Here is a 113,993-nt window from a genome sequence, read left to right on the forward strand (position 1 = left end):
TGCATACAAAAATCTTCCCTCACGAAGGAACATATCTCAATCTTTTGTTCCTATTTGTCATTATTGTGGTCGTCGTGGACACATCAGACCTCGGTGAAGATTTTATCTTGATGATAGAAGAAAGATGGCGTGTACAAGAAAGCTTTTTCATCAAATAAAGTTCTTATTACTAGAGGGCGTTGGATATTCTAAAGGAAAGATCGATCAACCTCATCCGAATGGAACATTTGGAAAAACGTGGCATCCTATCTGTCATTACTGTGATAAGCTAGACCATATTAGATCAAATTGCAGATCTTATCAGAAGGATAAACGGGTGAAGAAAATAAGAAAAATTCAGAAAAAGTGGGTACAGAAGCCGATACATGTTCATGAAAATGTTAAGACAGATAGAGATATCACATTGGAACATGATTCCGAGCATGCTAAATGAGTTTCTAATTTGTTGGAGGAAAGTGCTCATGTATTAGCGAATGTTCCTTCTAGAGAATCTAAAGAAGTCACTCCCGGCGTTGTTCCAGCAGGTGTTACTGTAGTTGTTACGGAAGTTGCTCCCATCGTTGTTCATAAGACGCTTGATCCTGCTATGAATGTTTTACTCTGAAGTATGTTCTTTAAGATGTTCTTTCATAAGAACACGTCTATCTCTTGTTGAGGGGAAGTTGTCTTTGATGATTGATAAAAGGAGGGAGAATATGAATTGTTGATTGAGAGGGAGTTTGGTGCTGTATCAAAGGGGAGTTTGGTGGCTTATCTCTTTTCTTAGTTCTGAGATTGCGTATGCTGCAGTTTATTCATGAGTTGTGCAGCTTGTTTTGTCTACATCAATGACAAAGGGGGAGATTGTTGAGTATTGGTCATACTCAAATCATGTTGATTGTCATTATGTAGACAATGTACCAGCAATACTTGAGAATATTCAGATACGATTTCAAGCAAAGTACCAATCAGTGTCAGGTACTTTGGCTGATACAGTCCTCTGCAGGTTTGTATCTATATATTCATTTTTGAAGTATATCTCATGGGTTTTAGATAGACTTGCTTCCAAAGTCCAGAGCATGCACGTCTCCTTTGTTATTTGAAGATAAAGAGTCATCAAGAAGAGTCCTTAGTTCACAATATCTCTTCTGGGGTTTTCGTCGCCACATCTATATAAGACGAAGAGATCTTTCATTGAAGTGGGTTGCTGCTGCTGTGTTTATTACTCTTCTTCAATTCATAAAGTGTGTTTCTTGTGAGTGTTGAGTTCGTTATATGTGTGGGTAGACGAACTAGTTAATGATTGTTGAGTGTGTTTATTGAGTTCTAAGCTTGTTCGTTTGTGAGAGATGATTTATGCTTAATTTACTCTATTTTTAAGGGTTTGTATGTGCGTATTTTAAGATAATCTTCTGGAAATTTGTGCGTTTTATGGTGTATTTTATGCTTTGCAGGAGATTTAGGCTTTCGAGACGGAAGAATGCAATTTTGGAGAATTTTGGATGAATTTGGCGTTTTCCAAATGAACCGACATCTCCAGAGCAGAGAAATCACCATTTCTCTGGAGTCAGAGAAATCACCATTTCTCTGGAGTCAGCGAAGTCAACTCACCAGAGCAGAGAAACCAATCGCCAGAGAAGTCAATAGTCAGAGCAGAGGAATCGAGAAGCCAGAGAAATCACCATTCCTCTGCAGAGAAGCGCCAGCATCAGAGAAGTAAAGTCCAGCGCTCAATAGTCAGGGAAGTGAAAAGTCAGAGAAATCACCATTTCTCTGGCGAAGTCAGAGCAGAGAAATCACCATTTCGCTGACGACCCATTTCTCTGGCGAGGTCAGAGAAATCATCCGTTCCTCTGGCGAGAGCTGCGAATTCGGCAAGAGTAGGAGTATTTTCCGGAGCGCGCATCCAGCTGGAGAGTTGCCTTATTTTACACGATTCTATTATCTTTACAATTCTACTTTGCATGGCAACTTCCATGTTGATCGTAGGAAATCTGAAATCTATAAATAGGTCCTCTTTTGACCTATCTAGATATACCATATCGGAACCCGAACCCTAGCATTCATATTTTAGTTTTATAGCTTGAGTTAGTTTTATTGTTTTCCAGTTTTCAAGGCTTGGATCAAGATTGAAGATTCAAGCCGCTACTTCAGTTTTTATTCGGTTTTTATATAATTCGTTTTTACAATTGCGTTCTTTTTAATCATATTTATGTTTTATTTTACTATGTCTAGCTAGTTTCCTTTAGCTGATTCTAGGGTTTGTAAATAGTTGATTGAATTTATGTGATTAATTTGTTAATACCTTAGTGCCTTCCAGTTTATGATTCATAATTCCTGGTGCTTAATTTCTTGTGAATTATCTGATCAATAGTTTGCATGTGTAGCTATTCGGTTTGAGACCTAGCGGAGATAACTGTTTAGCGGATTCAGGAATGTATGATATGATTTTAACCTTGAGACCTAGCGGAGATAGGTGGATCATAGGGAGCTATTCTTAGGAGCTATTGGGAGTTAGTAGATTTTCTTGAGACCTAACGGAGATAGAGAATTTACTAATCTACGATCGTTGCTGCTCTAGCGAGAGTAATTGATTAATTAAGTGATCTCTCATCATAACTGGATTAAATTGGTACATAGGATTAATAGATTAATTACGTAGATTTAGTTAATGAATTTACTACCCTAGGATCAGTTGTCTTTTATATTTGATATTTCCTACGTGATTTTAATTATCGTTATTAGCGTTTTAGTTAATCAATCAAATCTTTCATTTGCCTGAATATTACTAGGGTTTAGTTAGGATTACTTAAGGTGATTCGTCATAATAGTCCCTGTGGATACGATACTCGGTTACTCATTATTTGCTACAATTGCACCGTGTTAGTTGCGGTATTTGTTGCTATAATAATAGTGACCAACTTTTTGGCGCCGTTGCCGGGGACTATTTAGAATTTACTTTAATATTTCTGACTAGACTTAAGCATTATTTTAGGCGTTTTAAGTTTTAATTTTATTTTTAGTATTTGATTTTCTTGTTTCTTATTTTCATTTGGTGTCTCAACTGTTGGATAACCGCGAGAAGAAGAAGCAAGCGATGACTGGGAATTTTGATCTTGAAGCTGCGTGGCGAATGATTGCAGAACTGCAGAGGCAGCTGGATGAGCAAAGACAAATTAAAGAGGCCAACAGACGTGCACAGCCTCCTCCACCACCTTCACTACTCGATTACATGTACCAATCTCAAGTTGGGCAATTTGATGGAGGTGGACGGGGGTCAGCTATGCAGGCAAACACTTTTGAATTGGAGGAGATGGCCTCCAATAGCCACCAATTTCCACACGATCGGAGCTCCACAAGGATGATTGTCAATGAGCCTAAGAAGGTGTCACTTGAAGAGATGATGCAACAGTTGTTGGTGCAGATGACTAGTTTTGAAACTACTATTGACAACAAGATGGCCAGTATAGAGACGACTGTGGGTGCCAAGATTGCCAATCTTGAGAATAACATGGGTGCAAGGATGGCTAGTCTAGAGAATGGTATGGCTAACATGGGGAACAATGTTTCAGCACTGTCCAAGCAGGTACAGATTTTGGAGACGCAAGTTAGCCAAATGGCTAGCCATGCAGTTGTGCAGAGCAGGCCTCGACATACCGAAGGCAAGCAGAATGACCAATGCAATGCGATTTTCGATGACACTGTGTCTTCAGATGATGATGAAGCGATTGAATTTTTTCTGGCAAACTGTGCGGAGACGAGCAAGGAGCATGAACAACCAAGTGAGGAACCATACAAATCTCCTATTCCACTTAGGGAGTACATCCCAAAAGCTCCATTCCCCCGTAGTCTGATGAAGAGGGAGGTGCTTGAAGAGTAATGTGCTATGAAGCCGAGCAAAAAGTGTAACGCAATTCAATTGAGAAGCGGGACAGAACAGCGGGATCGGCCAGAGCAGCGGGATCAGCCAGAGCAGCGGGATGGCAAGGATGCCAAGGAAATCAAGCTGGAGATCTCCCATTGCAAGAATGAGAAAAAAGTTATCAATCCCGAGGAGACAGAGCATAGATGTATAGTGGATGAGCTAGAGAGGCTACTTGAAGAATCAGACCGGCGTGCACAACCTCAAGATATCAGAGCAGCGAAGCGAAGCTCAGTGCTCAGCAGCCAGATCAGAGAAATCAACCATTTCTCTGCCAACATCCGTTCCTCTGCCAATGATAAAGAAGAAAAGATAGTTGTTCACACCAAGAAGATGGAGGATGAGGATAAGAAAATCTCGCAGGCGACAGCTGTGGGCACTGAGCTGCCAATGAAGCTACTTTCGAAGAAGAAAGATCCGGGTAGCTTCACCATTGAGTGCGAGATTGGAGGAGAGCTCTTTCCCGAGGCTCTTTGTGATTTAGGGGCTAGTGTCAATGTGATGCCCATCTCTGTTTTCAAGCGGTTGGGAATTGGAGATCTCAAGCCGACCTCGATGGAGATTCAAATGGCGGATAGATCAAGAGTAAAGCCGAGAGGAAAGCTTGAAGACATCTTTGTGAAGGTTGACAAGCTCGTCTTCCTTACGGATTTCTTGGTCCTCGATATTCCTGAAGATGCAAATCCGCCGTTGATTCTTGGTTGATCATTCTTAGCTACGGGAAGAGCTATGATAGATGTGCCGAATGGAAGCGTCATTTTTCATGCAGCTGATGCGCATGGGTCTTCTACCTCTGTTCGTGTTAAGCGTTCTGTCACACCCGCTGTGTTTGATGTTCATTGAGACCATGAGGTATCGTCGAGCTCTAGACGTTAAATTAAGCACTTGTTGGGAGGTAACCCAACTATTTTTGTTTTGTTTTTCTTTCTTTCAGTTTCGTTTTATTTTCTTTGTTTTGTTGTTTTGTTGGGTTTTCGTGCGGTGTTGAGCTTGGAAGTTGCGAGACTCGCGCTTTGTTCATTCTACCACCGTGGTTCATGTGTTTCTCTGCCAGATTTCTGGAAATCTTCATGTCCAGCGCAACCACTCTCTTCGCTGCCCTACCCAGCGCAGCCACTCTCTACTCTGCCCAAGGCCACAAACCCCTTTTCGCCGCCTGTCACAATGGTTCAGCTTTTCATTGCCGATAATCAGGGACGTTATCTACACTCTTCGTATTTCTTTTATGCCATGAGGACATGGCATGCTTTAAGTGTGGGGGGTATTTTTGTTGCTTATATTTTTCAAAAATTGGGCGAAATTGATTTTTCTATGCTTAGTTTTTGGACTCGAATCTTGCTAATTTTTATGAATTTGTGGAAGAGAAGATGGTTTTCGATGTGCATTTCGGGTTTGTGTTTGTTTAGTGGTTATTCTTATTTTACTTTTAATATATGTTTCTTGTTTGCGCAAAGAATTATGAGTTTTGTTGCAACACTTTTGTAAGTAAGTAAAACGTGATTTGTCCGGTAGATGCTAGAAGGAGTGTTGTCATTGTGATTGCCTACGATCGTATCTTATCTGTGAAAATGTTGGACGAATTGCCAACTCTAAAAATTGCCAGCTCTGAAACATCTGGCCTGTTCTGAAATGTGGCAGCTCTGAGTCTCTGCTCCTCTAGTCTAACTATGAGCATGGGAAACCACGTGAAAAGACTTTGGATTACATCCAAATGGTTTTATTTCATGAATTATGGCTCAACTGTCGAAAATTCTAAGCACACAAAGTGTGAAAATTGGTGATATTGATTATAAAGGCGATCACATTAGGGAATTCACTTCTAGCGGAGAATTGGGTCTGATCGAATTACTTGCATTACTCTTTTGTTGCTTCTTAAACTTTGAGTTACTTGCATGATCGAGAGATGTATGTTGATTGTAAAGTGTTGAATTGACTTTGTGAATGTGTGGATGGAAATGAACATTGTTGAAATCAATCTCTTCCTAGGATTCATATAGATTTTGCTTGAGGACAAGCAAAAGGCTAAGTGTGGGGGAGTTGATTTATGCTTAAATTACTCTATTTTTAAGGGTTTGTATGTGCGTATTTTAAGATAATCTTCTGGAAATTGGTGCGTTTTATGGTGTGTTTTATGCTTTGCAGGAGATTTAGGCTTTCGAGACGGAAGAATGCAATTTTGGAGAATTTTGGATGAATTTGGCATTTTCCAGAGGAACCGACATCTCCAAAGCAGAGAAATCACCATTTCTCTGGAGTCAGAGAAATCACCATTTCTCTGGAGTCAGCGAAGTCAACTCACCAGAGCAGAGAAACCAATCACCAGAGAAGTCGATAGTCAGAGCAGAGGAATCGAGAAGCCAGAGAAATCAAAGCCAGAGAAATCACCATTCCTCTGCAGAGAAGCGCCAGCATCAGAGAAGTAAAGTCCAGCGCTCAATAGTCAGGGAAGTGAAAAGTCAGAGAAATCACCATTTCTCTGGCGAAGTCAGAGCAGAGAAATCACCATTTCGCTGACGACTCATTTCTCTGGCGAGGTCAGAGAAATCATCCGTTCCTCTGGCGAGAGCTGCGAATTCGGCAAGAGTAGGAGTATTTTCCGGAGCGCGCATCCAGCTGGAGAGTTGCCTTATTTTACACGATTCTATTATCTTTACAATTCTACTTTGCATGGCAACTTCCATGTTGATCGTAGGAAATCTGAAATCTATAAATAGGTCCTCTTTTGACCTATCTAGATATACCATATCGGAACCCGAACCCTAGCATTCATATTTTAGTTTTATAGCTTGAGTTAGTTTTATTGTTTTCCAGTTTTCAAGGCTTGGATCAAGATTGAAGATTCAAGCCGCTACTTCAGTTTTTATTCGATTTTTATATAATTCGTTTTTACAATTGCGTTCTTTTTAATCATATTTATGTTTTATTTTACTATGTCTAGCTAGTTTCCTTTAGCTGATTCTAGGGTTTGTAAATAGTTGATTGAATTTATGTGATTAATTTGTTAATACCTTTGTGCCTTCCAGTTTATGATTCATAATTCCTGGTGCTTAATTTCTTGTGAATTATCTGATCAATAGTTTGCATGTGTAGTTATTCGGTTTGAGACCTAGCGGAGATAACTGTTTAGCGGATTCAGGAATGTATGATATGATTTTAACCTTGAGACCTAGCGGAGATAGGTGGATCATAGGGAGCTATTCTTAGGAGCTATTGGGAGTTAGTAGATTTTCTTGAGACCTAACGGAGATAGAGAATTTACTAATCTACGATCGTTGCTGCTCTAGCGAGAGTAATTGATTAATTAAGTGATCTCTCATCATAACTGGATTAAATTGGTACATAGGATTAATAGATTAATTACGTAGATTTAGTTAATGAATTTACTACCCTAGGATCAGTTGTCTTTTATATTTGATATTTCCTACGTGATTTTAATTATCGTTATTAGCGTTTTAGTTAATCAATCAAATCTTTCGTTTGCCTGAATATTACTAGGGTTTAGGTAGGATTACTTAAGGTGATTCATCATAATAGTCCCTGTGGATACGATACTCGGTTACTGATTATTTGCTACAATTGCACTGTGTTAGTTGCGGTATTTGTTGCTATAATAATAGTGACCAAGAGAACAGGCTCGTCGTTTATCTTGTTGGTTGTTAGCAAGCAAGATCGTGGGTGTGCGTTTTTGTGTTTTTTCATCTTCACCAGGTTGTTGGTGAAGATTTAGATTGTGGGTGTTGGTGGTGAATAGGATTTATTCACGCTTCGAGAGTAGATCGTTGTGAGGGTTTGGGAAGATATTGAGGCTAGAGTCTGTCGAGTAAATCCTGTATATATCTTATCTTCACTAGTGGATAATTTACTTTGGCGTGGTGTTAGGTCCTGGAAGGTCAGGATAGGTGTATGGAAGGGGGCAATACACCTATAGGCTATTTTTAAAACAAACAAGCACAACCTTTTGACTGATAAAAGAGTTAAGAAAAACTTTAGTTGCAAAGGTTGAAGACTGATACTGAATCTATCTTCAGTAAAGAGATATCAGTTAAGCGCAATGCTTTAACTGATATGCGTGAGGCTTCAGTCTTGATGGAAAACAGAGGAGTGTTATGAATCTTACTGACTATCCGAAGATTGATCAGTTAGACTAATAACACTGACAGTGGAAAACTTTTCTTTTGAAATAGCCTTTGTGATTAACACGTTGTCAAGATTTTGGTTTCACTTTGCAATTAATCAGTTTCAGTTAACTTACGAGTTTGTGCACAAATAAGAAAGTAAAGACTGAAAGCGATAAACGACAAAGGAATTTTTACGTGGTTCATAATCCAATTCCTACGCCCACGGTCAGTTGATCACACTGACAAACACTCTGGGCTTGTGCTTACGGGTGCACAGCAAACCTTACAACTGAAAATCAAATTTTCAGTACCAACACACTGGGTTGGATTTCTCAAACACTCTTAGCACGCTAAGACACCACAATGCCTTTGCTAGCGCTGGCTAAGATCTCTTGGAGTCAGAACAACTGGTCTGAACTCCTCTCGGCTCAAACTCTCTTTTCGGTCAGTTGAAAGGAGGTTCGAAAACTACCAACTAGATCACAGAGAACAGGCTCTCTGTAATCGGTAACTTAGGCTTTGGATAAACAAGTATTTGCCTAAGGTTCTAATAGAATGTATTAATCAGCAATTGACTGATTTTGGCTTTAGGATTCTCTTCTTCGATTCAAACTTTGGAAGGCTTTGATTGGCTGAGTTGCAATTTCAGCAGCGTTTCAGCTTATGTATTTGAATCGGTGAAGATTGAAGTGATCCTCGAGCTCTATTTATAGGAGAAATCTTGAATAGATACGTTGGCGGAGATGGTCTTCAAGAAATCATCCGTTGGAAGGTAATTCGAAATTGGATGGGGCTTCAATCTTCGAGGTTCCTTATTTGGTGAGAAACGGCTACTCAGGTACAGGAGGTAGGGCGCCTCTGAAAAGTAATCACCAAAAAGGAATGCTCTGCAGAGAAATGACGATACTCTGTATCTCTACATTTAATGCGGTTGTACTTGAAGTGCGTGGCTTCCTTTTAGAACCCTGGAGGTTCAGTCCGAGGAAGAATGTTAACTGATACTTGACTTTACTATCAGTCCGTTGAATTCACGTGGCCTGCATTAATAAATCAGTCATAATTGATTCTTCAGTTGAGAAACTCGTTTAGTCAAATATCAGTATTTGACTCTGCCTTTAATCGTGAACAACAGTTGAGTTCTTAAGTCTTCAGTCTTTAGTTCTTCGTTCTTCATTCTTCATTCCTCCGGTCTTCAGTCTTTAGAACACTAAACAAACTAGAAGGTGAACTCCAACACTTGAGTTCGAAAGATTCTAGTCTATTACAAAGAAAACCTAAGGACTTTGGTATCATCAAAATAAGGGCTAGGATATTTCATTAAGTTCCCAACACGTAACCCCCCAGACGTAGGTTGTTTAACCGAACTGGGTGAACAACTCTTGTGTTCACTGTTCTTACTTTCTGTGGTACTTTCGTTGATATTTTGTGTTATACAGTTTCTGCTATTTTGTGTGTGCGAGGTATATGCAATTGGATAGGTAATTTTTCAACGCTTAATCGCTTACTTACGTTATACTTTCTAACACTAAACCTAACTTCCTAACTTATTATAGAAGAAAATGTGTTTCAAAAGTATTTTCCAACTAGGGTGAGCTAACTTTTACAATTAGAATAACACAAAAAGATCAGTTTGCTCGGGAGACTGGCTGGAGTATACAAAGAGTATATACCTAATCACTAAGAAAATGTAATGTGAGATCTCAAGTAAAATAACATGTAGGCTTGGGAGATTTTCTGAGCTTGTAAAAATTCATTCTTCGCAATTATATGCTAAAAGTGTGTTATTGAGCTTTAGAAGACTTGTAGGATTTGATCGTACAGAGTTTCAGTAGTTATTGTGTTTGAACCCACGAAGTATATATAAGAGCATGTATAAGAAAGAGTCGTTGTCCGTTGGAGAGCTCATTAATATAATCCTTCTTTATTTCATCGTAAAAGAAACTTCTCATTGAAGGTTGGTGAAATGTCGCTGTCAGTTTTGCAACATAGAATACAATCTCTCTTAGCAATCAGATCATCTGAAGATCTGTCAGACAAAGTACATTTCAATAGAGTAATTTAGTGGCTTTGTAACTGAGTACTTTCGTTGATTCGTTAGCTATCTTGTTATCAGTTGAGAAGACTTCTTTGTTGATTGGTACACTAGCTTCAACTGAGTGTGTATTATTCAGTTTTGATTTGATCGAAAACTTCTATTCTTCGTGCTCTTCAACGGATACTTCATCTTAAGTTTCACCTTGACTTACTACATGTAAAAAGAAACTCAACTTCCCAACAGATAAGCTAAAAACTAATTACAACGCTGAATAATCATGTTAGGTAGTTTTGGGATTCATCAGAACATGAATTTTTCCGAACACTTATTTATGATATGAGATTAAATAATAAAAATAAAAAATATATTATGTGTGTATATATATATATATATAAATAAAAATATGTTAAAATTTTTATTTATCGAACAAAAAATTAAATATATGGCTTTAAGTTATTTAAAATATCAAAATTATAAAATAAGATAATAATATTGTGTGTGTGTGTGTACACACACGCGCGCGCGCACACACACACACACACACATATATATATATATATATATATATATCAGTCTAATTATGTGTATACACATATTGGAATCTCACAACACATTTATGTAGTTATTTATTTATGAGGTGAAATGTATTTGTCGAATTTAACTTGAGTTAATTCTCGATTAAAAAAGATAATAACTTGAATTGTATAAATATTATAATAATATACATATTTAAATATTTTAGTTTTAGTTGTAAATACTATTCTTCCAATAATTGAAAGACACTAACTATAATTATTATACACCGTAAGAAAGCAACGTAAAACATAATTGGGGTGAATTTTCTGTATATCGTATCACTGGACACTGCACATATATATATACAAGAGATTCTAATCTATATAAGGAAGGTAATAAACCCTATTCTATCATACCATAAATAACACTATATTTCTAACACTCCCCCTTAAGCGGAGCATAGATATTAATCATGCCGAGCTTGTTACAAAGATAACTAATCCTAACACCATTAAGAGCCTTTGTGAAGATATCTCCCAACTGGTCTTCACTTTTCATATATCCAGTAGTGATCAGTCCTTGTTGAATCTTCTCACGAATAAAGTGACAATCTATCTCAATATGCTTCGTCCTTTCATGGAAGACCGGATTAGATGCAATATGACATGCAGCTTGATTATCACACCACAACTTAGCTGGTGTTGAAACATTCAAGCCCACTTCAACCAAAAACTGACGCACCCACATAATCTCACATGTAGCTTTAGCCATAGCTCTATATTCTGACTAGGGCTGAGCATAGAACCGACCGAACCGAAAAAACCGACCGAACCGATCATTTCTGGTTCGGTTCGGTTTTGGAAATTCTGGTTCGGTTTTCGGTTCGGTTTTTAAAGTTAAAAACCGACCATGTATCGGTTCGGTTTCGGTTTTCTGTTCTTGGTTCGGTTATGAACCGAACCGAACCGATACATATATATTAATATATATATATATATTATTTATTATTTATTTTATATTAGAACTAAATGTCTAAAACCCTACTCTTCATTTCAGATTTTTAAGGTCCAGCCGCGCCTCCCATTTTAAGGTCCAGCCACGTCTCTTCCCTTCCTCCCAGCCACGCCTCGCAGCCTCCATTCTCCACACAGCCTAGCCGACACCTCTCTGACCGGCGACCGCCCCCACCCCGGCGTTTCTCCTCCAGGGCGAGCAGACCAGACCAGCACGAGCCACGAGCCCGCGTGTCCTCCGCGATTCACGAGCAGACTCGCCGCCCGCGACTCCTCCGCCGGACCGCCACTGACGCAGACCTCCCCCCACCACCCTTCTTCCCTCCTCCGGAAGGTAAGCCAATTTATTATGTTTTTGTTGGTCAATTTTCCAATTTCGAATATGTGCAGTTGTGCACAGATTTATGTTTTGTAGTTTGATAGATTTGGCAAATTTGGCAGATTTTTTGAAAAAAGAAAAGAAGATAAAATCTCGGTCGGTTCGGTTATAGACCGAAACCGATCGGTTTCGGCCGGTTCGGTTTTGGTCGGTTTTCAGGGTTCAGGCGGTTCGGTTCGGTTCGTCTGCTACCATGGTCGGTTCGGTTTCGGTTTTCTTAAAATGGTTCGGTTCGGTTCGGTTTTGAACCGATGCTCAGCCCTAATTCTGACTCTGCACTTGAGCGTGAGACGACCTTCTGTTTCTTGCTTTGCCACGAAATCAAATTCCCTCCAAGGAACACACAATATCATGAGGTAGACCTTCGATCTTCTCTTGCTCCAGCCCAATCAGCATCTGAGAAACACTCAATCTTGTCATGGCCATGATCACCATACACAATTCCACGTCCAGGTGCTCCCTTCAAATAGCATAAAATCTGCTCCACTGCCCTCCAATGATCAACAGTTGGTAAAGACATATATTGACTTACCACACTTACTGAATAAGCAATATCAGGACGTGTTACTCTCAAATAATTCAACTTTCCAACAACTCTCATGTATCTCTCAGGGTCGTCAAGCAGCACACCATCCTTTGTGAGTTGTAAGTTAGGAACCATTGGGGTGCTACGTGGTTTAGCTCCCAATTTCCCTGTTTCAGATAGTAAATCAAGCACATACTTCCTTTGAGACAAGAAAATTCTTCCTTTCTTGCTTCTGATCACTTCAACGCCAAGAAAATACTTAAGCTCTCCCAAATCTTTAGTATCAAACTTAGTAGCAAAGAAAGCTTTCAGAGATGCAATGCCTTCAAAGTTACTACCAGTGATCACAATATCGTCCACATAAACAACTAACAGTATAATACCACGATCAGAATTTTGGTAGAAAACAGAATGATCAGATTTACTCTGCTTCATACCAAACTCCTCAAGAGCACGAGTAAATGTACCAAACCATGCCCGAGGACTCTGCTTCAAACCATACAATGATTTACGAAGATAACAAACCTTATGAGACTCCCTCTGAGCAACAAAGCCATGCAGTTGCTCCATATAGATGTTATCAACTAGATCACCATGCAAGAAAGCATTCTTGATATCTAACTGATGCAAAGGCCAATGATTCGAGGCTGCCAATGAAATCAAGAGCCTAATAGATGTCAGTTTCGCGACAGGAGAAAAAGTTTCAGAATAATCAACACCATGAATCTGAGCATAGCCTTTTGCAACAAGACGAGCTTTTAAACGAGAGATTGAACCATCAGGGTTAACTTTAATTGTAAACACCCACTTACAACCAATGGATCGTTTACCAGGAGGTAGTTCAACAAGAACCCAAGTCTCATTAGCTATCAAAGCATTCATCTCCTCAACCATAGCAGCGGTCCAACCAGAATGAGCCAAAGCTTTAGCAACAGTTTTAGGAATGCGAACAAGAGAAGCAACAAGAGCACGAGTGGCAGGAGATAAGTGAGCATAAGAGACAAATGCAGCAATGAGATACGTACAAGTGCGTTTACCTTTGCGAAGGGCAATGTGAAGATCATCACTCGGAGTTGGATCTGACGACGAAGATACTGGCTCATCGGGACACGAAGATGACGTATCACGAACCACCTCAGTAGGAGCAGGCACGGAAGGAGGAGGACGACGAGAGTATGTTTGGACGATGGGTGGCTTAGTAGACTCGGATGGAGGAACTATCAGTGTGGAAACTGTATAACTGAGAAAGTCAGGATCATCTTCCTTAGTGGGAGAAAGAGTGAGGTCAGGAGAGAAATGTATGTGTTCAGAAAAGGAAATATCAATGGAGACAAGATATTTGTTGAGACTAGGACAGAAACACCGATAACCCTTTTGAACCCTAGAATACCCCAGAAATATACACTTTAGAGATTTCGAATCTAATTTTGTAACATGAGGTCGAACATCTCGAACATAGCACATACTACCAAATATTTTGGGCTCAATGGGAAACAAAGGTTGAGATGGAAAGAGAACGTGAAAGGGTGACTCACCACTAAGAACGGAAGATGGCATCCGATTGATGAGGAAACAAGCAGTCGAGACAACATCAACCTAAAAATACTTAGGAACTTTTCTAGTAAATAACAAAGCTCGAGCGGTCTCAAGAAGATGTCTATTTTTTCTTTCGGCAACACCATTTTGAGATGGTGTGTCAACACAAGAAGTTTGATGAAGAATATCGTTGTGCATCATATAATTACGAAATGTATGAGACAAATATTCTTTAACATTATCACTTCGTAAAATTTTGACAGGCACACCAAATTGAGTCTTTATTTCAGAACAAAAGGCAGAAAATGGGTAAATAACTCAGAACGATTCTTCATCAAATATAACCATGTCATACGAGAGTAGTCATCAACAAAAGTGACAAAATAACGAAACCCAGGTTTTGATGTCACAGAACAAGGACCCCAAACATCAGAATGGACTAACTCAAATGGAGCATTAGCTCGTTTATTGACTCTAGGACTTAAACTAACACGATGAAACTTTGCAAACTGACAAGACTCACAATCTAAAGATGACAACTTGGTAAGTTGGGGACACAACTTCTTTAAGGATAATAGAGAGGGGTGTCCCAACCGACAATGTGCTTCCATAGGAGAGATGGTTCCGGTACATGTTACTGATGAAGGTGGTTGTGTATCAAGAATGTAGAGACCATCTGACTCATGCCCCTTACCAATAATCTTCTTCGTCGCAAGATCCTGAAACAAACAATAATCAGAAAAGAATGAGACACTACAACGAAGAGTGCAAGTAAGCTTGCTCACAGAGACCAAATTGAACGAGAGTTTAGGAAGGTTAAGAACAGAAGACAGGGATAGAAACGGTGTAGGATTGACCGTTCCTGATCCAACAACATAAGATTGGGATCCATCAGCTAATGTAACGGGAAAATAGGTATTTTGAGACTCAAAGGTAGAGAATACTTTGGAATTACCTGTCATATGATCGGTGGCACCAGAATATATGACCCATTTGGAAGGTGAGAAAACTAGACAAGCATAGGTTTACCTGACTCGGCAATAGCAGTGACAGAATGGGATGGACTTATCTCTTGTTGCTGTAACAACTTGGCATATTCATTGGCTGAAATAGTGACAGAATCACTAGACGCGCCACTATGATTGCCACTGTCTGCCACATGAGCAGACGAAGGCTTCTTATTGCGCAGTTTCGGACAATCCCTCTTGATATGTCCAAAGTCATGACAATAGCGACATTCCACAGAGGAAGGCCACTGTCCCTGCCCACGAGATGCTGAAGGTTGTCCTTTGGTCCCGTTGTGCTTGTATTGAGTCTTCCCAGACTCATATGTAGGAGCACGGCTGACAGGACACTCCCAAGGTGAGAGACAGGGACAGAGGGTGAACGTTCAGTCCGAAGAATTCGACAAAAAGCTTTTTGAAGGGAGGAAATCTTAGAGTCGGACAGAATCTGTAATTTAGCAGTTTCAAAATCATCCGGAAGGCCCGCCAAAAAACTCATCACAGCCATCTTCTCCCGTTGGGCAAGTTGGACACTGACATCGCTACTAAAAGGAAGCAGTGAATTAAGTTCTTCATAAGCCTTCTTGAATGCCATGAAATACTCTGTAATCGAGCGATCCCCTTTGTCCGACCTATAAAATGCCTGACACACATCATAAATTCGAGAAATGTTTTCTTTCCCCGAATACAATAAGTCAAGATAAGTCATAAGAGCTTTAACCGTCTTGCAGTGAGTAATCATGCCAACGACCTCGCTACTGATGGAATTACGAATCTGCAAGAACAACCGAGCATCCTCTCGAAGCCATGTAAGTTGTGAAGCACCGGAAGATGGTGAATCATCAGTCATATGTTTATCCATAGATATACTCAAAAGATAAAGTTCAATAGTTTGACGCCAATCCATATAATTGTTTGGAGTAAGTTTGTGTTCTGTGATTCTAGTCATCACAGGCATAATATCAACAGTCCTAGGCTCCGCATCAGACATGTTGAAAATCAAAATCACAAAACAGAAACGAAAACTGCTAGAAAATTGAAGCTGTACTGAAACGGATCCAACACCACTCTGGTATTGACCCTAACAGGTACACAGATCGAAAGAGGATGTCGAGACGAAAGAGCAGATTCCGGTGTCGCACGCGCCGTTACGTGCCGGAAACATGCCTCTGGTCAGCCGGACTCCGGTGGCCGCCGGACTTCAGGCGTAAGGTCGCCGGACAACGGTGCACCTCCCTGAACTGGAGGTGTCGAATGGTTAGGGCTAGAACGGAGGTAGACAGCGGCAGCTAGGGTAAACCCTAATTTTCTGTAAACCCTAATTTTCAAATTTGAAATTTTTTGAAAAATCCTAAATCTCAAACCCTAGATCGATTGCTCTAATACCATGTAAGAAAGCAACGTAAAACATAATTGGGGTGAATTTTCTGTATATCATATCACTGGACACTGCACATATAAATATACAAGAGATTCTAATCTATATAAGGAAGGTAATAAACCCTATTCTATCATACCATAAATAACACTATATTTCTAACATACACAAAGTCTTTTGTACATCCGAGTGTACGGTACACTAGGGTCCTGATCCGAATCTGACCCAACTGGACTATCCTACCCGAATGTCAAGTGTTAGTGTCATTTCAATATAGTGTTAGTGTCATCTTCATATAGTGTCATTTCAATATAGTGTTAGTGTCATTTTCGAAATAGTATTATTTGTAAAACAAAATAGTGTCAGTGTTATTTTTCAAATAGTGTCATTTGTAAAATAAAATAGTGTTAGTGTCATTCCAAGATCGTGTTAGTGTTAGTGTCATTTCATATTAATATTAGTGTCATTTGAAGAAAAAATGGATCAAGATAGTCCAATTGGGTCAGGATCTGGGTCGGGTACAACCCGGGTGTACAGGAGACCACGTCATTATTATATATGTATTTAAATTAAGTGATTATGGATTTTTATTTAAATATCTATAGTTAATTATATTTTTATTGTTAATTATAATTTATTTAATATAATATATAAAAGAGAAGTCTAACGTTAACTTTTTCCCACCAAAATTTCTCTATCCTTGTTTACCTTTTTTTGTTTTGATTCTTTTCTTAAAATCAACAACTTTGATTCATAAAAAAACTATTCAACATGGATATTAAATTAAAGATAACGAAAAGATCTTCAATTTAATATAAAAATTATAAAAAAGAAATTTGAAACGAATAAGTTATTATCGTTTAAAATCATAAAATTATTATATTTTTCTCTCTAATCTATCATCTTTCCTTTATCCTCTCATTTCTCCAAATTTAATGTTTCACTTCTTATCTTTCATTATTATAACAATTTAATGCAACTAAAAAGATAAAACTTATATTTGTTCATTTTAGAACTCTTTATCTTAAAAATAATTTTCTAAAGTAAAATTTATACTAATATAAATTTGTAGGTAAATAATTATATATATATATACATATATATCTTAAAAATAACATTTTAAATATTAAATCATATAAATTTTAGAGTGGATTTTTAAAATGGCCACTTTCATATTGTAAAATTAAAAATTGTCCACTAAGATAAAAATATTAAAAAATGGCCAGTGTTACCAAAATACCCTTCACATTAAAAATTAAAAAATGTCCACTTTACATCACCCCTTTAAAAAATCTCACAATTCACAACCAGTCGAATTCACAATCAAAATTTAATTCACAACCAGATTTTTTTGGTTTTGAATTCACAACTAAACTGAACTGAAATCCTAAACCCTAAACCCTAAACCCTAAACCTAAACTCTAGTTGTAAATTATTACGATTGTGAATTCACAACTGAACTGAACTGAAACACTAAACCCTAAACCTAAACCCTAGTTGTGAATTATTACAATTGTGAATTCACAACTGAACTGAAACAGTAAATTCACAACTGAACTGAATTGAAACCCTAAACCTAAACCCTAGTTGTGAATTATTACGATTGTGAATTCACAACTGAACTGAAACAGTAAATTCACAAATGAACTTAATCAGTAAATTCACAATTGAACTGAACTGAAACCCTAAACCCTAAATCCTAAACCTAAACCCTAGTTGTGAATTATTATGATTGTGAATTCACAACTGAAACAGTAAATTCACAACTGAACTGAACTGAAACCGTAAACCTAGTTCACTACAAGAAAATGCGGCTCTAACGACCGAAATTTCGGTCGTTAAAACCCAAAAATCGGTCGTTGTTTGCATCGTCGCCCGAGTTTTAACGACCGTTTTTTCGGTCGTTAAATTTAACGATCGATTTTTTATTTTTAACGACCGAAATTTCAGTCGTTAAAAAGAGAAAAAAAATAAATAAAAAAAATAATTTTTTTTATTTTTTTTAAATAACGACCGAAATTTTATTTTTAACGACCGAATTTTCGGTCGTTAAAAATTAATAAAAAAAAATATTGTTTTTTTTCGAAAAAAATAATTTTTTTTTTTATCTTTGTATCCCACAAGTATTTTTAGTGTATTTCTAATGTATTTTTACTTTAATTGCATACCATTTGACGAACTTCCCAGTAGGTCACCCATCTCACTTGTGCTCTAAGTCAAGCACGCTTAACCTTGAAGTTCTTTTCGAGTAGTCACCAGTACAGAACACTCGTATTATTGATATATATAGTTCCTATTAATTCATTTAAACTCTAATTCAATATAAAATATCATTAATCATTCATAACCTTATAATATGTCGAGATAATAACTAAGATTTGTGGTGTCGGCGAAACATTGACGATAAATATACGATCGAATTTAAAATAATAAAAAATTAATATTATCGTAATTAAAAAAAGAAAAGAAAATATGAGTATGAAAAATAACAATCAAATATACAACAAAATCAATATTAAATCAAATAATCAATTTTAATAAAATTAATATTTGAAAAATAATTTTATTATTTTAAAATAATAAAATTATTAATATTTTGAAAATAATGAATCTAATAATTTAGAAAATCTAATAAGTCTAATAATTTATTATTATTTGCAAATAATATCACATTTTTATTAATAATCAATATTATCTATTTTTATAGAATAATATTATGAAAATAACAATCATTTTTAAAATATTCTCTATAATTTGAAAATAATAATTAAATAGAAAATTAATAAAAAATAATTAAATATATATATATATATAATCAAAAAATAAAAATAAAAATGAAATTTAAAATTTTTAAAATTGGAAAAATAAAATTAATGACCGATTATTCGGTCGTTAATAAATAAAATAAATAAATAAATTAATTAAAAATAAATAAAAATAATTTTAACGACCGAAAAATTCGGTCTTTAAAAAAAATTTAAAAAAATATTTTTTTATTTAAAAAAAATTAAAAAAAATTAAAAAAAATTAAAAAAAATAAAAAAAATTAAAAAATAATATTAACGACCGAATAATTCGGTCGTTAAAAAAAATTATTTTTAAAAAGAAATAAAAATATATATATTAACGACCGAATTTTCGGTCGTTAAAATTTAAAAAATAATTAAAATATAAAACTATAATTTTTACGACCGAAAATTCGGTCTTTAAAAAAAATAATTAAAAAAAATTAAAAAAAATAAAAAAAATTAAAAATAATATTAACGATCGAATAATTCGGTCGTTAAAAAAAATTATTAAAAAAAAATTAAAAAAAAATAATTTTTTAATAAAAAAATAAAAATATATATATTAACGACCAAATTTTCGGTCGTTAAAATTTAAAAAATAATTAAAATATAAAAAAATAATTTTTACGACCGAAAATTCGGTCGTTAAGAAAAATTAAATATTAAAATATTAAAAAAATAATTAGCGACCGAATTTTCGGTCGTTAAAAAATAAAAATAAATAAAAAATAAAATCGGTCGTTAAACGGTCGTAAATCGGTCGTTAAGGCCGAAAAATTAACGACCGAAATTTTCGGTCGTTAAACGCGTGTTTTCTTGTAGTGGTTGTGAATTCACAACTGAACTGAAACAGTAAATTCACAACTGAACTGAACTGAAACCGTAAACCCTAGTTGTGAACCCTAAACCCTAAACCCTAAAATTTAATTCACAATCAGAATTTTTTGGTTGTGATTTCACAACCAGACGAATTCGCAAGTAAAATTTAATTCACAACCAAATTTATTTTGATTGTGAATTCAAGTAATTGTGAATTTGAGTTTTTAAAGTTTGAATTCACAATTAAAACTAGAATTTATTTTGGTTGTGAATTCGAGTTTTAGTTGTGAATTCATCGAGCTGGTTGTGAATTCAAGAATTTTAAGTTGTGAATTCATCGAGCTGGTTGTGAATTCAAGAACATTTAAGTTGTGAATTCATAGATCTAGTTGTGAATTTAAGAACTTTAATCAATTGTCGAAAATCTCTTTATCTTTCAATCGATCTATACACCCTCAAAATATCAGTTAAATATATTAATTAATTATCAATACAATACAATCAAAATCTCTTCCAGCGATGGACTCCTAAATTTTCCAACAACCAAAACCACCGCACACAGCTTATGGCCGACAACTCTACCACCATTGACCAGATGAGATCATTCTATGCTATTTTTTTTTTTCTCAGAGGCATTCTATGGAGTACTGAAATATGTGCTGCTGGATTCTCTCTTTCTTTTTGTCTCTCTCTACCATAAGATTTGTAGAGATTGATATAGAATTTGACCGGGTCTGCTTTGACCGGATCTGGTTTCGACTTCTCTGATACACATCGGATCTGCCCAGCCGAATCTACACCGGATCTGCCCAGCTGCTGCAGCCACCCACCGCCGACCGAACCCCACACCACCCACCGCCGTCCGACCCCATCCTCTATTGCCCGCGCCAGATCTACCGTTCAGTGGGCAGCTCACGGCCGCGCCAGATCTGCCCAGCCGCTGCAACGGCTCCGGCGAGGCGAATTGGAATTCAGGGATGGGGCGGACTCGAATATAGGTGTACAGAGGAGGCGCTAATGTAGGCGAACGGAGGGGGAGGCTTCCGAAGGAGCGTCGAACCAGGGAGGCGGCGCGTCGAACCGGGGAAGGCGGAGCGTCGAACCGGGGGAGGTGGCACAGCGGAGTCAAAGGTGCCGAGCCAGAAGCGCGTCTTATTCCCCGGCGAGTCAGCAGTGGCGGAGCAACGCTGCCGCATGCGCGGCTCCCTCCGTCTCAGAAACAGCAGCGTAGCGGTGGTGGTGGGCGGCAACTGTGGAGCGGCGACGAGGACGAGAAGGAGAGGAAATGGGAGGGAGGGAGAGAGAGAGAGAAAAAGTGACATGAAGGTGAAGAGAGAGAGGAGAGAAAGAGAGAAATGAGTGGCCATTTTTTTAAATTTTAAAGTAAGGGGCAATTTTGTACTTTTATCTAAAAACTGGCCAATTTTTAATGTTTTTATCTTAGTGGACAATTTTTATCTTTACAATATGAAAGTGGATAGTTTTATATATTAACTCTAAATTTTATTTTTGAAAATGAACTACGTATATCTCATGTTCAACCCTTTATTTTTTCACTTACTCATAGCACATTTTTTTTAGAGTAAAATTTTGAAGTAGCCAAAATGAAACATAAAACACAATTTATGGCCACACATTGAAAAAACACAAATTTTGGCAATTTTTATTGATTTGGACGTTTTTACCCTTAATGAGGCGGATCGGGTAGGATCAGGCACGCGGGTCGCATGCCGGGTCGGGTTAGACACTTATGGCACTATTAGTGCCAAGATTTTACTTTGGTTTTATTTTGGATTTCCGTTGGCACTTATGGCACTATTAGTGCCATAAGTGCCAACAGAAATCTAAAATGCCATAAGTACCAACGGAAATCCAAAATAAAACCAAGTAAAATAATCATTTTGGGCACTTATGGCACTAATAGTGTCATACGTGCAGCACAAATACAGAAACAACAACATCATTTAAACTCTAAATGGAACATCTAAACCTTAAATGGATAATCTAAACCCTAAATGGAACATATAAACCTCAAATGGATAATCTAAACCCTAAATAGAATATCTAAACCCTAGGGGGAAGTGTGCACTTATGGCACTAATAGTGTCATAAGTGCCATACGTGCAGCACACAGATCAGATCAGATCTGCCATGGCTGAAATCGAAGGAGGCGGAGATCAGATCTGCCGATGGAGGAGGTGGCGCAACGATCAGATCAGATCCACCACCGCCGCCTCATCAGACCAGATCTGCCGCCGCCGCCGCCTCATCCTCTACTCCGATTAATTCTGCCCAGGCGGCGCGCTGGAGAGAGAGAGAGAGATGAGAAAGAGAGAGGAGAGAGTGGCAGCCGCTGGAGAGAGAGAGGGGGAGGATCTCCTCCACCACCGCCGCGAGAACTCCGACGAATTCTCCAAGCTCGACGCCGCTGCCGCGCAGCCACTGGAGAGAGAGAGAGGGAGATGAGAAAGAGAGAGGAGCCGCTGGAGCAGAGAGAGGGAGATGAGAAAGAGAGAGGAGCCGCTGGAGATAGAGAGAGAAGGGTAGAATAGTCATGACATACAAAAAATGACCAAAATTTATGTTTTTTCAAATGGTGGACAAAATTTGATGTTGTATGTTGAATAGGGTCATTCTGCACTATTGTTTCTTTTTTTTATGCATATAAAAATAATTGTTGTCATGTTTATTCAAATTACGTGACATGTATACACTTACGATTTACAGATATAACTAACTTTCAAATATTTTTTTAATTAAAATCAAAATCAACTAAAATACTGCAACATCATTGTTCAATATTATAAAATTATACTTAATAAATTGACCAATTTTATTTATGAAAACAAATCATATTTTTTCTGTAAAATCAAATCTTTGGATGTTGCAGAGAAAAACTTTATGTTAAAAATTGTATGTAAACAAAATGATCACATAAATATGCATTCAAAAAATATATTAAACTATATGCAAATAAATAGTTTTGTACATCTTAGAATATTATATGATACATCATGATACTCATTTATCATTTATAATTGCTTTTGATATTTGATGATTTATATATTTACACACATTATTAGTTAAAAAATAATTAATTGGTATTTCAAAAATTGAAAATTCAAACATTTTCAAATTCATGTTTTTTTTTAATTGAGATTATGTCGTGGATAATTTCATTTTTTTAGATTGATATTTGCATTAACTTATATTTAAATTATGTTTAATATGTATATTTTTTATTTAAAATATCATTTAATTTCGATGTTGGTCATGCATCGCACGAGCTGGCCTACTAGTATTTACATGACAATCGAGTTAATATTTATTTTATACTCCCTCTGCTCGCAAAAAAAATAGTCATAAAATGGAACGACACAAATTTTAATAAAAATGGTTGAATGTATTGTGACTAGAGAAAATATTTCATTTAAAAGGTAGTGTTAATAATTATTGTTGGGGGTGAATCCGACAATTACGGAAGCGACGTCAGTCACGTATGGATCGACGGACACTAGCAACCTGAAACCGCAAGCAACATTAGAGCCCTCCGAAGAGCACCGATGGGGGTGTCGATGGAAGGGCCTCCGACGCTCAAGTCAGTGAATTAATATGAACAAGAGACGTAAGTAACGTAATGAAATAAATAAATGATGGAGAGGAGATAGAGTAATGATAGTAATAAGGGAGTTCTCCGGATGATCGGGGTGTCTCGGTAGTCGGAGTTAGAGCTAATGAGCGATGTGGAATAAGGGGCGACGGACGTCCGGGCTAGCGGGGCTAGTCGGGCGATCGAAACCCTAGAGAGTTGTAAGCGTAGAGGCGAAACGGAAAAGTGGGGAGAGCGGGTGATAACAAGAGTGAAAGATCGTGTGCGAGTGCAACAGTGGATACGAGTGATTGTGGATACCATGATTCTGTTAGTGAATTAGTATATATAGGTCACGGGCCTGCAGGGAGGCGACTAGGGTTAGGGTTTGCTGGAATGCTCCTTGAAACCCTAGCAGTTCTGACTTCTTAGGAAACGATCTCCCGTGACTCTCATCTGACCTAGTCGCCAAGTAACTGTCGCGTTTAGGGTTTTTCCTAGCGGGTTCACGTATCTCCCCCATACGGGCTTACTTTGGACCTTATGCTATGAATGTGGTATGGATCACTTTACCGGGCTGGCCCGTTGGGCCATATAGTTTAAGCTTATATGAATTTTACCCATTACAATTATAATTAGGGGTAGTTGCCTGTAAATCCATAACGTTTACCCCTAATTGGTTTTTGCTCATAATTTAAAAACTCTACTTTTAAATATATAACCTTTCAGTTTTGTCTTGTTTTTGTCCGGTGACCGGTTTTTTCATACGCCGGCATCGGTAATGGCACAGTGGCAGTCGGAATTGACACGGTGGCAGCTGGTAATACGCCCCCATCCGCCGTCGCCGCCCCCTGCCGCCACCTGCAACCAGCTGATTCTCTCTCTTTCTTCTTAGCTCTCTTTTATTTTTTCTCGCCTGTCTTCTCTCATCTCTCCCTCTTCTAGCCTGCCTATAGTGCTCACTGGCAGAGCCTCCGCTGTATCACCGCCTAGGAGCTACTCTTCTCTCCGTCTTTGGCTCCAGATCCAGCCCCGACCACCTAAATTCGGCTACATTAGTGGCGAGAAGCTAACCACTGCCGATTTTATCCCTATTCCTCCTACGAAACCCTAGATCCCCAAATCCACGGCCCCCCTACTCTTTCGATTTTCGGCGGTGGCATCTTGAAACTTAGCAGAGAATGTGAGATAGACTGATCGAGGGAGATGCAGAAGGAGACCGTGATGGCCTGTGTGTGCGTGGTCTGTGAAGGAGAGTGTGAGAGAGAGACCGATCGAAGCTGGAAAATGGAGGGTGAATTTGGAAAATGACGGCGGCGGCCGACAACTTTTAGGGATTGTGAGGGAAAAAAAGGGTGAATTTGGAAAGAAGCTTCAGCGAATTGGACAAAGAAGGCCCTTGCGAGCGTTCGAAGGACGTGGAGTTATTACAACAATCTTTATCTTGGAATTGAGTCATCGAGGCTAATGCAGAGTTGGATTGTCAAAGTCGAAATAGAGCGAGTCGTTAAGCTATCAAGATAATTCCCGATTGATAAAGCAACCTTATTAAGTCAACGCTACACCAAATATTCAAAATAACAACAATAATAACAGTAATAATAATAATATGTATAAATAATTCGGCCCTTACTTTACTCCTCATCACACATTTACAAATGCTAGTTTCTATTAACAATGCCAACTAAAGTCGCATATCCACATCTGCAACGATTTATTCTTAGGAAAGCGACTTGCAAAGTTTCTACAATTGGTTGAGGCAATGATTCTCGACAACGCTCCCAAAATTATGCGCAATTCCAACTAAAGCAATTTCAAAAAATCAAGAATCATTAAATTTCGCAGCATTCAAGAATCAGAACAGGGCCCTGATAAACTTCGGTGGGTTTTCGGAGCTGGGGAAGAAATTCTTGAAAAATTGGGGGAAATTTGAAAATTAGAATGGACGATTATACGAGAGAAATGATGGATTTAAAAACCCTGGTTACTCGTACATTGGAGAAGAAAGGCGTTCTCGCCAAGATCCGTGTTAGCATCGATGCCCTCGTTAATTTTATTCCCATTTGCTTCAATATTGTTTCTCAATCGTGATATTTTTGGGTGCTTTTTTTATTTTTAATTTTTTTCCCTGTTTGTGCCTGTGTTAAATTGTTGGGGAAGGACTAATGGGATCGTGTGATTTTCTATTTGCAGTTTGTAGCTAAGACATGTTATAGTGGTTTTGATATTAATATATGTTTATTGGTTGTTGGTTAGCTCCAGATTTGAGCTGATAGCAAAACTGAAGATATTGAGAGCTAGTTAGTATGTTTCTTTTTCTTTAGTAGTTTTTGAGGTAAATGCACTTGAGATGTTACTTAGTTGTGGCTTTCGACTTCCTTTCATGGGTGGGTGCTATGTGAATTTGGTTTTTAAGAGAATAAGCCTATGTTTAGAATGCTGGAAAGGTGTTTTGTAGCTACCTTGTCTCTGTAAAGGTTCTTGGATTTAGTATGTAAACATACAACATTGATAAAGTGAAGTTTGTTGCTGTGAATTTATATTTACCAGAAACTTTTGTAGAGTTATCAATCTTCCTAACAAGTTAATATGCGCCTTTATGTACGGTTCCTTACATTATGCTGAAAGTTATAATTTGGTTTTAGGCTGAGCTTAGAGCTAGTGTGTTTGAAGCAATCGAAGAAGAGGATAAAGTAATTGAGAAAGAAGACGGTTTGCCTCCTGCACTATTGGGTAGCTGCAACGATCGTGCCAAGCAGCTGCACAACTCGCCCTCGGGTAATTTTTTGTTTCAATTGTCGGATTATCTTTCTTCACAATTGATGTACTAATTTTCACATAGTTCTGGTGTATATGAGTTGTTTAGACTCTTCTAAACATAATGAGATTCAAATTTTTTCAACTACTTAATAGCTGTGTTGGGAGAGGCAGATTTATTTTTGAGCTCTTGGAAGGCTTTCTAAGTTGTGAGATTTTCTCAAGCTAATATGTTTTCATGATACTTTATGTTCAGGGAGGCTTCTAACTGCCTTAATATGTGAATATCTCGATTGGTCCCAATTAAACCACACATTAAAAGTCTACTTGCCAGAGAGTAATTTGGTATTTTCTCCTTACTTTTGTTACTTGATGATTTGTTCATTTACAATTGCAGTTTGTTGATCTTTTGCTTTTAATTTCAGCCAAAAGAGTCCTGGAAATCCGAGTTAAAAGATTTCAGCAGCAAGAACGCTTATGACCTTAATCGGAATGGAGACAGTGGGCCTTTGCTTTTGGACGTTCTTGAGGGGTTCTTGAAGTTCGAGGTAGGTAGGTTGAAGTTTGAGTTAAAAGAATGCACGTTACGTTTCCAGAAAATGTGTTCTGCCTGTTTTGGCAGACTATTGTGAAGGTGAAAAACTTGTGTGCATACTGATGCACGGGACATTCATCTTAGTTTAAATCCAATTAGGGTTCATTAATTCTAATTAGTAATTATGATCCATTAATCTCCAATTGAGGTAGATGTGCCATGCATCCGGATGTATGGGAGTGCATCTCATTGTAAATTATGATTCTTGACTTCCCAAGCCAAACATTTGTATTAAAATGGTATTCAAATCTATGACTTATAGTTTCATCTTTTTTTCTGGCTCTCATATACCCACAACATACTGAAAATATGAACTAATTGACCTGCTTGGATTCTCTCCACCGTGAGTTTTAGGTATCTGTTTCTTTTGCTTATCTTCTCTCCTTGGAATGAATTAGCTATTGTTTAGTGCGTGTTCGTGTAGAATCTGTCTCAAGGAAGAGGCGGCAACAGGAGATCGTCCATTGCAGATTCTGAACCTCTATCAAACTTGGAAGCACGCAATGTTAGGAGACCTTCACCACCAACAGTTGCTGGGGGTATACCTCAACTGGGAAGGTTAATGATCAGTTTCAATTCCTCATTCTTCCTTTCTCTTTGATTGGTCTGTTTTTCAGTCTGTAATTTATTGTAAAATGCTCCTTGCAGGCCTAATGCTGTTTCACAATCATCTGGTAAATAGTAAACAATTTAAAGTTGGTTCAACAACACCAGTTATAGTTATTTTTCTCCTATCTAATCAGTTAAAAATTTCAGATCGAAGAACTGGATCATCTGGGTCAGGCTACAGAAGAGATGAATATAATTGGAGGTATGAAAATGATGAACATTCTGAAGATGTCATCCGTGCTTCTGCTGCATTAGAAAATCTGCAATTGGAGAGAAATGCTCGTCGTGGGACCACATCTTGGAGGTTTGTTTCTGACACTTGACGACATCAATATTTTTTTTGGCAGAAATTTGGTTATGGAAATAGTTACTATTCTGTTGTGAAAAATCTCCGGAAAGTGTTAAATGATGATGTCATGTTGTGTCTAGAGGTGTTCACAGTTCAGGAATAGTTGGTTGCGGTTCCATCTGAGGTGGGAACCGCAAGTCCGCAAATGGCCCTTTTAAGTATCATTCCTGTTCTGGTTAAGGGTAGGAACTGATGGTTTCAACTGTTTGTTTGTTTGTTTGTTTTTCCCCTCAGTTCTTACTATTAATTTTAGAATATTCTAAATTTTTTAATGTAGAATTTAAATAAAGATTAACAATAACAATGGAACACATAATGAACGAAAGGCATCATTCTCATGAATATTAGTTGAAACCTAACAAGTTTACATTTCATGATTACAAATTACAACTTTTTAGAATTATTTTACAAGAATAAATACAAAATGAAAGAAAAATGGGAAGGGCTTGAACTCAACTTCAATATTGAAGTTTTTATTTTCAAAGGAGTTGTCTATGCATCTCATTGATAAATTAAAATATCAACTGTATTACCTTGTCACATTTTGCTGGCCGCAGAACAGGCGGTTTACCTATATTAGCTCTTATGCATTAATATGCAAATAAGATCAATTATATGTGTTAACATATTGAAGTATATTGTCCAACTATTTGAATAAATATTGAACTTTAAGATGTATCATGTTAGTAATAAAAACCATGTAAATTTAAAGCGGTCAACTTAAAAATAATCCAAAGTCATCTCTAAGGGGGCGTTTGGTTTGGTGGATGAAATAGATAAGATTGATAGGATAGGAGAGCGATTAAATAGTCCACCCAACTTTGGGGTGATAAATAATCACTCAATTGCATGATTAGAGTGCGGGCATAGTTATCCAGCACGGACCTAATCATGCAAACCAAACACTTGATTAAGTTGGATTATTTTATCAATCATGTAGCTTAAATAGATAAATAGTAAGGCTAATCCATTGTTTACTAAGATGGATTGAAATTTTAAGATATTCCAAGGCCCTTGATAATTTCTATTATTTGGGCAAATTTTACCTGATTCATATCTCATTAAAAGGGTGAGATTAAATATATCCAAGAATTATGGGATAAATGAAAAAGGGTGAAATTCTCTTTGTAGAAAATGAGAGAAAATAAAGAAGGGATTTAAAGGGATAATTTTTTTTTTTTTATCTCTCATTTTCTCATGATAAATTTACAACCAAAGATAATACACCTTAAGAAGAAAACCAATGGCAAGAAAATTGATAAATATGGTGCCTATTGTTTATATCCTTTCTGCTTTTATGGGACTTATCCCTAGAGATCGACGGGTGAGGATAGTAACAAGACATTTATAAGCAGCCTTATCTTTGGTGAAACTTTATGTGCTTGGCTCGAATCCTTTATGCCAGTATTATGCCGTGCTTGGCGAATGATCTCAATCTTGTTTTATGAATTGTAGGCGTGCTGGAGATGAGATATCCGAAGAAGATAGCACTGGATAGACGTAATTTATGTGGATATGGTGGTCCTCATTCATTTTAGCCTTGCAACAGCACTGATTTCATGTAAGGTCAAATCTGCCCCTTTGCATTTTACATTTGAATCATTAAGTTAAGGCTTCTTCTGTCATCTCCTTGTTCTTGTTCACACCTTATCTTGGTTAGTCTCTACTTATATCCATTTTCTCAGTTTTATCATATCCTAGTCCGAAAATGGTTTCCCTATAGGGTTGTAAAGATTGACAACTTGGCATTGTTTTCAAAGTCTACATGTTTTAGGGTTATATTTTTCTTGTTTGCACCGATGAAGTTACTACCTCTGTTTCTTTAAAAGTTGTTTGTGTATGTGACCATAGAATTCGACCAACGTTGGTATAATGTAATAAACATCGGTAGATACGTCGTGTTGTGGTTAGATACTATGTTCAATGGTAGCTTTGTAATCTCGACTTGGTAGTAGATTTTTTTCACATTTTCAGTTAATCTGGTGGTAGATACTGCATCCGATTCTAGCTTTGTGAATGTGTAGCATTGAATTCGTATAGTTACTCCTTTAGGAGGCGTTTATTTTTGTTTATTGATAAGATACATGATTGAGTATTTTTATCTTCATTATTAGGATTTCTTGAATTCTATCATTTTAATGTAATATAAATCAAGTAAAATTAGATGAAGCAATAGAAATTATGAAGGACTTTGAATATCTTAAAATTTTAATTTATCTTAGTAAACAGTGAATTATCATATACTCTCTCCGTCCATGAAATCAGTATCCATTTGGGAGTGACACGGGTTTTAAAAAATTGATTAAGTGTGTAAGTGGAATAAGAGATTCACTTTTATTGTGAGTGAGTTGTGTGGGTACATTTATCAAAAAAAGAAATGAATACTTATTGCATGGACAAAGAGAATATTATGATTATAGCAATATTTTCCTACACATGAATGTACATGTATCGAGCTATACGTGAATTTGTTAGATATTGGCATTTTTTGAATTCGAACTCGTGAGGCTCGTTAACATAAATAAATCAAATTTAAAGTCGACTTTCTTAGTCAGCTCAATATAGAAAAGTTAGTAGAATTTGAATCCAAAACTTTTTTAACTTTTGAATTGTCTGCTCTACAAACTAATCATCTCACGAGACACATAATTTCTACAAATTATTATTGGGGCCTAATAGAATAATATTGGATTTTTTCTCAATAAAAGACAAATGCCGTTTGAACTGCAAGATGGTTGAGAATTTGATGTGAATAGGGTCAGCTTATTTGAATCTAGAATAGCGTTATTGGATTGTCGAATTATTTGGTTACGAGTAATTCAGATGATAAAATTGGCTCTTAATCAATTAAATACATGAATTTGCTGTGTAAATATATGAACATATATCCCTCGTCTATTTTTTCTTTAATCTCCGTTGTTTCATCTTCTCTTCCCGGTACACTTCTTTTCTCTCTTCTTTCTTAAATGGTCGTCATTGCTCACTGAAATCAGGTGTGAATTTTTTTATTATTATTCTTTTGAATTTCGACACGTATATAACACACGTTCACCATAATGGTTGCTCGCGACTGATTAACTCACTCCTCATGGTTGACTCGAGTCGGCGGGATGAGCCTCACTAATGTGGGTGCTCTTAGTTATTTTTGTATAGATGATAAATAATTGGACACAAATTTTCATAGTATAATTTTAATTTTTGTATATAAAATAAAAATTTAGTCTCTAAATATACAAATTTTCAATTATTTTGATTTTTCACACGATTGATAATTTTTGGTGAATTTATGTCATCCGTCCATCACGACAAGTTGAAGTGGTATATTAATGTCATTGTGACTAGCTACAATGACGTATATATCTTTTTTTTTAATATATATAAAAGAGAGAATATTATTAAGCACACATATATATCTAACCACATCATTTAACACATTGGTCGTTTAAGTCATTTAGATATTACATATGTATACATTAGTATTAATTTAAGGTCAATTGACAAGCGTGTGAAAAATCAAATAAAAATAAAACACTTACATATTTAAAGACAAATTTTAATTTATGTATAAAATTAAAATTTTATAAAAAATTGTATATTTAGACACAAAATATCCCTAAAAATGTTCTTCAAAAAGATATAGATGATGTCCCCAAGGGGACACCAAGCGGTGCGATATCCTGTGTGTGAACAATGAGGTCCCGAATTCAAACTTCACTGCTCTCCCTCCCCAACTCCCCTAAATCAATATATATATATATATATATATATATATATATATATATATGATAAAATTTGTGGTTCAAGTGTGTGACAGAAAAAACACATAGGGATAAGGAGTCATAATCACCTGCATGGACCAGAAAAGATTAAATGTCGCGCAACCCGATAATGGTGACCCTCAAATTTTATAAATATCGAAATTGTTTTTTTGAAGAGATAAATATCGAAATTGTTGTAACGTCTATATAATTTTAATAATTTTTTTCAACAACTATTATAGGATCCCTTTCTTTTATTTTTTAAAATGTACTTTTTCAGTTTTTCTAGATGAGTAAAATGACTTTTTTAAAGTGAGAATAGTAAATACTCCTATAAGCATCCACATTGAGCTTACTTGATAGTTCTTATGAATAAAAGTAAACATTATTGTTAAGAAATATAAACTTTCAAACCGACTGCATATTATGCGGCCAGCCGCACCCAAAAATTTGCGTTATATATTATATAGATAGATTGATTGTCTCATTCCTTTTTTAGCAAATAATTAAAAGATTTATATTTATAATTGGGGAATTTTTTTTTTAAATACCACATAATAAAAAGTAAAAGATTTTTACACCTATTTATAAAAGTATAAGTTTTTTATGCCAAAATGTGCTAAATTACTACATTACCTCACTATATATTGATAAGTTAAAATAAATAAAAGAGTATAAGTTACGACTTGCACATGATGGCAAGACACGGTTGTGTGGCAACCTGGCCACCATGTGCACAATTGGGGTACGTAATTGTACATACAATGGCTGTACACGGTGGCTACACGATCATGTCTTGAGTCATCGTATGCACAATTAGAGTTATATATACGTGCACACGATGACTGCACATGGTGGCTACACGACCGTGTCTTGAGCCAAAAAGATATATCATTATTTAGGAGTGTTTTAGTATTTTTATTGATTTTGATATGAAAAACTTATACACTTATGGATGAGTGTAAAAAACTTCTACTACCTCCGTCCCAACTTAAATGGTGCACTTCTTTTCAGCACGAGATTTAATGAGAATAAGATTGTAGTTTAAAAGTGTGTGAAGATGTGTGGGGTCACATTGTTTGTAGTGTAAAATTATTATCAAACATAGAAATGCACCATTTTAATTAGGACGGCTTAAAAAGAAATACGCACCATTTAAGTTGGGACGAAGGGGGTATATTTTATGTTTTGGTACAAAAAGATATATTATCACTTGATAGTTAATGGGCTCATCAATCATTCTCTCTTTACACCTACTTTTAAAATAATGCTTAAATAATCTCACCAACTCACTTTATCTACTAATTATATACTCTTTCCGTCTACAAAGAGTGTGTGGTGGTGTGGAGGACACGAGTTTTAATAAAAAAGTTGGAACCATTTTAATTGGGACGACTTAAAAAGAAATACGCACCATTTAAGTTGGGACAGAGTGGGTATATTTTATGTTTTGGTACAAAAAGATATATTCTCACTTCATAATTAATGGGCTCATCAATCATTCTCTCTCTACACCTACTTTTAAAATAATACTTAAATAATTTTCACAAACTCATTTTATCTACTAATTATATACTCCATCCGTCCACAAAGAGTGTGTGATGGAGTGGAGGACACGGGTTTTAATAAAAAAAATTGAAAGATGTGATTTTATTGTTAAATGATAGTATGAGGCTCATCAAATTGTAAAAGTAAAGGGTGTGTATTGTGTAAATATTGAATGATAGTATGAGTGTGAATGAGGTTTAAAGTATAAAATAGATTTCCAAAAAAGAAAACACACAATCTTTGTGGATGGACGAAAATAGTAATAAACACACAATCTTTGTAGACGGAGGGAGTATTTCTTAATTTTCATGTCAAAAAATAATGAGACATTTGTAATGAGACGAAGAGAGTAACAAATAAATTAATTTATCTTTTTTATCATTAATTATTGCTTGGAAACGAAACAATTTCAAAAAACCTCAACTATTATGTTCTTCGTTTTCGACTAAGTGTCTCATAGTACTACATTACAAAGGTTATTAATACAAAATAAATTAATTTATCTTTTTTATCATTAATTATTGTTTAGAAACGAAACAATTAAAAAAATTACATTGAGAACGAATGTAAAACAGAAACTTAGCATAATTTTTCGATAGATTTTAAAAACAAATCACTTATTAGAAATAAATTTTTATCTCCAAAATGAAACACTTGGTGAGAAAGCGATATATTAATGAAAATCCAAATTCTTAATTATCCACCCGATGTGGGCCGAATTAATCTCAACTCAAACCACCTCGAATTGCCAGCTCTTCGCCGTTATGGCTCGCTGCAAGTCGCCGATCCCAACCTCCGCACACGTAAACACCGACGTATTCAAAATCATGCCGTCACGCGCCACCACATTCCTCACCTTCCACCACCGGCACCCGCCGCCACCGGTCGTAATCTCGCACGCCACCACCTCCTCCGCCGCCGGTGAATTATAAACGTACACGAGGTTGCTCGCTACTCTAACGTCGATGGAGAAATCCACCGAATCACTCTTCAATCCGGCTACACACTCCTCCGGCATTTCTCCGATCTCTTCAAACGAGAAATCGTTTTCCCCAATTCGCCACAGTTTGACTGTTTCTTTGTTTTCAATTGGACAAATTCCAATCATGATCAAGCCGCTGGAGTTGGAGAAGCTGACGTGGCAGCTCCGGACCGGCTGGCTCGGTTTCAACACGATCGGACCGGACCAGGAATTGGAAATCGGATCGAACCAGTGAGTCAAACCGGTTTGTTTCTCGACGAGGAGGAGCTTCTCCTCCGTCGCGGCGGCGGACAGCCACGCCGCGGCGGCGGAGTCCTTCAAAGTCGGCGGCATCGACTCGCACGCGCGCCAGGCGCGCGTTCGGAGGTCGTAGATCTCGACCGCCAGCGGATCGTCCTCGAAGTAGCACGCGCCGCTGGCGACTACGACGGCGCCCCCGACTCTGGCGACGATCGGGTCCATCCGCCACACGCGGGGAGGGCTGGCGATGGTCCAATCGGAGTGGAGCGGATCGGTGGAGAAGGCGAAGGCGGAAGGGGAGAGCATGTAGAGGAGACTGGCGGCGGAGGATGAGTGGAGTGCGGCGACGTATTCGATCGGAGGGCGCCGGATGCGGATCCAGACGTCGGATCGCGGATCGTAGGCGTGGACGGCGGTGGCGTGCGGGGGGCGAGTGGACTGCGTGTGGAGGATCAGCCACGGCTTCGGCGGATTTTGGTGGCGGAGGGAGGAGGAGACGGCGCCGCGCCACCATTTTGAAACGTGTGAGGCGGAGACCAGGTCGACTGACGGCACGTGCGAGAGGACGGTTTCTAGCACGTCGCCGTGAATCTCCGCTTCTTCTTCTTGATTCAGTCTCGTTGCCATTTTTCTTTTCTATTTATCTATACATTTGATCAGTTATGGAAAGTGATGGAAGTGTAATTTGTGTTTGAATATTCTGTGCATGATATAGGACTATAGGAGTAGTATATATATATCAGTTTCATTTACCTAGTGTCCACAATTATGCACACCTTAATGTGTTCACAGTTAATGTGGCAGATTTTTGTTGTAAATATGGATACAATATATTATTCTCTATTTAATATAACTAGAAAATTCATTCGTGATGCACGACAGAACATGATATATTTAAATATTAAATAAATGAAAAATATAAATAAATAAAAAATATGTTTTGATAATAAAATAAAATAATCTAAATCAATTACTCAATAAAATCTTAAATTTGAAACATATATTTTCAACTTTGTATAAAAAATATAGTGATAAGAGTTATTAAATAAATTTAAATTATTTGATAATAAAAATGGACATTACACATTATTATTATTATTATTATTATTATTATTATTATTATTATTATTATTATTATTATTATTATTATAGAGTATTAAGTGTCATAATAAATAAATAAATAAATAAATATTTTTCATAAACATATATAAATAAAAAATTGTAAACTGTTAATGAAGAGTGAACAAAAAAAATATTTTTAATTTGAATTTTTTTATAATTTATTAATTTTAAACTTATTTTTGATGATTTTTTTATACCATATTGAAGATCTTTTCACAATCTTAAATTTAAAATGTAGTATATTAAGTATTTTTTTTCATAAATTAAATTTGATGGTGTTTAGAAAAAAAAAATTAAAGAAAAAAATAGTGAAAAAATTAGTGAAAGAAGAGAGAGAAAAATGGAGGAAAATATTGGAGAAAAAAAAAACTCCTCTTTTATATATTATATAGATGACTTAACTTTAAATCTTAACTTTGTATCTCCCTTTAAAAAGAAGCTTTTAGTCTTCACAATAATACGCTTCTACAAATTTGTCATCTCTACGATATTCTCTCTTCTTCTCCTTTCTCAAGTTTACAACACACGTTATCCATTATCATTTAGTTAGACCAAGTACAAGAGTTCTATCTCCATTATTTCATTTGACCTACTAGTGCCGCACCCGTGCTATGCACGGGTTATGAATCAGAAATTTTTTGTTAGATAAAATACTTAATATATTTTTGGGTTAATTACGTAAAAAATCATGAAATTTGGGTCGATTTTGAAGTTTGCCATGAACTTTTTTTTTATCAAATTTTTTCTGAACTTAACCAACTGATCAATTTTGCATGGTTTTCAAAAATCCCCAAATTGAGTGCTGACATGGCACTTTTCAGTGACCTGAAATATGACATGGCGCCGCCGGACGGGAACCAAAACGACGTCATTTAGTTGGGCGTAAAACGACGTCGTTTTACCTCAAATTCTAGCCCCCGTCTTCTCCTCTATGCTACTCAACCAACATTGTATAAAATTACACAAGTTATAAGCTCTAAAAAAATTAACTTCCTCTATAGTACTTTTTTTTTTCTTATTAAAAAAGAAATTTAACTTCCATTAATTTTTTTTTTATTTTCATTGCATTTCATTCTCACTTCACACAGATAACTTTCTGTTTAATATTTCAGCTGCATTCTAAATGCTAAATCCAAAACTCGAGCCCATATATATTATATTTATGTCACATTAATATTTGTACGAAGCTAAAATATCTAAAGTACGCATTATTTTGCTATAGGTTTCAGAAATAAAACATACATTTTAAAAACAAAATCAATTGCTTAATACAAAGTGTAGAAAACTTAGCAACTTAATTTATCTATATCTATTTATATCTACAAAAAAAAAAAAAAAAATACACAGCAAAAAAGATATGGAATCCCTCTGTTTTCATCTCTCTTTTATTTTTTACAGTTGTTTCACAACTTTGATTTAAATCACATTTACTCTTTTATGTGAATGATTGTTTTAATATATTTTCTAAAAAATACAAATATGTCTGCATTGAAAAACAAATGTTTTAAATTAATTTAATTCTCACATTTTAGATGCACATAAATAATAAATAAGGCAATATAATGAATATGCAACAGATATCATTCTCATTGCATACTTTAATAAAATTCATAAATCACACTCATTAGTTAAAAACATTTAGCTTAAACTCATATTTTTTCCCCTAAAAAAAAATAAAACAATCATATTTTAAATTTTTCACATATATCTTTTTGGTGAAGCATGATCAAATGGAGACGAATTTTATCGGAGAATTATTATAATTATTAAAATTCAAATATAGATTAAAGTATAACATACAAAAAAGTATATATTAATTATCTATATTAGCATATCTAATTACGAAATTATGAATACTCCTTAAAACGTGCTAACACAGTCACATTCACACTTAAATATTAGGGTTATATTTTTTTTTCTCTATTCTCTATGTAGAAACATTCATTAACTTTATTTTTTTTTCCCCAAAAATTCAGTATAGTTGGTTCAAAAAAAATCTATAAAATTTCATATTGTGAGAAAGAAGTTGATGAGGAGTAATATATGCGGAACAGAGGAATGACTTTACCAGGGGAATCACGGGGAGCAGCGAGATAGCTTTCGCCAGAGGAATCACACTCGCCAGAGGAATCATACTCGCCAGAGGAATCACACTCGTCAGAGGAATCACACTCTTCAGAGGAATCACACTCGTCAGAGGAATCACACTCGCTAGAGGAATCAAACTCGCCAGAGGAATCACACTCGCCAGAGGAATCATACTCGCTAGAGGAATCACACTCGCCAGAGGAATCACACTCGCCAGACGAATCACACTCGCCAGAGGAATTATATTTTTTTCTCTATTCTCTATGTAGAAACATTCATTAACTTATTTTTTTTTTCCAAAAATTCAGTATAGTTGGTTCAAAAAAAAATCTATAAAATTTCATATTGTGAGAAAGAAGTTGATGCAGAGTAATATATGCGGAACAGAGGAATGACTTTACCAGGGGAATCACGGGGAGCAGCGAGATAGCTTTCGCCAGAGGAATCACACTCGTCAGAGGAATCAGACTCGCCAGATGAATCACACTCACCAGAGGAATCATACTCGCCAGAGGAATTACAATCGTCAGAGGAATCATACTCGCCAGAGGAATCACACTCGACAGAGGAATCACACTCGCCAGAGGAATCATACTCGCTAGAGGAATCACACTCGCCAGAGGAATCACACTCGACAGAGGAATCACACTCGCCAGAGGAATCATAATCGCCAGAGGAATCACACTCGCTAGAGGCATTACATTTTTTTCTCTATTCTCTATGTAGAAACATTCATTAACTTTATTTTTTTTTTCCAAAAATTCAGTATAGTTGGTTCAAAAAAAATCTATAAAATTTCATATTGTGAGAAAGAAGTTGATGAGGAGTAATATATGCGGAACAGAGGAATGACTTTACCAGGGGAATCACGGGGAGCAACGAGATACCTTTCGCCAGAGGAATCACACTCGCCAGAGGAATCATACTCGCCAGAGGAATCACACTCGTCAGAGGAATCACACTCGTCAGAGGAATCATACTCGCTAGAGGAATCACACTCGTCAGATGAATCATACTCGCTAGAGGAATCACACTCGCCAGAGGAATCACACTCGCCAGAGTAATCACACTCGCCAGAGGAATTATATTTTTTTCTCTATTCTCTATGTAGAAACATTCATTAAACTTTTTTTTTTTTTTCCAAAAATTCAGTATAGTTGGTTCAAAAAAATCTATAAAATTTCATATTGTAAGAAAGAAGTTGATGAGGAGTAATATATGCGGAACAGAGGAATGACTTTATCAGGGGAATCACGGGGAGCAGCGAGATAGCTTGCGGCAGAGGAATCATACTCGCCAGAGGAATAATACTTAATCACAGGAATAGGCCCCATCAGCAGAATGGATACATCAGAGGAACCACCTTTGTCAGAGGAATCTTATTCGCCAGAGGAATCACCTTTGTCAGAGAATGAGCTCCTTCTCCATTACGATTTTCACCAAGAGCAGCAGATAAAATTAGAAGAAAGAAGTCTGAGCATTGTAGAGAAAAAATAATAATGAAAGAATCAGGAGAAATGAGGAGACGTAAAGAGAGAGAAATAATAAAATGAGCTGTAATAAATGGTGTCAGATGCCTTTTTTGCTTGAAAAGGGGAAGAATTAAATGAACATTAATTAGTGCACATGGAACACATCGCACGCAAATCGAAAAAAAAATTGTAAGGCTGAAGAAAGAGGCGGGAATGTGCGTTGCGTTTTTGCACTGATTCACTGCGTTTTTTTGCCAAAACTATCCTGGCTTTATATAATAAATAGATTCAAGGTACTATTTTAGGACATGCACTTGAGTTGATATAACATATGTTTTTGATATGGATTCAATTATGTTCAATTGTTTTTCTAATATTAAATTCCTTATATATGTTGTTGGCTGCTAAATGCTTTGGCTTTCACGTTAAATCCCTGTTGGGTCTATTGCTTAGTCATTCATTCATTGTTCATATAAAAGTAATGGCAAAATTTGGTTTATTTTTATTTTCATTTTTATTTTAAAGAAAGGTTTCATCGGTGAACAAAAATGTATACAATACCTAATAAGACTATGCCTAAACTAGGTCTATTTTATTATTGATATTTTTTGTGATTTATTTAAGCTATTTTTTTTTGTGAGTCAAAAGGGAATATTATAACTTAACCAATACCATTGTTTACATCAAAAGGTAAAACATCATGAGAAAGAACAGGATAAAAACCAGATAAGGCATGAGAAGCTAATTTGTCTGCCATTTCATTTCCTTCACGTTTTGTCCAGCTGAATTCCACATGCTCCAAAGAATCAACCAACGCCCGAATCTCACAAATTGTATCTCCAAGGTAGGAAAGGTCTGTTTCATTTCTGGTAATACTCCAGTACAGTTCCTGATTATCCGTCTCCACCACAACGTCTGTCGCTTCTTTCTCCACACAAAGCCGCAAACCTTCGAGAATCGCTAAAGCCTCTCCCTCTAAGCTCGTATAAGCTCCTCTCCACGCTCCATACCTGCATCCCTGAACCGACCCTTCTCCATCCATTAAGATACTGCCCACGCCAATCCCAAAATTTGGAGCAACAGCCGCGTCACATGCCACCTTGAGCTGTCCAGGTCTAGAACAGAAAATGCGAGTCGGCATTGAAAATTTGGGGTTCTCACAAACAGTTTTCGGCCAAGTTCCACGATGAGCAATCGTCAGACACTCCTTATGATCCGTCTCCTTACCTTGAAAAACAAGAAGGTTTCGAGTATACCAAACGGCCCAAGCAATAGAAGCAAAAGTAGCGTGGATTTCTTTATGGGGCACCGATCTAATGCGTTCAAACCATGCCTGGATCGGGCAGATTTCAGCTTCTAGAATCGGAGGGAGAAGAAGAGGGGAAACAGCCCACAAAACCTTCATCCACACACAATCACGAAGGGCGTGCTCCATCGTTTCAATACCATTACCACATCGACGACACATCGGATCCAGATCTATAGATTTTTTCCGCAATGCAGTATTTGTTGGGAGTGCCTCAGCAAGACATTTCCACATAAACATTTTGACCTTTGGAATCACTTCTAAACTCCAAATCCACTTCCATAGATCCTTAAACTGATCCGAAGTAGAAGGATCGGCCCTTCTCCTTCGTAAGCTCGCCAACCAGTAACCCGACTTAACAGTATACATATTCAGCTTACCATGGAGCCAAAAGGGAAGGTCCGGTCCATCCATCCTCCCATGCAGTTGTGAGAGAATCTTCCAACCATCCCTTGAGTCGACCATAGCCAACACTTTTTTCCCGTCCCATGTCGTTGTATCTTCCTCAAACAGATCATTCACTCTCATTCCCCACTTACATCCAGCATCCTAGCCACACTATACTTGCCACTACCATCCGGAATCCATGCATCAACTCCCAATCTAATCCTCAATCCGTCACCCACTTTCCACGCAACCCCTTCCGCCAATAATTCACGTCCCACAAGTAGGCTTTTCCATGCAAAAGATGGCTTATGAGCTGACGAGCCATTTAATAAAATCCTCCAAACTTGTTTAGCAAGCATCGCTTGATTAAACAACACTAAATCTCGAAATCCCATTCCACCTTCACTTTTTGCCAGACATAACTTCTTCCAACTTTTCCAGTGAATCCGCCGTTCTTCATCCTTTTGACCCCAGAAAAAGTTCGCTGCCACACTGTTGAGACGATTGCAAATCTATTCGGGTAGTGCGAAACAGCTCATAAGGTAGGTCGGAATCGATTGAAGAACTGCCTTTATAAGCACAGTTTTTCCAGCCCTCGATAAGAATTTTCTTTTCCAATCCTTAGATTTCTTCCTCGTTCTGTCCACCAACATCTGGAAAATCTCAGTTTTCGATCTCCCCACAATACTCGGAATCCCAAGATAATTGGACCTACAACCCGTAAGCCCCACTCCCATCTGAATAGCCAAAGCTTCTTGTTTAGCCGTGGCCACACCTCCGCTAAAAGAGATGGTGGACTTATCCAGATTAACTTTTTGTCCCGACACCTCTTCATACTCTCTGAGAACTTCCTTCACCACATTAATCTCCTGTTGGTTTGCCCTCCCGAAGATAATAAAATCGTCAGCAAAGAGGAGATGGCTCACTCTTGGAGCCGTTCGGCATAATCTAGCCCCATGCACCAAGCCCCTCGTTTCCGCTTGTCTTAGAAGCCCAGAGAGAGCCTCCGCGCACATGAGGAAGAGAAAAATGGGATAAAGGATCGCCTTATCGTAAACCCCGGGACGACACAAATGAGTCACCTGGAAAACCATTCACCAACACTCGAAAGGCCACAGATGAGACACATCTCATAATCAAATCAACAAAATTAGAATGAAAACCCAAGTGAGAAAGCATAGATTCCAAAAAACACCACTCCACTCTATCATATGCCTTGGCCATATCCAGTTTATAAGCAAACACTCCATGATCTTTGGCTTTATTGATCTTCATCATATGAAAGATCTCAAAAGCCAAAATGGCATTATCAGTGATATGCCGACCAGGAACAAACGCAGACTGACTCTCATGAATAATGGAAGGAAGACACCTCTTAAGCCTATTCGTAATAGTTTTCGAAACAATTTTATAAATAACATTACACAAACTAATAGGGCGGAAATCAGAAGGAAGAGTGCATTTTTTTCTTTTTTGGGATAAGGCAAATAAAAGTATCGTTCAAAGACCTGGGTGTAGCACCATTATTGAGAATATCGAGCAAAATTGGGACAACTTCAAAACGAGCCGACGACCAACAAGAATTATAGAAAACAACAGACATACCATCAGGCCCAGGGGCCTTGAGAGGATGAATTTGTTTCAATGCTTGGACAATTTCCTCCTGAGTATAGGAGGCGGTGAGCTCTCTGTTCATCTCCTCTGTAACAACAGGTTCAATGGATTGAAGCACCACATCTGGGTTATGAGGGGATTCCAACGTAAAAAGCTCCTGAAAGTATGATCTAAACACCTCATCCATCTCCTCATTCTTTCTAGTAACTCTACCATCCACCATCTTAATCTCTCTAATATGGTTTCGGCTCCTTCTTCCCTCGGCTACCTTGTGGAAATAGCTAGTATTCCTATCCCCTTCCGCCATCCAGTCAGTTCTGGATCTTTGTTTCCACATCACATCTTCACGTTGCAATAATTCATCAAGTTCATTCTCAAGAGCCCGCTGGTCATCTTTCGTCGAAGCCTCCAACGATGGTTTTTGTAATTCTGCTAATTCCTTTCTAATCTCGCTGCATCGTTTTTTAACACGACCAAAGCTCCTCGATTCCCATAATTTCAGTTCCCTTCCCATCATCTGTATCTTCAAGGAAACATCATCTGCCAAAAGAGCTGCCCCACCCGTTTGCCAAAGTTCCTTACAGAACTCCCCACACCGCTCATCTCGTAACCACATGGCCTCAAACCTAAAAGGTTTAGGCCGATTTTGTACATCTGACGGAGGTCGATCTAAAACCAAGTTCAACGGACAGTGATCACTCGATTTTCTTAAAAGATGAGATACTTCATATCCCGGAGGGTTTCTGTTCCTTAGGGTGTCTAGGGTTTCTGGTCCTCCGTTGAGAGTCGGCGTCCAGGTCTCACTGTTTGTGTCGGCGGTGTTTCTGCCTCTTCTGTGTCTCTTTGTCTTCTCTCTCCCCGTGGTTTTCTTTTGTTTCTTTGCGGGGCTTGTTTCCGATTGAGTTGTGTGGTTGTTTGGTTTTTGTTTTCTCAGTTTTTTCTCTTTTGTGGTGTGCAGGTCATGGAACGAGGCGAGCCGTATTCGGGTTATGATGGGATTCCGAGTATTGAAGCACCAACTGATCGTGAGACGGCGGTAGTGGAAATTGTGGGACTGGATGATGGAGCATCTAAACAAAAAACAAATTCTCCCCAGAGTTTGGTTGGCAAACTTATATCTCCGCGTCCCCCGAATGCCTTTCATCTGTTGGAGATCATGCGAAAATCTTGGAAGACAAAGTATGAGTTCCAGGCGAGGGAGTGGAAGAAGAATCTATTCCTATTCACCTTCATGAATGAAGAAGACAGAGAATGGGTGCTACGACGGCAACCGTGGCACTTCGATGGATATTTGTTCGCGATAGCTTGCTTAGATGGATCAGTACAACCCTCCAATATACAAATAAATAAGGGCAGTTTTTGGGTGAGGATCTATGACTTGCCGATGAAGTGTATGAGACGTGAGGTTCTCAATCACCTTGCAAAACAAATTGGGGGGGGTGGAGGAGATTGATATGGATGCGAACTATGAAGGTTGTTTTGCCAGAATTAAAGTTAGTTTGGATATAACAATACCTCTTTTAAGAGGGTTGACTATCGTTGTGGACGGACAGAAAATTTGGGCCCCGATCAAATACGAGAATCTGCCTATCTTCTGTTATCGATGCGGACTGATAGGCCATCATACTAGGTGGTGTGAGAAGGAGTCGGATGAGGATGTTAATGGCAAGCATTTTGAAGATCTGTTATATGGCCCAAAGCTTAAAGCTTCACCTCTTAAACGAATTCGATCTTCCCGGCAGCACATAAACCACCAAGAGACTAGTACCCATACCACATCCCTTATCCCTGAGATTAAACAGAAAATCCAAACCAATACATCTCACAACCCCATAAACCAAACTAAAAAACCCATCCCAGCTCAAATATCCCTTCATAACCATAGACAGAATGACCTAACCCACCCCAATAATACTGAAGGTTTCCCAGAAAAACCAGCCCCACATAAGACCCTCTCTACATCTACTGAACATACTCCCCCACCAGGAAAAATCTTTCCTGATGCCACAGCCGATCCACTAGGTGTACCCGCAACAAAAATTAGCCCAACAACCCATTGCTCTAATACTCTAGCTCCCTTCACTCCAACAGATGAACTCTTAAAGTCCCTACATATATCACCCTCAACCACGTCTGAACCTATACATTCCAGCCCAAGTCTGATTTTCACTAGCCCCCCTATGCCTACTCCACAAAAGAACCCTGTCACTACACATAAAAAGTGGACCCGACTTGCCCGAAAACCCAAAACCGATAAACCAGCTACAGAAACCCAGAAGATTATGGCCAATAAGCGCCATCTGAATGAAGGGAGATGTGAGGAGGCTCCAATGCAGGACGTGGTGTCTGATTTAGCTCAGAAAAAAATGAAAGGTGCAACTACAAATGGTTCTACTTCTTCTAATGCAACAACGGCGGAGATTGCCTCGACGCAATCCCGCCGAGCACAATGAGTTGCATTTTTTGGAATTGTCGGGGGCTTGGGAACCCGGCGACAATTCGTCAGTTGGTTTGGTTATCCAAACAAAAGCGGCCCGATTTAGTCTTCTTAATGGAAACTAAATTACTTTCTACTGAGTGGACGGAGGTTCTTAATAAAAGTGGTTTTAACAAGTGTTTTGCGAGAAACTGTGATATGGCAGCAGGTGGGAGAAAATGAGGGATTTGTCTGTTGTGGAATGATGATCTAAATGTTCGAATTAAGTCCTATTCCAGTAACCATATTCTTGCTGAGATTGATGACTCTTATCATGAAAAATGTGATTTTTGTGGCTTATATGGATGGAGTAGAGTGGAAGAACATTTTATGACGTGGAACCTGATGAGAAGTCTTCTGGATCAAGTGGCGGATAAGTGGATATGTAGAGGGGATTTTAATGAGATCATGTACCATTTTGAGAAGAGAGGGGGTGCTGTCAAAGCTGATAGTCGTTTATGTGACTTTCGAAAAGCGGCTGATGATTGCGGGTTAACGGATTTGGGTTTTAGCGGAGATCCATTCACTTGGACAAATAACCAACGGGGGGTGGATAATATTTTAGAGCGGCTTGATAGAGTTCTTGGTACCAACAATCAAAGTCTACATTCTGTTCAAATGAGAGTTCTAGCCCTTAGACCAAAGTGCAACCCTCATTTTAATTATGACACTTGTGACATCGAATACAAATATACACTAACTCTCTATGGGATCGACCATATACTTGCCATTACCAGAACCTAATAGTGGGTGGGTATAGGACAATTTTCAAATTCATTTGCCCAAAGTCTTGACGATGGGCTTCGGCAAATTGGCGTTGTTGCCGAAAAATCGGCATCCTAGTATCTTGGTACTCACTTTTGATTGTATGTTTCGACTTTTGCTTTGCATGTTTGTACCTAATCTTGCAGGAGAAAACAATGATTTGTGATTTTATCTTGAGATCTAAATGAATGCAAGACGTAGAAGAGCGAGAGTTAGGAGACGTCAAGGAAGAAAACCCGTAAGAGCTATGTTCGGCCCAAAGCTAGTCAGAATGGTAGCACCAGAAGAGAATGGAGGTACAAACCCACTCCAGGAGCAGACCTTGAGGGCAATGATATTCCCAAACAACATTAACCCGAGACTGTTGGGCATCACTTTACCCACAATCAATGAAAATAGGGAGTTGAAACACTCCTTCATACAGATCTTGTCAATGTTCGGTGATATGCCCAGAGAGGACCCTCAGAGATGCGCGAGACAGTTAGAGAAATTGAAGGTAAATAGAGTATATCCACTTGATCTCGTTTTCGTTCTATCTACAAGATGAAGCGAGGGAGTGGTTATACACTTTGCCGACATAGAGCGTCTCCACATAGCGGATGATGCAGTAAAAATTCTTGAAGAAGTACTTCCTCGCATCCAGGATCTAGAGCGCAAGGAAGAGGTTAAACATCATACGGATGAACATAGGAGAGACACTTTATGACTACTGTGGCAGATTCAAGCAAATATTGGCAAATGTCCGCAGCACCAGATCTCAGACTATGACATAATCCAATATTTTGTAAATAAGTTGAGGCCAAATGAGAGGCTTTTGGTGAATACGGCGTGTGGAAGATCGATACTTAATAAGTTGCCCAGTGAAGCATTCAACTTTTTGCTGAGATGGTGGAGGACTTCCGAGAGCATGGAAGCACTGTGACCAGAGGAAGCACACCTGATGTGCCCACAAACCTAAATAATAACTAGAGATGACAAAATGGGTGCGTCGGGCTGGGCTTTCTAATATTGACCGGGTCGGGCTGTCGGGTGGTCGGGCCAAACCCGCCCAATAATTTTTTTTCACTAAATTCTGTTTTTATTTTTTCAAAAAAATTAAAATAAATCCAAACAATGATAGTCTGAATCGCAATACACAATCAACTAAAAATACAACAATTAACTCAAAGCAATTTCATGGATTTTTCATGATCCTAATCTATCAATTACACACTACTGATAGTATGATACACAATGAGCATAGCACGAGGAACAAAATATACAATCAGACACACACAATGGCCAAATGGGTCCCATTCAGAGTTCTGTTCAACTCATTCTTCTATATTTATATATTCTTTCCATTCCAAAAATGAAAAGACCCACTTTTCGTGAGTAGAGATGTTACGGGAAAAAAAATTGAGAGAAGATGTAGAAAATTACTCTAATTACAATGGATAATTTAAAAATTAAAATAAATAAATAAATGATTGGGTGGGCTTTTTAGCCCCAAAGCCCGATCGGCCCGGCGGGTTAATTGGGCGGGCTTTTTAGGCCCGGGTTTTTTTAGGCCTCTATTTTATAGAGCCCAACCCAACCCTAAATATGGGCTGGCCCGGGCCGATTTTGCCAGCTCTAATAATAACAAAGTGGATGAACTTTGTGATGCAGTCAAGCAAAGGGTGGAGATGATGAAGTATACTATCAAGAAGCCCATAAAGGCATGCCAGTTGTGTTCGGAAGCCAATCACATGACGGATCAATGCCCGTCCATATTTGAAGAAGAGCAAGTCAATGCTTTTGGGATAATAGCAACAACAATGTAGAAAACTATTGACAGAAGCATCATTATGATCAGGATGGGCAAGGATACCACCAATCATAGAAGAATCACGAGAATCTATGGTACAGGGACAATCACTAGCTGGCCCCCAACCAACCTCCAAATCAGCAGCAGAATCAACAACCGCCGTATTCGGCAAAGCGCCCATATTGGAGGCCATTTTCAAAGTGATGCAAGAGACTCAGTGAAATATGTCCAAGATCTTGCAGGATAATGACAAGTTCAAGCTTGAGACTAGAAGGGGTCATTCATAACTTGAACACTCACATGGCCGATGTGCAACAAATTTACCTCCCCAGATCCAAGTGCTACCCAACGCTCATGTCAATGCAGTCAACCTCAGAAGCGAGGAGCTTCTGCCAAAGTAGTGCAAGTACCAAAGAAGGAGATTTTTCCCACGAATGTGGAAGACAAGGAACAAGAAGAGCATCAGAAGGAGGAGAAACCAGGAAGAGGGACGATGTGCCCAAGATGAAAGAAAAACCTAAGGTGGGTATCAAATCACCATTCCCAGGTCAGTTGGCCAAAAACAAATAAGCCAAAGAGATGAACGGTTTGCTCAAAATGTTCCAAAGAGTGGAGGTCAACATTTCATTACTCACAGTATTTGCAGTATAACATGAGTTTGCTCAAAATGTTCCAAATAGCGGATGTCAACATTCCATTACTTACAGTATTGCGCACTAGATGCGCTAAGTTTTTTAAGGAGATCTGCACCAACAAGGTTATGTACACTGTTCAACCTAAAGTGTATCTCTAGATTGCTCGCAAGAGAACGAGGTCAATCGTAGTGTGATAAGTTGCCCAAGTTGTATCCACAAAGAAAGCTTAACAGAGCTAGCAATTATGTGTTGCTCATGTAAAAATAATAAATCTTAAACATTCTATTCATAAGTTTAATGTCTGTTTCAAGAGAATAAGAAATAAATTCAAAACAATAAACAACAAGAGTTTAACGGATTAAAGAATTCTAGGGAGATGGGTCATCTTCTAAGGACATCGATGAGCAAGTGAAAAAAACTGCACAATTAATTAACTCACACAGATTCTCCTAACATAGAAATTCAAACCATAGATTTCACATTCAAGTTGGGATGTACGGTTATAAAATCATGTGAATTAACCAATTATTAGACTATATGTTTACGATTAAATCTAATTTCAATTCAACCATGGTCAAGCAACGAATTCTTCTCTCGATCTCACACAATTCAAACGCAATAAAGCAGTGATCAATTACTAAATTGAAAATAAACAATTGAATTGGACATGTGCATCAATAATTCACAAAACACATCAATGAAACCCAATCGAATCTCCAAACCCTAGATTATGATATTAGTTCATCATCATAGATTCATAGCAAAAATAAAACCAGGAGAAAAATAATCAATCAAAATAAAGTAAAGTAAGAGAACAAGTAATTCTTACAAAGTAAAGTGTAAATTTGTTTCCAATGCGTAGAGAAATTGAAATTAAATAATAAACTAAGGTTTTCCTATTGTTTTTGCTTCATAAGAGTGAAATGATAAAAGTTAAGAGTGAAAGAATAGCGTTTGAACTTCTAAAAACTACTCCCTTCGTCCCAACTTTTAGTATCCATATTTCATTTTTTGGTCGTTCCACATTTTGGTATCCATTTACATTTTTAGTAAAAGTACGTGGGACTCTTACTCCACTTTAATTATTTTAACATTCACATGAAAGGTGTGACCCTTATTCTACTCACAACACACTCAACCACTTTATTAAAACTCGTGTCACCCTCAAGTGGATACTAAAAGCTGGGATGGAGGGAGTACTTCTTAGGGCCAAAATCCAGTCACAATTAAGTTAGAAACCGTTCCAGTCAACCCGGTTGGCAGTGAGCCGCGGCTGACTGCATTTTTTGCCCATTTTTTCTTCAATTAGTTAGCCTGGTTGACTGTGAGACACGAGTCGCTACTTTTCTACACCTCATTTTACATCATTATGAGCTTACTTCAAGATCAATATTTTAACAAATCACACAACTTATGCAAGAAAATATGATTAAACTAACTAGAGAAACCTACACAAGCAATGACGAAATATACACTGATGATGCAAGATTTAAAATTGGAGAGCAGATGTCGACAATGCTAAAAATGAATATGCCAATCAAGTGCGAGGACCTAGGATGTTCTACATCCCATATATCATTGGGGACACTATAGTTGAGCAGGTCATATTGGATTTGGGGGCCTCTATGAATGTCATGCCTTTGACCATATATCAGGCACCAAGCCGCCCGCAGACGAAATCGGCGTTGGTGTCGGGGCCGACGCGGTGGAGATCTACCCTAGGGTTACCAAGGTTGTCATAAAGGGGAATGGAGTGATTGATGTTTCTAGGACTGATTTGGAGCTTGATTTGTGGCGATTTCGGCTCCCGACCTCGCTGCGGCCAGAGCTTGCCTAGGTGGCCTACAAGGACGGCGACCTAGCGATGACTGCGCAACAACGATTCGACAGGATGGCAAATTTGATGAATAATTGTGATAGATGGTGAATGTGAAAGTAAATTGAAAAAGATAGAGTTTAACTTTTTTATATAAATGTTAATATGGTAAGTGTGGTTGATTTTTATGTCTTTTTTATGTTGGTAGGTTTTTAATTTTACATTTTTGAAATCCACTTTTTTTTTAGTGTAAAATGCTGAGGCTTTTTTTGTGTGAAAAAATTCAGCTTTTTTTTTTTTTTTCTTGGATAAATTCAGTTTTGTTTTATAAAGATTAGGTCTGAGGCTAAATAAATGCTTCCCCTTCATCAGATATCAATCAATTTTGGTTTAATCATCTTTTCACATATGAAATGTAGTACAAGGATAACTATTCTTTCCTCAACAATTTCTCGCTAAACTGACATTTGAAATGCTACATATACTTGTCTCACTAAAATCATTATTCTCAACGGAAATAACAGACAAAAACAACATAATACCATTTTCTTTTACTAAGAATATACTCAAATAGCACATAATAACTTCACAGGGCCAAAGAGGAGGGGAAATCCGGTTCATTTCTCTTCGAGCTACGACTTGTTGCCTCCTCCGCCTTACGACTACACTGGGACCTCCGCCTGCACGTCGTTCAAACTCTTCTCTTCATTCGAAAGCTTCACATCATCGTTCAGCTCCTCAAGACTTGTCGGTTTACCCTGTTTCATTCAATTTTTATTTTCAAGAAAACCAACAAATCATTTTTCATTACTAACCTATTTCTTATCAAAGAGTTGTCAATTTTGAGTTGGGATTTTAAGAACAAATATGATTCATGCTATAACTCAAAGATAGCAGTCGAACATGAATGTGCCAATGAGCACTCGGGTCATAGCAGGAACATTATAAACAAAAGGAAGCTGATGGAAATCCACCAATAACAAGAGTAGACGTTAGGACAGGATGGAGCATGAGGCACAAGAATAAAGAGTTGCTGCTTAGTTAATCTAGTATTTGGTTGCTGGGATTTCTTGTAGGACTCGTCAGAAATTAATCAGAATCTACCAACCTTGTTCTTCTCTCGCCATCCTAGTCCGAATGGTCTGGCAAGCAAACTGATCTTTCTTGCCGGCACATCTTGTGAAGGTTCTTGATTGCTTTGCTGCGTTGACCTAAAAAGAAGACATAAATGAGTACGGATGAGGCTAAGGAATTATTGGTTGGGTGCAACGAGAGGGGAACCGAGCAAAAGTAATAGATGTTTAGAATATGCATAAACAACTAAAGAGATTATATTTGTGCTTGAATGAATTGGCATGAAAAATATGATCAAATAATGAGTAACATTAATGTCGTGTGATATGTCAGAGCAAAATTACGTTGCAAGAGAAATTTTGTTACCGAGGGGAAGACAGTGCTTTGGTTTGCCCAGACTGGTACTGCAAGGTAGCTTCCAGCATGGACTCTGCCATAACTGCCCTCTTTTCCATCTCAGCCAATGCGACAGTTGCCTGTTCGTACTTCGCCTGCACGTGCTCCTTGCGTCAGTACAGTAAAAACTCAATAAAACCCAGAAAATTGGAGATAAGTAAGAGAAAAAGAAACATAAATTACTCCGTATTATATTGAAGTGAAAAAAATCAAATATTGCGAGTGCTGATAATGTGGCAAGTTGTCGTGGATGAGAAGCAAATTGAACAAAAGAAAATTGTCACTACTGAAAAGCATAAAAGAAACCTGAAGCACTTGAGCTGCGTATCTCTGGGCAGCAGCGTCTTGCTCAGCATATATGCGAGCATCTTCTGTCACCTTCTGCACTTGTTCGACCCTCATTAAAATCTGTAAACAAAAAACTCAAATGAATTCACAATTCCTGTGGAGAAGAAACCATACCCATCCCAGTGCTGTAGGAAATTATACTGCATTCATCAATAGTCTTACCTGAAGCATGGCATTCTCTTGTTCGTGCTTTTCAACGAGGGCACTCCGCAGCTCAGACAACTCTCGCTGCAACTGTTCAACCTAAAAACCCAAACAGATGCTTAGCCAATAGGTTGAGTAGTTCAAGAAAATTTCAATATAATAAGATTCAGACTAAAAGGAGTAGATTTGAAGTGGAATCAAAGAATCCTGCAATTGGGACTGCTGCCCTAAAAAAATACCACAGCTGACCATATGAGTTAAACATCATTTGAAAGCCATGTTCCTATATAATCTAGTTTCACACCCACGCAATCAATAGCAATTAATTATCTTCTAGGTGCATCTTGACAAAATGATATTTTATAGAGATACCCGTAGTAGCAAAATCATTAAGTCCCCTGTCTAAAGTAACTCTTTCATCTCCTTTCAAATAGATTTAAGATAACAATTGTTCTAAGAATTCAGGTTTGATATACTGAAAGGAGAGCACAATAATGGAGGGAGAAATCATATATATATGATGTATATGTATGTATATTCCCTTAAGTCTTGACAAGCACAGCTGTAAGAAATCAAGAACAAAATAACAGCACTGTGCATCAAGCTTCGTATTTACCCTAGCACTCAATTGTCGACGATTATCCTGCTTAACCATCTCCATCAGTGCTATTTCGAGCTCTTCTGCTCTGTATATAGAAAAGAGAAGCATGAGAAATATTGCGTGTGCACATTTTACTTCTTTTACTGAAGTTAGAAATCCCAGTGAAAAAAAAGACATATCCCGTAAAGTTGGATAATGATATTTAAAGAATTTATGCTTTCATCAAATTTAGTCACGGCTATGGTTAAAAACAAATACGTTCTTTCTAGCTACATATTCACAAATTCAAATGGTAGAGATGCAAGACCTATGAGCACAGTTCTCAGAAAAGACAAATATCCGAGAGGAGAACAGAAGTTTGGTCTCAATGTTGGAAGACACTGTAACCCACGAAAAATAAAAGTGAGCCGTCCAGCTTGGAAGAATGTAAGTAATCCTACAGGGAGCTGGTCTAAAGCGAAGTTCGTGTATCGACAAGGGATCAGGACTTTAAAGGGCTAGAGAGTTGTGATCACCTGAGTTCAGCCGACCGTTTTTCTTCGAGCAGCTTGCATAGCTCAACCTTAAGCCATACCACCTGAATAAAATTATTTCTTAGAAAGTTACGCAAGCTGTTGGATATGAGATGCTATTTACATTTGTATGAATTATACTTTAAGCAACAGGAAACAAGTAAGCAAAGCATAATCTAAGCAAGTAAAAACAACTTTATAAATTTCAAATTTGGAACTATTGAAACAACAAAAACCAAAAGGTGATAAACAAACTAAGCTTTATCCCAACGTGTAGAGTCAGCTATAGGGATCATACGCTATTGTTTTCCATCTGATGTCTAATATGATCCAAATCATAAATTTAAGTCTGTCAAAGTCTCATGCTAGCAGTCGACTACTTATTCCAGTTAAGGCCAGAAATTTCAAGCCGGGGACCAGCTACTTATAGGCAAACAAACACCATTAATATGATCCAAGAACCACCATTAATTACTAGTTATGCAAATAACTCTTAGGAGTTTATTTTGCATTAATGAGATCTACACCTCAAAAATATTCTTAAGTCTGCGCTTTACTCCCTACCCCCTCCCCGACCCTTTTGCTTTGTAGGAGACAATTTTATTTTAAACAAAAACTTGTGTACATCCGTATGTGCGGTGCATCCACTCTAATTAAATCTAATTTGGGTTCATCAATCTCCAATTAGGGGTTTATTAATTCTGAATTAGGACTTATTAATCACGAATGGGATTTAATTAGGGTGGATCCCTATTTACCAGAGGCAAGAATTGAATGGAGAATACTTAGGCTTAAGCCACTCTTCAGTTAAACAAAGCAAGTATAGATTGTTCATTGGGCCAGCATGGCAATCAAGGATGGCGGTTACGAGAAGTCGAGAAGAATGTGCTTATATCAATCATAAGCTAAAAATACAACAAAAGTGAGAAAACACTAAGACGCATCAAAGAAACTTATGGAAAGATAAGATTAAGGAGGGGTTAGGAGTGCATCTATCTTAGGCGAAACAAAAAAGAGCTACCTGCTCCTGAAGATCTTTAGCAGGATCTATCTCCACGTCACCATTCATGCTCGCGTAAAGCTCACCCCCGTCAGCAGGTGAACCACCCAAGTGCGACAAATCATCATTTGTTCCTTCTGGTTTATCAGTTCTTATAATTGTACTTGCATCCTGTTTGAAACTATATAACTTTGACGACAGACACTGAGAATCCCTCCAAACTCTCATCCCCTTTGACCTTTCTTCCAATGCAGCCATAATAGTTGGTCGATGCTTATTTCTTAGTTCTTGTAGTCTTTCCTCGGTAACATTTTGGTAACCCATGCAAGCTGTCAAGACAAGTTGACTGCTATCAAAAGTGGAGCCAGCTAGTGATTGAAGCAGCGTGACTGCATCTCCAGCATCCTTCGTTGTAACTAATGCAGGTCCTGCAGAAAGCTGAAGATAAGTTTGGTTCATAAGCCCAAAAACACGGTCTCGTGATGTACAATATGGATGAGATTCAAAGGGCTGAGATTTTATGTTCATATCAGATAAATAAAACAACATTACGGGCCAGTACCATATAACTCCATCAAAGCAAGTGCAGTTCGGAATAGCATTACACGGTTTCCTTCAAAGAGGATCACATCCCAGACCCTAAGAACTGAAAAGCAGATTGAGTTAATCAGGTTTATCGGTTTAGGATTTGAATAGACAAATAGCTAGAACTAGAGCTAGAGCAAAATGCTTCGAACATTGCAAAACTTTTTCAAGATTCACATTGCTCGCTGAGATAAGAATTCTCACCACTTTCCCATGGAAGCATATTCATATATATTGTGAGGAACCATGGGGCAGTCACCCACACCACCTGCACTCCCAGGTAATCCAGATGGTTTACTGTGGTAAATACAAAGTTAATAACAAGCAGAGAAATTGATGGCCAATAGAAGTCTCGTTTGGAAAGGTCATGTATTAGAAAAGTTATCAAAGAAACCAACCCAATTTGGGAAACTTTTCACGGACCAACTCCTCAAGAACAAGCTGATCAACCTGCAAAGAAATAAGTCAACACAAGAAACCTAATCATCTTATGCCAATTTATCATGCTTCCTTAGACATTCAATAAATGGGAGGAACTCCTCAGTTTATGTGACAAGGAAACTAAGCAATACCTGAGATTCTACCATTTCTTCTGAGTAATAGCCGTCAAAATAATCATCTAGAAGTCCCACTAAGGCCCTGGAATAGGCAATTTATTAGGTTTTGACTAGTAGCATCAAGGACGTCTCAGATAATTCGCTCTCCTATGCATTTTTAGATTGCAGAAATACATTTTTGTGCGGCAAAATTCGATTACAAAACACAACAATTTACATAGTCAACATATACTGTTTCAGAAAGGGGTTTAAATACCACAGAACTGTAACAAGATTTCAACCCACCAAAAGGCGTTTTCCTCTGACATTAAAAGCAATAACAAGCCCGCAAAAAAATTCATTGCCTGCATACAACAGATATAAACATCAACAATGCTATAGATTAAAATGCGTATGCATGTACTTTGGCATTATAAGTTGTCATGTAAATGGCAGAAAAAGAACTCTTCATAATAGCCGCATACCTGGCAGTAACCAACAGAGGGATTATGGCGGGCATAGGCTGTGAGTAAACGCCTTAAAGCATTTCTACCATCCTCATCTAAAGCAGGGTGACCAGGAAAAGTTCGAGGCAAATCCTGTGTGCATAAAGTTGGATTACTAGATGCAATCAAACTTAACGAATAGGTTTTTAGCAGTAGTAAACTGACATAACAACTCAAAAAAAATAATGACCTTTTCGATCTGGCCTCTCCATTTTTCAGATATGATTACATTCTCTATATTCGAGTCATTATTCTTGTCCTCTAATTGACTGCTCTTCGTTTCTGTATTAGTGTCTGAAGCAAGCAGATTTTGATAGTAATTCTCCACCCGTCGTGCTCTTACACCAACAAAGGCTTGCCACATCTGTAATTTTGAGTGAAAACAAATAACTAAAGATTTCAGAGTGTACAACACGAAAGATTAAAATCTAAAAATGTCAGCTTTTTGTTACCTCTCCCCTTAAAGCCATCGGAACCCCCCCTTGAACAAGACATTCAAGTTCTTCCTTCCAAGGAGGTAGAGATTCCGAATGAGCAGCATGGCCAGGAATCTCTTGAATGGAATCCGATTCTGATCTCTCGACATCATAAAACTCTTCCTCAGAGTCTTCTTCACATGCTCCTTTTCCAGGTCTAGTCTCATCAATGGAATGAAGTGGCTTCTTTGCAGCAATATCAGGCTCGCTTCTATTCAAACTCACTTTCTTTTTCACACGAGAGCTCATCAAGTCCTCTATGGCACAAAGAGATGATCTGATCTCGGTCCATGTTTGTACTCTATGAACTTTTCCATCTTTTTCAGATGGCAGAGCTGCATTTGCTTCGTTTGAATTATTTGGCTTAGTCTTGTTGCCATCAGAATCCGCCACATTATTTTGACTATCATCAGCGTTTAAGTCGGCCGATCCATTGTTCAGCCTTACGGTGTCATCAGTTTCAACTGACCCAACAGGCAACTGAGCAGACCCTGATTGTCTTTCCAAAAAGTCCTTCCACCTATCTGACCTCTCCTCCTCTTCTTCCTAAATCAGTAAAATATGAATTAATGCTAACTTCGATTGGTATTATGCTTTGAAGATATTAGGAAAAGAAAAAAATTAAGCTACAAATGAATAAGTTTACAGCGAAGATAGGAAAACCAAACCTTGTAGATATTAGCATATTCCCGATATCTTTGCAAGTGCTGAGGTCTCACTGCAAACCCATAAGCATCCCTGTACATGCAAGTTCCAAAATCAAATGCAGTACTACAAAAACTTATGCAGATTTATCCAGATATCGGGCCTCCATTGCCCTCAACATAATTTATGTTTTGAACAAACAGACATACACTTTTTTCTAGCAGATCCATATTCTATAACATAAAAATGTCATTTCAGATATCATGGATGGAAAAACAACCATGATTATACTATTATCATCTGTAGTACTGTACACAGATATTTAGATTTTTTGGATAAATAACAAAACAAAAAATTTAATATTTTTCATCACCCCATATATACACCTGTGGTCAGCCTCCAAAGACCATGATCTCAATCTAAATTGCAATATTCATCACTATGAAATGGATAAATAACAAAACAACCATGGTTATACCATAGTTTTGGGTCAACAACCATTAGTCCTCCACATGCTCATTTCACATATCTCAAGCACATTAAAAAACAAGACTCCCTTTATTCTTTTTTGCATTCAAAGTTGCAACTAAGCCGATATTAGTACTTTGCTTTTTTAATCTCAGTAAAATCCCTAAATCTGGTAAAAACATCATGATCAATTGCTAAGAAAATGAGGGCAGATTCAAGGCTCCTTCAAATAAAAACCTATTATAGTCAATTTCCCCCAAAAGAAGCAATCATTCAAGTAATCACCAAAATTCCAAATACAACTAACTGTCGGCAGATTAAAGCTACAAAAGAATAAAAAATTCAAAAAACCCCAAGTTTTTACACAACTACTTGGCCTCTCAAAATGCTGCTGAAAAATGTGGACTACAGATTAACACTACTACAGCAACAGAGCAAAACACGACAGCATTGCAAAGAACCTAAAACAGAATCAACTGGAAAATCCAAGCTAAGATAATTATAAAATGAGCAACACATTTACAACAATCAAGCAAGGTAGCACAGAGCTAAAACGCAATACCTCTTGTGCTCAAGAGAAACCACAGGAACAGGGTTCAGCGCCGCCGCCGCCACGCCTTTGGCCTTCATTACCGGTGCCGGAAAAAATAAAGCCGATTTTAACCGCAAAGATCGATGCTTTTCTCGTCAGAAACAAATAGGCGTCGCTATTTTGATGGGTTCGATCTATCTAATCAATAATTGCTGCAACAGAGTATATACCATAACAGATGAAACAGTCAAAACAAAGTAGAAAATGAGTCCTCTCCTGACCAGGACCAGTCTTAACACTCTAACATACTATAAGTTGCTTTGGGGTAGGGGAATTAGTGTGTGTGCTGTGAGAAAGTTCGTGGGGATTAATGATGGCATGATGGGTTCGTGGGGTCCATAATCATCACATGGAAAAGCGCGAGATTACCGTCGCACGAGAATAAAATGGCGATTGCTTTAGCATGAATTTCGCGCGAGAGGTGTGCTAGCAGAAGAGGAAGAGTGAATTTGCAGGGAGAAATGGAATCAGAGATCTCAATTTCAGAATGTTCATTGTTTCAAACTGTAAAATGGAAGCGCCACACTGTTGGTGTGATATAGTCCCCTTTCGCTTCAAATGTTTAAACTTATTAATCTACCCTGCACGATTGTCAGTTTGAATTTCCTTAATTTTTTTAGAAAAAAGTTAAAATATAATTAACACTTGTACTTCCTTTTAAAAAAAATAACATTTGTACTTATACAATGAAATGTGTAAAACAATTTTATATCTAAAATTTATAAACTATTAAAAGCAAAATTTTTAATTTAAAATTAATTTCATAATAGAGTGACAATTTTGTAGTTATAATAAAATTGAAGGTGACAATTTTGTAGTTATAATAAAATTGAAGGTTTATATGTAAATTATATTTATTTCTTTTTTTCTTATCTTCTTGTTTTTTTTCTAAAATTATGAAATTTGACTAATTATAATTTACTCCCTACTTCCACCGATATTGTTTCTACTTTTATAATTTTGGTCTGTCCACAATATCCTTGTCATTTTTATTTATAGTAATATGGTTCATAAACTTCATTTGCAACTAGGGTTGTAAACAAATCGAATAATGTCGACTATCGTAATTTTGTATTCGTATTTGAATACTAATCGAATCGAATCGAATACGAATATCTCGAATATTGAATCGAATACGAATTATTTGATTAGTTTACAATCGCAATGAAAAAACACGACTTGTGGTGGAAGAATGACTTCAATTTTAAATTTTGATTGTATAAATTGTGAAGATTTACTTTTTAAATTGTGAAGAATGACTTTAATACATGTATATTATGATTCTTTGCATTTTTCCTTTTTAAAATTGTCAATTATTATATAATACCATAATTATTTTATTATATTTTTTTATAATATTATAATACAAATATATAATTAAATATTTGGGAATATAAAATTAAATTCATCCAACAAAGTGATATGTTTCTTCATTGTAATTTTACTTTCCAAAAAGCTTGTCAGTTGTCACGGTTCCACAGTGAAGGGGTTACGGAGTATAAAATGAATGTTTTAATTTAATTTATTTATTTTTTACAAAAAATGAATGTTTTATTAGGAATTTAATCTAGGACTATGATTTACAAGGGTAAAATAATAAATTTATAATTATATTTTTTTATTATTTAAAAATAAGAGGCTATAATGAATAAAATGGAGGCTATGAATAGAATTACCCAAAAATCAAGGGCTGCTTAATTAAGTTAATTATAGAGTAATTATCCTTATTATTTATATTCAAGGAAATGTAGTACTTAGTTGGAATGGCTAAAAAAAGAACACACGTGACTTTCAATGAGACGGATGTAGTAATAAACATTAAAAAAATTATTTAAAAATACAAAAAATTATATTCTACGGGAAATAATAAAGCTAATTAAATCTTTTCTAAATTTAAACTAAATTTTTTAAATAAATCAATTTATAGATATATATATATATATATATTATCTAAATATATCTTGTCGAAATAGTACTCCCTTCGTCTTACAAGAACATGAACAATTTGTCATTCCACTCATAAAAATATGAATATTTTCATTTTGTAAATTATCATTTTATTTTTTGTCTCTTCTTTTCACACTTATTCATAAAAAAATCATTATGACCCTATTATACTCCCTCCGTCCAAGTCAAGATGATACATTCTTTTTTGGTACGAAATTTAAGGAGTTGTAGATTAGCGTTTTAAATGTGTAATATAAAAGTGATAAAGTAGAAGAGAGAAGGTAATAAAGTGATAAAATATGAGAGAGAATGTAAGAAAGTGATAAAGTAGGAGAGAGAAGATAATAAATGAGTGATTAATTAGTTGTAATTATGCAATTAAAATTCCTTATTTTTTTCATATTTAGAATGTATCATCTTTATTGGGACGGTCTAAAAATGAATATATAGTATCTTTGTTAGAACGATGAAAGTAATTTTTTCTCAACTAACTCATTATTTTCATAATATTTTTTAAAATAAAATTCATTCTCCACTCACAATAACTCTCAAGTAACATTTCGAAAGACAATTATCATTCTTAATTGTTCAAATTTTTACGTGAGAACGAGTGAGTATTATTTAAAAAAAATAATAGTTCGAGTGCTAAGATGCAAATAAATCTAAAATATCTCAGCACGCTCAAAACGGCAGCCATAATTGCCAAATCTCCTTCTCCACCTGGCCTGCGCTGCTAAAATAAGCATCCTCGCTAACTTGAGCCCCCCGCGCGCATTTTAATCCATACCCACCACCATCATCATGCCAGGCGCCCTCAAACTCACAAATTTCACCATTCTCCACGCCCATAAACCCTACAGATTGCTCGTCAATTTATCCTCTCCCTCCCACGCCGCTGCCGCCGCTGCCACCGTCGATTCAAGGAATATCCCGCGGCTCAGCTATCTCTCCGGCTGGCGGTGCAGGACAACCCCATTCCAGACCCCCGCGCACGTTAGCACAACCCTTAAATTCCAGAATCTCTGCTTCTACGCATCCGATTCCGGGAACGAAGGGAAATACGGCTATTTTGATCGCGGCAGGAGCGATAATTTGGGGACTCCAATGGGCGCCGCTGTTAATGGCAAGGTGGAGACCGCAGCGCGCGACGAATCTGATGTGCCGCCGCCGCGGAGCCACGGCGAGAAACCGCCACGAAAGTCGTCGAAATTGCTCACATTGCCTACGATTCTGACGATCGGCCGCGTCGCCGCCGTCCCGATTCTCGTATACAGTATGTTCTGAATTTTCGCGTGTCCTTTTGTTTTCATGTCTGATGTCTGATTTTCATTGCAAAATGCAAATGTGTCCAAAGATGTAAAGTGTGCAAAATGGATGATGTTGTGCGTTCGGTTTCTGCAGTTGTACCTTGATATGATTTTGCCTTGCGAAGTGTTGCATATTTTTGTTGTATCTGATTTTAAACGTTTGTTTTAAGCACCATAAATGTGTGAAGAGGAGCGCCAGCTCAAATTTGTGCATTCATTATATATGTATTTAGACATGAGAGGTCTGTGCATCTTTTTCTGTTGCATCTATTCCAAATTTGACAATTCCCAGTTCGGCCTATTTATCATTGAGGTAGAGAGCTTTCATGTATATCGACTTGTTGAATATCTCTTTTCAGTAGCCTTCTATGTTGAGAACTGGTTGGATTGTAATCAAATTTGTGGTAAATGTTTTATCATTCGCGGTGACTGCATGAAAAGGAAACTTCCAATTGAAATTGCTCCACTTTTAGAAAGAAAAGAGATTAATGTATTGGTGCTGATGCAGCTGCATCTATTCTAATTTCCACTGTTGGTTTGGCCATTTTTAATTGACATGTTAGTTCTTTTCTCGCTAGCTTTTTATGTCGAAAGCTGGTGGGGGCCATCAGCTACCGTAGGAATTTTTGTTGCAGCTGCCACTACGGATTGGCTTGATGGCTACCTCGCACGAAAGGTGCTGATTTTCAACCTTTAAGTAGATTTTTGAGAAACATCTGATAAGATGTATCTGTATTTTCTTTATTTCTTGAATTACATTGCTACAGTTTTGGTGTAACAGATGAAATTGGGGACTCCATTTGGAGCATTTTTGGATCCAGTGGCTGATAAGGTAACAATGTGCACTCCATGGATTTGCATGAGTATAAATGCTAGAATGAAGCTTTTAGCTAACATGTTTGTCACAAAAGAAGCGAGGCTTTATAAAATGAAGAGCAGAAGAGATGGTAGTGTTGAGGAAAAAGCTTATTTTAGGGTGATATGTGTTGTGATAATCAAGCAAAAACCTTGAGTTGTAGGATACTCTATACATCTATTAACTCCAAAAATGGAACTTCTTATGAAGGGTGAACTGATTCCAAACTTCTTCTTCGCCTTCTTTTTTTTATAGAAAATAAACTTAAAATGTTGTTGTGCAGCTAATGTGAGGGAACCTTATAGAGCTGTCATTTTCAATGTTTGCAGCTCATGGTTGCTACTACCTTGATCTTGTTGTGTACTAAACCCCTTGAAGCTGGTATATTTGGCCATGAACCATGGCTATTGACTGTACCTGCAACTGCCATAATTTGTAGAGAGGTAACATCTCGAATATCTGCTTTTGTTAATTGTTATTTCAACTGATTAACTGAGTTCCTTATACTGTCAATTTCAATTACAATATGCCACAATATAGCGGCTGTACCTTAGAAATAAGATATCTTAAGGTGGGGAATGGCACAGTTACTAAGTGTTGGATGTATTTACACCCCATCCCTCTGGTTATTCTTTATCATCTTTCAAAACCACACTGTTCATTTAGTTAAAGCTTAATGTTGAAGCCAGATCTACCTTCCCTCTGCAACATGCCATCTATTTTGTTAAACTTCTTGTTGGAGATGATTTAGTCCATTTCACAAGGTCACCCAACATGTTATGGAATACTATCTAGAATTGCTGAGTCTTTGTTTTCCTCGCGCTTAAAGAATCTATATCCAGCTTTCGTCCTGGAAAATTTTGTCGATATAATGTCCTAAATTGATTATATTAAAGTAAAAGGCGATAACGGGGAGCATAATGGCTTTCCCATTTTGGATTATGAAACAAAATTATATGAATTCTATCTGGTACTCATTTCTTTTGGAGTATTAAATAATTCTACTACAAGTTAGGAAAATCTGTCATGTAAAAAACATCTATTAGGAAGAAAATAAAATGAAACAGAGGCGAGGAGCAGAGTTAATTGCTTCATTTCATTACTACTTTGATTTTTATAAGCTCCTATCAATTTTAATCTCCTAAACAAGGTTTAGTTTGTCTAGGGATGTTACTTAAAATGTCATTTATTAAATGGTGATTATTATAAATCAGGTTTCAGATAAAAATGGTTTTTATCCAACACTGACAAGAGTTCAACCAATGGAGTCAGATAGACCCATGCAATACCAAATTTGGTCTAGGGCATATCAATAAGGCTCTCTTGTTTGAAGGAAATTTGTACGGTATAAGGATATAATTTTGCCTGCAACTATGAATACTAAGTAGCAGCTAAAATATATTTGTTATTAATAACGTTTAGAAGAGGATTGTAGATGGTTCTTGTAGTGCAAATTGCACGTAATATTGTTGTGGACGCATAAGTTCATGAAAAAATTCTGAGTCCATTTGGGCATCATTAAATTGTATCATATGTTTAGAACTTATTACATAATTTTTCTGGGTTTTATCTTTTCACTCGAAAATGACATTTAAACTAATAATTCCTAAATAGATGATGTTTTGGTCAACCTTTAAAATCACTTGTGAATTATGCGTTACATTGTCTGGCTATATGACTATATCTTTTATCTTTAGTTTGAGAATTAGTCGGAAGCTGAAGCATTCTCTTCTTCCTTGATTGATCTATCTTAATATTACTTAGTCGTTAATTATTCGGTTTATCACATGACCTCATGCATTAACAAGTCTGTCAAAATCATTACCTTTGTAGATAACCATGTCAGCAGTCAGGGAATGGGCTGCATCTCGGGACAAAAAGCTTTTAGAGGTTGGTATCTCAAGCCAAAATAACTTTGAGTTGACAATATATTTAACTTGTTTACTTGATTTTCTAATCTATAAAGCTCTATCTCCTCTCTCAGGCTGTTGCAGTTAATAACTTGGGGAAATGGAAAACTGCCACACAGATGAGTGCATTGACTATCCTTTTGGCTGCCAGAGAAGCAAGGTCTTCTTTTCATCTTTTTCTTTGATGTAAATTTCATATAGATATTCCATACGGCATCTGATACATCTCTCGTTCTCTTCTTTTTCTCTCTGCAGCCTTGTAGAGGACGGAACTCTTGTTACTTCCGGGGTAGTGTTACTCTACATTTCAGCCTGGCTTTCCTTATGGTCGTTGGTTGTTTATATTAAAAAGATATGGAGAGTGCTACTACTGTAGTGTCATTAACCATTCGAGGTTAGTGATTCCTGAAACTGGAGTCATCCTCTGCTATATAGAGATTGAACTACATAGGTATAGATGACTATCGGAGGTTCTTGAGCTTCATTCTACTGGAGATTTCCATTACTCCTGGAATACGAGCTTTACTTATTGGGTGAAAAACTGCTGTGCTCTAGGATATTTTTCCCTTGCTGACCTAAAAACATCGACCAACAATGCGTGCTACTCCGAGCCAGAACCTCTCTGGCAATGATTTCTTGGGAAAAACCTGGTATAGATGCTCGTTTTTTTGGTTGTTATCGTATCGATATTATTCGTAGTTTTGGTAGCTAGTAATTGCACTTGGTCATAGAGGGTCTCATCTGACTTGTATTTCTTGCTTAAATTCAGCAGCTAAATGTCTATTTCGTGTAAACAGTTAGGTGGTGGCTGATTTTTAGAGCAAGGAAGACAAATCTAAGATACTTGTAAGATAAACATATTGCATTTTAGATTTAATGTTGCTGTATTATGAAGTATAAATATTGTGATCTAATGTATATTCTTCTATTTTCAAACTTTAATTGATTTTCTATTTCCACTTATTGAGATCCGTGCTTTCCTTTTCAGTTATCTTGTGGTGAAAATTTTGCTTATTCCAGATTATGTGTATAAATACTAGGGAAAATGCTAACTATTGACCCCAACTGTCAACGGGATATAAATGTCCAAATTATTCACTTTTCAACACGTAATTACAAGTAAACACTCCAAATTATTGCAAAACAAAACAAAAAAGGTTTGAGAATCCAATTTTCAGCCCTAGAATATTTATGTAGCTCATTAGACGCTAACATGAATTTTAGCATAAATATATTGAAAATGAGCTAGCATCAAAATAAATGTCAATTTGCTGTGTAAATCTTTTATAATATAATAACTTGTGACGACTACGCAATTTTAGTTTTCTAGTAGTTTAAATATTTAATTGTAATTATGTATAGCTAGGACATTTTTTTTATAATGACATTGGGTGTTAAACTGCAACTTTTTTAAAGGTATGCATCTTGATCAAATAAGCAATGATTTATTTATTTTTCATATTTTGGAATACAGTTAACCTACATGTTATTGATTTTACCGTTTTTTATTATAGTAAATTTGGATCAAATTTAACTGTCTTTTGCTTTGCTGTACCTAGATGAATATAAGAGCATCAACAACCGTGCACCCATTCCAGCAATGGTATTGCACCCACTTGGGTGCAATGGATTTAATTTTATTTTTGATATAGTTTTATTCTAGTTTCAATTTTAAATTTACAATAATTGATAAATTAAAATTTTATTGAATTCAAATTTAAATCCTACATTGATTGAATTAAAGTTGCAATACAAGAAATTAAAATCCTAAATTACTTAAATTAAAACAAACATAAAATAAAAAATCCTAAAAATCTAGCGGATGTTGTTGCGTTGCTTGATCTCCGCCACCTTGCACATGTGAAACGCCAATTCGTCCGGATTCATTTGAGAGGTGTCCCGGCTCATCAACATGCTATCGGCGAGGTCACGTTGAACTTGGAAGAACTTTTCCATTGCAATCACCATATTCGCCATGTACCCGAGAGCTTTTTTGTTATCCTCCGACGTCTCTTCGGCCTTTTTCTTGCCTTTTCCTTTGTCTCTCTTGGCCGCCTTTTGCCCTTGGGGCCGGATGGAGATACTCGCGTCGCTAGAAGTCGTTGTGGAAAGATCGTCGGAGCCCTTGGATCGTTTGTCCGAATGGACATCGGAGTGGACATCCTCGCCGAGACTTGCAAATTTCTTGGACTCGCGCAAGATCTTCCATGCATGCGGATACTGGAATGGCACACGGAACTCGTGCCTGATTTCCATTGATCGTGACATTTTTTGTGCATGGCCTCAAACCTCTTCAATCATTCGCCACCCGTTAAAAGTGAGATTTGATTTGCGTGACGTCGCGTGAAATAGATCCTTGAGGCCTTTTAGCGTTGTATTGGGTGCAGAGGGAGCCCCAAAACTTCGCCCATTTTTTGTCGACACCCACCACAGAGTCGTGGGTGTGCTCGAGATACAAACGGCAAATTAGCACCGTTTCTGGCGGATAATAGTTGCAACGTTTGGTGCTAGCCGGCATAGAAGCAATCTCCTCCACGTCGGGCTCGGGGTCGGCAACGGCGGCAAAGCGGGGGTTCAAATTGGCGGCCGCCGCTTGAAAGGCATTCGATTCTTGCGTGAACGGCGAGAATCCTTGCCTGGAAGCATTTGATTCGCCGGGGGATGGATTTTGAGGGTGGTCACGCCAATAGTTGCTCCAATCGCCTTCCATTGCTATTTGTTGAAATAATATAAGAAGAAGATGAAGAAGAAGATGAGGAGAATGATGAACTTTTTTGCTATTTGTTGATATATATATATATATATATATATATATATATAGGTGTGAAGAATTAAAAAAAAAGGGGGGCAACGGGAAGAAAAAAACGGCTTCTGCCGATTTTTTTCAAATTTAATTTTTGTTTTTTCAATTTTGCTATTTTTTTTTACTTGAAAAGGGGCGCGTGTTGCCACCGCCCCTCCTTCGCACTCGGTGCGCCCGCTTGCTCCCTCTCCATCGCTCCCGGGTTCGGCAACGCTGGCGGGTGCGATAGGCCGGGTTCGATCCCGCCATTGCACCCGTCGTTGTTGATGCTCTAAGGCAGCAACTAAAATCACCAATTATTGATTTTCTTTACCCCATCCCCATATCGTAAATGGACATGATTTACGTTGTTTCGTGTTTCACGATAAGTTTAACAAACTTTTTTTTTTTGAGATAAGGTAACAAACATCTTAAATTAAATGATTCAATTAATTCGATAAATTTTGCGGTTTTTGCTTCTACAACACCCTCGACATGACATGACACATGAATGCAAGGGCTAAAATTCTCGACATTTATGATAAAACCAACAATAAATATTTAACGTATATGTAAGAAAATCATATTATGTAGGTGTCGACACGTTGGGAGATGAGAGGGACGTATAGGAATCTAGCGTTGGATCTCCCACCAATGATTTTATTCTTTCACGTGTTTCAGACTAACATCTGAAAGAAAAAATGCAATAAATTGGATATTATTGTAAAATGGATCTCGAAATATAGGAACCGGTGATTATATATACATATATTACATAAATATATATTATGTGGTGCAAAGTAAGACTAACCAACATGTTATGTTGGATTACAATACAATTGGATAAAATTTAGACGTGACATGAGCATCTTATCCCAGATTTTCCACCCAAATTTCGCATCTATAGAAAACACCCAAGAATTTCCATTAACAAAATTTGATAAATTTACAAATTTCCTTGACACATAACAACCATCCAATACAATCGAAATGTTGTACAATATCATCCCACTCAAAAGACTTGACTTTCACCGAATATGTGAAGGAGTCCTTTGCTTTCAACCAAAATTGAGATTTTTACATGTTAATTGGAAGATGATGCAAAGAAGCAGAAAATCTGTATGATGATAAAACTTAATTATTACAAAAAGAATTATATCAGAATTCCTCTGTTTCATATGCCAGTCAGCTAAAAATCTTGAAAGGGATGATCATCTTCTTCCCTATGCATCTTCCTGGCATAATCATTAACATTTATATCAAGTTTGAGTTTGAGGAGAGAAGCAAATTTGCCATCTTACACACTCTTGCAAATCTTCTCCTTTTCTGCTCAATCAAAGTTAGTCGAGCTCGAGCTCGAGTTTCGCGTCTTCGTGGTTTCGTCAGAAGCCAAGCCGTTCTAGGTATCCGTGTCTTGACCAGCAATTCCATTAGCTTTTATTGAAAGAACTGGCCCTCTAAGGGAACTGCTGCTACTGCTGATCAAATTGGAATCTAGAAAGAGAACTATAACCGTGATGTCGTCGTGGAAATGTCTCCTCACTCCACGGTCGATTCTCTTCAAGTCCGAATATCTCATTTCCCTTTTCTTCGCTGCTTCTTGCAACGCAGCTTTGACTAGTTTTCTTGCGATTCCCTGCAGGAAACGGAGGATCTTGTCCATGAATATTATATTCAAGGATAAAAGAAGTAATTGCCACGATTAGGATAATGAGGAATAGGTGTCATTCACATAGTTCATATCCGAGTTCGTACAAGGTAACAAATAGTATAGTTGCCTTGATGCTAATGAGCAACAACAGCAGAAAATAGTGGTATGCACGTAGAGTCAACGGTCTGCTGAAGCCCCAGACATGAGCATGTTAAATTTCTTTCAATTTCTAAACCCTAAAAAAATCCTTGGAAGAGAATAAACAATTTTTTTGGTTCCATCACTACTGCTATGATAAGACACTTTTGGTTCTCATATTTCATGAAATCGGCATAGTTCACATAGATGAGCAACAATCCTAACTACATATGGAGATGGGATGCGCCGGAGGGGTGGGGTGGGGGGCAGCAAACAGAAAGCTCAAGGACCATAGGAATCTTACATTTCGTGGGGAGGAGTTGACAATGTCAACTGCTTCTTGATTGCTAAGGTGCTCCCATAGCCCATCAGAAGCAAATATAAGAAATTCATCCTGAGGGTGAAGTTCCTGAACGAGTATTGACGGTTCAGCCAAAAGAAAAGGTTTCTCAAATGGTTCCGGCAGCCTGAATTTTGGCAGCAAAGGCGGTTTATTGAACTCCGATTTCTTCAAGTAAGCATCACCGATTGATCTTGAAACCTGAGACAAAACCAAATCACTGCATTAGAAATGTAAGTCAACAGAGTCGTGTGTAGCAACTTTTTGTAGTTATTTAGATTGGATATTAGGCAAAAGTCTTGACAAGGTTTAGACATTGCCGCTCATCATATGAAAATCGGTTCTAAACAAGATATGTGACATGAGCAGTCTTGCTCGTTTTCGTATATGCTTTGACTGTAACCGATTTTTTTTTTCTTAACTAGCAGAAAGTGGTAGTTAAGTTTGATGATCGAGCTTGAATTCACCTGAATGATACCCTTGACACGCCAAACGTTATGCTTCAAAACAACAATCCCAGGATCATCTGGATGCAACGTATGTAATTCATCCCGAACAGATGCCAAATTTGCATTATGTTCAGTTGATAATTGAATAGCTTTGACTTCTCGTTCAGCCTTAGACAATCGTCCCAAGACCACCCTAGAATCTCCGGCATTTGCTATGTATAACTGTCCACCGCATATAACGCCCACCAAACAACATGACCCCACAGATGCCAGTTTTGGTGTAATGTCCCATTGCTTCCTAACCAAAGAAAGAAATTCTTCCTCTGTTGCCAGAAATGCATTTTTTATAACATCAGCTGACATCTCTCGATTTTCTGATGTGAATTCTGCATCACGAAAGCTGTCACGTGAGTAATAAACATAGGAATTAGCATGATTCAGCTTTCCAAAAGATAAAGATCATTTACTATGAATTTATAGTGTATCGAATCTCAATATGCTTAATCCATGCTAAATGATGAGGCATGACATGAACGATGCTCTGAAATTAGAAGAAAGGAACATTTGGAAACTTCCATTCACATGAAACTTACTTATCTTTATTCTAATAATAGACAAGCTTCTCATACGAAAATTGACTAGTAAAAGTAAGAGTAATGTCGGCATCCAGTTCAAGTAGTTGAAAACATTATCCTAAATCGAAAATTCTTCTTTTTACAAAGAAAAAGGTAAAATAATTTCCTATCTGATACTAAAGAATAATCTTCTCACAACTATGCAAAGCATCTTTTAGTATTCCCTGTCCTAAAAGTTTGACCACAGATTATCACTCCTATAATTGCTCGATTCTGCACTAAAGTCCCCAAAACATATAGTGTCCGAGAATAATATGCGCTATATATATATATATCCACTTGAACTACAAGAGTAATAAGTTTTGGGGAAAAAGGTAGGTCAAGCACATTCCACCTAGGAAAAACATCGACAAGCTAGACAACAAAAATCTATCAAAACTAAGCAAGCATCGAACAAATGCTCAAACAGGAACAACAAACCAATACTTAGAGTATCCAAACGTACTTCTTAAATTTTCAAACAGACGATCTCTTATAAACCGTGCAGTTTCTGGACCACCATGCCCGTCATAAACTCCAACGAATGTACCATAAGGGCCTGACTCATTCGAGCTCAGTGGCCCCGACTCAAGCTGGCTTTGATCTTCTAGAATAACATTGGCTTGAATAACTGCCATAGAGAATTCCCCGTTATGATGGTGCCCGTAATCCTTGTGCCACCACAAACTGTCAGCATGGCCGCTAGAGTCACCTCCTCCGTTGCTACTGTTCTCTCCTTCGTCCTCCACGAACGGCCTCCAACATGGGGGCACGAGCTTCTTCCATGTAGGGGTCACCATAGCTCACATGATATTACCAATTTCTGACAAATTCTTTCTCCAATCACTAACTTCTTGAGAAAAAATATAGTGATACAAAAATTTCAGCAAACTCCAACTGCAGAACTAATGCATTATCCTCCCTAATCCCAATCCCACATCACAAAATGCAGAAAACCACCAATCTGTATTCCACCAAAAAACGAATTAAAAAAAATCCATAATCAATGAGTTTCCTCTCAAAATCCAAGAAACACATGAACAAAACAACAATCAATGGGTTCAATTAAAACGCATTGAACTAACAGAATCAAAATGTGTGTAGCCCATAGATTACAAGCACATTTTATTAGCGGCAAAAAGGGTAAATAATAATTCAAAAATTGTAGAATTTTTACCTAGAATCAGAGCCCTTTCGATATAGAAGTCGATGCCCAAGATTTCCCCCTTGAAGAAAAAAGGGCAAAACTTTGTGCCTTTTCCCTTCTTGTTTACAATAATAATAATGTGGAAAAGGGATAGATCAAGAGAGAGAAAGCTAGTGAGAGAAAGAGGCATACAAGAAATTAGTAGTGGTTTACATAACCAACTTTCAATGGGGGCTTTCTCTTTTGTGGTTGGGTTTTTGGAGATCTTAAAAAATTCCTCTGCATTCTTTGAATTGCTCCTTGCACCTTCGAGGTGGGAATAATTTCACTCCACCCCTTTATAATCTAGAAATTTCATTTCTCACCCCGAAATGAAATTTAGTTGGCATTATTTTCCCCGTCTGCACTTTTTCCTTTTTTAGCCATAAAAGGTCAAAAAAGCTAGTGAGAAAGAATGAAAATCTCTTTCAACCTATCTCTCTCCCTCTCTCTCACACACACACATGACACGCACATTAAAAGTAAAGCACTCTTTTAGGCAATTTTTCCTCATCTCTTCTCTTCTCTTTCCCTCATAATTTACTACTAATCAGTCATCAATCAATCATAATCATAATCATAATTCATAAATCATAATATGCGGTCTGAAGAAGTGCTGCGAATTTCCTTCGTCGTGAAAAAGATATCATAAATTATATTGTGCGTTTATTTGCACGGTGTAAACAATTACTCATATATAAATATATTAAAGTGGTATTTGTATTTCGTACAATGTTCAAAAATATTTTTATATTTATATAAAATTAATATCAAATCAATTATCATATTTACAATAAATATATTAAAAATAATAATTTTAATTGTATATATTTAAGCTGAATACTAAAAAAATAAAAAATAAATCACAATAATAAAAATTGATATTATGAAAAAATAAAAAATAATTAAAAAATAAATTTATTCAAAAAAATGAAAGAGAGATATAATTTTTTAAATTTTAATCTTTAAATAAATACTTCCTCCGTCCATGAAAGAACTTCTTAGAAGGGAGTGACACGGATTTTAAGAAAAAATATTATTGAATGTATTGAGAGTGGAGAAAAGGTAGTTGAGTGTATTAGAGCACTCCCAGCAGAAATCTCAAAATTATGCTCATATATTCTTCCCTATTTAATTTTAGGATCTCGATTTTATAAATGCATACACCAGATCTCCTATTTTCTACATAAAAACAATAATTATGTGTGGGCCCTACTAATTATAAGCTTAAAATAAATTTAGGGTGGGTGTAAATTTAAGATTGAATTTAGGTAGGTGTAAAATTTTTTGTGGGCCCCATCGAATTTAAGGGATCTGTTGGATGTATTTTTTTTATCTTATTTTCAATTGTTTTAACCTAAATTTAGAGTTAGTGATGCATTTAAGTGATCTTGGGAGTGCTCTTAGGAGTGATGAAAAGGTGTTATAATTAATATTGAGAGTTGTGAAAAGTTAAAAGTAAGAGTAATTATAAGTGGTGGGGTATAGTCCAAAAATAGGTAGGAAGTTTTTTTGTGGACGTCCCAAAAAGAAAATATAGGAAGTTATTTTCGTGGACGGAGGGAGTATAATTTTTGTATTTTACATCAAATATTTACATAATATATATATATGGGAGGGCTACAGTAAAAACACTTCTTAAAATATAAATATAAATGTTTTTTAATGTACGAATTTTATCCAACAGGGTTACGAATTCATCCAACAGAGTTACGAATTGCGAAAAATAAATTTTTGCTACCTTTGGGATTCGAACCTAGGACCACGAATTCATCCAAAAGGTTACGAATCAACCGTAGATCTTGGTGATCTAAGGGCTGAAAATCATTTATATTTTATACACTTAAGAGTGTTTTTATTCTAGCCCTCCCCTATATATATATATATATATATATATATATATATATATATATATCAAATTAGAGCTCATTCTGTAATCTTTAATTTGATATGCATATTAAATATTTTATAATTAGTCGAATTTCACAATTTTAGAAAGAAATAAAACAAATAAATTAGAAGACAAAAAAAATATGATTTACAAATAAACCTTCCATTTTATTATAACTACATAATTGTCACTCAATTTTGAAATTAATTTTCAAATTAAAGTTGCATTTTTAATATATTATAGCATCCACCGTGGGGGTGACCTGATAGAGGGGGGCCACATTGGGTTAAAGAGGTCATAGTGGAGTGATTTGATAGATGACTTGATTTTTTGTATTTTTCATTTAAATTTTAATTGCACAAATTTAAATAACACAAATTACTTCAAATTAAAATTGCATTAATTTAAATTACTATAATTTAAATATAAATTTAAAAATAAAAAAATTGAAAAAAATTACTATACAAAATACAAGCCCAAATATTTTCAGTTTTTCTTTACTACTCATTTAAAATAGAAGCCCAAATATTTTTAACCCAATTATAATTTTAAATTAAAACTAATTAAATGTTAAAAGCCCAAATATTGAAAGCCCAATTATAATAAAACCCTAAACTACTTTCTTCTTCCTTCTTCAATGTTGCGCTCCTATATGTTCGATCTATATTACTACTCCATCCGTCCACCAAAGATATGCCACAATTTCCTTTTTCGTCCGTCCACAAAAAATACGCTACATCCATTTTTAGTAGTAGGGTCCACACAACTCCACTCACATTTAAAGTGGGACCCTTACTCCACTACCAACTTTACTCAGATTTTATTAAAATTCGTGCCGAAAGTAAAGTGGCATGTCTTTTGTGGACGGAGGGAGTATTATTATGTATGGTTTATTTTATGACAGTTTGGTAATTGTTATGTCAATTGCTAATTACTTGTTGTTTGTAAGTTTGTAGATGATTGTGTGTTGGTTTGTTGCTAGTGAAGTCAACTCATATTTTTATGACGTTGAAATTTACATTGTTTTATATTTGATGATGATTTGGTTAAATATAATTAATTGTAATATTTAGTCGATTATGGTTGACGTCTTGTATTCTCTTTGACTACTCAAACAAGTTCAGTACACTGAAAATAAACGGACCAGAATTCAGAATTCATTTTCAAATTGGAATAAGTACACAAATTCATTTTTTTTTCTTTTTTCTTTTTTTATGTAAATTATTTTCTAATCGAATTGACCAAAAATTATGAGTTACGTTCATTTTATTTGGTAGTGCACGTATTTTGTTCACACAGCAATCTATATTTATATAATATATAATAACCGCAAAACCGGGTTGCCGTAAATAGTAACATCAATTTTTTGTTCTTTTAATTATTCTATTTATGAAAATCTATAATTATAACTTAAATAATTGTTTCTAACCAATTTTTTTTATTATATATAGAGTCAATTATTTCCCTTGAAACAAAGTGATCAAGGGTTAACAAAGTAAAAATGATTTTATTTTAACAACCTGCACTTTTGTTTGTCTTGCCTTAACTGCTAAATCTTTTAGCCAACGGACCTCAAGCATCATACATAGCATGTGCATAAAACTGATCTTCAAAGTTTTATTATAAAGACTAAGTCACTAATAGTTGTCTTTGCACTCTTTGAACTAAATGAGTAAAAATATATATATTTTTTTAAAGCGAGTTTACAAATCACCACATTCCGCACATCAGTTAATAGTCCAACTTGTAAACTTTCAAGCTATCAGTAGAATTATTCACTTATTCACTAGTTTGAACAGTTACCTTCACTGTCCATCAATCAACCTTAGCTTGTTGAACTGATTCATCAGTAAGCTAGTTATCAGCTTGGTGATCATCCCTTCCAGTTAACTCATTATCGACTGAACTGTTCAATGCTCTGAGAAAACGACCAAAGTTGTTAATTGATGTATCCCCCATACACTAGTACATACTCGCATCGGGACCAACATTACATATCTCAGCCAAGTGAGCCACATGTTATTTTGGATTGCATTTGCCATCAAACTGTTGAAAAATTTTAGAGGCTAGTAGCCTATGACATCTTCAATATGCCAATCATTGTTTTATATGGCTTGTTATAAGTACACGATGATTTTGAGGTCCATTTGAACTTGTCTTTGATTAAGCCCTCAATGAATTCTTTGAGTTAATTGACATGTATTAAACTATAAAAAAAGATTTCGAGTTGTTCAGTAGCACACTTTTCACTTTCGCATGTTTTTGATTTAATTGATATATCAACTTTCTATTCATTATTTTCTTGCTCGTCATTTGTATTGACAATCTTTTCTTTCTTAAACTTTGCCATTTTTGATATCTTTATTCTTGATTTAGTTCTTCAACTGACTTTATCAACTTTATAAATTGCTTTTGAAGAGCAATATACATCTTCGTATTTGATAAATTCAATGCCTACCAAGTGATTATGAGATATTATTTAAATATTTATAATAAAATTATACTCTCTTCGTTCATGATATTGTTACCACATTATGGATGACATTTATTTTAAGAAAATAGTGAATAATAGTTTATAATAGGGGGTATTGGTGTGAGTAGAGTTTGAGTTCCACTATAAATGTGTGGAGGGAAATAAAATGTTATGTGGATCCTACTACTATAAATGAAAGTAGAAATAATGTCGTGGATGAATTAAAATGACAAAAATAGAAACGATATCGTGAACAGAGAGAGTAATATTTTTTATTTATATATATATATATATAATATAAATACCTCTATATATATATAATATAAATACCTCTCTATGCAATATGCATTATACGGATCAAGAGGCAGTAACTAATGTTAAACCGGTAAACTAACTAAAAAAAAAAAAAAACCTAATGTTAAACCAGTAAATTTTGGAAAAAAAAAAAAAATTTAATGTTCGGGCTGAGTGACAGCCCGTGGGCGGCCCGGCGGCTTGAATTCGCTGCTTCAGAAGCACGCGTTCTTATACACTCTCGCAAACTGAAAACCTCTGCATGCATTACATCTCACCAGAACAAATTCACATAGAGAGAGATAGAGGATGGCTGGAGTGAAAGGGATTGTGCTGGATTCGTCTGTACTATTGCCGTCGGCCGATGATGAAGTAAACGGAGATGCTGGCCTCCGCTCCGGCGCCGAATTTTTGCTTCGCAAGCTGCGCTACTGCAATATCCCAATCGTAAAAACCCCCCCTATTATTCACTTTTTCTTGCGGACAATATTTCATAAATGCATGTTTCTAATCGTTAGTTGTGCGCGAAAATTGACAGTGCCTGCAATTTCTAGGTGTTGGTTAGATTTTTTTTTTTTTTTAAAATATTGGGATTCGTATAATCTAGCGATGTAAAGATTATCTAGTTAAAATGTTTTTGTAATTTTTTATTTTTTTATTTTATGCAACATTATGTATGTAAGGAAAGGGGGTTTGAAATTTGAGACCTTAAATCACATGCCGCGATGAGCATCATTGTATGTTCATAATATGCGGAAATTTTGAGTGAGAAGTTGAGCTGAGAGGTGAAATTTAAGCTTGTTAGATCTCAAAATACAGAGTGTTTAAGCTTTCTGATTGTTTATACTTCTCTGCATAAGGAGGTGTAATTGAAATGTAAATCACACATGCATTTGTGGGCTGCCATAGAAAGTTACAGGCTTTCTTTTATATTTTGCTAACAATTTTGGTGACTATCCTTTGCATTTTTGTTATCTTTACTTGTCAAGTCTGATAATCCAAGTTGTCTACATATCTTGCAGGGCATATCTCATGAACAGGGTCTTTTGAGCTTGAAGGTTAGATTTTCATGTGCTGCTTTTTATCTATTTTAAATTTTAAGTTTCTCAAAGTCGATAATTCATACTAATAAAAGTTAATAGGAAAGGTGATTTCACTATATTTCTAGCCGGGGACAGGCCCTATTACAAGAATATTTTTTTAGTTGGCGGTAGCTCGGAAAAGACAAATTTCCTACGAGAGATCCCTTATATGTCTTGAAACTTGGAAGTGGCACTTTATGATACATTCTACCCTAGTTTTCAAATTTTTACTTACTTAAGCATTCTTTAAACTCTACAAGAGTAATTTCTAATGTGCATTTTACTCTATATGTTTTAGGGTATACTTTTCACTCTGTAAAGCTTTTACTCTTAGTGAATGAGGAAACTGGATCTTGTCCATAGTTCTGTAACCAAAAGTTTTGTGGTAGTCAACGGCAGAGCAGATGGAATGATTAATTGCCCAGGGATATGCCTTAGTTATTACTGAATAATGTTGTTTAGTGGAACACTCTTTTTGGTGCTGTATGTCTGATACGGTGATACCTTATAAATTTGTAGAATTAAATTCGTAAAGGTGGAGTCTCTTAGCTGCAATAAACTCTGAGATGCCAGTTTTGGTATGAGGCAGTTCCTAATTATCCAGTCTCAATGATGGTCTACCAGTAAAGTTTCTTCTGCTCTTTCTCAGTTTGCAGTGCAGTTAATATGCGACTATTAGCCTTTGCAGCGTCAAGAACATGTAAGAGTTAGAAAACTCAGGTGGGAAAATCAGTAAAACTAACTAAAATGTGATGGATACCCATTCACTCAAGGTAGACTCTGTTGGGGGCCATACATTTGGACTGCTTCTGTTTCTCATGGAATATCTGTTATGGATTTAAGTGACTGAAGCTATCCTAATTCTTTGAAATACTTATGCTGTGATTTTATTTAATTAATTGAAGTGCATGTTTTTCTACTGTTGCAGGAGTGCCTTCTTAAAGAGGTAGCCAAAACCTACTTATGTACAATCTTCTGCTTATCGCCAGAAGATGATATTTCAAGTGAGGTTGACAGAATCTGGGAGGGCAAAGAGGGAAAGCTTATTCATGTTATCTCCTGTGGCAGAGAAGACCTCTCTCAGAAAAAGAATGGTTCTCATATATTGAAGGTTATAGTTGGTAAGCTTTAGTAGTTTGTCCTCCTATCAAATGGAGAAGGAAAATTTAAATAAGAAAGGATTGTTGGAGAGCATATCCTTGTTCTTAAGATGTAAGTAGGCATGTTTGATTTGTAAACTAGAGCTAAATCAAATCCTAGAAATTTGTTTTGAAATCTATTTCCTTGTTCATGCTTAATTTGTTTATACTTTTTATTGCCAAGTAATTTACTTTTCATATATACTAACAAATAAGCATAAGAATCTACCACCTCTGAAAAATAAAACTGAAGGTTAATTTCATCCTTATGTTGGTTGAAATTAGAAAAAGAAATAATAACCATATCACATGTATAAACATACCATCTCTCTTGGTGCTTTGCCATCTTATATTTTCCATTCTCTTCTACAGGATCTGCTGAAAGACAAGCATCGAATGGTAAGCCTTACTACCTTCCAAATCTGTGATAATCGTTTTGATGTTCTCATCATTCTAAAGATGATTTATTCTCCTTGTTATGCTATATGTTTATAATGTCTCATTTGGAAAATCTTGGCTTCATCAAGCTGTAGAATACTGATTCTCTCTCTCTCTCTCTCTTTTTTTTTTGACATAATTGATTCTCTGCTAATTGAGTTGTCCTTTCCTCTCAGGTTCTGACTATGCTCTTACTGCAGAGATGTTGAGCATATCTATAAACAAACTCCAAGAGCTACCTTTGTTGGTATGCAGTATGAATAGAAAGGTATTTGTCATTGTTCCTTTTTAATATAGTTTAACCTTTATATTTCAGTGTTTTTGGAGTTTTATAGTTTCTGGGCAAATCCTATTTTAATATCTACGATTTCTTTGAACATGAGATTTATTTAGAGGTTCATATTAATACTATACAACCTTTGTTGCACAGTAAGCTTCATTTTGATATGTTTTCTCATTCTCCTGTACCTGACGGTTTGTGAATTAGTGAGTGTGAGCTGTTACACTCAATAAGTTTATGTATTCCATGTTTCTTTATCATAGGCAGCAGGCGAAGAGGTCTCAGCAGTTGGCTATGTGATGAAGCCTTCTCGTGAAGAAGATTTTGCCAAGGTATGTATGGTAAATAACTGCAGCAAATATTGTAGGAGTGATGAATGGTACATATTCCATCACTTACAAGTTACAACTTTAACAGCGTCATTATTTGTTTTTACTTAGGCAAACTTGACCTTTTGGTTGATAGGTGAATCATATCGAGTTAAAAAGTAATACTTCGAATGTTATACTGGGCATACATTATTTTCTTTCTCCTGAAAAGAATAACAGGATATGCACGGTCATTTTCACTGCAAAAGTCTAGGATAATCAGCTCCTTGGGGAGAGAAACTCTTCAACTGTAGAAGCACCCATGATATCGTAGCTTCAAATATACACGCGCAATTGCCTGCTATTGATGAATTTAATTTTTTTAATGTGCACATGTATGTTCTCCTAGTCATGTTAATTGCGGGGCCTCTCTGATGACATTATTTATATACCCTGGGCTTATTGAGCAAAGTGCTATTGTTGGTTGCTGATGTCATCAAATGAACATACTTTTATGTTTCTAACTCATGCTTGTGGTATGTATACCTAAGATTTTAACAATTGCTCATGTTATGCAGAGAGGTGCCTTTCCGTTGTGTCCAACACAAAATGGACTTATCTTTTTGCCACTTAACTATGAACTACCCATCCCATCTCAGTTGCAACTGGTTGACGCCATTCTTCATAAGGCAACCGATGAGATTTTGGCTGTTGACATGGCTTCTCCTTCAGAAATCAGTGACAAGGTTACATTTACAAGAAATTTGCAGGAATTGCAAAGGTAAAATTGAACAATTAGGTTGTCTTTCATCACTGTGATTTCATGAATATAGTTTGTTGAATATGCTACAATGCTAGCATATAGTTCAGTGTATGCAATATGAAATGCAGGTGGTTCTATGATTTGCTTGGAATTGGACCAATTGATTATAATGCACATGTTTAGATGCTTGCAATCCTATCTCATTTTGCTTTTACTTGGAGAGACCTACATGTTGATGGTTATATCCGGTCAGGTTCTAGTGAACGTAACAGGAAGGATTTACTTTTTAACATTTGGATTACATGATTTTTCTGATGATTATTTAGTTGTTATTGGATACCTGAACTGATAGAGATGAAGTTCAACTTAGAGACTTCAAATTAGTCATTTGTTGAATGTTATTGTCTATACTTCAATCCTGGGTTCTAGTAAGTCACAAAGATACTTACTAATTTTGACTTGTGTACTTTATAGGAAACTAATGATTATGTCTTGGATGTGGTGTTATTCGGCTGTAGCCCATTGCTATAATCTATCTCTCAGTTCATTTTATTTTCAAGTTCATTAAGTTGAGTAGGTATATGTATAATATTTGTGACAGAGAGGTAATATATAGTTTCCCTTGTTTTTTTTTTTTTTTGCTCTGCACGTGTGTTTTCCTGACGCCATAAGATTTTTATGGCACTTCTGCTATCCTTTATGCTTCTATCTTTCCCACTATTCCTCGTGTGCAATGTTGCAGATCACCAGAGGATTAATGGAATTGATCTGAAAATTTTCCATTATTCTGAACAGAAACATGATTTAATTTTGTGGAATCACCAGTTGTTTTTATGATGAAATACTCTCAAATATATGAACCATGGTTTGCAGGTATGTTGAAGGCCAGACAGATTGCTGCATGATTGATCCATTTAACAACATCTTCCCTATATTGGACCGTATGAAGATCCAGCAGATCCTAATTGGTTTGGAAACTCTCAACACGGAAGGCCGTTGTAAAATCAGGGCACCTTATTTTGTCAAGGTCAATCATCATATATCACATCTTTATTGTGATATACTCTGATACAGAAATGATCTATTGACATTTCATTTCAATTCAGTCTCAGTTTAGCATGTTTTGTATTTCTTGCAGACTTGTTAATGTGCTACCAGGTTTAGATCTATTGAAATGGAAAAGTTACTTCATAGATTAAGTTGTTGTGATGCCAGTAGTTTTCTTCTCCTGTGAAGACAGACCCATGAGTTCTCACTGCCAACAATTTACTTGAGTTGAAAATATGTGAAATTAGACTTGCCTCTTTATTGGAAGTATAAGAATAAAACTAGTTCAATAGTTTGATACGAAGTCATCATTTCTCTTCTTATCTGTACCTCCAAATAGCATGAAATGTGTAATATGTGGATCAAGTGTGCCTTCATTTACATGCCAGTATATGGAAATATTTAGGTTTTTCTATTAAAGGTGGCATATTATCAACATAGACATAGGTCCATCAAAGTGTGTAACAGAGTCTGAGGTGACTTGGGCTTGTGTTTTCCTGGAACTACGTGCAATGCCTAATTTCAGAAATATTATATTTGTTGAGTGCCTTCCATTGCATTATATTCGCAATTATTTTATTTGGTTTTTCAGTGACATTTTTTATTCACTTATACAAAAGGAATCGCCGGTCTTGTTACTAACAGAAAAAACCAGTTCCTTCCGTGTACAAGTAATTTGAACCGAAAGCTCCAACCTGCTGATAATTTATCAATAACTGGATTTTGCAGTCAAAACATTATCTTAGTTGTTATATGAGTCAAATAATTGTAGCAGTCTAATTCAGGTAAAACAAAATATATATTCCTGCTGCTTCGTAACAAAGCTTTAGAAATGATGTAAAACACTTGGTTTTTTTATCAGGGTAAGATTCCTCATATGATATCTCTAAAGGGAGTTCTCTGCCTTTTGAGGTTTGATTTTAGAATAAAAGAGAGATGGGGGGAAAAAAGGAAAGGGAGATTTATTTTTCTTTTAGTAGAGGAAGTAATATTTGTTGTTGCTGATAGTACCAAACTTATGATCTATTTGTTCTTTCACAATAGAGGTGAATAAGCATTTCAGTCAAAGTTTAATCTCAGACTGCAGGTTGATAGCTTTGATGATCCCAATTTGGAACAAAGGCTAGTGGAAGCGAAGTTGTCGTTGCCAAATATTGTGAAACCTCAAGTTGCATGTGGTGTATCGGATGCTCACAGTATGGTATGTTTCCCTTTAACAAGTGTTTGAACTTGTAATCTATTCGTTTGAAATTTTTGATTTATAATTCTGAGCAACAAACAATAACCTGTGTTTTGATCCAGTTACCGTGCAATGCTATAACTCACACATTTTGTGCTTGTGCGGATGCTCCTTGTGTGGGAGGTTGAATCCTTGTTAATACATATTTCTAACTTTTGCTCTCTTAGATTGATGAAGGAGCAACGTAAATATAACTCATTAGTTTCTATTATATGGGTCTTACCAACGTACAGCTGTTTTCTGTTAATTTTTACCGTTCTATGAATCTGTGTTAGAATATATAGTTGTTTTTATCTATTTCGGTAGATTTGTTGCACCAGTCTAGAAGTGCAGAACTGCAGATTCAGTTTTCTTAATAAGCTTTGCAATATATGGTTGCAGGCAATTGTTTTTAAAGTGGATCATTACAAGGATCTAAATGTACCCCTTCCAGCAGTGGTGCAGGTGAGGCTTGACATAATTAGCTAAGCTTGTTCAAGTAGGGTTCTTTTGCTTGTTATATTGTTTTATTTTTGGTAAGAATTGAACTGTGGAATTGAAATCATCTGCAGGAATATGTCGATCATTCATCTTTGATTTACAAATTCTACGCTTTGGGTGGGAAGGTCTTTTACGCAGTCAAGAAATCCATTCCCAATGCAGATACCTTAATGAACTTAGCTGCAGAGAAAGGGACTGAAACCTTTACATTTTGACAGGCATAACATGTCCTCTTAACTCCTTGGTTTTGCACCCGTCATTGAACTTATATTTGATGGTCGGAAAAGTAATGGAGACTTTTTCTCCTTTTGCAGCCTAAAATCTCTCCCTGTTGCTAAAGAACAACTCAATTTTGACGGTCATAAGCTTGATCTCGAGCTTGTTAAAGATGCTGCAAATTGGCTTAGGAGGACGCTAGACCTCACCATATTTGGTTTTGATGTTGTTGTGAGTATATGTTCATATTCTTATCTGTGATTTTAAATTTACCAAATTTGCAATCACATCAAAACCTTAGCTACTCACAGATACTTTCCTCGAAAAGAAAACAATACCAGAATATTTTCTACGTGAGGGGAGGGGCTGGGTTCGGACATTCTGCCATGAAGTTACATGTTTACAGGCAAATAATGTATAGGAATATTGGGAAAAGCCCAACCTGAAGTTCTCACATGCTCCATATGTCCGTAATTTTTCTATGCATCTGTGGCTCCGGATATTGCACTAACACTACTATCTTCTTCTCTCATAAACGACAGGTTCAGGAAGGCAGTGGTGACCATGTCATTGTTGACGTGAATTACCTGCCATCGTTCAAGGAAGTTCCCGATGATACTGCAATACCCGCCTTCTGGGATGCCCTGAAGGAGAAGATAGTTTCAACAAAGAAGCAAAAAGCACGAGAAACCTCTTAGTTCCTTTTCTACTTGTTGATAGAGATACAGCTCCGAAGGATTCTTCCTTCCCCTCATAATCTCAAGATTTGCTGTTGTGTTGCATGTTTTGCCAAAATTTGCAGAATGTGAAGTTAGTAAATGTGGATTATAGTGTGCTGAGGATGTTTAAAGAACATAAAGTATGATTTTACAGTAACCGGTGGTGGTAATGGGGCCGGCTCCAGCATTTTCAGGTTTTTCGATTTGTAATATTTTTTCATATGTCGGCCACTAAAAGTAAGCAATAATAAGTTGTTCATTATATCACTCAACAACAGAAAAAAAAAAACATATTGTTCCGTAGAAAGTTTGAAGGAGTTTAACTTGTTAAACATATTGTTGAAAGCAAAGATTGTAACTACACATTGAGTTTGTAGGATATTAATTCATCAACATGAGTGTGATTTCCATAAGTATATAGGTGAAGTGGTTGGTAACTAGACCAAGAAGTGGTTGATTCTCTGATTGGCTAAATCTCTGAGGCGATTGAACTCGGGCAAGACGACCTTGGCAAGATCCGGTCTATCCTTGCGCCTCATCTCGGCGCATTGCACAGCCAGCTGCGCAAGAACCCCGGCCTCCTCAATGGGCCAATCTGGCACTGCAGGATCCAGCATCTCCTCCAGTTTCCCCTTCTCAATGGCGCGCCCCACCGTGTGCGTCAGCCCCATCGGAGACTTTGCCGTCAGCAGCTGCAGCAGCAGCACTCCAAACGAGTACACATCCGACTTCACCCCGAGCATCCCCGTCTGCTGATACTCCGGATCGATGTAGCAGAACGTCCCCGCTGTCGACGTCATCAGGTACTGCGTTGTGTCGTCTGCTACCGACGGAGGCACCAGCCTCGCCAGCCCCACGTCGCTGATCTTGCTCACGTAGTTCTGGTCCAGCAGGATGTTTGCCGGCTTCAGGTCCCGGTGGACCAGCGGCTCCGGCTTCATCTGGTGGAGGAAATTCAGGCCCGTCGCTATCTCTGCCGCGATCCTGAAGCGCAGCTGCCACGACAGCGCCCGCGTGTTCCCCTTCCTGCACAGCCGGTCTTCCAGGCTTCCGTTGGCCATGTACTCGTACACCAGGCACCCGTATTCGGGGCAAGCTCCCAGCAGGAGCACCATGTTGGGATGCCTCATGCAGCTCAGGACTTGAAGCTGCAATCATCATCATCATCATCATATTCATGCATGCTGAATTGATCTCATTTTGTTATGCATACCTCTTGCTGGAACTGTGATCTCCCTTGAGCAGCGTCGGGGCGCAAGACCTTGACAGCGACGGGCGTGTGGTCGAGGTTGCACTTGAAGACGGGGCCGTAGCCTCCTTCTCCGACCTTGAGGGACTTGGAGAAGTAATGCGTCGCCTTCTTCGATCTCATCAATGCTGTATCTTCGGTAGTTGAGTGCTGCACTCTCACTCTCATCACTCTCCTCACTGATGGCTTTCATCTCAGCGCTCACTCTCTTCCGCGACTCCATATCCGCAATCCTCTGAGCTGCTCCCACGCTGTACTTGGCTTTCTCTTGCCGAGCCGACTCCTCCGCCAGCCGTGCCTCTTCCATCCTCCTCTCTTCCTCTGCGCGCCACCGGCTCAGCTCCGCAGCCTTGTGGTGCTTGGACGTTTGAGCTTGCTTGCAGGCTGTGCTGTACATCTCCATAGTCCTCTGCAACTCTTGCTTCAGCCTTCTCATCTCTGCATCAACGTCATCCTGCATGCATTCTTCTAAATTACCACATTCATTTCATTTCCTGCCCTAACCAATGAATGCTCATATTGCTTACTCCTTCAACCGAAGACGACGAGAAATCAGTGGAGAAGCTGGCCTCGCTCCCCCTGGGGCCCGACTGCGTAGAGGTGAAGCTGTTATCGGAGCAGGTGGATGCTCGCGACGTGCGGCTGGAAGCTTGGCTGTCGAAGAGCACGCCTGAGAGGCGGTCCGTGCTGGTCCTGTCTGATCCGGCAAAGGACTCATTCTCATTCTCTGAGATTTCTGCAAACATTCTGCCATTGAAGCCTCTCCCTCTTGAAAATGGAGACCTGCTGAAGTAAAAAATGTTGAAGATTTCAGTATTTGTGTGAGCACTGCACCGCATTGCCTCAAATAAGGTGAAAGCTTTACTTGAACAAGTCGGAGTCGTCGAATGCAGCTTTTGGTGGGTCTGCACCTGCAAATTTAGGATATAATTATATATGCAAAATCAAATGCAATAATGCAGGTAGCTTAATTACCTGGTCTGGAGTTGTGGGAAGAATCAAAACTATTAGGATTAGAGTCTTCCATCTTTTGAAGATGAGAGATGACGGGAGACACGAATGGCGCTGCACGCGAAGCATTCCTTACCGATGAGATCTTTGCTTTCGATATCACATAAACAGTGCAGAAATCCGGCGCCGATTTTGATACGCTGCTAGGTACGTCCGTCACCTTCAATCTTGCAATACAATTAATCATCATCATCATCAACTATACTGATTTATGAATTCATTAAATTTGGCAGAAGCTGGAAAGAAGCAGAGAAGTTTCACTTGATAAAGCCATGGCGTGATGAGCCAAGAACCAAGTTTTCGACGGCAGCATACGCAGCATAATCTGATATGGCTCTTGCTATGTCCGTCTCCTCCAACAGCACATCAAAGCAGTTTATCTGTTGCCATCACAATTTTTATCATATTCTTATTTCTTGCAATTTCAAAACATATATAGATTAGTAATTTAAAGTATGATCAAAACTTGTATACTAGTATATCAGGATTCACAATAGGATTTATTATTCACATTTTGTAATTTGTATCTGCCAGATACCACTCATATATATATTATTCATAATTCATAATTTTGAGGCAGGAAAGGGAGAAAGAAGGCGGTGTGAGGTTTTACATCTTTGCGAGTACAGAAACAATGGAAGCTGAGGAATAACTCTTTGTGCTGTTTCTCAAGTGCTTTCATTCGTGCTTTTGCAACTCCATTTGGTTCATAAATTGCGTAGTTTTTCCCAACTGCGACCAAATTATATAATGTTGATGAAATATAAAGGCATAGCAATGAAAATAAAACAAGTTTGAATTTAATTGTACGTGAGGATGTGGATGGCCTTGGGACGACGTGGATGAGAATGATGGATTGGCCTTTGTTGATGAGATGCTCAGTTGCCCATTTGAGGGCATCTTGACTTCTTTTATCTTTATCTATGGCTACTGCTACTACCCCATTCCTACCATTTCTTCTTGCAGAATTGTTACTGCCTTTTCCACTTGAAAGCCACATTTCCCCACCTTTTTTCTTAATTTCCACAAATCTTGCCTCTCAACTCCTGTGGGAAAATGAAAAAGACTAGAAAATCATTTCTTGATGCCTTTTTGTTTATTTCCTAATTTTGGGATATTATGTTGCTTCAGAGATATTAGGAACCATTCAAGAGAAAGGCATGCCTAAAATCTCGTATTTCTTTTATACAAGTATCCAGACAAATTAAATAAAATTATCTGGTAATGATTGGATGTAAATTGTTGGTTTTGAGACAAGAATACATATATTGAAATTGTGATGGGTTCAAAAAAACTTTCTTTTTGAGGGGTCCTTTTTATAAAAAACATATTTTGATATGAGTCAACTTTGAACATGGCCTATTTCTTATATAGTAAACCTTCAATTTTGTTCACTTATTTTAAAACCTTAAAATAGTCACGTATAATCTAGAACAAGACAAAATATAATATGTTTAGATTTAGGTTTACACTAATTTTCGAAATTGATCATTGATTATTTTCTAAATTTACATGAAATTGATCTCGAGTAACAATTTAATGAATATTAGGGTTTAGATTTAAACAAACATTGTTTTTGCAATTGAAAGTGTATTTGATAGATATATAAAATAATAGATTGTTTGAGATATTCGAATGTTGTTTTTGTTATAAATGTTTTAGCATGATAGTGTATAATGATTGCTTAAGATATTTCTGTTATGAATATTTTAGATGTTCTAGAATTCACAACCAATAATAATGTTGGTTGTGAAATCTAGATGTAATTAACTTGTAAAATGATTGATTATTTATTGCTATTATAAATGTTTTAGGAAGTTTCTATTATTCATTCTTTGATATGTTCGAATTCACAACCAGTAGTCAGGGATTGATTGAGAATTTAAATTTTAAAGCTTCAATTCACAACCGCCCTAAGCATTTCAGTTGTGAAATCAAGCTTGAAAGTTTTAAATTCACAACAAACAATATTATTGATTGTGAATTGAAGCCTAAAATCTTGAATTCACAACCAATTGTAAATTGAAGACAAAAATATCGAATTCACAACTGACGAGCCCGTTTTTCGTGCTCTTTTGAGTGCATTTTTGGGTCTAGATAGAGTTGTTTTTGTGTCTTTTTGTGTGTGTGTTTGTGGCTGGGAGGACACATTATTGGGCACAGAGGTGTGTGTGCACGTACAGGGCAGAACAAGCTTCATTCCGCAAGAGACGCAAATACTTGAAGTATACAATGGCAAAGCATGCACTATGCCCAGATCGAATATCGTACGAGATCGAGTCGTGTTTAGGGCAAAAGGCGCCCAGAAGTCAGGAATGAGACCAGCGAACGAGGGAACAAGGGCAGAGGAGGAAAGGTCTAAAGAGATGCAACAGCTAACAAATTCATAACCTACACGGCTACACTAGTAGTTGTGTGATTGCTTTATTTTATTTTTGTGAAATTCTTGTGTGACTGTTTTATTTTATTTTTGCAAATTTATAACCAACACTAGCCGTTGGTTGTAAATTACACTTTTTATAACTAAAAAAATTAGCGATTGTGAATTCCAAGTTTGAAGCTTGAATTCACAACCAACTGCTAATGTTTGATGTGAATTCGAACTTATAGACATAAATTCATTACTAGAAATATTATCAGAGATTTAAGGTTAATTTATTAAAATAATATTAAATATATAATGATTAATTTTCACCATTTCTAATAAATATTTCGCACCATTAACGTTATTCTTATTCTTTATAAAAATAAGAGATCAAATTACGAATTTCAATCCCTCATCGTCAATTGCCCAACTCACAGTAAATAAAAAATAACATACTTTAATTTATAAATCATGTAACATTGACATTTTTTTTGTAGCCAAAATGAGCAAATGAGATCCCCAGTCCTAAATGTAGTGTGTTGATCTGTGTACAACTTTTAATTTTTTTTATAATTTTTAATTATTTGTTATTCAATTTTAATTTATTATGCTTTAATATAATATATAAAAATAATTAACAAGAGTTCACTCATCCAATTAGGGTTTATAATTTTTTTTATATTTATTTGAATTAATAATAAATTATTTGGGTTCATTAATTCAAAATTAGGATATATAATTTTTAAATTCTAATTTTTAGTGATAAATATTAATTAGACTTCATAATATAATAATAATTTTTATTTTTATAAAAAATTATAAAATAAAAAAATTATGAGTAGTACATAGTAATACACATGTGATCCCATCTGCAAAATGAGACCCTAAATTTCCCGATAGCCGGAAATGCTGTGATATTATATTTTTTTGAACGCTTGCCAAAAATTCTAAAGAAACAAACTGTTGGATCTTGAAAATACGCAAATATACTTTTTAGGTAATCGAAAATTTATGAACTAGGTAATATTTTTATTGAGATGCATAGTAGAAGTAGAACCGTGACTAGAGAATATTTTTTGCCTTGTAATATACTTTCTCCGTCCCACGAATTTTGACACGTTTGGTTTCGGCACGAAAATTAAAGAGCTATAAATTACTGTTCTAATTGTGTAGTTAATAAAGTATAAAAGAGATAAAGTATGAGAGAGAAGGTAATAAAAGTGATAAAGTAGGAGAGAGAGAGAGGGTAGTAAAAGTGATAAAATAGGAGAGATAATGTAATAATATCTTATTTGGAAATGTGTCAATATTCGTGGGACGGCCCAAAAAGGAAAATGTGTCAAGATTCGTGGGACGAAGAGAGTATCTATATTAACTAATTTACCTGAAATTTTGGATCTCTCTAACTTATAGAACTGATTCATAGATCTCTCTCTCTCGATTAAGTTTGGCCAAATTAATAATAGAAGTAGATCAAATCGAGGCATGAAAGAATACTTGTTCGAAATCATCAATGCAAACCCAAAATAGGTCCATACTGCTCAATTTCTCCATCCATTCTCAATCACAAGCTTAATCTGTGTGATGCCTCGATCTAAGAAGCATTACCTTCGAACGAGGTAGTTACGTTAATTAGCCGGATCTTGTTATCATGGACGATTTAATCGGACAGATCAACTGCGGATCAAAGCTAGATTCAATAATGATGAGGATGTTGAGATCTGCCATGGACAAAGCTCACGAAAAGCTCCAGTTCAAGGACAGACCAATCGAGTTCTTACACGAACAAACGACATTCTACGAACTCGCAGCAATCTTGGTCGAAGGTAGCCTGAAAATCGTTGAACAAGATGAGCCTCTGCAGGTTCTTCCAAGCAAGACTATCTCCGACTTGCTCAAGATCAGAGAGCGGCTGGTGGGGCGGATCCGAGACATGAAACGGCTTATAAAGGAGAAAGACAGAGAGTTTAGAGAGAGGTTAGAGAATGAGTTGAGGCTTCGTGAAGCCCTCGAGGTGACAGAGAGCGAATCGGTTCAACTGTACGAGAAGATCGGGCCCGGACTGATGAAGATGAAGGACTCGGTTGATGAGCAGGTTCTGAACATCAAGCAGAAATTAGAGGATGAGAAGATGATCTTGGATAGTGAGATTAGGGCCCGCTCCTTGGATAAGGGAATGTTGGAGGATGAGAGGAATGATTTCGAATTTTGAAGAAAAAGGCTACAAGGTCGCATTCTAACCCTAATTTGTGCTCCTATTCCTTGTATTGTGAGAGAAGGGCAAGAAGGTCGCATTCTAACCCTAATTTGAGCTCCGATTCCTTGGATAAGGATCGAGGATTAATGTTGTTAAAAGACGAGAAGATGATCTTAAATACTGAGAAAAAGGCGTGTTCTTCTAGCTCTAATCTCATCCCTTGTTCCCTGGACAAGGAACGAGGATTAGTAATGTTGGAAGATGAGAAGATGAGAATCTTGAATACTAAGAGAAGGGCTAGATGCGAGTCACGTGCCTCTAGCCCTAATCTCAACCCCGAGGAACGGGGCCATCAATTTTTGAAACAAACCCTAGATCTCGTGTTGTTTGGGAGAATGCAACTCACACTAGAAAAGCAATGGAGGAAGGGTATAAAGAGGGAGGTGGAGTCGATTTTGATGAAGGGCTTCGTGCGCGAGTTTGACATGGAGCTCAAGAAGAGAGATGGGCTGGTGAAGGATTCTTGGTTCGATTTCATTGACGAGATGAAAAGTTTGTTTCATGAGCTCAAAGATTTCTTTTCAAGAAATGATGTGCAACCCAAATCACGACGAACAAACAGTGAACCCAATCTAGACATAAATTTCACAGGAAATCTTGTTGAAAACGATGAAGTTGGTGGCAGCCACCATGTTTGGAAGATCATCAAGAGCCACGAGTCCATCATCCGGAGGCAGCAATGAGCAGAGGAGCTTGCTGACAAGAGACGCCCTCCCGTCGTCTTGGATGAAGAGGAACGAGGACATCAACGCCATGGAAAGGCTCATACAAGATGCCATAGTAAGGCTAGACAATTTCACCCAAAGGAAACATAAACTAGGCAGAAGCCGGTCTCAGGTTCAGGAGAAGAGGAGGAGGATTCCCAAGCCTCGTAGAAGAATGGATAGAACTTGTACAACTATCCAAAGCTTTGAAGCAGAGATCAAGAAAGTGCAAGAAGAGAGGGACGGGTTGTGTTTCCAAATCTCAGTGATTGAGGACACATATCAGCTACTTTTCCGCGGCGTGATGAAGGATTTTAGCACATACCAGATGATGATGGAGAGCGCGATAAGGGAGGATATATTGGTCCTCGTTTTGCAAGAAATGGTTAAGCAGTGGAATCCTCAAAAGGAATTCATTTTGCAGGACTACACGGAATGCCTCCTGAGGGAGGATATCCTGAAGATCTACTTGAGAGAAATGACCGAAGCATGGTTTGTTTTTGAAGAAGAAGTAGTTCAGAATTGGAGAATGAGTACACACCAAGACATGTTACAGGACTGCCTCTTGAGGGAAGAAATCTACAAGACTTACTTAAGAGAAATGACGAAATCAGAAGCACGAACGCCTCAATCGAGGCGCTCAAGGGGAGGGGGGGACGGAGAATCGAGCTTGATTCAGAAGGTGGATTCTCTGCTAAAATCAGTGGAGTTAGAGGAAGATCTGATGCTGAGGGCGAGCTGTTTGATCAAGGAGCACAGCGCGAGCAACAGCTTAGTAATCCTAGACTGTGAAGAGACGGAGGAGCGCGACGCCATCGAGTGGTTGATAACGGACGACGAGACCACCTTCTGCTCGGTGAGCGAGAAGCTCGAGAGGGCTCTGCAGCAGCTCCACACCACCAAGGAGTTGCTAGCGGAGCTCGAAGAGAGTCTAGAAGATTCCGACGATGATGAGTATTATCAGAACTCGCACTTCAACAACATACTCCGTCTACAAGATCAAACCACCACTTGGTACCACACAGATTGGTCGGAAAATGTACTGGCAATTATTCAGAGATTTAGATTTTTGGTCGACGATGTTGAGGTCGAGTTGCATCAGAATCTCGACGCCAAATTTTTCAGGTAATTAATTTATTTCATCGCTTTTTAGGATCGATATCATTCACGGAGACAGACTTTTTAGGCGGGGCACAAGAATTTTTTTTAAAAAATTAAATTAAAATAAAATAATAATGTTCAAATTACATCACTCTGTTTTTTAAGTTGCAAGTAAATTAAAGAAACAATGGTGTCAAATGGCCACATTGAACATGCAAACACAATATTTGGCCACTAATTGAAAAAACACAAATTATGGCCATTAATTAGGCAATATGCCTAATATACCCCTAATTGGGCGGACTGGGTAGGGTCAGGAGCGCGGGTCGCGTGCCGGGTAGGATCAGACACGCGGGTCGGGTTAGGCACTTATGGCACTATTAGTGCCATAAGTGCCAACGAATTTTTTTTACTCCCCCTGCCCTGTCTACCCCCCAGACCCCGACCCCACCCACCCCTAAGCCAAAAGAAACTTTTTAAACACTTCCCCTAGGGTTTAGATATTCTATTTAGGGTTTAGATTATCCATTTAGGGTTTAAATGTTCCATTTAGGGTTTAGATGATGCTGTTGTTTCTATATTTGTTCTGCATGTTTGGCACTTATGACACTAATAGTGCCATAAGTGCTAAAAAGACCATTTTACTTTATTTTATTTTGGATTTTCGTTGGCACTTATGGCACTATTAGTGCCATAAAATAAAATAACAAAAGTAAAATTTGATTTATTTTTATCTAGGGGGAGTAAATTGTTTTTTGTTTTTGGCTTGGGGGTGGATGGGGTCGGGGGTCTGGGGGGGTAGACAGGGTAGGGGGAGTAAAAAAAAAATTCGTTGGCACTTATGGCACTAATAGTGCCATAAGTGCCTAACCCGACCCGCTTGCCTGATCCTACCCGGCACGCGACCCGCGCTCCTGACCCTACCCAGTCCGCCCAATTAAGGGCAAAAACGTCCCAAAGCTATAAAAATGGCCAAAATTTATGTTTTTTCAATGAGTGGCCATAATTTATGTTTTATGATTCATTTTGGCTATTCCAAAATTTTACTCTAATTAAATGTTTGCAAATGTTTTTTAAGTTCAGTTGCAAATGCAGAAAAGAAGTTTCCTAGTGGAGATATATTTTCTAAATTTTAAGTTCGAGATTTTAAAAAGGCAATTTTTTGATTTGGTGATGAAGGTTATTGTACAATGATTCACATAAAATAGGGATAATTTGATGCTGTTAAAAGAATTTTTATAAAATGTTTTGTTTGGGGGGCTTAAGCTCCCCCTTGTGTCCGCCGGTATCTAAGTCGTTAGTAGTATATACGAATTTAGTCTGACTTACAATTTTTTGACGCGTACGTTTTATAATAATGTTTGTCAAGTATTCTCTCAAAAAAAAAAATGTTTGTCAAGTATGTAGCAGTGAAATCACCAAAATGAAAAGTTGGGGCTTGAAGGAAGCCCTTATAATATTTGATTAATGGTATGTACATTCAGGTTGGAAGCATTGAAGCGTCAAGTTGATGCACTAACCCAACCTGTGGCTTGGATTAAAACCAGAAAATTGTTGTATGAGAAGGCTTTCATTTCAAGATGCCGAAACCTTAAATTAGCTGAAACTGAGGTATCTCAAATTTACACACACACAATTAGTATTAAGATGGAATAGTGAATGTGTGATTATATGTGCAATGTGTGTAGGTCGATTTACTCGGAGATCAGGTGGAAACCCTACTTTCCCTGCTCCACAGAATATATTTGGTGTTGAGTCCAGACGCTAGGCTTTTGTCCACCTATTTTGAGGTAATTAAAATCTCATCAAGCCAGCGGCAGAATCAGAAAGAATGACAAAAAAATCTTGCTTTCTTTCTTATCTTTTTAAATTCATGAGGGGTGCAAAAAATAAAAATAGAATTGATGACTCCTATATGAATTTTTTGGTTTAGGGATTCTTCAGCCTATCTAGTCCCCGGCCCTGAGTATGTTAGTGATTAGGGGTGAACACAACTCAACTCAAACCCAAAAAATGGTCAATCCATTCAGTTATTCTTCTAAGTTCGGCTCGATAATTTAAAGGAAATTAAACCCAAATATGATTTGTTTTGGTTTATTTTTATTTTTTTCTTTTTTTGAAGTGGTTTTGGTTTAATTTGTTAATTTTCTAGAATTTGGTTTGGGATTTAATTTTTTATGTTTTATTTATTTTTTTGTTCGTGTCTTTCTTGGGATTTTTTACTTAATTAAATTAATTTTTTCTTTTTAAATTGCAAGACAAATCTAATACTCCATATAATTAATACACCAAGACGAAATTGAACCCAAGACCTTATTGGCTAAATTGAATTTTTCTTTAAGAGAAAATAGTTCGACTTCTTGTTATTGTTGACGACGCTCATTGAATTCTGTGTCTTAAATAGACGCACTCGCATGCGCTTTCCCTCAACACGCCCATAAAAATTGTTAGTTTTATTTATAATAAGTATCACTTTTATTTAAGAAAGAAGTAATATACCTTCTAATATACTCTCTCCGTCCCATTAAGTTTGTCCCATTTCTTTTGGGCACGATTATTAAGAAGAGTTAAATTAATATAGTAAAAGTGTGTAAAGATGTGGAACCATATTATTTGTAGTGTAAAATTATTATCAAAAATAGAAATAGGACAAGACTAATGGGACAACTCATAAAGAAAAATAGGACAAGATTAATGGGACAGAAGGTGTACTTATCTTCTCATGTTTTGATTTTAAGCTATCAGTCCCTCAATATCTCGAGGAGTGTACAATTTTTCATATTTTTAACGGATACCTAACTTCGTTCAATATATTTTTTTTAAATAGATCTCACTTTACGAATATAAACTGTCAATTGAGGGATAAAAAGAGCAAAATACGAATAAGATCCCTAATTTTTAAAGTTTAAATTTAGGGATTATATACTTATTGGCAACCATTATATGAGCAAAATATTTTATACCTCATGATTGAATCTACAAAATTACACACATGAATTTTAGAAATATCAATATCTCTAATTATTAGCATTCATATTAATCAAATACACGTAGAAATAATGTTAAAGTGTACATGAATGAATTTATATTGTTGGTGGTTTTTTTTAATTTTTATATCCACATATATTCTCATTCCAGCAATTGATTTTGTGGCCTTTGTCAGCCTACTTGATGTGGAAGTTTGTGAGCTATTAGGTATCTATGAACAAATAAATCGATTAAGTTATTTCAACGTGCATTTGATTAACGGGTGTTAATAATTTGAACATTTGATATTTCCAAGATTCATATGTGTCATTCATAAATTCAATTCTGGGTTATAAAATATTTTGCTTAATTATATAATGGTTGTCAGTAAGAATATAATCCATCAATTGAAACTTTAAGAACTAAGGATCTTATGTGTAATTTGCTCTTCTTATCCTTCAATTGATAGTTTATATCCGTAAATTGGGACTCACTTGAAAATAAAAAATAATGAAAAATATTGGACGAAGTAGGGTGTCCGTTATATAAATATGAAAATTTTGCACTCTTTATGAGATGTTGAGGGACTGACAACTCAAAATCAAAAAATTGAGAGATAAATATGATAAGGGACTATTTGCTGCTTCTCTCTTTATTTAATACTCTCTCCGTCCACTAATTCATGATCTAGGGGAGGAAACACGAGTTTTAAGAAAAAAATGTATTTGTTTAATACTCCCTCCGTCCACTAATTCACTTTAACTTGTGATTGATTGAGGCAGATGTATGGCGATGCAGGTTTATGAAATACTGAAGTTGATCAAGATAGAGTTGAACGGTGGAAGATCTTCCAACCAAAATCTTCAACTACGTACAAAACATTAATAGAATTAAAACGTATCGATGAAAAATCAACGGTTTGTCTTATAAAGGTTGAAATTTTATACGTGCGAGGAAAAAAAATATATACTAGTAAATAGCATGTTAATAGAAACTATATTTTAATTCTTTTACTTCATTCAATTTCATTAAGGACAATTTGTACATTTAAGGTGCGTTTGGGTACTTTGATTGTAAAATTCTCATTGGAAAATGATGGATATAAAAAGATGAGATTATTTTTTTCATTTTTTTATCATATATATACCCGAGATGAAAAGATAAAAAATTATTTAAAAATATTTTCATACTCTACACTATAATAATATTATCCAATATTGAAAAGAAATATAGTAAAATGAGATCCTCGAGAAAATTATATTTTTTATTTAATCGACACATTATAATAGTTTCCATTGAACAATATACGTTTCACATGAAGAATCATATTTTTTAATTGAATCGACACACTACAATAGTGTGGATTCAACGGCAAGAAACATACTTAAGCATGCAAGTTTATTTGTGGCGTCGACGGATCGCAGACGCAGACAGCTTTTTCATAAACCCTTTTCCTGATACATTGGCCGCTTACACAGTGAACTGCGCCACACAATGCATTCCTACATGCCTCTTCACAACCTGCATCGCTACAATTAATCAAATGAATCTCTTTATCGCATACGCCCAAATTTGTTATGCACAATATCAAATAAATCACAAAAATTAGCTGCCTCATTTTTGTTCCTTCCATTCCAAATTATTGATTTCTAGCTACCTATATTTTTTGTTTGAATCTCTCCTCTTTTTGGTTTCTCTAAGTTGGTGAATACCCCTACTTATAATAAAATTGGCTTTATCAATTTAGGAAATAGATCATCTGTCGATCCGGGGGTAGAAAGAAAGAAGAAAAAACATACTAATTTAGGGCCTTAATAATTGAAACTGTCTATTGAAGGGCTAAGCAAATCATGTATTTCAATTCTTCTTTATTGTTCATTACTTCTATTAAATTTTTATTAAATTCCAACAGATCATCCACGTAGTTATATCATTTATAAATAAATTATAATATATATACTTGATATTTTGAGCCTAAAGTTGATAGTTCAATCATTAAGAGCGTGTCTATTTTGTACAAATTGAAAAGTGGTATTATTGCAACAATTTATAAAAGAAGCATTATTTTTTTTAATAATATTTTGTGAGAAGATAAAACATATTGAAAAATTAAAATAAAGTTCAAGTTTGTGAATATTTTTAGTAATTAACCCCCCCCCCCCCCCCCAAACAAAAAAAAACAAAGGAAAAGGAAGACAGTAAATTTGAGAAAAACTTTAATCCTAAGTTTCTGAAAACACGAATATTAACTAATGAAAATAAACAAAACACAACCTTAAATAGGTTAAAAGTTCAACAGTCCTAATAAAACTAGGCCTTACGTACAGGCAATTCCATTAAACAACTAATAACGTAATTTAAGCTTACAGGAGATATTAGATAAATATATTAGGCGTAAATAAATTAATTATCATTATTAACACTTCCAATAAGGTCATCTTATCAAAACTCGTGTCACTCCCTCGTAAAACTGTTTTCCAAAAATTTGTGACACTACATAAGTTTTTCACTTTTGTGCAATAAGTCCTTCTAGTGTCTATTTAAAGCCACATGCAAATGATATAGGAGTATATATAGAATCATCATCCTTTTCACCAATTAAGTTGTACTTGTTCATTACTATACTTAATTTCCTCATTTTTTCACTCATTCTTACAGCCAGTGTGTTGATCAGAAAACTCAAGAATGAGTTGATCTTCAATATTCCTTGTATTTCAACCAAGCTGGTGCAATGCAACGAAATGGATAAGTGATCAGAGATTTAATTTGTTGCTTTGTCCATTAATCCTTCTAACCATGAATATATGTTTTTTCATTCAAGTAGTAACATTATTTATGGAATTCCTGTTTTCATAAGAAAGAAAGAAATCAAAAGGCTACAACTAATCTACAATGCTCGAGTTGGTTTCTGAATTATTACATGCTCCATTTCGGAAAAATATCAACTTATGTATTTACGCAAATTCCAACTCCCTAGTTAGTGCCTACCCAACTCCCTACATATCATATATTCACATCACCTTCATAAGTTGAGATATCTCAAAAAAAAAATGGAGATATCTTGTAGCAATCAAGGCTGCAAAAATGAGAAATCTTGAAGGATCTGTTGCAACACAATCCCACAAGAAAACAACCCCACACCAAAAATGGCAGGATATGATCTTGACAATGCTGTTTGCTCAATCTCCACTGCTTGTTTTTTCTGCTTCATCGCCCACGCCATCGCCGGAGGCAGAACTCCGTACAACATCGTCATGCAGTACCCTCCCTGTACAAGTACAACTTCATGCTCATCACTACTCCTCCAAAAACCATTCCACCATCAATCTTGTTTTTTTTAGGACAAATGCATTATTTTATGTTTTCATCGATAGGTATTCCCTCTGCCCCACCAAATTAGCTCTTATACTCCAATTTCTTGATTAGAATAATCTTATTATTCAATCTTTGTGAAAAATGATGTGTGGAACAATAAATAAGGCCAAAACGGAACAATTGTATATAAATTATGTATTTCCTAAAAAACTTTAAATGCGTTTTCATAATCTATGTGAAAATTGAAGAAGGACTACTTTTGTGGGACGTTGGGTATATCTTGTCACAATTTTAGACACAAAAAATCAAAATAAAACTTAAATACATAATTTTACCAAGAAATTAAATTAATTAAGGACATTATTCATAGATAGATCAAAATTTATAAGAATAAACACTTTTGTAATAGTAAGGGTAGATATAAACTTACAGCGAAATCTGTGGCGGTGGAAAATGCATCTGGGAGTGCATTTGAGACGAGAAGTGAAGGCGCAACCACCATTGCTGTCGCGGTGATGCTCGTTTTGTTCTTCTCCCACCAGCCATTGATGGAGTTGGACTCCTACACATAATCACTCAGTTACTTACATACATGACGTAGAATTGAAAGGAGCTAGATTACGAATACCTCTTCAAGTTGTGTTGGACGAAAATCCAAGGCCAGATTGTTGAGCTGTTCTTTGAAGAACTCCGAGAAGCTCAGAAGGGTGCCAATTAGGGAAGTTCCGACAGCCAGAAGCGCAAACGCCTCCACCATAAATGGAATTCCATCCCATCCAACACTGCAACACAAATCCACGTTTCAACTTCTAATGTTTCAAGCTATCCATAATACCTCTATTTCTATTATAAAAGTGTGCTATTTTACAAAGTTTCATATACCTATAATATCCCTACAAATTTTAATTTTTAATATATATCTCAGTTTCATTTATTTTGATAAGATAACAATCCTTTATGATCTAAACATTATAATAAGTTTATTTAGTTTTTATAGGGTAAATTCCACCTTTAATCCTATTTAAATCGTTTCAAACCACTAATAATTACAATTAAATACATAAAATATCACAACAGCAAAAATATATCTTGAATGTCAATCTCCGACGTCGGAAAGGTGATGTGGCTTGCTGGATACGAGTTGTTTCGGTTGTGGCAACCGGAGGTTAGCCACGTTATTCTAAATTGCCAGAAATGACCTCAGGGACGTTTTTGTTAGTTTTGTAATAGTTCGTGCATTTAAGAAATTGAATTATCAATATTTCAAAACATTAATAGTTTAACTCTAAAGTGTAATCTTACTCTTTTTGATATATATAAGTTGACAACTTTTATGTGAACTAGTTGGCATCAATTATACATATGCACAACTTGCAATGACTTACGCATTGTGCTATCATTTTCAAATGGCCAACAAGAAGAAGAAGATAAACTAGGATCTGACCTGAGAAGCAATTCAACGGGATCGGACACTCGGTCTGCCCCGTTGGAGAGGCCTAGCGCGATAGCATCCCAAACGAGCAATGTCAGCAACGGCACCAAACTGCCTAGAACGACTGAAGCACGGATACGTGCAAGATCACCTTCAAGATAAGCACATAGAACTGCAAACAAACAGAGTTTACTCAGAAATCATCATCTTATAGCTATAGCGGGCAAAAGATGGGCATTACCCACCCGGAGCTAGGTCATGATAAACCAAAGCAAACACCATAACCGGAAGAGTGGCCGGAACTTTCCCCCAATCTCCGCCCCCGGCCTCAAACCCGGACCACCCTCCAAACAGAACAGCAAAAACCTCTATTGCCACAAGAAGACCTATTTTTGCCAAGTGCACATGTCAACATCAACAACAACACCATAAGCCTAAACATCAAGAGGTGGTCTTCTGAGAGGACGCATAAAGGGCACTGGGTGTGGTCCCCACGCGTCCTCACTGGAGACTTTGCCAAACACTGGAAGCAGTTTCGAAAGAAACCTATCATGGATGTGGTGAGCCACTGGTTCACTTGATCCGTGGCTCGAGTGCCTCCCACACAGATGAGAATGGTGAACAAGAAAGTGAAGAGGAATCCACAAAACGAGCCTGGGAAATCGGTTAGATGATGAAGGATCTCACCCGATTTTGAACAATAAGCCACCACAGAAGTGTAGCCTAAGAACACATAGATCAAAGTGGCTAGAGCTCCACCCCATTCACCTAGAGTCTCTTGAGCCATGGTTCGGATAGACATCACCTCTAGCTCGTCGCTCTCTGCTTTCACCTTCTTCTTCCTTTGCAAAACAACATTGATCTCGACTAGCAAGAGGGCTTCTATCAACAGAAATGCCCAACACAAAGTCATTGTTATTGAACTTGGAACTAGCCCCTACAGATATAAGACCAGAAGCAAGCAAGATTTAGCTAGTTAGTGGAACTATGTTCTATATTTAAAAAAAAAAAAAAAAAAAACTATCTCTAACAAAGCCTATATCATCTTCAAGAAAATTCATTTTGGTCATACCCATAAATGGTTCATTTCATCTTTTCTTTTTTTCTTTTTTACACATCCCACTACTCTTGATGCACCATCAAGCAAAATACAACTATCGTGGATGGTGCTTCATGCCTTGTTCTTAGATTACTATTTCATTGAACGTGTATAAAAAGGCATCATCAAGATGAAACGCAATTCAGGGAAATAGAAAGTAAAATTGCGAGTATTCTATGCTCAGAAATCTTTTTTCACACACCACTTCTCATCATAGAAAAATAAATGGTATCATGCATCCAGCTAGACTAGCATTCCACATATAAATCTTGTTTCATTTCTTATCAAATGTAGAGAGAGAGAGAGAGAGTTACTGCAGGGAAAGTCTTCTTTGGAAGAGCGAGAATCCCTGTGCCAATGCTTGTCCCAATAATTAGAGCAACTGCACCAGCAATACTACCCTTTTTCCTGCTAATTTTCACAGGATCGTGCCCCAAATTAGTTATCACAAATTTCTTGTTTTTCACCTTTGCAAATTTCCAAATGTGTGATCGCTTTCGGTATTCCAGTTGAGGGTAGCTGAAGCCACAGCCAAACCGGGCACTGTTGAAAGAGGGAATATTTCAGAAACAAACCCAAAAATATTAAATAAAAATGAAATTCGTGAACATCAAAACCAATTGAATCTGAACATCTTACTACCTGGATTTCAAGAAATTGATCTCTTGTTGATGAAGGCCCTGCCATGTTAGACTTGGATTTCTGCAAATTCTTGATTGATGGGGTGATAAGGAGATCAGACGGTGGAAACTCATCAAACTTCACACACATACACACACAGAAGGTGGGACTTCACTCCAATAATCTGGGAAGAAAAGGGACAGTGGTGGCAGCTGATTGGTGTGGGTGTGGACAACAGTTGGACCGGCAAACAACGAGAGAAATATCTTCTTGCAACCGAAATATGTTCGGTAAGATACTCCCTCCGTCTCATGAAGCATGACACACTTCTTTTCGGCACAAGAATTAAGAAATTGTTATTTTGTGTATTAAGTGTGGTAGGTGAAAAAGTGAAAATATGAATAAAGATTAAATTTTTTGTCATTTTTAGAAACGTGTCATGTTTCGTGGGACAGACCAAAAAAGAAATTGTGTCATACTTCGTGGGACAGAAGGAATATTTCAAAAGCATTGAAAAATCGAAAAGTTCGAACTTCAGAGCGCGTAGATGAAAATAATAAATTATAATTAAATTAATATAAATATTTATAAAATAATTATTATTATATATTTACATATAAGATTATAAAAAAATTGAAATAGAGAAACTTATTGTGTGGTTGATTCTTATTTTGAAATTTATAAAATGTTGAGGAACTGATTTTGCCAAACTCTTTAAAAAAGTAAAGATTATCCGCAACAGAGCTCGTGAACACAGGCGTGCACCACTGTTGAGTGGGGGGCGCACCTCGGCCCATTTCTACGGGTTCATTGCATAGATGAGAGAGAAAAGTGTGCGATACATTTTTTTATATAAAAATCGTTTAAAATTTAAGATTTTAATTTTAAGGGAAAATTGCACCTAAATACACAAACTTTGTCGAAAATCCATATCTGACGTGAAGTTAGGAATTTACATTTTAATACACCAATTTAAGAAGTTGTTCAATTTTGACACATTTTTCAATTCCGACGACCGGCATTCTGACGTGGACGCCGGAATGCCAATGTCGCAGCCACGTCACACACCCACTCTCTCTCACTCTCTACACGTCACCTCCCCCCTCCCCCCGTCGGACCCTCCCCCTCCCCAGAACCGCGTCGCACCACCGCCGCCGAGCCTAGCCTCCCGCCGTCAGCCACTTCCCCTCCCTAGAATCGCGTCGCACCACCGCCGTCGAGCCCCACAGCCACAAACCCTCCCTCCCGCCGTCAGCCACTTCCCCCTCCCCCGAACAGCGGCGCACCCGCCACCTCCACCAACCAAACCAACCGGATTTCCCACCACCATCGTCGATAGAGAGAAAGTGAGGGGAGGCAACTGGACAGCGGGGCTGTTCGGCGGAGAGAGCGATGGCAGCCTCAGCCTTTGAGGTCGACCGACGGTCCAGAGAGGGTGAGGTCGACGGCGGTGGTGGCCGATGGCTGCTGCTGTTCATCTGTCAAGGAGAAGGGCAGAGGCGAGGATGAGGGAGGCGGCGATGGCGGCGGTCCGGCTGACTGCTGCTGTCGGCTGGAGTAGAGGGGGCGAGTCCGGCGATAACCTCGTCGGAAATCGTAGGAGAAAGAGGGTTTAGGGATTTAGAGAGAGTGATTTGTGGATTTGGGGATTTTTGTGAGGGAGGAGATAAGGGGGACGAGCGAGAGTCGGGGAAAGGAAGAAAAGACAGAGAGAGCGGCGGCGGCACTCACCGGCCGTCTGTCGATGGTAAATTGAGAGAAAATGGGGAGAGTTTCATGAGTTACATCATCTGGTTCGGTTTTGAGAATGAAAGAACGGGATTTGAGTGAGTTTGATGAGGGGAAGAAGGTGGTGGTGGCAGCTGGTGGCGATTTCGCCGGGAATGGAAGGCGGCGGCGCCGGCAGGAGAGAAGAGGGAAGAGAGGTAGGGAGAAAGAGGGTGGAGGGAGGCGAGAGTGATGAGAGAGAAGGGGGAAGGTGACGTGTATAGAGAGAGAGAGAGAGAGGGGTGTGAGAGAGAGAGAGTGGAGTGTGTGTGTGTGTGTGTGACGTGGTGATGATGTGGCATTCCGGCGTCCACGTCAGAATGCCGGTCGTCGGAATTGAAAAATGTGTCAAAATTGAACAACTTCTTAAATTGGTGTATTAAAATGTAAATTCCTAACTTCGCGTCAAATATGGATTTTCGGCAAAGTTTGTGTATTTAGGTGCAATTTTCCCTAATTTTAACTAAATGTCGCTTCACTTTTTATAGTATATTACATATTGCAGATAAACTTTCACTTTTCTATGGGAGATTCAATATGAAATCAACTTAATATAGCTTATTTTTATAGTGCATTGCACATTGTAGATAAGCATATATAGTTTTTGGTGAATCGCAATTGAGTGGATAGAGTTTTAACCGAGAAATCATGATCGGGTTGTGAATTTTACCTAGTATTGAACGTGAGAATCGAAAGAGAGTAGAGTAGAATTGAATTGTCAAGAACAAAAAGGAGTTCGTCGTTGTATTGAGAAAGAGCACGTAAAGATACATGGTACAAGTGCATGGGTATTTATAGAATACACTTTAGGGGTAAAACAGTAATTTCAGCCTTGCAGTCACGTTCCCCGCGTGGTCAGGAGTACTATGGTAATTTCGTCTGCCTTCGTTCATTCCTCTGCTCAGAGATAGAGAACCGTGTGTATCGGGGAGTTTTGGATTCCTCTGCGGACAGATGATTCCTCTGCTCTGACGCTTCCCGGGTAAAGTGGTCATTTCTGCCGTTGACTGTCCGTGAGTGGAGCATTCCTCTGACCTCAGCGATCCCTCTAACCTGAGTGATTCCTCTGCCCAAGTCCATTCCTCTGCTCTGCATATATTACTCCTCATCAGTTTTCAATATGAGATTCAATACAAAATCAACTTAATGTAGTTTTTCAAATCTAAAAAAAATAAAAAATGAATAATAAATAATAACAATATGTAATTTTACATGTTATTTTATTGTGGTCTTTTCCTTGACAGTTCTGGCATGTCATTCGTAGGCATATTCACAGTAACTTAGTTTGGCCATTACTTAGAAAAATTGGGGGGGCGTAAATATTAAAAAGATAATGATTTAATTCGACACACTTCAAAAGTCCCATTAAAATTAAAATTTTAAAATAGTTCGTGATTTTATTTGCCAAAACCCCTAAATTTAATGTATTTGATTGTTCATTTCCAAGTTAGGATGGATGAGCAATTGATGCATAAAGTTTGATGCTTGAGAATATGGGATGAATATATCTGATATTGGAAAGGTAAGGAAGTCGAAAACCATTTATAAGAGTTGTCTTTTTAGAAGGAGATAATCAAGTATGCACCACTATGGTCCATCCTAGCGGGACTTTTGTCTTAGTCATTTTATTAACCACTTTCCTACGGGGTACCATCCGAGTCTAGCGATGTGCAATAACAAAGGCCGAGCATGGGCACGGGCACAGGCACGGGTGATGAGGAGTAAAATACGAACTAGCGATGTGCAATAACAAAGCTGAATTATTATTTTTTATTTATTTATTTATTATTATTATTATTATTATTATTATTATTATTATTATTATTATTATTATTATTATTATTATTATTATTATTGTTGTTGTTGTTGTTGTTGTTGTTGTTGTTGTTGTTGTTGTTGTTGTTGTTTATATTATGTGCAGCGTTGAGTACTACAGGGCTGGTCTTATGGGGCGTCGGGGTTCGAATCCTCCCTTAAAGGAAAGGGAACTCGGCCTTGGCAACCCAATCTTGGCCGCCCCAGCCTTAACGGCGCATCTCTATTTCAACTTTGATGGTCTAGCCCTGACATTCCAGCTATGTCAAGCACCAGCTCTGACAACTCAGGTCCAAGACGCAAATCAGTGTAACAAGGTTTGGGCCTAATTGCTTGAGTTAATGGGCCAAGTGCTAGGTTTACTTTGATGCTTATAAATAGGACTTTCATTATTAAACTTAAAAGGCTCTTTTTAGACACTCTCTCAATTTTGTAAATGTAATCCTTCACCAAATATAGTAAACACTTCGACAACCTCCTGTGGACGTAGATCATTACGATCGAACCACATAAAGGTGGAAATGGCTCGGTGATGGGCCTTTTTAGTTTTGGCAAAGTGACACATGGAAGCGGCTCAGTGATGGTCCGGTGTTTCGGCCGTGGCTCTCGCCCGACGAGATTCGGTGCAGTTCGTGTGTGGATGAGTGAGGTGGCAGAAAGAGAACACATGGTGTAGAGGTGGGAATGGTTGCGCCACATAGTGCATAGGTGGCGGCAATTGACATACGAGTAGCACGCACCTAGCATAAAGTTGGGGGTCACATCTGTTCGGGTCCAAATGCTCGCACCTGTTTGGGTTCAACCACCCATTTGAACAGATTCGTACCCGTCACCACCGGACACCTCCTACCTATAAATACAGGTCCCTAAGATGGTCAGAATAACTCGTTCATCATATCATTTCAAGCGTTTTCGAATTGTCTATCATATTTTTTATATAGTTCGAGTCCTAATGAAGTGCTCAGTCCCGAGTATCTTGTAGTTCGTTGAAACATCGAGCCTATTGTATGCAACAACTCGAGTTCACCCGAACCGTTTTATCATAGAGGGAATTGTTGTGGAACCGTATCCACAATATAGCGGAGCAATATTGTCTTACTGATAAAGAGTCTAACTCTTGCCTCAGTTCATTATGTCTTTATTATTTTGTTATATTGTACTAATTCCATTTCCAACACATTGTATAAAATATAACAAGTACTTCATCCATCTCAATCGACTACCCTATTTTTTTTTACACGTCATTTAAAAGGGCAAAAATGTAGTGTAAATGTATATATTTATATTTAATGTAGTATGAAATAATTATCCAAAAAATAAGCATGTCAACTAAAATGAAACACCTCAAAAAAAAATATATGCCAAGTTCAACGGAAGTGAGGGTTTGGGTCCTTGTTTGGTTATGTGGTTTCTTTGGACGGAAAGGAATAGTCGTAAGCACAAGGCTATTTCTTTCTGTGTTTCTCATGTGATTTGGTAGGTTGTTTGACATCTTCGACTTCTCGTTGCGGCGGGGAAACTCATTGTCTCTCATTGGCGTGGTTGTGCCCCCTCGGTTGATTTCATGCCTCTTGCTTCACCCATGAGGCGGGTGCTTCGGTCCATTTTGGTTCACTGGCTCCCTCCGGAGTCTCCTTGGGAAGCTGAACACTGATGGATCCTTCGATTCACACATACTGCTAGGTGCTAGTGGATGAGTGGTTCGTGATCATACTGGAGCTTATATCGTTGCCTTCTGCACCCCCTGCGTTGATACTTCCAGTTTTGATGCTGAGTTAGCTGCACTGCTGAGGGTATTAGGTTGGCTAACACCTTTTCTTCTTATATCTGGGTTGAGATGGATGCGGTGGCGATCGTGTCGCTCATGTCTGTTGGGCGTCACGGCATGCTAGTATTCGTCATACTGTTGCTTGGATCCGACTGCTTACTCAGCTTCGGCGTATCCGTTTCAATCACATCCCCCGCGAAGGAAATCAACTTGCTGATTTTATAGCGATGAGAAGGCATCAGGTTCAGACGTTGACTACTTTTGATTGTTCTTCTGCTCCCCGACAGTTTCTTGCTCTAGTTCGGATGGATCAGCTTGATTATCATAACTTTAAATTCAGTTTTCATGATGATAGTTAGTTTGCTTTGGCTTGTTTCTTTTTTTTATTTCGTTTCCTTTGTCTTTTGGATGTAGCCACTTTTGGGTTACGTCTCTTTATGATTTTGTTCGATTTGTTTTATGTTTCTCTTTGTTGGGCGTTGTCACTTTTGGACAGCGTCGTATATGGGACACTGGTTGATGATTCATCTATAAACCTTTAAAAACAAAATGAAAGTGAGGGTATATTATTTTATGCCAAGTTAAATTGGAGGGAGGGTATAATATTTTTTTTCAATTGAGTTTTTATACTTAGTTTTCTTTTGAAGTACTAGAACTTGAAATTTGGTTTGTAATATTAAATGTATGTGGGTATTTAAAAAAATTATTTTGTTTTAATAAAAGGAGTTAATTGTAAATAAACCAAAGTGTAGGGACTCCATATTTTAACACAAATGGCAGCATAGGGATTACAATTTAATAATAGCAACTCAAATAAATAAATAAATTTACATTGGCCCAAACCCAAAAGAAAAAAGTATTCGGGTCTTAAATGTCACATTTTCCTAAAATTTGTTGATTTAGCAAGAAATTAAACATTAATATTGGCCTATGGACTCTCGTAGCTGGCTATAATTTGTTTTCGAGTAATTTTAAATACAGCCCCCAATATTCTCACTGTAACCCCTAATTTAAAATATTAATAAAAAAAAATTTGATTATACTATTATACCCTCTCGTAGCCCCCGTTTAAAATTTGTAACTGCCCATTAGCCACCATAGTCAAAACCAAATGCCCGAGACCAGCTTCATGATCTCCTTTGAATTCACACAGATTGTCCCATTAGTCTCCTATCTGGTGCCTCCTCAAGAGAGGCACCAGATAGGAGCTTGGCTCGTTTAGCTAATCGAGTTGTTTGATTAATTATCGATCGAGCTTTAATCGAGTCGAATACAGTGCCGAGCCTAATTGAGCTTTTTAAATTTAAATTTTTATTTAAAATTTTAGTTATTTTCCTAATACATAAGTTAATTTTCAAATATATAAGTTATTTTATTCATAAAGATATAATATATTTACTATTTTCTTGAAAATAAATGATTTTAATTAGAGACTTAATCCAAATATTATTACATATAGTATAAAATTTAGTAAGACATTTAATAAATGATCTTATGTTTTTAAAAATAAGGGTTAAGGTGCAGATAGGCCCCTCAAGTGGAGGCCCTTAGAGCGTTTCAGTCCTCTTACTAACTGTGTGTGCAGATTGGCCCTCGAACTCAAAAAAATGGTGCAGATCGCCCCATCTGACTTAACACCGTTATGGGCCGTTAGTCAGAGGGGGCGATCTGCACCGTTTTTTTGGAGTTCAGGGGCTAATCTGCACATTTTCCCTTTTTGGAGTTCGGGGGCTAATCTGCACACCGTTCATTAAAAAAAATCACATCTCATCTTCTCCGACCAACTTTTCCAGCGTCAATCTCCATCAGATGAGGAAAATCACGAAATCAAGTTCCCAAGCCCCAAATCGGAAATTCCAAATCGGCGTCATTGCTCCCGAAAATCACATAATCGAAATGGAAACTCGAATTCTCCCTCGAACGTCACCGCCCCCAATTGCAGAATCACCCCCAACGAATCGAACTTCGCCTCGCCGTAGGCGGTGATCGTGACCCCAATCGAGATCGAGATCATGTTGGCTATGGTCTCTGATTTGAAGGCGTCCTTCTTCAACAGCACGCCGATAGTGTAGATGGCGACGGGCATCGTCGGTCTTTATCACCGGATTTCGCCGGATTTGAGAGAAAAAGGCGACTCCTTATCGAGAAAAGCTAGGCGACTCCTCATCGAGAAAAGCCAGGCGGCGGGTTCACCGGATATTGCGGCGGCGATTTCCGACTGAATGGGAGAATTAGGGCTCGTCCTTGACGCTAAGCGTGTGCAGTCGAGCGAGCTCCGAGGTTTAGGGCCCAAGAGAGAAAGAAAGGGGCGGCGCCCTCCGCCGGCCTCGCCGGAGCTTGAATCAGCGACAACGACGATCAAATTTTGAGCGAGAGAGATGAATTAATTAAAAAGTTAAAAGGTGCAAATTAGCCCCTGAACTCCGAAAAAACGGTGCAGATCGCCCTCTTGACTAACGGCCCATAACGGTGTTAAGTCAGAGGGGCCGATCTGCACCGTTTTTTTGAGTTCGGGGGGCCAATTTGCACACACAGTTAGTAAGGGGACTGAAACGCTCTAAGGGCCTCCACTTGAGGGGCCTATCTGCACCTTAACCCTTAAAATAAATCACTTCACGAACTTGTTCACAAGCTGACGAACTGAATATCATCATGCTCAAGCTTGGCTTGTTTAGCTAAACGAGTTGTTCATTAAATTACCGATCGAACTTTTATCGAGTTGAACGTCGAATTGCTCACGAGTAGCTTGACTCGTTTACAGAACTAGCTGTGAGTCTTCTTCACGATTAAATAATTAAATAAATCTTTTTGGAAATAATTAAATAAATGTAAACATTGAATTTTGATTATGAGATATACATACCAAAAATTCTACCAAGTTCTTTTACGTTACCTCTGGACTTCTTTATGGGCTTAGGTTAAATAGTAGCAGGTTTTGCAATGCCATTCATTGGCCCAAGGACTAAGTAAAAGCCCATCAATTGTAAGCAACAAAATGTGTACTTTAGTGAAGGCCAATGAACACATTATATATATTTTTATCATATTGTATTTCATTTTATTTTTATTTTTATTTTTTTAGTTAAAATAGCCTTGCTGGGTTTTATTTTATTAATACACAATTGATGTTTTTTTGATATTTTATGTGAAATAAGTCAAAGACACATTTTATTTTATTAATATACTTTAGCAAAATGTATATACTCGTGTATAAGGGCATCGAGTACATGTAGCACGAATTATTGAAAGGATATGTGTGACACATATTGTTGGAATGACATTATTATAAAATCAGTGGCTGTTGTAATAAAATATAATATCAAACATCATTTATAATCAAAAGATTAAAGTAGTCAAAACAAGATCAACTAACTAACCAACTGTCATAAATAATTAATAAACTAACCCGACATAGTTATAGGAGTTTAAATATTTTAAGTGGCATGGGCCTTCGATTAAAAAAGCGAGTATGCATGGGAAGAAGTTAGGATTATTTAAAATTTTATTAGCACCTCTTCTCTTTTACAAGAAATTTACAATACTTATTTTTGTATGAAAAGAACTTAAGAATTGTTTGTTTTTTGTTTTACTTGAAAAGAACTTAAGAATTGTTCTGTTGGTGAATTATAGAATTTATGGGTAAACTTTACTTTAGTTCAATATATTAATTATATGAAAAATACAAATATACTAAGCCATATACACCAAATTTGACCCAAAAAACGTTTGTTATGATTTGAATAGCGTTATATTCCATCCGTCCCACGAATCTTGAGTCATTTTCTTATATGGCAAAAAAAATCTCTTAATTCACCTTTTCATTTTTTTCACCTATCACACTTAACACGCTAAATATTATTTTCTTAATTCATGTGCCGAAAAGAAGTGACTCAAGATTTGTGGGACGGAGGGAGTATAAGAAAAACGGTTTTATGAATAAAGATTATGTGAAACTTTAAAGCCTTTTTTATTTATGTAGTTTTTTATTATATTATATTACGTATATTTTTGCGATCGAAAATCTTATATAATAAGGAACAAGTAGTTTGATGCATATATGATGGTTAGAGATCGAGCAAAGTTCCTTCGTCGTCAAAATTTTAAATACGCGTATTTTTTAGCGCTAACTTCGAAATCGGTATTAGTATAATATATTTCCACAAGCGAAATAGCGATACGAGTCCACCTCACCGTTATGTTGTGATAATTGATATATAGAGTCCAAAACCCTTAATTCATTTGTTTTCAGGCCCCTTTGACCATATATTAACTTTCCTATTTTATTTGGATTTCATTTTCTTTTTTCCATTTGGCTTAGTTGCATTTGGATTGTTTTAGGTTTGGTTAGGTCTTCATATTTGAAGGTTTAATGTATTGAAAAACATGCTCTTTTAAAAATTTCATATTTTTATCTATAGAAGAGCACTTGTTTTATACGTTTTATTCCGATGTCCTTATCGTTCAAGACCTTCTTTTATCTGAATTTGCATCTCATAATTATCATAGATCTGTAACTCCTGTAACTAAAGGGGAATAGGGGATCGTCAGAGAGAGAGTAGCGAGATAGAGAGAAAAAGAGAAAGCGGCGGTAAAGACAGAAGAAACTAGGGTTTCAGAGTGAGAGTATGAATATAAGGAAGAGAGAGAGAGAGAGAGAGAGAGAAAGGGTTTGTATTTCTTTACGTATAAGAGAGAAGGGACGGAGCTAGGTAATTCCGTCCAAAACACTAAAAATTGGCTATAATATATTGAAATTATGTTAGAAAAAATAACTACTCAATTCGTCCATAATATCGTTGTCATTTTTGTCATTTTGGTCAGTTCACATTAATCTTGCCATTTTTATTTATAGTAGTAGGGTCCACAAACTCCACTCACAACAATAATGAGATTCAAACTCCACTCACCACAATATCCATTATTATCCATCATTTTCTTAAAATTTGTATCGTCTACAAAGTGTCTACAATATTATGAATGAAGTGAGTATTAATATTCATTATTTTGTATGACTAATATAAAAAATATTTTTACAAATTATTTGACCTATAATTGGACCTGGAAAATGCAATTTGTTTGATCATTTTTATACTTACTAGAAATAAATAAAATGATAAATGTAGGGATATTTGTTCTCTTTTCTGTGTAGGTGGACCACACGTAATTACCGGCCCTTTATTCCTTAGAGCCTTCAGCCTTAAACAATGCTACTAATATTTATTGTTTTCATGTTCTGTAAAAATATTCACAAATATTATTTATTAATGTACATTAAATAACTCGAGTTGAGAACGTGTTAATGAGCATATATAGAATACAAAAGTGTTCACAAACCACAAAACCCTCTCAAAAAAAAAAAAAAAAAGTCGTCACAAACCTCACAGCCTCAACTTTACTCATGTTTCTGGTAGATAAATCACAAATTGAAACCTAAAAATAATTTTATAATTGTCATTGAATTATATATTTGATCCAAAATAATTATTCTAGAGTCGTCAACGAAAAAATTGAAGCGTAGGGGTGAAATAAATCAGTACAACATTCTTACTTTGTTTAATTAATTAAAGTCAGTCTGACTTTAATTTGGTTGATGATCAAATATTTTCAAACATGACATATTAATTAACACAAAATATCTCTTGTACATACAGGTGTACCGTACATTTGGGTTGACCCGTACCCAGATTCCGACCCGCATATATATTAATTCAAACATGCATCATGACTCAAGTCGTGTAAATGACACTATTCATTTATACAAATATCACTGCTTATAATTAACATTATTCAGTTATATAAATGACACTGTAATTAATATTTTAAAATATTATAGTGTTATTTTCAATCTTATAGTGTTATTTAAAATATTATAATGTCATTTACAATCTTATAGTGTCAATTACAGAAAGTTTCATTTACATTTTTGAATAGTGTCAATTATACACATTGTCATTTATACGCAGACGCAGTATCATTTGTATAACAGAATAGTGTCAATTACAGACAGTGTTATCTGTATAATCGAATAGTGTCATTTACACGATTTGAATCAGGATACGAATTTAGATTAAAATGTGAATCAAAATCTGAGTACGGGTCAATCGGGTGTACGGTACACTACCGAAGACCACCACTAAATTTAATGCATGTTCACATAAAATAGATATAGTAGCAGTATATTCGCTTCTATACAATCAATTTAAAATTCTAAAATTTTAATAATGTATTATCGTAGTTAGATAGAAATATTGTTGGTGAGGTTGGTGGTTGGTGGAACATTAGTTGTAGTCTTAGCCACGTCTTTTAGTACTTATTAATTTCTCATATTTATTTGTGAATTTTTTATGTCTCTAGTACTATGCATGAGTCATAATATATTTTATTATTTTTAATATTTTAAATTATTTAAAAATATTAAAATATCATCATTTATGAATTAGATTAGTATCAAAAAAATAATTTTCATTAATTTAAATATTAGTATTTGATTTGGAAATAGCGTATAATAGCAATATTATCAACTCAATGAGTATAATATTAAATTTAATAATAATAATAATAATAAAGTAAATAATTTAAGTCAGTCTCATTTTTAAAAAATTACTAAATCATTAACATAACAAAGTTAGTAGTCCATACTTAATATAACAAATTTGTACCCTTAAAATTTCAAACTATATTATTATTAAAAGTTCATATTTAAATAGCTCAAAACTCATTAAAAATTTAAAAATACAAAATAATATAAAAATAAAAAGATAACAACAAATATATTTATAAAAAAAAATAATCCATACACAAAATTAATAAAAATTCCACCTTTTAAAATATTTATTTTTAAAATTAAAAAGTTATAAAATGAATCAATATAATATCACTCTCTTTAATTGCATTAAAAACTATTACTATAACTTAGATATATGTAAATTTAAAAATATTATAATTGCACAATCTTGTAATTTTTTTGAAAAAAAAAACTTATATTTACTTATTTTTCCACCAACAAATGAAAATAACATGAAAAAAGAATATAATATTCAACATTAGAGATAGATGAGAGAGAGAGAGAGAGAATTAGTTTTAACATTTTGAATTGTCATAACTTATTCGTTTTACATCAAATTAAAGATCGTGTCATGATTTTTAATCTAACATCTATACTAAACATTTTTTCATGA

At 36.7% G+C, this 113,993-nt stretch overlaps 11 protein-coding genes and 1 long non-coding RNA gene across 15 annotated transcripts; 5 read left to right on the forward strand and 7 right to left on the reverse strand.

Annotated features, from left to right (window-relative positions):
• The first annotated feature begins 25,317 nt into the window (after positions 1–25,317).
• On the forward strand, positions 25,318–29,891 carry LOC131001936 (protein TONNEAU 1a-like). Its single transcript, XM_057928582.1, has 8 exons — positions 25,318–25,631; positions 26,249–26,381; positions 26,617–26,705; positions 26,786–26,908; positions 27,380–27,513; positions 27,604–27,629; positions 27,712–27,868; positions 29,369–29,891. Exons 1-8 carry the CDS (start codon positions 25,545–25,547, stop codon positions 29,409–29,411), a joined length of 792 nt encoding a protein of 263 aa, XP_057784565.1. The 5' UTR covers positions 25,318–25,544; the 3' UTR covers positions 29,412–29,891.
• A 3,895-nt stretch (positions 29,892–33,786) lies between these two features.
• On the reverse strand, positions 33,787–35,313 carry LOC131001937 (F-box/kelch-repeat protein At1g23390-like). The gene has a single exon (XM_057928583.1). It carries the CDS (start codon positions 35,066–35,068, stop codon positions 33,950–33,952), a length of 1,119 nt encoding a protein of 372 aa, XP_057784566.1. The 5' UTR covers positions 35,069–35,313; the 3' UTR covers positions 33,787–33,949.
• Positions 35,314–38,984: 3,671 nt separating this feature from the next.
• On the reverse strand, positions 38,985–40,957 carry LOC130998206 (uncharacterized). The gene is made up of 2 exons (XM_057923636.1): positions 39,796–40,957; positions 38,985–39,124 (listed from the first exon to the last, which is right to left on the reverse strand). The coding sequence occupies exons 1-2, from the start codon at positions 40,955–40,957 to the stop codon at positions 38,985–38,987; spliced, it is 1,302 nt and encodes a 433-aa protein (XP_057779619.1).
• A 371-nt stretch (positions 40,958–41,328) lies between these two features.
• LOC130998207 (uncharacterized) lies at positions 41,329–43,046 on the reverse strand. The gene is made up of 3 exons (XM_057923637.1): positions 42,325–43,046; positions 42,032–42,197; positions 41,329–41,898 (listed from the first exon to the last, which is right to left on the reverse strand). Exons 1-3 carry the CDS (start codon positions 43,044–43,046, stop codon positions 41,329–41,331), a joined length of 1,458 nt encoding a protein of 485 aa, XP_057779620.1.
• A 7,238-nt stretch (positions 43,047–50,284) lies between these two features.
• On the reverse strand, positions 50,285–58,380 carry LOC131001938 (uncharacterized). Of its 2 annotated transcripts, XM_057928586.1 has the most exons (19): positions 58,164–58,380; positions 57,765–57,946; positions 56,758–56,827; positions 56,066–56,635; positions 55,804–55,977; positions 55,593–55,706; positions 55,414–55,472; positions 55,144–55,210; positions 54,970–55,021; positions 54,776–54,868; positions 54,549–54,632; positions 54,008–54,414; positions 52,990–53,051; positions 52,490–52,559; positions 51,892–51,972; positions 51,688–51,789; positions 51,352–51,476; positions 51,020–51,122; positions 50,285–50,669 (listed from the first exon to the last, which is right to left on the reverse strand). In XM_057928586.1, the coding sequence occupies exons 2-19, from the start codon at positions 57,830–57,832 to the stop codon at positions 50,574–50,576; spliced, it is 2,397 nt and encodes a 798-aa protein (XP_057784569.1). In that variant the 5' UTR covers positions 57,833–57,946; positions 58,164–58,380; the 3' UTR covers positions 50,285–50,573. The 2 variants fall into 2 exon arrangements, with proteins under 2 accessions (XP_057784569.1, XP_057784567.1); XM_057928584.1 differs by having other exon boundaries at positions 57,765–58,347.
• A 2,015-nt stretch (positions 58,381–60,395) lies between these two features.
• LOC131001939 (CDP-diacylglycerol--glycerol-3-phosphate 3-phosphatidyltransferase 2-like) lies at positions 60,396–64,756 on the forward strand. 2 transcript variants are annotated; one of them, XM_057928588.1, is made up of 7 exons: positions 60,396–61,014; positions 61,627–61,724; positions 61,830–61,880; positions 62,234–62,347; positions 63,738–63,794; positions 63,889–63,974; positions 64,070–64,756. In XM_057928588.1, exons 1-7 carry the CDS (start codon positions 60,543–60,545, stop codon positions 64,188–64,190), a joined length of 999 nt encoding a protein of 332 aa, XP_057784571.1. In that variant the 5' UTR covers positions 60,396–60,542; the 3' UTR covers positions 64,191–64,756. The 2 variants fall into 2 exon arrangements, with proteins under 2 accessions (XP_057784571.1, XP_057784570.1); XM_057928587.1 differs by having other exon boundaries at positions 60,416–61,014; positions 61,612–61,724.
• Positions 64,757–67,498: 2,742 nt separating this feature from the next.
• On the reverse strand, positions 67,499–71,446 carry LOC131001940 (probable protein phosphatase 2C 38). Of its 2 annotated transcripts, XM_057928589.1 has the most exons (5): positions 70,966–71,446; positions 70,255–70,752; positions 69,193–69,560; positions 68,690–68,926; positions 67,499–68,232 (listed from the first exon to the last, which is right to left on the reverse strand). In XM_057928589.1, exons 2-5 carry the CDS (start codon positions 70,586–70,588, stop codon positions 67,996–67,998), a joined length of 1,176 nt encoding a protein of 391 aa, XP_057784572.1. In that variant the 5' UTR covers positions 70,589–70,752; positions 70,966–71,446; the 3' UTR covers positions 67,499–67,995. The 2 variants fall into 2 exon arrangements, with proteins under 2 accessions (XP_057784572.1, XP_057784573.1); XM_057928590.1 differs by lacking the exon at positions 70,966–71,446 and having other exon boundaries at positions 69,193–69,574; positions 70,255–70,393.
• A 4,421-nt stretch (positions 71,447–75,867) lies between these two features.
• LOC131001941 (inositol 1,3,4-trisphosphate 5/6-kinase 4) lies at positions 75,868–83,541 on the forward strand. Its single transcript, XM_057928591.1, is given in 14 exon segments — positions 75,868–76,079; positions 76,655–76,690; positions 77,643–77,835; positions 78,226–78,252; positions 78,468–78,559; positions 78,835–78,903; positions 79,458–79,660; positions 80,516–80,669; positions 81,777–81,890; positions 82,311–82,373; positions 82,481–82,597; positions 82,599–82,627; positions 82,724–82,856; positions 83,168–83,541. Coding segments are annotated over 14 exon segments (1,524 nt in total). The 5' UTR covers positions 75,868–75,941; the 3' UTR covers positions 83,324–83,541.
• Positions 83,168–86,724, reverse strand: LOC131001942 (U-box domain-containing protein 51-like). Its single transcript, XM_057928592.1, is given in 9 exon segments — positions 83,168–84,492; positions 84,558–84,701; positions 84,703–85,047; positions 85,121–85,376; positions 85,459–85,504; positions 85,569–85,771; positions 85,866–85,984; positions 86,218–86,336; positions 86,415–86,724. Coding segments are annotated over 9 exon segments (2,133 nt in total). The 5' UTR covers positions 86,605–86,724; the 3' UTR covers positions 83,168–83,781.
• Positions 85,610–86,216, forward strand: LOC131001943 (uncharacterized). The gene is made up of 2 exons (XR_009094083.1): positions 85,610–85,751; positions 85,838–86,216. It is a non-coding gene; the product is annotated as an uncharacterized LOC131001943 (long non-coding RNA).
• A 2,709-nt stretch (positions 86,725–89,433) lies between the features above and the next one.
• Positions 89,434–95,944, forward strand: LOC131001945 (WPP domain-associated protein-like). The gene is given in 6 exon segments (XM_057928593.1): positions 89,434–90,169; positions 90,172–90,925; positions 90,927–92,055; positions 93,516–93,642; positions 93,720–93,821; positions 95,797–95,944. Coding segments are annotated over 6 exon segments (2,748 nt in total). The 5' UTR covers positions 89,434–89,620; the 3' UTR covers positions 95,884–95,944.
• Positions 95,945–97,830: 1,886 nt separating this feature from the next.
• On the reverse strand, positions 97,831–101,759 carry LOC131001946 (uncharacterized). The gene is made up of 8 exons (XM_057928594.1): positions 101,487–101,759; positions 101,159–101,387; positions 100,292–100,682; positions 99,991–100,131; positions 99,758–99,917; positions 98,942–99,095; positions 98,744–98,875; positions 97,831–98,266 (listed from the first exon to the last, which is right to left on the reverse strand). The coding sequence occupies exons 1-8, from the start codon at positions 101,597–101,599 to the stop codon at positions 98,069–98,071; spliced, it is 1,518 nt and encodes a 505-aa protein (XP_057784577.1). The 5' UTR covers positions 101,600–101,759; the 3' UTR covers positions 97,831–98,068.
• Between the last annotated feature and the right edge of the window lie 12,234 nt (positions 101,760–113,993).

This window comes from Salvia miltiorrhiza, chromosome 8 (genome assembly GCF_028751815.1).
Source record: "Salvia miltiorrhiza cultivar Shanhuang (shh) chromosome 8, IMPLAD_Smil_shh, whole genome shotgun sequence".
NCBI lineage: Eukaryota > Viridiplantae > Streptophyta > Magnoliopsida > Lamiales > Lamiaceae > Salvia > Salvia miltiorrhiza.

What these genes read in the sequence shown, in the direction of transcription:
- LOC131001936 (XM_057928582.1), top strand. Translation starts at nt 25,545, where the DNA reads ATGGACGATTATACGAGAGAAATGATGGATTTAAAAACCCTGGTTACT. An exon ending in ACTTGCCAGAGAGTAATTTG is followed by an intron (nt 26,706 to 26,785) that starts GTATTTTCTCCT and finishes TTTTAATTTCAG; the next exon opens with CCAAAAGAGTCCTGGAAATC. An exon ending in GGTATACCTCAACTGGGAAG is followed by an intron (nt 27,514 to 27,603) that starts GTTAATGATCAG and finishes TGCTCCTTGCAG; the next exon opens with GCCTAATGCTGTTTCACAAT.
- LOC131001937 (XM_057928583.1), bottom strand. Translation starts at nt 35,068, where the DNA reads ATGGCAACGAGACTGAATCAAGAAGAAGAAGCGGAGATTCACGGCGAC.
- LOC130998206 (XM_057923636.1), bottom strand. Translation starts at nt 40,957, where the DNA reads ATGAGAGTGAATGATCTGTTTGAGGAAGATACAACGACATGGGACGGG. An exon ending in ACCTTTTGATGTAAACAATG is followed by an intron (nt 39,125 to 39,795) that starts GTATTGGTTAAG and finishes TACAATGCTCAG; the next exon opens with ACTTCTTTCTTCTAATTTTA.
- LOC130998207 (XM_057923637.1), bottom strand. Translation starts at nt 43,046, where the DNA reads ATGTGGTTACGAGATGAGCGGTGTGGGGAGTTCTGTAAGGAACTTTGG. An exon ending in AATAATGGTGCTACACCCAG is followed by an intron (nt 42,198 to 42,324) that starts GTCTTTGAACGA and finishes TATTACGAATAG; the next exon opens with GCTTAAGAGGTGTCTTCCTT. An exon ending in ATAAACTGGATATGGCCAAG is followed by an intron (nt 41,899 to 42,031) that starts GCATATGATAGA and finishes ATGGTTTTCCAG; the next exon opens with GTGACTCATTTGTGTCGTCC.
- LOC131001938 (XM_057928586.1), bottom strand. Translation starts at nt 57,832, where the DNA reads ATGAAGGCCAAAGGCGTGGCGGCGGCGGCGCTGAACCCTGTTCCTGTG. An exon ending in CCTCTGTTGGTTACTGCCAG is followed by an intron (nt 55,473 to 55,592) that starts GTATGCGGCTAT and finishes TGTTGTATGCAG; the next exon opens with GCAATGAATTTTTTTGCGGG. An exon ending in CTAAAGATCTTCAGGAGCAG is followed by an intron (nt 53,052 to 54,007) that starts GTAGCTCTTTTT and finishes AATTTTATTCAG; the next exon opens with GTGGTATGGCTTAAGGTTGA.
- LOC131001939 (XM_057928587.1), top strand. Translation starts at nt 60,543, where the DNA reads ATGCCAGGCGCCCTCAAACTCACAAATTTCACCATTCTCCACGCCCAT. An exon ending in ATGGCTACCTCGCACGAAAG is followed by an intron (nt 61,725 to 61,829) that starts GTGCTGATTTTC and finishes TTGGTGTAACAG; the next exon opens with ATGAAATTGGGGACTCCATT. An exon ending in GGGACAAAAAGCTTTTAGAG is followed by an intron (nt 63,795 to 63,888) that starts GTTGGTATCTCA and finishes CTCCTCTCTCAG; the next exon opens with GCTGTTGCAGTTAATAACTT.
- LOC131001940 (XM_057928589.1), bottom strand. Translation starts at nt 70,588, where the DNA reads ATGGTGACCCCTACATGGAAGAAGCTCGTGCCCCCATGTTGGAGGCCG. An exon ending in GTGTCAAGGGTATCATTCAG is followed by an intron (nt 68,927 to 69,192) that starts GTGAATTCAAGC and finishes GTTTTGTCTCAG; the next exon opens with GTTTCAAGATCAATCGGTGA. An exon ending in TCAACTCCTCCCCACGAAAT is followed by an intron (nt 68,233 to 68,689) that starts GTAAGATTCCTA and finishes CGTTTCCTGCAG; the next exon opens with GGAATCGCAAGAAAACTAGT.
- LOC131001946 (XM_057928594.1), bottom strand. Translation starts at nt 101,599, where the DNA reads ATGAGTTTCCACCGTCTGATCTCCTTATCACCCCATCAATCAAGAATT. An exon ending in GCTCACCACATCCATGATAG is followed by an intron (nt 100,132 to 100,291) that starts GTTTCTTTCGAA and finishes TGGCAAAAATAG; the next exon opens with GTCTTCTTGTGGCAATAGAG. An exon ending in GTCCAACACAACTTGAAGAG is followed by an intron (nt 98,876 to 98,941) that starts GTATTCGTAATC and finishes GATTATGTGTAG; the next exon opens with GAGTCCAACTCCATCAATGG.